The 116,678-nt window shown below is 50.7% G+C and overlaps 7 protein-coding genes and 1 non-coding gene across 10 annotated transcripts in view; 3 read left to right on the top strand and 5 right to left on the bottom strand.

Annotated features, from left to right (window-relative positions):
- Positions 1-882: 882 nt before the first annotated feature.
- Positions 883-13,404, bottom strand: Scarf1 (scavenger receptor class F member 1). Its single transcript, XM_051157964.1, is given in 12 exon segments — positions 883-1,764; positions 3,267-3,413; positions 3,493-3,614; positions 5,335-5,417; positions 5,419-5,453; positions 5,576-5,679; positions 7,788-7,916; positions 8,286-8,504; positions 11,059-11,581; positions 12,544-12,645; positions 12,892-12,950; positions 13,270-13,404. Coding segments are annotated over 12 exon segments (2,478 nt in total). The 5' UTR covers positions 13,380-13,404; the 3' UTR covers positions 883-919.
- A 20-nt stretch (positions 13,405-13,424) lies between these two features.
- Rilp (Rab interacting lysosomal protein) lies at positions 13,425-16,820 on the bottom strand. The gene is made up of 8 exons (XM_051157962.1): positions 16,395-16,820; positions 16,229-16,322; positions 16,027-16,133; positions 15,772-15,936; positions 15,438-15,583; positions 14,969-15,091; positions 14,522-14,605; positions 13,425-14,252 (listed from the first exon to the last, which is right to left on the bottom strand). The coding sequence occupies exons 1-8, from the start codon at positions 16,614-16,616 to the stop codon at positions 14,108-14,110; spliced, it is 1,086 nt and encodes a 361-aa protein (XP_051013919.1). The 5' UTR covers positions 16,617-16,820; the 3' UTR covers positions 13,425-14,107.
- A 481-nt stretch (positions 16,821-17,301) lies between these two features.
- On the bottom strand, positions 17,302-43,219 carry Prpf8 (pre-mRNA processing factor 8). The gene is made up of 42 exons (XM_051157961.1): positions 42,867-43,219; positions 42,264-42,432; positions 40,833-40,997; positions 40,493-40,711; positions 40,168-40,380; positions 39,929-40,054; positions 39,731-39,836; positions 39,028-39,218; positions 38,796-38,915; positions 38,523-38,712; positions 38,291-38,410; positions 38,049-38,183; positions 37,462-37,591; positions 36,977-37,173; positions 36,509-36,715; positions 36,231-36,394; positions 35,964-36,090; positions 35,659-35,851; positions 34,869-35,056; positions 34,466-34,704; positions 34,125-34,271; positions 33,728-33,938; positions 33,014-33,130; positions 28,808-29,055; positions 28,533-28,712; positions 28,004-28,139; positions 27,277-27,446; positions 26,990-27,119; positions 26,753-26,899; positions 26,073-26,233; positions 24,857-25,048; positions 24,255-24,492; positions 23,993-24,121; positions 22,342-22,455; positions 22,095-22,268; positions 21,653-21,846; positions 20,690-20,929; positions 20,454-20,595; positions 18,348-18,488; positions 18,102-18,241; positions 17,809-18,011; positions 17,302-17,637 (listed from the first exon to the last, which is right to left on the bottom strand). Exons 1-42 carry the CDS (start codon positions 42,964-42,966, stop codon positions 17,483-17,485), a joined length of 7,008 nt encoding a protein of 2,335 aa, XP_051013918.1. The 5' UTR covers positions 42,967-43,219; the 3' UTR covers positions 17,302-17,482.
- A 4,440-nt stretch (positions 43,220-47,659) lies between these two features.
- On the bottom strand, positions 47,660-47,766 carry LOC127200927 (U6 spliceosomal RNA). Its single transcript, XR_007832143.1, has one exon. It is a non-coding gene; the product is annotated as a U6 spliceosomal RNA (small nuclear RNA).
- An 8,947-nt stretch (positions 47,767-56,713) lies between these two features.
- Tlcd2 (TLC domain containing 2) lies at positions 56,714-59,040 on the bottom strand. The gene is made up of 4 exons (XM_051157960.1): positions 58,332-59,040; positions 58,035-58,117; positions 57,762-57,844; positions 56,714-57,235 (listed from the first exon to the last, which is right to left on the bottom strand). Exons 1-4 carry the CDS (start codon positions 58,517-58,519, stop codon positions 56,792-56,794), a joined length of 798 nt encoding a protein of 265 aa, XP_051013917.1. The 5' UTR covers positions 58,520-59,040; the 3' UTR covers positions 56,714-56,791.
- Positions 59,041-75,401: 16,361 nt separating this feature from the next.
- On the top strand, positions 75,402-89,406 carry Wdr81 (WD repeat domain 81). Its single transcript, XM_051157959.1, has 10 exons — positions 75,402-79,329; positions 80,225-80,332; positions 80,574-80,764; positions 80,893-81,083; positions 81,993-82,158; positions 82,237-82,405; positions 83,989-84,678; positions 85,784-85,929; positions 86,176-86,355; positions 89,068-89,406. Exons 1-10 carry the CDS (start codon positions 75,678-75,680, stop codon positions 89,386-89,388), a joined length of 5,814 nt encoding a protein of 1,937 aa, XP_051013916.1. The 5' UTR covers positions 75,402-75,677; the 3' UTR covers positions 89,389-89,406.
- Positions 89,407-92,038: 2,632 nt separating this feature from the next.
- Positions 92,039-100,443, top strand: Serpinf2 (serpin family F member 2). 3 transcript variants are annotated; one of them, XM_051157956.1, is made up of 9 exons: positions 92,040-92,195; positions 93,695-93,761; positions 94,098-94,160; positions 94,452-94,653; positions 95,127-95,270; positions 95,423-95,626; positions 96,305-96,447; positions 98,649-98,853; positions 99,998-100,443. In XM_051157956.1, the coding sequence occupies exons 2-9, from the start codon at positions 93,699-93,701 to the stop codon at positions 100,405-100,407; spliced, it is 1,434 nt and encodes a 477-aa protein (XP_051013913.1). In that variant the 5' UTR covers positions 92,040-92,195; positions 93,695-93,698; the 3' UTR covers positions 100,408-100,443. The 3 variants fall into 3 exon arrangements, with proteins under 3 accessions (XP_051013914.1, XP_051013913.1, XP_051013915.1); XM_051157957.1 differs by lacking the exon at positions 94,098-94,160 and having other exon boundaries at positions 92,039-92,195; XM_051157958.1 differs by lacking the exon at positions 92,040-92,195 and having other exon boundaries at positions 93,712-93,761; positions 94,098-94,170.
- Positions 100,444-113,746: 13,303 nt separating this feature from the next.
- The window catches only part of Serpinf1 (serpin family F member 1), a 13,555-nt gene continuing 10,623 nt past the window's right edge, over positions 113,747-116,678 (top strand). Inside the window, exon 1 of the mRNA XM_051157955.1 lies at positions 113,747-113,853. The gene's annotated coding sequence lies outside the window, so the exon portion shown is untranslated. The remainder of the gene's footprint in view (positions 113,854-116,678) is intronic.

The raw sequence follows: 116,678 nt of genomic DNA, 5'->3' as shown, positions 1-116,678 counted from the left end.
CACCTCCACAGGCATGTTGTGGCACATACTTTCCCCTCAGATTGATTAATTTTATAGGAGAAATGTTTCCTTAATCAGTCTTTATCACCAAACATTTAGGTTGTTTTCCATTTCAGAAAAAAATTAATGTTTTATTTATTTATTTATTTATTTATTTAGGTTTTTCGAGACAGGGTTTCTCTGGGTAGCCTTGACTATCCTGGACTCACTTTGTAGACCAGGCTGGCCTCGAACTCACAGAGATTCACCTGCCTCTGCCTCCCAAGTGCTTTTTTTTTTTTTGGTTTTTCGAGACAGGGTCTCCCTGTGTTAGCCTTGGCTGTCCTGAACTCGTTTTGTAGACCAGGCTGGCCTCGAACTTACAGCGATCCACATGCCTCTGCCTCCCGAGTGCTCGGATTAAAGGTGCGCGCCACCACACCCGGCTTGTTTTGTTTTTTAAGATTTATTTTTATTATGTACTCTGCCTGCATGCCAGAAAAGGGCATCAGATCACACTATAGATGGTTGTGAGCCACCATGTTGTTGCTGGGAATTGAATGCAGGACCTTTGGAAGAACAGGCGGGCGATTTCAACCACTGAGCCATCTCTTCAGCACCCAAAATAAATGTTTTTAAAGTGATGGAAAGAACAGTCTCGGGACAGAGTCCAGAGCAGCAGAGGAAAAGTCCTGTTGCCATCCCCTCCTTCCTCTGACCCAGGTCTACAGGGTCTCTACCCAGGCCTTCTAGGCCTATCTGGGGACACTGCCAGGGCCGACCCACAGCCAGGTGGCCTCTAACCCTTGCCTTTCCAGGGCAGTTTCCGCAGGTTTGGCATCATTTTCCAGCATAAAGCCTGATCCGGTCCATGGAAATTTCAGCATATCCCTGTGCCCCCATTCCCATCCAGTCTTCCCACTCACCAAATTCAAGGTCCTCAGTGCTGTGGTGGCCCTGACATGGGCACGACATTCTCATATAGGGGCTCCCCTTGTTCTTTCTCCTCGGCCTGCTTCGGGGAACCCTGTTCCGGGGAACTGTTTGCAGCCACTGGCTCCTGGACCGTCCCTAAGCTCTCAGTGCCATCTCCCAGACCTTTGGATGCTTCCTCCGGCCTAATTGCCGTGGACTCCGTGGCCGCAGAAAGCGTGGCACCTGGAGCTGAGCCAGAGCTCTGGGGCAGCCCCGTGCTGCCCAGGTTCCGACCCAGAGATCGGCGTAAAGGCTTAGGGATGGCGCTCTTGACCTTGGGTGCTGCCTGATCTTTCTGGCAGTTTCCCAAACGACGAAAGACAGACCAGACGGGGCTGTCAGGTTTCTGGGGTGTCCCTGCTAGCATATAGATTGTAGCCACAGAGTCCGAGCTCTCCTGGACGCTGCCATCGGTGCTTTCCACACACTCGGCTACTGTCTGGCTACCAGGTGGGTGTTGGGGACTAGTGGCAGCATCTCCTCCGGGGCTTGCGGGGGTAGGAACATCCTCCTGTGCGTTTGCTTGCTCGGGGCTTGCGGACTCCTCAGCCTCCTGCCCTTCAGGACGCGAATGCGCACCTCTGGAGAGTCTCTTGGGTTTTCGTACAGGGCTGGAGAGATCCCCAGAGTTTCGGCCATTCTGTGGTGCAAACTTAGTGCCTTCAGCGAAGGAGACAGATGGCCTCTTGGCCCGAGCCAGGCTGGAGGTGCGTGGGATGGGGAACGGTGTGGAGGCATCTTCAGGGGGAGGGAAGGGGCCTCCAGGAAGGCTAGCTGCTGGCGGCTCTTCCCGGGTCACAGGGACCATCTCTGGCAGGGGAGAAGACAGAAAAGTTTGTGTAAGGCTGGGTGCGCACTCTAACCCCGGGGGTGCAGAGTCTTTCCCCGGGGCCTCAGGATTTGGCAAGGAAGAGTGAGACAAGGGAGGGGCTGGCACAACAGACACCTACCTCTTCTTCCCTCATCTCTCTCTACCCCTCCTTGCTTGAACCACTAAACACGGTTCCATTTATCCAAAACACCATCACTACTGCCTAATTTTCACTTGGCTAACTCCTACTCATTCTGCCAAACTCAACACAGCTATTTCTTTTTTATTTTATTTTATTTTATTTTATTTTAAGATTTATTCATTATTTATACAGTATTCTGCCTGCGTGTGAGCCAGCAGGCCAAAAGAGGGCACCAAATCTCACTATAGATGGTTGTGAGCCACCATGTGGTTGCTGGGGATTGAACTCAGGAACTTTGAAAGAACAGGCAGTGCTCTTAACCTCTGAGCCATCTCTCCAGCTCAACACAGCTATTTCTAACAGACACGTTCCTTAACCCCTAGTTACTCAGGACATGGGTAGTGCTGGAGTCCCTCCTTTTTTTTCACACACTCCACTAAAGCATGACTGTTGCTACTGTCCCTTGAATGAAGCAACTGCCACATTGGAATATTCACCTGTGTAGGAAAAAGACTACGGGCTCACTGACTGTATGTACACACACACACACACACACACACACACACACACACACACACACACACACACACACGGAGAGGTGGGGGGGCAGTCAAGAGACACTAATCTGAGCATCCAGCCCTCCCCACCACCTGTTGTATGCAGCTCTACCTTAGGGCAGGGTTAGAATACGTAAGCTGGGGAATACACAGGAGAGGAGGGCTCCATCCTGTGGCTGGGTAAAGACTTTCTAGATGCAGCCTATTGCAGGGAGGAACACTCATACCCCTGTAAATAACCCATTACCTGTGCTCTATAGGAAACCCCAATCAAGTCATTGGTTCCCAGAATGAGCATTCATGGCATCAGGCCTCCATTTGTTGTTGGGCCCTTAGTTTTAGCAGAGGGGGTAGATGCTGCTTATGTCTCCCCTGGGGAGGAATTTTAGCAACAATAACCCAGCCTGTCCTCTATGTCTGGTGACATTTTTTTAAAATCTATTTTTATTATTTGTTTATTTGTTTTGAGACAGGGCCTCTTTACATACTCCTGCCTATTCTGGAACTCATGCTGTAGACCAAGCTGGCCTCAAATTCGAACTCACAGAGATCCACCTGCCTCTACCTCCCAAATGCTGGGATTAAAGGCGTGCACCACCGTGCCTGGCATGATATAGCTTTTTACCGCCCACCAGATTGCAAGCTTGGCGAAGACAGGACACTCTTTCCTCTGAACTCTTTCTCAGAGCCAGAAACAGCAAGCGGCGGGAAAATAATCCCAGACACACGCATCCAGCAAAGGGACGCGCATGGCGACGCCGCAGCTTGGGTGGGGCAGGCCCGATGGGGGGCGAGGGGCTACCTTCTTGAGGTGGCATGAAGTACTCATGAGCGTCGCCCTCATCTCCAGAGTCTGGATCAGAAGAGAAGGAGTCATCAGAGGCCCAGCCGGCAGAGGGCGGCTCGATGAAGCTGTGGTTGAAGGGGACTTCCGGGTCGTGGTGAGAAAACTGCAGGGGTATCAGGTCAGGTGCGGGGCCTCACGGAAAGCCCTAGACTCCTGACCCGGACCCCCAGTGCCCACTTACCTGTCACCCAGGGTAGCTTGTAGTTACTGAGCGAGCCACAGGGCAGCGCTGAGCCTAGGCTGGTGAGGGCCCCCCACACCTGCTGTTTCATTCTGAACAAGGCAGTTCCATTTCTCTCTGGCCTGAGAGGGTGGCAGAGGGACGGTGATCAGTGTACAAAGCACAAAGGGGCCCGTGCTATACGAGCAGGATGTGACAGGTCACTACATTTCCAATGGCCCCACCCTGATGACAGAATAAAAAAACCCAAGCTACGGCATCCAAAATCTAACTCACAGAAGACAGCATGGCTTGAAAGCAGTGGTTCTCAACCTGTAGGTGGCGACCCTTTGGTAAACTTCTAGTTCCAAAAAAAAGTTTACATTATGATTCATAACAGTAGCTAAATTGCAGTTATGAAGTGACAACAAAAATAATTTTATGGTTGGAGGGTCACCACAACATGAGGAACTGTATTAAAGGGCCGCAGCATCAGGAAGGTTGCGAGCCATTGCTCTAGAGCCAGGCAGGCCTTAGTAGCCATGTAGGCTTTGATTTCACTTTTCTTGGCCTCGGTTGTAAATCTAAGAGAGCTTTTGGCAGGGCCTAGCACCGGGTACCAGTTCTAGGAACCTGCAATGGTGTCTCAAAAATGTAGCTTTTACGACTGCATCCTAGCTGAATCCCGGGAACCTGCCTTTGTCCATACTCTACTCCACCCCAAACTGGAGTGACAGCTTGTCAGAGTTCTCTAAACATCCTTTGGACGAGTCTCCATCTTCTTTTGGGGGCAGCAGGATTGGCAGTTCTCCTGCCCCCCAGGCTGCACAGTCATCTCTGTGTGCCCCACAGCACAGAGGACAAAGGCAAGGATTAGGGTCTAGTAGAACCGGCACATTCCCGGATTCCTAGCACTCAAGCAGCCGAGGCGCGAACACAGCCGGTTCATGACAGCCCGAGCTACACAGCGAGCTGCGTCTTCTCAGAAACCAAGCAGGCAAACAAGGCTGAGGCTGAGGATGTAGCTCGGCAGCAGAGCCCTCGCTTAGCGCGTGCAAGCCCTGGCTCCAAGTCCCCGCATGCTGGAGGAGGGACAACAGAGAGCAAAGTGTCTAGACAGCCAGGCAGGGCCTCTGTGTGAGCCAGGAGCAGCTGAGACACCGGGAGCCTCAGCATCTTTGTAATCGAGGAAAATGGCCCTCTTGTCACCACACTCCCTGTCCCAAACTTCCTCGGCGCGTTGAGTGCCCAAGGGGCCAAGAGATACGAAGAAGAACGCAATAGTGAACACATTCTCCTGGTCCTGGCTGATTCTCCTCCATGCTCCATCCCTCAGGCCGTGCTCTCTGCAAAACCACGCCTCAGACTTTCCTGTCCTCCTCTTCCCTAACGTTTGGAGATCTGGCCTCTTCCCTTCTCTGCTGAGATGTGTGCATTCTGCTCTGTCCCGGCTCTTGCAGCAGTGTCACCAGTTCAACCTTCTGCTGCAGGTTTGACTTTGAGTCCCCTGCCACCCAGCACACCCTGCTCCTGTTCATGTGACTCAGACACTTCTTGTCAAAGGCTGTTTTTTTGTTTTTTTTTTGTTTTTTTTTTGTTTTTTTTTTGTCTTACAATACAGGGTCTCTCTGTGTAGCCTTGGCTATCCTGGACTTGCTTTGTAGACCAGGCTGGCCTCGAACTCACAGTGATCCACCTGCCTCTGAGTGCCGGGATTAAAGGCATGTGCCAGCACCACCCGGCTTGTCAAAGGCTCTTAAGGAAGACTAGTGGCTTCAGTCTGTGCCAAGCATCTCTACCTGAAGAGTGACGTGTTCAGCCTGTCCCCAGCCCCAAAGGAACACACATAATGGCCGTGTTTACCTGTCCTTGGGGTCCAGTCGGGTAGCTGAGCAGCAGTAGGCACAGCAGATGATGCCCATGAGAAGCAGCAGCAGAGGTACCAGGGATGCCCACGATGAGCGCGTTTTTACCACCATGGCCTACAAACACAGGAGGCAGCCACATATCCATGGCCTTTGAGGATCCCATCTCTGAAGTGTTCCCATCCATCCCTGTGGCCCACAGGAATGACCAAGTGTCTCCTCGTCCTCTCTCTACTTACCCAGCAGGCAGGCCCCAGACACAGGGTGGCAGAGCCCCTCTGGGCATTGGCAGGGGGTAGAGCAGTTGTTTCCATGGAAGCCAGATGGGCAGGAACTATTGCAGCTAGGGATACGTAACAGACAGGCCGACTGAAGGCGCCACAGAGGGGAAGGTAAAGCAGATTTCTGGATACTGTCCCCACACCCTGTCAGAAGACCCCTCTAACTTCTAAAAAAGATTTACTTATATATTTATTTATTTATTTATTTTTAGTTTTTTGAGACAGGGTTTCTCCGTGTAATCTTGGCTGTCCTGGACTCACTTTGTAGACCAGGCTGGCCTTGAACTCACAGAGATCCATCCACCTGCCTCTGCCTCCCCAGTGCTGGGATTAAAGGCGTGTGCTACCACGCCCGGCTATGTGTTTATTTATTATGCAGTGTTCTGCCTGCATATACACCTGCAGGCCAGAAGAGGACACTAGATCCTATTCTAGATGGTTGTGAGCCTCCGTGTGGTCGCTGGGATTTGAACTCAGGACCTCTGGCCAAAGAACTTGAGAAACAACAGTGGGGTCTGGGTCCCACTCCTAAGTAAAGTCCTCATATGAATGAGCCACCACCACCCTCCTCTTTTTCTCCTGATATTTTTTGCCCTTTAAAAAATCTTTTTATTTTTTATTTCCTTAAAAAACAAAAAACAGAGCCGGGCGTGGTGGCGCACACTTGTAATTCCAGCACTCAGGAGGCAGAAGCAGGCGGATCGCTGTGAGTTCGAGGCCAGCCTGGTCTACAAAGTGAGTCTAGGACAGCCAAGGCTAACACAGAAAGACCCTGTCTCAAAAAACAAACAAACAAAAACAAAAACAACCCCCCCAAAACAGTTCTCTCTCCTTCTTCTTTTTCTTCCTCTTCCTGTCTCTGTGTCCGTCTGTCTCTGTGTCTGTCTGTCTCTGTGTCCGTCTGTCTCTGTGTCCGTCTGTCTCTGTGTCTGTCTGTCTCTGTGTCCGTCTGTCTCTGTCTCTGTCTGTCTCTGTGTCTGGCTTGTCTCTGTGTCCGGCTGTTCTCTGTGTCCGTCTGTCTGTGTCTGTCTGTCTCTGTGTCCGTCTGTCTCTGTCTCTGTCTGTCTCTGTGTCTGTCTGTCTCTGTGTCCGTCTGTCTCTGTCTCTGTCTGTCTCTGTGTCTGGCTGTCTCTGTGTCCGGCTGTCTCTGTGTCCGTCTGTCTCTGTGTCTGTCTGTCTCTGTGTCCGTCTGTCTCTGTCTCTGTCTGTCTCTGTGTCTGTCTGTCTCTGTGTCCGTCTGTCTCTGTCTCTGTCTGTCTCTGTGTCTGGCTGTCTCTGTGTCCGGCTGTCTCTGTCTCTGTCTGTCTCTGTGTCCGTCTGTCTCTGTGTCCGTCTGTCTCTGTCTCTGTCTGTCTCTGTGTCCGTCTGTCTCTGTGTCCGTCTGTCTCTGTCTCTGTCTGTCTCTGTGTCCAGCTGTCTCTGTGTCCGGCTGTCTCTGTGTCTGTCTGTCTCTGTGTCTGTCTGTCTCTGTGCCCGTCTGTCTCTGTCTCTGTCTGTCTCTGTGTCCGTCTGTCTCTGTGTCCGTCTGTCTCTGTGTCCGTCTGTCTCTGTCTCTGTCTGTCTCTGTGTCCAGCTGTCTCTATGTCCGGCTGTCTCTGTGTCCGTCTGTCTCTGTGTCCGTCTGTCTCTGTCTCTGTCTGTCTCTGTGTCCGGCTGTCTCTGTGTCCGGCTGTCTCTGTGTCCGGCTGTCTGTCTCTGTGGTACCCCTCCCCCTTTCCTTCTCCCTTATGCTCATTTAATAAACCTCATATAACATTAAAAAAAATTAAAAAACCCAGCTGGGCGTGGTAGCACACGCCTTTAATCTTAGCACTCAGGAGGCAGAGGCAGGCGGATGTCTGTGAGATCCAGACCAGCCTGGTCTACAAAGTGGGTCCAGGACAGCCAAGGCTACACAGAGAAACCTTGTCTCAAACAAAACAAAACAAAACAAAACACACACACACAAAGAAAGAAGAAAAAGAAAGAAAACAAAAAACTTCGTTTATTTTTTAGTCCTTTTAGATTAATCTCAGACTTTCCTCAGAAGATGCCACTAACTTCTTAGTTACAGGGTGGGAGAGCGGGTTTTTGGGAAGTAGAGAGGCTCAGTGAGGAAAATTTAGGAAACATTACACAGAGGTCTGACCTCATCTCTCATCACCCGCTGTTCCCACGGCCTAATTCTTACCTGATGCCCCAGTAGCCAGCACTGCACACACAGTCTCCTGTCACCGCATCACAGGTCCCCTGAACACAGGCGGGGCAGGCAGAGCTGCAGCCCTCCCCAAAAGTACCGAGGGGACAAGGGTTCTCACACCTGGGGCCACAGAGAGGAAGCAAAGCTCAGGACTGGGAGGACAGGAGGACCCTACAGCCTCTCCCACGTCCCCGGACATGGGGTCCTAAAAGGGCTAGTCTCCTGTAGCAGAGCTCCAGTACATGGCCTTTAAGCAGGAGCTGAACCAAAGTGGGTGACAAACTACAGGTCCCTGAAGGGAGAGGCAAAGGACCAGGGAGGAAGCGGCTAGATGTACACGCTTTCCAGAGCCCCCTCAGAACCTTCTCAGCCCCCTCAGCCTGGCCAGGAAGTGGTCCTTAAGCTTTGTAAAAGCCGAAGCTCTCCCTGAAAGTGCAGCTGAGAGGGGGTTAGGAGAATCCCCGAGTTCTGGGCAAGGCAGTGTCTTACCTCTGCCCTCGCCAACCGGGGTCACAGCGCTGGCAGTGTCCAGTTTCTGTGTGACAGGGCTCCCCTAGCCAGCAGCGGGGGCACTGCTCGCCGCACCTCTCACCGAAAGTTCCCGGAGGACACGGCTGCTTGCACTGAGTCCCATTCCAGCCCGCCTTGCAGGACTCGCAGTTGCCCGTGACTGGAGAGCACGTTGTATTCTGCGCACAGTGGCCACAGCTGACAAGAAAAGGGGTTCGTGGGAGCACTGGGGCTACACTAAGTGCCATACGTTCCAACCTGTGAACTGCCCACACTGTCCACTCAGACCTCGGGGCGCTAGAGAAATCCAGGTCCCCGACGGACCGACCACTCAGGCCGAAGCCTCAGTTTCTCTGCGTTGTACCTTGGAAAGTTTGGATAGGTGACCTCTGAGGAGTCAGGCATCCATCGTAAGCCTGACTCTCTTCTCTAAGACTCAGTCCTTCCCTGGCTTCCTAAAGGATGCCAGGAGCTACCAGTCCAACTAGAGAAGCCCAATCCGCTCTCATCCTAGCTTCCTCCCACCCAGCGTCTTCTTCCCTGCTCTCTGTTCTGTTTTCCAGCCCACAGTCTCTGAGGTTGGGAACAAGTGGCCATGGGCAGAGACACAAGTCACATTAGGGTCTGCTTAGGAGACTGTGAGACTAGCCTGGGCAACAGAGAGAGACCCTGATTTTTTTTTTTTTTTTTTAAGGTATATGAATTTAACTATAACGGGAAAGTCTACAGAGTCATTTTTCCTGAACATACACACACGGTACAGCCTTGGCAGCCAATAGAAACCTTGTCTTTTCTTTTTCTTTCTCCCTACCCCCCTCACTCTTTCTTTCTTTTTAAGGTATATGAATATATTTATTTAGGGGGCTAGAGAGATGGCTCAGAGATTAAGGTTCAAGGCCAGCATGGTCTACATAGTTAGTTCTAGGACAACCAGGGCTACACAGAGAAACCCTGTCTCAAAAAACAAACAAAACAAAAAGAAAGTCAGAAATACATAGGTGTTCGAGAAATGACTCAATAGTTAACAACATTTGTCTTTGTAGAGCAGTGACCCTCAGCCTGTGGTCACCACCCTTCTGCGGGGATCAAAGGGCCCTTTCACAAGGGTCACAGATCAGACATCCTGCATATCAGATATTTAGTTATGATTCATAACAGTAGAAAAATTATGTTTATGAAGTAGCAATGAAAATAATTTTATGGTTGGGGAGTTGGGGAGTGAAGGGGGAGGGTGGGAACTACAAGCTGGGAGTGGCAGCTTGGACCTGAAATCTTTTTTTTTTTTTTTTAATATTTTATTTAATTTTAGTTTATGTGAGTTGGTGTGGGGGTGTCAGATCTTGGAGTTACAGACAGTTGTGAGCTGCCATGTGGGTGCTGGGACTTGAACCCGGGTCCTTTGGAAGAGCAGGTAGTGCTCTTAACCACTGAGCCATCTCTCCAGCCCCGGACCTGAAATCTTAGTGCTTGGATGCAGAGATAGGAAGATGGCCTGAGTTATATAGTGAGTTCCAGACCTGCTGGGGCTACAGAGTGAGACCCCGTCTCTAAAATATCAAAGAAAAGGGAAGAAGAGGGGCAGGCTGTGGTGGTACATGCCCGTAGTCCCAGCACTTGGGAGGTGGAGGCAGGAGGATCAGGAGTTTGAGGTCAGCCTAATCCACATGAGATTGGAACGCACACTGAAACCAAACCAAAGGAAGGAAGGAAGGAAGCAGAAAACAAAAATGACAGTACATTCTTTTCTTTCTTTCTTTCTTTCTTTCTTTCTTTCTTTCTTTCTTTCCCAAGACAGGGTTTCTCTGTGTAGCCCTGGCTGTCCTGGACTCACTTTGTAGACCAGGCTGGCCTCGAACTCACAGAGATCCACCTGCCTCTGCCTCCCGAGTGCTGGGATTACAGGCGCGTGCCACCACACCAGGCTACACACATGTATTTTGAGACAGGGTTCACTACGTAGTTCTGAACATCCTGGAACTATGTAAAGCAGGCTGGCCTCAAACTCAGAGACCCATCTGCCTCTTCTCACCAGAGCTGGGATTAACAGCATGTGCTACTATGCTCAGAAAAATATATTTATGCATACATACATATATGTATCTTTATATGTACATCTATGTGGGGATATGAGTGCATTTACCAGCTAGCAGAGGGCAACAGATGTGGGTACTTTTTTTGTTGTTGTTTCTTTTTTTTTTTTTTTTTTTTGGTTTTTCGAGACAGGGTTTCTCTGTGTAGCCTTGGCCATCCTGGACTCACTTTGTAGACCAGGCTGGCCTCGAACTCACAGCGATCCGCCTGCCTCTGCCTCCCGAGTGCTGGGATTAAAGGCGTGCGCCACCATGCCCGACTTTGTTGTTGTTTCTTGATACAGGATTTCTCTGTGTAGCCTTGGCTGTCCTGGACTCATTTTGTAGACCAGGCTGGCCTTGAACTCACAGCGATCTGCCTGCCTCTGCCTCCTGAGTGCTGGGATTAAGGGCTTGTGCCAGCAGGGCCAGCTCAGATACAGGTACTAAGAACGCCACTCAGGTCCTCTGAAAGAGCAATACAGTGAAGTCTTAACTACTGAGCTGTCTCTCCAGCTCACTGGTTTGTACTTTTTAATATTAACGGGCTGAGAGAAGTAGGTATGAACACACCTAGATGTATAAAGTGGTCCCCCCCCCACTCCTGCCTTGTATATATTTTGGAGATTGCCTGAGATACCTCCCCGCTTCCTGCAGCTCCCCTTACCCGACTGCTGGCTTACCTTTCTCTGCACTGCGCTCCATAACGGCCAGGGTTGCAGGACAGCTCGCAGAAGGCTCCACGGAAGCCGGGAGGGCAGGAGCAGTGGCCAGAAGTGACGCTGCATTGGCCTCGCACACACTGGCACCTACGACTACACTCTGGACCCCACCAGCCTTCCAGGCAGATACAGCGGCCAGAGTCCTGCATGCAGGGCGAGGTGTGGCACGTGCAACTGAAGCTGCAGCGGCGGCCCCACCAGCCCGTCGGGCATACACAGGCTCCGGTGGCCTGGTCACAGCGCGCTGCTGGGTTGCACTGGCATGGGCGACGACACGTAGATGACCACCAGCCAGGGTCACAGTGACACAAGCCCGTCTTTGAGTCACACCGTCCGTGGGGGCCGCAGTTGCAGGTGGACTCACAGAGCTTACCCCAGTAGCTGGATTGGCACTGGCACACACCCGTGGCCGGGTCACACTGGCCTCGTGGGTGACACTTGCAGGCCTCACGGCAGTCGGGGCCCCAGTACTGGCCTGGACAGCCTGTGAGGTTAGGAAATGGGAGATGAGTGAGTTCAGGACTGGGCACGGGTCCATGCCCTGTCCCTTCCTAAAGGAAGAAGATACGGTCTGTTCTTCAAGAGCCAAGGACAGACCCTGAGAACAGCTGGCAGCCTCTCCTCCGGGGACTCGGCTCATTTCCGGCCCCAGATTCGGATGACAAAACCCTTCGCCTTGGCTTGGCCTCCACTTCACATTCCAAAGCACAGATCTTGAGTTCGACAGTGACACACTCAGTCTTTCAGGTGGATGGGACTTCATTCATGTCCCTTCCCTCTCCCTGCTAAGGTGTCACCCTGCCCTTGGCCATTACTGGCACCTGGGTTTTAGGTAGAAGATGCTTACAGGGGCAGGGAACAGGAAGCTACATAGGTCTCCTCCCGACCCAGGGACTCTTAGTGCCTGCCACCCACCCCTTTCTGGAGAGCCTGGTTCCAGGCTCCTCCTACCCATCATCCAAGTATGAGGAATGAGGAGAGCTCACAGGCTCTTTATTTGTCCTTACTGAGAAGTTAAAAGTAAAGGTGCCAGATAAGCAGGGCTTTTTTTTTTAAAGATTTATTTATTTAGAATACAGTATTCTGCCTACATGTAACACCTGCAGGCCAGAAGAAAGCACCAGATTTCATCTTAGATGGTTGTGAGCCATCATGTGGTTGCTGGGAATTGAAGTCAGGACCTTTCGGAAGAGCAGGCAGTGCTCTTAACCTCTGAGCCATCTCTCCAGCCCCTGATAAGCAGGGCTTTGTGGGTTAAAGCTAACCACCACCCAGGGCATTTTCCAGTATCATTTCTCATTTCTGAGCCTTTTTTTTTTTTTTTCTCAGCAAAGCTTAGGGGATTTCTGACCGGACCGTTCTAGGTTGACACGTCTCCTTGCTCTGTTTACTTCCTGTTCCTTACCCAGGTCTACCCGGCAACTTCACCCAGCCACTGAAACTCACGGGAGCTGCACTGGGCTCCGAAGAATCCTGGTTTACATCGACACAGGCCTGGCTTCACGCACACCTCATCTTTCCTGCAGGCATCGGGTCCCTCACAGATGGCTGGAAAACATCCCCGCCCCAGCTAGAAAAGACTGGGTCCCAAACAAGTAAGGGGTACCCCTGGCCCTCTCACCCACTCCTGGGACTCTGTTCCCTTAAAGCCATCCTCTTAGTGCCCAAGACGGGTAAGGTATCATAGGGTAGACACTGGTCCCAGGGCTCAGGAGGGAACATGGAGTGGGTAGGGTCGTCATTGGGTCATAGCCTTCCTTTTCCTTGGCTAGGGGGACTGTCCTGGCTACTCACGGATGGTGCAATCTTGGTCTTTCTGCCTCCAGCCTGGACAGCACTGGATCTCAGAGGGACTGTGGGTCAGAAAGGGGACAGCAGGTCCCATAGCATGGGCTGCTAATGCTGGCTGCGATGTGGGAGTCTCCCCCACTCCACTTTGGAAATCTAGCCTTGGTGTCACGGCCCACCAGTCACAGTGTCCACGTTCCCAACTCCTCTCTGCTCCTTCCCTGACCTTCCCATCATCCGTCCCGGCCAGCTATCATCTGCACTGCTGCCTCTCACAGCCCCCTTCCTTCAGACCCATGACCTCCCAGCCACCTCTTTCTTCTCCAAAATCACTCCACGTGAGGCGGAAGCCATCTCTATCAGTTAGATTCCCACAAGACCCACCTGCTGCCTATACAGACGTGCTGGCCAGTTGGATCCAATGGGGATCCCTGGGTCCCCCGAGTCCAGAGCAGCAGCAGCAGCAGCAGCAAGAACAGCAGCCCTAGTCCCATGGCGGCCAGCGTAGTAAGGAGGGCCTGGTTCAATCTGGTTCCCACAGCTCCCAACCCCCTCCCTGCTTCCTCCCAAGGCTTTTCCTGAGGAAGCCAGAACAGAGGGCGGGCAGCAGTGAGGCACATCCCTGAGAGGGCAGGCAGCTTAGCACCAGAAATGAAAGAGAACATAAGGCTGATGGTGGAAACTGAGTGGGCTTAGCCTGGAAGGAACCAAAAAGGACTGAAGCCACAGGGTCTCTAAGTACTGGAGACAGCCAAAGGGGTGGGGGGGCCATACTCCCAAAATAGACTCTCCTCATTTCCAGTGAGGAGCCAAGGAGACCTTGTAATGAACCGTCACCAGGCCTCAGTTCCTAGCAGGGCTGGGAGGTAGCACAGACCACTGACAGACAGACCGTGAGCAGTTTTAGGGGTATTATGGATATTTATTGCACTGGTCACCTGCAGGAGCCTTAGGGAGGCAGGCAGGCAGCCCTCCGTGGCACAACGGGGAAAGCGGAGCTCAGAGACATCTTTACCTCTAGCTCTGAAGTGTGGTACAGAGATGTCAAGAAAGGGAGGCATGCTGAAAACTCCCATCATGCCTAGAGCAGGCTAGGCACAGAGGGGAGCCTCATCCTTGTTTGATGTCACACCTCTATCCACAGCCAGAACACAAAATTAGGGCCTCTTGTGTAGCTGAAGCCCTCAGACCACGCCGGTCACTGAAAGCTGAGGATGACCTATCAGGAGTTGGGGGCTGGAAGGCTGACCACAGGTGCCAGGGAGGAGTGCTGTGGAGTCTCTTCTCCTTCCTGTGGCCTGCTGGGAGCTGTGTTGCTGGTCTCTGCTTCAGGACCCCCAGTTTCGCCGCGATACCATAAGCCAAAGCTGGAAGGAGAGCCAAGAGAGGCGCATTGAGCCAGGAAGACGGAGATGTCAAGGATGTGGGCTGAGGGGAGAGAGAGAGAGAGAGGTGAAAAGGAGGCTTTGGGGAAAGGACAGCACAAGTCACAGGGACCTGAAGGCACACGCAGGAGCACAGAAGCGGGAGGTAGCAGTGTGAAAGGCAGTGGAGCAGAAGGGAAGAGTGGAGAAGAGCTAAACCGGCCCCGCCTTCACCCTCCTCCCCTCCCCTCCCCTCCCTTCCTCCAACATACAAATTCCGGATTCTGGATTCAGGAACTAGGGAAACATCTTCCTTGTCATTGGAGAGCAGGAGCCAGGAGCCATCGTCATCATCACTAAAATAAAGAAATGTAAGGGCCGTATAACAGGGCCTAAGGGGATACTATGGCCTCAGGACTGGGGAGGGGACACTGAGGGGATACAGGACATCTGGAGGCAGACAACAGCCCCTCACAAGGCTGCACAGCTTCCTTCGGTAAAGAGACGCAGCCAAGGAAGGACATATGAATGGGCAGACGCAGCATCAGTAATTTCTTCAGCAGGATGCCCAGCAGCCAAGGCAACTAGGAGCAGTGGGTTCCAGGCGGCAGGATGACAGCTGCACAGCAGGCTCAGTGAGCTCAGGGCATGGCTAAGCTGGGTCACTGGGTGCCACAGGCCAAAGGGATTGGTCCATGGGTATGGAGGCAGGATCTCACCTGCTCTCTGCTTCCTCTGGCGTTCCCAACATCTTGGCCTTGATCTTCCTCCGCTGTTTTTTGACTGCCACCTTCATGGCTTCAAGGAGAAGCCCAGGGACCCGGTGGTCTGTGAGCAGCTCTCTAAAGAGGAGGGTGGGAGGGGGGCACAAAGTGTGAATGCCAACAGAAGTTGAGCTCTGCTCACTGTTTCCCCTGGCAACACCCGAAGGCTCTATATTGCCTACAGCTCTGAACTGAGCTTAGACGGCCCCTCCTGAGGAAACCTCCGCCGACCTCCTGCCTTGATGACCTTTGGTGCTGCCCTGTTTGAAGGAGGGTCCAGAAGGGCAGGGGTTATGGGATTTACTTTTTCCCCAGTCTGGAGCAGGACACTGGCAAATGTCACTGCTGATCTATAAATGATCCAAAGAACAAGGTGGGGTGACCTGTGGCCCAGAAACAGGCGTCCTGGCTTCTGGCTCCTCACCGCTGGAAGTAGGCCAACTCCTCCTTGAGCAAGAAAACGTTGGCTTTGAGCTCGTTCCTCTCCTGAAGAAGCTGGTCAACCTCCTCCCGGCTGAAGCCACACTGAACAGCCTCTGGAGGGTACGCTGGCTGTTCCTGAGCATCCGCCTGCGCAAGGTCAGGTATGGTCAGAGAGCAGTCTCTCTTAGCTCTCCCCTAAGTCCCAGAGCTCACAATAATGTTAGGGGAATTGTCTGCTAGGACCTTTTATCCTACATGGCACACCAAGGCCGCGCCCACCAAGTGCTGGGTTCTGTGAGCTCTAGGATGTATCCTGACTCCACTCCGGCTCTCACCGGGTCATCCAGCCTCTGTTCTTCAGCCAGCTGGCGGGAACCATTCCGATTTAGTTGGCGCTCCCTCTCCCGGTCCTGTGCCGCTCTCAGTTGGGTCTGCACTGCCGCCAGCTTGTGCCGCAGCTCAGAGTTGACCAGCAGGAGGCGCTGCAGCTGCTCCTGAAGCTGGGGGTGGGGCGAGAGAACTAGTGGGCGGGGCTCCAGGCCCGCCGCGGCCCCGCCCCACCCCGCGCTTCCGTCCGGCCCCGCCCTCACCGCCTCAGTCTCTTGGCTCCGGCGCAGCAGTTCTCGGCTGTGCGCCCGCAGCTCGTCCCGCTGTCTGTCAGTCACCTCCTTGAGCTGTCGCAGCAGCGCGCGCTCCTCTGAGGAAAGGGTGTTCTTAGCACCACCGGTCTCTAGGGTGCGCAGACCCCGGGGTGCCCCCAGATCGCTGTGCTGCGGCGGGACCCGCACTCACCCTGCGGCCCGGAGCCTAGCTCCTGGCGGAGGCGCCGGTTCTCCTCGCTCAGCCGCCGCAGCTCCAGCTCGGCCTGCTGTGCAGACACCTGCAGCTGGGGGAGCCAGGGGTCTCAGGGTTAGGGCCTGCCAGCTGCCTTGGGCGAAAGGAGGAGCCGGCGACTCACCGAGTCCGGAGCCGGCCCCACGGCGGCCTTTTCCAAGAGCTCCAGCGCTCGCACTACTAGTGGCACGAGCCCAGCCGCCGCGTCGGGTCCGAAACGGCGTGCCAGCTCCTGTAGCTCAGTACCCAGAGCCCCAGCTAGATGGTACACGAGCTCTGCAGCTGACCCCGCGCCCACGGCAGAGCCCTGGCTGGGTGGTCCCGGCGCTGCCCTCCTGGGCTCCATTTTTCTTAAGGCCAAAGGCCACCCCTACCCTCAACTGGGGCAGGAAAAAGCCAAACAGTTCTGGCCCAGGAAGTTTAGGGCCCTAAGGGGCGGGGTAGAAGCGACAAGGGAGGAGCAAACAGGGAAAAGGGCCCTGGGTGGGAGAGTGCCCTGGGGTCCTTGAGCCCTGTTCTGGTACACCTACAAGGTCACTGGACACAGGACAGCCAAGTTCCAGGCAGGTAGCCAAGAGCTGAGGACCAGGGCTGTAAGTGGTCACTTTAGGCAAGCCCTCCCCATAGCGCCTGACCCAGGCTCCACCCCTTTGGACTTGGCTGCCAGGCACTCCAGAGGTGAAAGACAACAAGGTCAGCAAACAGCCTCTACTGGACTGCGGGACAGGCACTTAAGTATTTGTTACCCCACCAGAAACGACACAAAGTTTACACAGGAGCTAGGCTGGGCACCGCAGCTCCAGAAGGACCAGAGTCCTCGAAGTGATGCTGGAAACAGGTGGTTTCTAAGTACTTTAGAGAAACCAGCAAATACGGTCAAGGTAGTGGAGTGTGAAAGCAGCAACTCAGCTGAGTATATGGAGCCTCGAAGCGCTGCAGGGAGGGCCCAGTACCTTGCTATGAACTGCCCACATTAGTTTTCAGCCCCCAAACTTATGTACACCCAGAATTTGAATTCATAATAGCAAGAAAACAGAAGTACTCCTTCCTATTTATATAAAATTTATTACATTTTGTTCAGGATCACAATCTATCAACAACACAAGCACAAAGCACAAGGGGCCAGGCTGCTGAATGTCAGCAGCTTGTCTGTGGGGAGGGCATGTTGAGGCTCCAGCCTTCGGGAATCTGAAGCAGAGGGAGAAGGAGTAACTAGGCATAGAGGTCCTCTCTGTCTGCGGAGTAGACTTCTCCCTCCTGCAGCAGGGCAAAGTTGAGGAAGTGGGAAGGCCTGTGGACCTCATGGTAGAATTCCTTGGGGTTTGCCAGCTGCAGCTCGTACTTCATGTTGGGGTCATGCCGGACACCTTTTGGGAAAGGGAAATATCAGGGTTAACAAGGGGCTGCCTGTCTCACCCAGCCTGAGCCCCTGGGCCATTTCCAAGGTAGCCAGGCCCCAAGAGGCAAGCATGCTGGCTTGACCTGTCTCAGCCCACCCTGCCCACACTTCTATGCTGCTGCCGTGCACAACCACATACCCATAAAGTTGTAGTTCCAGGAGGACTGGGCAGGGACCATAAAGAAGCCAAGGAATCTGTCTGATAGGAGCATCTGGACCCTCTCGTAGTGTGAGGGCAGGTAGCCTTTGGGGTTGTTGCCTTTGTCTGTGTTCTGTCGGCCCCACTCATAGCCACTAGGGGTCAGCTTGTAGGCTGTCAGAGTGCAGGAGCCCGGTGTGAAGCTGGGGGAAGGGAAAAAGACAGGATGAGGGATTAGACAACCAATCCAGGTCCTGGCCTACAATATTCCTACTCAAGGAGGCCACACCCACCTGCAGGTGATGATAATTGTCTTCTCGCCATCCCAAGATGGGTTGTCAGCCATGATCTTGGCATGAGTTGTAACATCTTGGGGTGAGAGCTGGGGAGACTCATTGGGCTGAGTGTGGATCCAACCTAAGGGTTCCATCTCCTGTAGGCAAAGAGCAACAGAGAGATGTGCAACCTATCTGCAGACAAACGCCGCCCAGTGAGTAACATGACAGTGAGTTCAAGGCCCAGGGCTCAGCACCACGAACCTTGAGGTACTCGTGCTGCGGCAGCTGGCTGGGCAGGTGCACGGTCTGGTGAGTGCCCCACTGTGGCACCATCACAATACAACGGATCTCCTTCACCTGAGGGTTATCTGGAGGGCTCACCCCATACAGGTACCCTGCAATCTAGAGATGAGGGATCAGAGACCATTCTTAGTACCAACCCAGAGCGCCAGAATTTCTTCCCATTCCCAAGAACTAGGTAGGCGGTTTTTCAAACACAGTCAAAACCCCTGGGGCAGAATCATTTGGTTACTTGCTCAAAATGTTATTTGTGGACCTCATCTCAAACTGTCCCCAGGATCTGGGGGAATCAAATTTGGGCCATTGGGTTTGGTGGCAAGTGCCTCTACTCACTGAACTCAAAAGTTTTAAAAAACTCATTGTCAAAGCTAGAGAGATGGCTCAGTGGTTAAGAGTACTGGCTGCTCTTCCAGAGGAGCTGGGATGGATTCCTACCACATGGTGGCTTATGACTGTAACTCCAGTTCTAGGGTACCTGACACCCTCCTCTGCACTCTACAGGTACTGCATGCATATAGTGCACAGACATACAGACAAAACACCTACATAAAAAAAATTTTTTTAAAGATTTATTTTATTTATTGTATATGAGTGCTTTATCTGCTGAAGAAGGCATCAGATGATCACATTATCTGATGTTGTGAGCCACCATGTGGGTGCTGGGAATTGAACTCAGGACCTCTGGAAGACCAGGCAGTGCTCTTAACCTCTGAGCCATCTCTCCAGCCCCCCCGGGGGGGGGTTATTGCATTGTTATTCTGTATGAGTATATGAGAGGACTTGTGTGTGGCACTGAGTGTGTGTGAAGGTCAGAGGAAAATTCTATGGAACGGGTTTTCTCCTTCTACCTTTACAGGGGCTCTAGGGAACTGAACTCAGGTTGTGTGAAAGTGCTTTACCTACTGGCTGTCCTGGAACTCACTATGTAGACCAAGGTGGCCTTGACTCACATGGTCCTCTCTTACAAAAGGGGATTTTCTTTCTCTTTCTTTCCTTTACTGTTATTATTACTATTATTATTATATGTGCACCCGTAGATGAATGCATGGCACGGTGTGCATGTGGGGGTCAGAGGACAACGGTGAAGAGCTGGTTCCCTCCTTCATAGTGGGATTTGGGGACTTAACTCGGGTTGTCAGTGTTGTGCAGCACATCTGCTGCCCAATGACAATTTCTGGGTGTTTTGTTTTAATATCTTTATAAACATGTACTTAGTGTGTGTGTGTGCATGTGTGTCACACCAGGCATGTGGAAGTCACAGGACAGTTTGCAGGGGTCAATTCTCTCCTTCTACCATGTAGATTCTGGAGCTTGAGCTGTGGCTGGCAGACTTGACAACAAGCACCTTCCAGAGGATTCACCAGCCCACCATTCCCATATAAGTATATAATGAGTTTGTGTGTATTTCTTTGAGAAAGTCTCATTTGGTACTGGCTGGACTAGAACTCAACACTCAGAAGCTGGCTTTGAACTCCTGATCGTCCACCTCTACTTCTCAAACCTGGGTCACAGGCCTGGCCACCAGATATAGCTAAGCCACAGCTGACTTGTTTTGTAGTTAAAGCTTGCCTTTAAACACACAGCAATCCTTTTGCCTCAGTCATCCAAGTGCTGAGATTAAGGTATGTACCACTATGCCCAGCTGTTTAATGTGTTTAAAGATTTTCCCAACACTAAGGTCATCAGTATTTTCTTTAAATACTCTAGTATAGTATTTTACATTCTTTTTTAAAAACTCTATTTAGACTTTACTTTGTGAGTGGTACGCAGTCATGTAGGATTTGATATAGCACATCACCTATACACACATTTGAACCTATTTGTTATTCTCTGCCAATACCTTCTACCCAATAATATTAGCAATACTAAATGCCATAGCTTTATGAAATGTTTTTTTTCTTTCTTTATGAAATGTTTTTATATATTCTTGTTTGTGTAGTGTTTTTTAAGTTACTCATTCATCCATGAATTTTGAAACCAGCACCTCAAAGTTCCTGGAATTATCAAGTGAAATTTAGGACCCGACTAAGTGGGCTCACGCTATGGTCCAGGTGTGTGCTTACTCACTTGGGCACGGAGATCAGATATGCAGATGAACTTCTTAAGCACATTCTTGGGAAGAATGTAGGTATAACCAGTCTCCTTGATGTCATCAGATGAAACATAGATGTGATTGGTCCGTAGATGCAGGTTGGCAGCAGATATGGCCCTACAGAACAGACAGGGAGTGTCAGCATCCGAGGCCAAGCACACTCAGCAACACTGACAGGCCTGTCCACCCACCTTGGTGCCCTCCACAGTACCTGACTCTCCACTCAGTCTTTGATGAGAAGGTCTGGGTCTCATAGTTGCTGGTAGTGGAGGTGATAATCTCGTCACCATGCTTGTTGACAGTTCTGGTCTGTGTGGCGGTGAGCTGGGACTGCTCCTTGGTCTGCTTCTCAATCTCAGCGATCTGCTGCCGCTGCTGTGATGGTGCTGAGATCTCCATTCCGAGGATGATGTCTCGAATTTCTGATTGTGTCAGTGATGCCACATTCACACTGTGGGGACACACTGTAAGTTAAACAGAATCCCTTCCCCCAGTCACTTGTGCCTTGACGGCAAAAAAGAACTGGGTAGGCAGGGCATTCTGTGCCAAGACAATTCTCAAGTAACATCTCTTCTTTCTTTGTAATTTTTAAATTTACTCTGGAGGAGACACAGCACACGTACTTATTACTTTTCTTCCACAAAAATTACCCTGACACAGGACAACTTTCAAAAATAAAAACCCCAAATTGGGTGTATTATAACATACCAATAATCCAGCAGTTGGAAGGTTAAGGTAAGAGGATTTTGGGAGTTCAAGGCCAGTCTGGATACATGATGAAACTTTGTCTCAAACACAAGAGAAATGGAGAGAGCGGGAGTGAAAGAGAGCGTCATCTATTCAAAATGGCACCACCAGTACCTTCACTGAGAATTAGGGCAATAGTGAGACTAGATGCTGACTACATTTCTTCCTAGAAACCTCTGAGCATTACTTTTCTTTTGAGACAGGACATCACATGGCCGAGATTAACCTCTAACTTGTAGAGTTGAGAATAACTGTGAACTCCGGATCCTTTTGCCTCTACCTACCAAGTGCAGGGATTACAGGCATGCGTTACCAAACACAGCTAGAAAATCTGAGAAACTTCCGAGCCTCAATGTTTCCAAACCTCAGACCCCAGGCCTGAGCTGCCGCCGCCCCTCTCCGCAGCGCGGCCCCTAGCTCTGCTCACTTGTTTTTCTTGCCGTAGTCGGCCAGGATCAGATCCTTGAGCTGCACCTCCACCTTGATCCACTCCTCGTCAGTCAGCGTGGGCCAGATGTGGTGGGGTTCCGTAATGGTGGTTTTGTCTGGCTTCAGGATCACCTTTGCCCTGTCATTGTTCACATGCAAAGCACGCAGAATCAGGATGAGACGGGAGAAAGCCTGCGGAGAGGTGGGGAAGGGCAGGGGCCGTCAGCTCTGTGAGGGTTTCCCTCCTTCAGCCGAGTCTCAAGGGAGGCAAGCACTGTCTCCAAAGTGCTACGGTGCCAACCCTCACAGGCTCAGAGTTCCTGCTCTTTGTATTTTACAATGACCTCATCAAGTGGCTTGTGGAGACTCCCGAGGCACAGAATCTTCTTCTGGCTCCAAATCCATCCCAGAAAGACCCTCTTCCTAAGGCATCAAATTACCGTGTAGGATGAGATAGTCTTGAGCCAGTCATCATAGAGGTTGAAGAGGACCATCTGGGGCTCTGTGGCTTTAAGGATGAGATCCCCAAACTTCTCCACCTTGAGACACGCCTGGAAGGGCAGCTGGAGCTCTGACCCTTTGATCACAATGTTGGGGAAGTCCAGTAAGTGTACCTAGAGCAAAGCCGAGGTCAGAGGCAAGGCCGGGGGCAAGGGCCTACTTTGTTCTACTGTGTCCACCTCTTACCTCCAATGGGTCCAGCATGCCCTTCCTGGTGACAATGATCTGTTTAGGCTGTTCTTCCACAGGCAGAGATCGGATGAGGGCAGCCACTTCCTCAGCAGTCTTCCACTTGGCCAACTAACAACCAAGAAAAAAATCACAACAAAATTGAGTCTATGTTCTTCAATTAGCTAGAAAAAAATTCTAATCTTGAAATTAACTGTTTCTATAATGAACACGGATGCTGAACTTAGTAATTAGAAAAAGACACCTACAGGCTTAATGATGAACTATAGCTCAGAAACAGGAAAATAAGACAAGGTCGGAGCGATGGCTCACAGGTTAAGAGCATGTTCTGCTCTTACAGAGGACCTGAGCTTGGTTCCCAGCACCCACACCAGGGAGCCCACAGAGGTGTCCCTCCCCACGTTCATGCAACCACACACCCACACAATTATAATAAGATAACATTTGCAGCCCTGGCTGGCCTAGAACTCAATAGACCAGGATGGCGTCACACTCACAATATCTACCTCTGCCTTCCAACTGCCCAGCCTAGTAAAATAATTAAAAAAAAAAAAAAAAAAATCTAAATAAGGCAAGCAGTGGTGACACTCCCTTTTAATCTTAGCACTTAGGAGGCAGAAGCAGGTGGATCTCTGAGTTTGAGGCCAGCCTGATCTACAGAGAGAGTTCCAGGACAGCCTATACAGAAAAACCCGATCTTGGGGAAAAATAATCTAAATGAAAGGCAAAACTACTAAAAGCTGCATAAAGAAATGAGTCTTGGGTCGGGCATGGTGGCTGTTAGTCTGAGGCCAGCCTGGTCTACAAATCGAGTCTAGGACAGCCAAAGCTACACAGAGAAACCTTGTCTCAAAAAAAAAAAAAAAAAAAAGAAAGAAAGAAAGAAAGAAAGAAAGAAATGAATATTGGGCTGGAGAGATGGCACAGTGGTTAAGAGCACTATCTGTTCTTCCAAAGGACCCAGGTTCAATTCTCAGCAGCTCACAACTGTCTGTAATTCCAGTTCCAAGAGATCTGATGCCCTCCACCAATGTACAAAAAATAGAGATTAAATAAATTATTAAAAAAAAAAAAAAAAGAAACTAGTCTTTTTAAAAAAAGATTTGTCTATTATATATACAATCTTCTGCCTGCATGTGTGCCTCCCCACCAGAAGAGGGCACCAGATCTCATTACAGATGAGCCACCATGTTATTCAGCTGCTATTTCTTTTCTTTTTCTTTCTTTTGGTTTTTTAAGACAGGGTCTCTCTGTGTAGCCTTGGCTGTCCTGGACTTGCTTTGTAGACCAGGCTGGCCTCGAACTCACAGCGATCCACCTGCCTCTGCTTCCCAAGTGCTGGGATTAAATGTGTGCGCCACCACGCCCGGCTCTAGGCCACTTGTAATTCTAACACTCAATAAGCTAAGTAAGCTGAGGAGCTCTACATTCAGCTCAAGTATTTCAGGGGTATTTGACACAAGACTGTGTGCGGCCTGGGCTGGCCTCAGACCTATGGCAGCCCTCTTCAGTCTGCCTTCCTGAGCACTGACAGGTATGCCACCCCACCCAGCATGAAAACAGGTATCCTTTATCCCGTCTCCTTGCCCCCAACCAAGAATGAGAGACATCAAGATTCTATGACCTCACTGTCATCTAAGCCGCTTACCTGACCCAAACGCTTCTGTCCAGCCCACACAGATGTGTGGATTATCTTGAGAAACAGCTGCCCTGTGCGTGGATTGAAGATGAAGATGGCCCCATTGATGGGTTTGGTTGTCAAGTTCCCCTCAAAGGTCTAAAGAACAATTATATTAGTTAGCATGGCCTAGACACAGTCACCGTGACTTCATTCAGTGTGTGCACGTCCTTGTGCCTTATTCTCTCACCGGCATTTGAAGCCTGCACGCTCACACTGCATCAACTCTCACCTTGTGGATAGTCACTCTGTACACATTGGTGTCATCTACAAACCAGATGATCTGGTTAGAGAAAAGTTCACCATAGTTCTGAGAAGACAGGTAAGGCTCAGTGGGCTCAGATGAATACAGCTGCAGTCCTTTGCGGATCCGTTCCCGTAACACATACAAGGCAGGATTTGCCTTCATGATCTTGGCCATGGCCTGCTGGATGAGAGGCTTGCTGCCCGGGAACCAGTTTCCATAGGCACTGTGAGGAGGAAGGGGTCAAAAGAACTTAGGCGTAGCCAGAAAGCCCCAAGGAAAGGGTGCGATTATGTAATAATCTAACATACATACATACGTCCACACATACTAAGAGAAGAGCCAGTCAGTGACCCAGAAGGCAAAACCATCTTAGCCAGACAAACTAAAACTGCTGTAAAGAGCTAATGTGTAGGGCGTGGTGGCTGAGGCAGGCAGATCTCTATGAGCTTGGGGCCAAACTGGTCTACATAGTGAGTTCCAGGCCAGCTAACACTATACAGTGAGACCCTGCTTCAAACAAGTGAAACCAAACAAACATGGCAAGTGCAGTGCTAAGGGAAAGCGCACGCTTCCGAGCACGCTCTCACCTGTGTAGGTTGTAGGCCAGGTCAATGGCAATGAGCACACCAGTGGGCGAAGGGTAGATACTCATGTTGTCCGTGGTGTAATCCAGGAACTTGGCCCGGGCATAGCGCTCAATATCATGGGAATCATAGTCCCCCCAGCGTAGCTGGATGTCAATCCAGTATTTCTGTGTGGTGGTGCTGTCCATCACATCCCTAAGGGCGGAAAAAGCTCAGGTTTCCAGGAAACTGTAGCATAAACAATGTCTCAGAATCATGAGAACTCCCACACACTGCACCTACATCTCAAAACGACCGCCTCCTCACTCTAGAGCAGCAGACCCTGAGCCTGTGGTGGAGGCATTCAGGCGGCAGAGGCAGGCGGAGCTCTGAGTTCAAGGCCAGCCTGGTCTATAGGGTGAGTTCCAGGACAGCCAGGGCTGCACAGAAAAACCTTGTCTCAAAAAACAAAACAAAAACAAACAACAGATCGGCTGATGGGTTACAGTGATAACACTGGCTCCAAGTTTAAAAGAATGTCAGCAAAAAGCTGAGAATGGCACCCACTCTTAAACAGGGGGCAGGCTGAGGAGCTGAGAATGGCACCCACTCTTAAACAGGGGGCAGGCTGAAGAGCTGGGAATGGCACCCACTCTTATACAGGGGGCAGGCTGAAGAGCTAGGAATGGCACCCACTCTTATACAGGGGGCAGGCTGAAGAGCTGGGAATGGCACCCACTCTTATACAGGGGGCAGGCTGAAGAGCTGGGAATGGCACCCACTCTTATACAGGGGGCAGGCTGAAGAGCTGGGAATGGTACCCACTCTTATACAGAGGGTGGGCTGAGGAGCTGGGAATGGTACCCACTCTTATACAGGAGGCAGGCTTAGGAGCTGGGAATGGCACCCACTCTTATACAGGGGGCAGGCTGAAGAGCTGGGAATGGCACCCACTCTTATACAGGGGGCAGGCTGAAGAGCTGGGAATGGCACCCACTCTTATACAGGGGGCAGGCTGAAGAGCTGGGAATGGCACCCACTCTTATACAGGGGGCAGGCTGAAGAGCTGGGAATGGCACCCACTCTTATACAGGGGGTGGGCTGGGGCAATATCAGTATAAGGCCAAAGCAAGAATAACAAAAACGAAAAGGCAGGGCTAATCCCGTAAGTAACATGGCTATCAGAGTAAACACCAAGGGTCCTTTCCTGGGACCTAAAGCTGGGCCACAGAACACTTACTTGGAGTCTGCCAGCAGCGAGGGCCGGGAGACATTCCACTTATAGGAAGCAAAGAGTAGTATATCTGCACAGGAAGAATTCATCTTGTAGGACTTTCGAGGATGGATTGTTTCCTTTTGTACTGTCTCAATTTCCAGCGCATCCAGTTCCTGGTCAAAGACCTGGAGATAAAGATGAAAAGGGTGTACCTTATTACTGAAATCCACTTACACTGAGAGCTGAGAGAAATTCAGATGAAGCAATAGAAGTCTAATCCTTGGTGTGTCCAGAATAAATTTCTGGCTGGACACGGTGGTGCATGCTTTTAATCCCAGCTCTTGGAAGGCAGAGGTAGGCAGATCTCTGGCTTACATAAGGAGCTCTAGGCCAGGGCCACATACAAGGACTTTATCTCAGTCTGGAGAGCTGGCTCAGAGGTTGAGAACACTGCCTACTCTTCCAAAGGTCCTGAGTTCAATTCCCAGCAACCACATGGAGGCCCACACCATCTATAATGAGAGCCAGTGCCCTTTTATGGCATGCAGGCATACATATAGCTAAAACACTGTATGTATAATAAATCAATCTTTAAAAAAAAAAGAAAAAAGAAAAAAAAGGACTTCATCTCAAAATATTAAAAATAAATGAATAAGTAACAAGCTGATGTGACTGTGACCTCTCACCCCTCAACTACAGCCCACCTGACACAAGTCCATCACGATGCTCTCATGGATCTTCTGCCACAAGTGAGCTCGGAATATCTGGATGAGAGAGATCTTCAGCGTGGGGATCTTGCCATGCATGAAGATTCCCGTCAAGTCCAGTTGTACCTGGAAGCCTACGTACACCTGCCGGGGAAGAGAGGTTGCGTTAGAGAGCAGAGACAAAGGGAAGGCAACGGGAACATCTTATCTCCCCTGCTGAAGAGTCACACTCACATTGGCTCGATTGATTGTTGGAGACCACCAAAGGGTGAATCTACGATTAGGAATCTGGTTTAATCCTGATCGCTGAGCATTGGTCAGCTTCTTCCACTTCATGGATTCCTCAAAGCCACTGGCTTTCTCCCTGCAGAGCAGAGGAACCCCAAATAAGATGATGCCTGACCACCTCCCAGTGATGCCTAAGCCTCACAGGGTAACTGAGACACAGCAGGCCACTACAGCCCTGAAGTGATGAGCTCAGGCAGTTGTGACACCTCCTGTAAAGGGGACAGAGTCCTTACCAGAACAGGCCTTCCCAGGTGGGGAAGTAAGTGCCCTTGAAGAGCGTGTGCTCCAGAATGCCCTCCACGCCACCCAGGGCCTGAATCATGTCTGTGCGGTAGTTGTTGAGGTTCCAGAGCTTGCCATCATGCCGCTGGTGTGTCCACCAGAAGGGGTTCTGCTTCAACACCTACAGCCAGACAGGCACAGGGCAGCATCAACACCCGCACAGCCAGACAGGCACAGGGGAGCATCAACACCCGCACAGCCAGACAGGCACAGGGGAGCATCAACCCCCGCACAGCCAGACAGGCACAGGGCAGCATCAACCCCCGCACAGCCAGACAGGCACAGGGGAGCATCAACCCCCGCACAGCAAGACAGGCACAGGGCAGCATCAACCCCCGCACAGCCAGACAGGCACAGGACAGCATCAACACCTGCACAGCCAGACAGGCACAGGGCAGCATCAACCCCCGCACAGCCAGACAGGCACAGGGCAGCATCAACCCCCGCACAGCAAGACAGGCACAGGGCAGCATCAACACCTGCACAGCCAGACAGGCACAGGGCAGCATCAACCCCCGCACAGCCAGACAGGCACAGGGCAGCATCAACCCCCGCACAGCGAGACAAGCACAGGGCAGCATCAACACCCGCACAGCCAGACAGGCACAGGTGCCTACCACCCTAAGTGACAATGCATCCTGATTTGGAGAAACTCGCTCTACTTTCCGCTCCACATACCTGGTACTGCTTAAAGTCAGTTCGGACACGCCAGCCCTTATCATAAGCCAATGTGTGCCGGTCTTTCTGGAAGAGGGTATTGATCCGGGGAATGCCTCGATCCCACGAATCTTCTAAATCTTCTAAAGTCAACCGTCTGCCAGAAAGATAAAGCCAACATCCTTTCTCACGCAAAGAGAAACAGTCAACATTCTTTAGCCAAGGATAAGCAGAATCAGTTTTGACTCCCATAAAACATACTCTGGGGCTGGAGAGATGGCTCAGAGGTTAAGAGCACTGCTCTGCCAGAGGTCCTGAGTTCAATTCCCAGCAACCACATGGTGGCTCACAACCATCTATAATGTGATCTGACGCCCTCTTCTGGTGGGCAGGGGTACAAGCAGGCAGAGCAATGTATACATAATAAACAAACAAACAAACAAATAAATCTTTAAAAAAAAAAAAACATATTCTGACCGCGACCTCCACATAAGACTCTGTTGTGGCCCAACCCCAGCCCTCAGCCGGGCACACCCTCCTGCATGCCCACCTGTTCTGGGCAATAGCCTCCTGTCTCTTGAGTGCATACTCAGCCCAGACCCGTTGAGAGTCAATGAACTCGCTCTCCCATGGCTGTATGTAGCGGTACAAGTTGGGAATCAGTTGGTCTTCTTCATGACTCATTCCTGAACGGAAGTGTGTGATACCTACATCTGTTTGCTTAGACCACCTGTTTGAGGAAATTGAGACAACAGATAACGTAAAAATCAAAGTAAGCAAACACCCACTTCCCTCAGTCTACACAATGAGTCCATCAAGCCATACCTGAGGTCAGACTGGGGGATGAGCACGTGGCCCATTGAGAGCATGCCAAGGCCACCCAGCTCTTTTGGGGTGTAGAACACAACAGGGGGAAACCGGCTTGGCATCTTGGAGTTCAATCCAATCTTGATGCGCGTCTGGATCTTGTTTTCACACTTTACCAATAAATCTAGGAGTTCCTGTGTATTTACCACAGCCTCTCGAAAATACGTCATAAGGCCGATGAGTGCTGTGTTCCACTTATTCACAATCTAAAGTTAGTGGGAAAGAGTAAATTCCACATGAGCAAGGCAAGTCTTCCAGTTCCTAGCTAGTTATTAACAATGAAAGCAAAGGAATGAAATTCCACAAAATTTTTCATCTGTAAAAGATATTAATACACTAAAGAATAAAATACTATGAATTTCCGTCATGTTTAGAATAAGCAGCCAAACTATGTTTAGTAATTTTAAATACAATATTCCTTTGAGAACAACAGAAACTTGGGGATGATCAGGTCAAAGAAGGAAAACAGCATTGCTGATTTCAGAAAGACAAAGAACTAACCAGGAAGGCAGCCTTAGGGCCCTTACACAGCAAAGAAAGGCCGTCAGTCAGACTACCTAACTAGATGCATTGCTCTATTTGCCCAGCCCTCATCAAGGTCTTGTGTAAATGGCCCAGCCTGTATTTCAATTAGGACCACGAGTGAAAGAAGGGTCACGTTCGTGCTTGAGGTAAATGTGCTGCACATACCTAAAGTGGGGTGGTGACTCAAGGTAGTAACAGAAGCATGCTGGAGGGAAAGGAGAACTGAGGACAGTCAAGGCCACAGCAGTGAAGGACACCTGTATTCTCAGCTTTCTGGGAGGCTGAGGTCAGTGGATCACTTTAGCCCAGGACTCAAGACCAGTCTGGGTAACATAGGAAAACCTTAATCTCAAAAATGGGTCAGTAAACCAGGTGTGGATCACTGTGAGTTCATGAGTTCAAGGCCACCCTGGCCTACAAAGTGAGTCCAGGACAGCCCAGGCTACAAAGAGAAACACTGTCTCAAAAAAACACAAACAAAACAAAAACAAACAAAAAGGTCAGTGGTAAAACACTTGCCTAACACAGGCAGTTCCCTGAGTTCAATTCCCAGCACAGCAAAATCAAACAACTGAAAAGACAAATTGGCTCAATGAAGTCAAGGGTCTTTGCTGCCAAACCAGAAGGACCTCAATTTGATTACCCAGGACCCCACAAGGCAGGGAAAAATAACTCCTCCAAGTTGTCCTCTGACTTCTAGACATTGGTTGTGGCATGTGTATGCTTGTAAACACACAAGGCACAACCTAAAAAGGAGAAAGAAAAGGAGTTTTAAGATCCATCCATCAGCTGGGCAGTGGTGGCACATGCCTTTAACCATAGCATTCAGGAGGCAGAGGCAGGTGGATCCCTGAGTTCGAGGCCAGCCTGGTCTATAAAGCGAGTCCAGGACAGCCAGGGCAGTTACACAGAGAAATCTTGTCTCGAAAAACAAATAAAAATAAATAAATAAATAAAAGATCCAGGCTGGAGAAATGGATCAGAGGTTAAGAGCACTGACTGCTCTTCCAGAGGTCCTGAGTTCAATTCCCAGCAACCACATGGTGGCTCACAACCATCTATAGTGTGATCTGATGCCCTCTTCTGGCATGCAGATGCACATTGCACTGTATACATAATAATAAATAAAATAAAATAAAAATAATTTATACCTATAAATAAATAAATAAATAAATAATCCATCCATCCATCCATCAAGCCGGGAAGTGGTGGCATACGCCTTTAATCCCAGCACTCAGGAGGAGGCAGAGGCAGGTGGATCACTGTGAGTTCATGACAAGTCTGGTCTACAAAAGCAAGTCCAGGACAGCTTCTGTCTCGAAAAACCAAAAAATTCATCCACCAGCAGGGCATGGTGGCACCACCTTTAATCCCAGCACTCAGGAGGCAGAGGCAGGCAGACTGATGTGAGTTCAAGGACAGTCAAGGCTACATAGGGAAACCCTGTCTCGAAAAAACCAAAACCAAAACCAAAAAAAAAGAAAAAAGAAAAAAAAAAAAAAAAAAAAAAAAAAAAAAAAAACCAAAACCAAAACGAAACAAAAAAAGATCCATCCACTTCCAGCCTCCCTGGAAACTTTCTTTCTATTAACTTCAGGGGGGAAATTAGGGGTGTTCTGATGTGGCTGTACATGATGCATACCCCCGTGTATGTGTGGGAACATGTCTATGTGGAGGCCTGAAACCAGTGTCAGGTGGCTTATGCCTATAATCCCAGTACTTAGGAGGCTGAGTCAGAAAGATCAAGAGTTCAATGCCAGCCTGGATTATAGATAAAGTTTTTCTCAAGCAAGCAAACAAATGAACAGAACAAACAAAAAAAGCAAAGGATAAAAACATTATGTTTTTATCTCTGATCTAATTAATAAAAGCACTTTGTAAAATAATATGGTTTATTGGCTTCCAATAAGCATTATTTCATTAATTTTTTTTCATTTTCTTTTTCTTTTCTCACACACACACACACACACACACACACACACACACACACACACACACACACACACACCCTTCTTATAGGAGGGGGCAGAGGGGAATGCAGGAGGGAAATAAGAGGTTAATATGGTTATGGTTATAATGCCATTGTACACAAGTAAATTATACCAAAAAAAAAAAAAAAAAAGTGAATAAAAGTAAAAAGCCAAAACCAAAGCAAACAAAAAGCACTGTCTTGACATGCAGCTCCCTCCAGAAGGCTTCTAACATATCTACTCCAGCTCCAGCAAACTGGAATCCTTACGGTCTCCACTCACCTCCTATAAAGTTGCATCCACACCATCTGGCTTCCATCCCAACTATTCCTGAAATCGCTTTAAGGTCACCAATGACATCCTAACTGCCAGTTCCACTGGTTCCTGTTCACTCTTTATCTAGCCAAACTTCCTAGGCAACTGATGCCGTTAAACACCTGCTCAATCCTGGACATTAGTTCCTGACAGCCTTGACTACCCCTACAGTCCCGCCCTGTCTCGGCTCTGGTCAGTACACCTCAGTGCTTCCCGTCACCCTCATCTGTCTCTTCTCATTCTCCACTCTTCCCAGCAGTCTCCCTCAACCTTGGGCTTTCATGCTTTACACCAGGAATTTATCAAACTGCCTGGCAGTGGTTGGTCATGCCAATAACCCCAGCACTCAGGAGGCAGAGGCAGGCATATGCCTGTGAATTTGAGGCCAGGCTGATCTACAAATCAAGTTCTAAGACAGCCAAGGATACACAAAGAAAAACTTTGTCTTGGGAAAAACAAAAAACAAAACAAAACTATAAAATTAAAGAATGTTTTATCCTTTTAAATTTGCTGAAAATTCTTTTTCCAAGGGTCTAGAAAATACCCAACTCCACAAGCCTTAAACTTCTTATAGCCACGCAAGCACCGTGCTAATGTCATCTGCACACCTCTGCTAAAACTGAATGCCTGCTGCTTCTTGTAGAAGCCTTTCTTCTTTCACACTCAGAACCAGAACTCATGAACTCTAGGAACCTCAGCTGCCCACACAATGCAATGGCTCCCATAAGCCTCACACACTAGTGGTTCTTTGATCAAACACCTGTCTCTCAGAGAGAAGGGGATCCTGCAGCTACCCGTGTAGTATATGCAAAGTGCCTACAGCACATAGTTACCAAAGATGAGGAGATCAGCCTAGAAGGACAAGCTTATTCCTCAGAGCTACATTTAAAAAATTGCATCATGGGAGATTTGACTTATGTATACACAACTAAGAAATCTTCAGATTTCCTCAATCCCAGCTATCTTAACTGGGCCCCAGAAACAATTTTAAAAAAATCAACACAAACAACCCGCCCCCCTGCATTTTAATAATATTCTATGCCACTCACTAAAATTTAAGCTGTTTGACGCAGATAACAAGCCTAAGAAAAAATGCAGAATAGATGCTTTCGTTGAAATTATAGCCGCTACTTTTGCTTTGGTTTAAAATCACCCCCCACCCTCAGATGCAGCCTGTTAAATTCTTGTAGAAAATTCTCAGAAATAAAGCCCAACTGATTCAACATCGTAAGCCGCCATCCCAGAAAACACGGAGATTAGTGTGCTGGGCAATCCTGGGAAAGAGGGAGCTCACACCTGGGGAGGAGTTGAACGGACACAGATGGACAGAACTGGGGCTTAGAGCCCTACATACCTTGGTAAAGGTAGTGGAGCCAGAGGCCATTAGAATCTGCCGCACACGATTATGGAAGCGTTGCATTGACTCATCGTCCACACGCAGGAAACACTGGGCTGTCCGCTCCTTGGTAACCTAAACCGCAAGGTCCATGTTAACGTGTCTCAGAAACTCCCAGAGGGGCTGGTCAGACAGCTCAAACAGGCAAAGGTGCTTGCTACGAAGCTTTATTTCCTGACTTCAACCCCCAGAACCCACATAGTGGAACTAACTACAAGTTGTCCTCTGACCTCCACACATGTGCCATGGCATAAATAAATATGAAAAGCCAGATGTGGTAGTACACACATTTAATCTCAGTACTCAGGAACTGGAGGTGGGGGTCACAGTAAATTTAAGGCTAAATTCACCAGCCAGAGCTAGAGAGAGAGCGAGAGAGCGAGAGAGCGCGAGAGCGAGAGAGAGCGCGCGAACGAGCAGGGCATGATGGTAGCTCATAACACTTGGGAGGGAGAGACAGAGGCAGGCTGATCTCTAAGGCAATCTAGGTCAGTTTGATCTACAAAGTCAATTCGAGGCTAGCCAGGGTTACACAGAGACCCTGCTTACAGGACTGACTGACTAAGTTCAACACACCCAAGGCTCACTGAGGGACACTGAAAGGTCTGACTGGTTCTTCACCCACTGATGCCAGGGCTACAGGGGTGCCCTGATGTCCTTCCTAGACTGTACCTCATTCTGCAGGTTCCAGACCCCATCCTTGTGGGTAAACTCTTCATAGCTGGTGCGGCACTTAGGCAGGATGCGGCACTCAAAGCCACACATGTTGAACAGCAGGTTGGGATTGTCTTTACTGTACACAGACACAAAGCTATTCTCCCACTGTACTGTCGTCACTGATCGTGGCAGCCGGTTTTTGATGTCCCAGAACACTGCCCGACCCCTGTCCACAGAGAACACAAAGGCATTTCAGTCCGTGGGAAATACCTGCATTCACAGACCAGGCACACGGACACCCCAACAGGCCTCCATTCCTCCTACCCAAGACACAACCGCCTCAATACTGATTGCTTTCTGGGTCCCTGGGACTGACGTCCTTCTAACTCCCACAAACCCGACTGAGACTCACAGGTTGACGTCATGCTTCATGAGGCGCATGCGCGCATCTCGGGGCCAGCATTTCTTGTTATTGTAGCCAACAATGTTCTCATTGTTGGGGTCCGGATGCTCTGTCAGGTAACGCTGGATCAGATCCCGAGCCTCATCTGCTGTGAACCTACATTAAGGCAAGGTACACTGCTGAGTCCAGATACTAGGACCCTTGAGGACCGCAGCTTCGTAGGTGGGGGCTCTATGCCACTCTGGGCTTCATTTCACTTTACAGACCAGCTCAGCAATTAGGCAACTAAGCTACAAGACAGGACACACCTCCCAGCTCTGTTAGTTAAAGGATCTGTCCAGGTTCATTACCTGAAGAAAATATGGATGCGATCAATGTATCTACAGAAGAGTCGGATTGGGTGTGCGGCCTCGGTGGCTATGTCCTGGAAACTGAGAAAGTCGTTTGGCATCTGAGGAGGCCCAGCCATCTCACTGGCCCGGTGCAATCCCAATACGAGCAAATCCATCACCAAGCCATAATACTGGACAATGAATGAGGCAAACTGCAGGCCTCTGATGATCCCATAGGAATTTGTATGGTTCATGTCCTAGAAAAAAATTTTAAAAAGAACCACAACTCTTAGCTATGGCTACAGCTGGCCGTGTCCCAGGTGCTTCAGGTCCACTCTCTTTCATTTTTCCTCAGCAAGTCCTAACTTTACGAGTCAGACAACCCCTAACACGTGGTTTTGCTACTTGCTCCACAACAGACCTTATAGTTGATGACCACGTTGTTCTTGGCCGTCATGTAGTCGGCTATGTTGTGGTCCACAATGAGGCGCAGCAGCCTATTAAGCAGGGTCAAGTCAATCTTCTCATACATCTTCTCAAAGCGCGACTCCAACATGACATTGCACTCGCCCTCACTAGTCTCCCACACATCCTGCAGGTTATTGATGCCTAAAAAAGCAAAAAGACAACTATAGCAGATTAACATTTTCTTCTCAGGACACACTCCCAAACCCTCTACCATCCATCCATCTGTCCACCCACCCACCCTGGTTGCTACAAGTGTCAGCTTTGCTCAACATTAGCACTATTCACTCTTTTTCTTTTTCCTTCCTTCCTTCCTTCCTTTCTTCTTCTTCTTCTTCTTCTTTTTTTTTTTTTTTGAGACAGAGTTTTTCTGTGTAGCCCTAGCTGTCCTTGAACTCAGACATCCGCCTGCCTCTGCCTCCCGAGCGCTGAGATTAAAGGTGTGTGCCGCCACCACCTGGCAGTATTATTCACTCTTTTCATGCAAAAAGCATAAAATGGATCATGCAGTCTAGATATGATTTTTTTTAAGACAAAGTTTCTCTGTGTAGCCTTTGCTGTCTTGGACTCATTTTGTAGATCAGGCTGGCCTCAAACTCAGAGCTCTGCCTGCCTCTGCCTCCCTGAGTGCTGGGACTACACTCATGGGACTACAGTCATGCGCCATCGTGCCCAGCTAGGTATGAGTTTTTATACAGCGCTCGATCATATCTTTTCTCTGCAGAGGGTAATTCCAGCAGTTTTACCTTGGCACCACTTGTAAACAAGCAGTGGAGGTGGCTCTGTGTCAGCAGGCTTGATCCAGGGAGGGAAAAGACGGCGCTTATCTGCTTCATACCACAGGTACTGGTCCAGGTAGGCATCAGTTATCTTCTCCAGTGGTTCCACGTCATACACTGGCACCAGGTGGCTATAGAGATCCATAAACTCAATGCCCACCTGTGGGAGAAGGAACCTGGTCACATCAACTCACCAAAACCAGCCTGGCGCCCTCCAGATGCCAAGAACAAATAGCATGGACCAAAGGAAGCTTAAGGAGCATCTCACTCACTTCTTTAAAGGCTCTCTGTGTGAGGAGGTGACGCTTGATGCGGGACAAAGCCTCATGGGGGTTGTCGTAGGCTTGCTCGATCAGACCCAGCTCCTCCCTCTGGGACTGGTTTAACCTAGACTTCACACTAACAAAGCAAAGGAAAGGTGAATGAGAAACCCAGGAAGATGCTAAAGCAGAAGGACTTTACCTTTCTCTGGACGCTGACCCTGGCGCCATTCCCTCTCTGTTATGCTCCCAGGGGAGACCCTTCCAGCCGCTCCTCACCTATAGGCTTCCTTCAGGCGCTCCAGAGCCAAGATGAGCAACTTGGTGTCGTGCTTGTAGGAGAGTGGGGGGAACGGGATAGGAGAGAATCTGCGGCTCTCCAGCCAATGCACGGTGGTAGTGTACACCGCCACTGCCTCCTCGGCTGTGATGTAAGGCCCATCCTGCAAGGTGAAGTGCAGTCAGCCACCCACTATCATCCAATCCAGGACAGTTTTTTGATCCCCATTTTGCAGCTCCCCTTATCCCCCAGTCCTCACTCAGTCTCGCTGGCCCACCTTCAGGTAATTGTGCTGCCTCTCCTGTTCTGCCTTCAGGTACAGGCGGGTGAGGCGGCCCAGGTTCTTTTTGCAAACAGTCTTGTCTACAGTAGCCCCACGGCGGATCCGCTCTCGGTTATAGTGGGCAGTATTGGTCCACCAATCAGCCTTGGCCTTAACATACCGAAGAATCATATTCTCTATAGGTGTTGGCAGTCCTGGGACCTGAAAGTACAAACACGATGAAAAAGCAGTAAGAAGCAAGCACAGTGTTTCACACCTGCACTGCAGCATAAAGGCAGAGGCAGATAGATCTCTCTAGAGACCACCGAGCCTGCACAGTTACGGGTTAGCCAGGATGACACACTGAAATGTTTCAAGAACTGAGGGGGAGGGGGCAACAGAAGGTGGACAGGTTTCTGAGGGTGTGGTGGTAATCCTAAGCTCAGGAAGATGAATGTTTGTGTCACCTTGGAGATGCCATACCTTCCAAGGAATGTTGGCCTTCCAGCAGCGCCAGGCTTCACTGAGGTGCTGTAAAATTGTTCGGGCCTTGTTCTGTTTGATGCCTTCAGGCATCATGTCCAGAATATCATGCATCACAGCTGCCCTAAGTTCAAGGTCAAAATGAGACTCCACCCGTTGCTTTGTTACTGTCTTCGCCACCCCCTTTGAGTGGCGGCCTAGGAGTAAAGGGATGGACAAGAGAATAAATCAATAAATAGTAGCAAGCGTCCATATACTCCACCCATGCAAAAAGACAAGCCACCTCAGATAGTCACAACTATACAAATGCATGCTAGCGCAAAATCCCAGAGAGCAGCCCAAGAACCAGAGTACTAGGCCAGACTCATTTGAAATGGACTCAGAAGCAAAGATAACTAACAAATGCAAACAAAAGCACGGGAAAACAGGCACCCACAATCTACCCTGGAAGCAAGGAGACAAGGTGGGTAAAGAGAATCACTTACCTTCAAACTGTCGGGCCAGGAGGTTGCCCAGCCATCGCTCTAGCAAAGGAGTAATTCCACGCATGAAAAACAGCCAGACCCGCCATCCAGCAGCCCAGAAACCACAGCCAGGGCCTTTCCCTACAGGGCCCTACAGTCAAGCAGAAATCAGGAACAAAAAATGAACTATTCCTTTAGGAAACAATACAAAGAAAACAAAGTAGAGAAGGAAAAGTATCTATCACGTTGCCAAGGTGACATGGTAAATGCTCTTGAAGGCAGGAAGCGAGGCTCCTGCATGGACTCAGTGGTAGGTTTGGGGTGAGGTGTTGAGATTCACTGAGTACAGTAATGACATTGTCAAGAGATTTGCACTCGGGAGGCAGATCGCTGTGAGTTCGAGGACAGCTGGGTCTACAAAGCGAGTCCAGGACAACCAAGGCTACACAGAGAAACCAGGTTTCGAAAAATCAAAAGCCAAAACAAAACCAACAACAACAAGAAAGGGGGCGAGGGGGAGTCTCTCCACGGAAATCCTGGAAAGAGCTCTAAAGGCAAGGAGAAAGCACTGGAGCATGTAAGAAGGCTGGAGTGAGGGCCCGTCTCACCGTGTTGAAGCGGTAATAGATGAGATGCTTTAAGTCCTTGCACATGCGGATCTGCCGCATCAGCTTGTATTTGTATCGATACATGCCAGTCAACTGCCCCACATGGGCAAATATATACTGCAATCCATCTGCCAGCTGCAATAAAACCACCCATCAGACTTACAGCCCAAGCCAGCTCCGCAGCCAGCACAGGCTTCCCCTGCCTCCCCATCTGGGCAGGGGGCCAGCCACCATGGCCTCACCTGGAAGGCATCCACATTGCCCAAGCGATATTGCACATGACTATCCACAACCAGTTTAGTTAAACGCAGTACTTCCCGACACAGATGGAAAGCATTCCCAAAGCGAGATTTCTTTCTTTCCTGAAAAGGCCAAGAACAGAAAGCACATTAGTAACAGTGGCCACAGAAGGAGGCATGGCACAGTGCCGTCCACCCCTAAGCCCAGCAGAGCAGCGAGGCCCGAGGCAGGCACCTTGGTGGTGAGTGTCTTGACAGGCTTCAGGTTGAAGTTATAGTCCAAGTGTAGGTAGTTGAGGTTCTTCCGGTGAATGAGCAGGTTGAGCATGTTGTAGCCCTGGCGGCAAACCTGCAGCCCCACCTCCACCCAGTCCAGCTTTGTGGACTGAAAGAATTTGGTGGCTTTGAATGAGCGGAACAGATACCTGGTGAGAGTAGAGAAGAGAGCTCAAGCGGCATACTGACACTTTAGGACCGCAAGTGGCAGCAGGGGCCTCCAGCACCTCACCTCTTCTTCTGGGCTTTGGGGGGTCGATGCTTGAGAGCATTGAGCACGTAGTACTTAAGCAGCTTCTGATAGGAGACTCGGACTTTCACAGGCTGTCCAGCAGGACAATGCTCCCGGTACCTGGTTAAGTAAGCCCATTAGAGCTTTGCTCACCTCTCCTTGCAGACACTCTTGGCAAGGCTGCACACCCATCCAGACAGTCCTTTCTCTGCTCCTTAGGTAGAAGCCTTACCAGTTCTTGACAAGGGGGATGTCCAGGGCCCGGCGGGTACGACCGGAGCGTAGGTTGAAGGGCCGTGGTGCCCAGAGCAGGGCGATGCCATTGGCTGTATTGTCGGTATAGAGGGGTGTGTCCTTCAGGAAGGGCTCCACAAACTCTGGGAGTTCAAATTCCTCATCATCATCAGGCAGTGGTTCCTGGCTCTGAAAAAGAAATCCTCAAGGGCTCATTTTCCACTCACTGAGTACAAAACTGAGAAGAGCAGAAAACGCTGGGGTCTAGCATAGTGGCCACACATGCCACGAAAACTGGGGTACCTGACAAGAGAAGCCCTGAAGAGCCAGGCAAAGGAGCCAAGGGAGCAGAGAGCAGACAGAGCTACGCAGGAGATCCTCCCACCCGATGACTACTAAAAGCCTCCCATAGCATAGGAGGTGCCCACTGCCATCAGTTCCCAACCACAGCCCAGTGAGCTCAGGGAAGGAGGCCTCGGGTAAGACAGAAGGACTGAGAATACAAGACCAGCCTGGACCTAGACAGTAAATTTGTGCCAACCTACACTGTATGCCCCAAAATAAAAAAAGTAGGGCATAGGTTGATGAGGGGCAGAAAACTTGCCTAGCACGTACAAGCAAGACCCCAGGTTCAATCTTCAAGACTCTCACTCACCCACCCCCACTCCTGTCAACACCCAAAGCATGTGAGTCCATCTTACCTTCACCGAGTGTCTATGGGAGATTGGGTTGATCAGAGGATCAAAGTAGAAAGCCGGCAAATCAGGGTCCTCAGTCTTGATGAACACAACGTTAGGCGTGTGGTACCTGTAACAACAGAAGAGTCGGCCAATGTTCTTCTGCTCTGGCCCACACTGTAGACTGGCCTCCTTTCTCAGCGCCTTGTTCCGGCATCTTACCAGGTCAGGTGGACATGGTGTGGAAGGTTGTTATACAGGTAAGGAAAGGCAATCTTGTACTCAGTACGAATGGGCTGACGGATGATGATCTTATTAATATCGTTAAATTCATTCCAGTCTTCATCCCTAGAATAGCAAATCAAGTGAGCAGTCTGGTTCCACTGTTAGGCAATGGTCTTAAGCATATAGATTAATTTTATTACACACAAGGTGTCTAACAGCGACACTCCCCAACTTACTGTAGGTTGATGTCTCGAACAAGAGGTTCAAACTTGGGTCCCCCAGGAATGGCCATGTTGAGCGCCTTAGAGGTAAAGAAGGCCTTTAGATCAAACAGATAGAAATAGTTGTCATCCACCAAGTCGGTCAGAAGCTGATTGGCCAATCGGTAGAGAGTGGACATCATTGGCAATGTGAACTGCCAGCGCTGGTAAGTGGAACCATTAACATACCTACAGAAAAGATGGAGGGCCTGCGTCAAGTAGGCACTGAGCCAAGCCACTTCCCTCCTGCCTTCCCACAGCGCCTGGCTCCACAGCTCCCCCTGGAGCTAGTTCCACTCACTTCCTACTGTCTCTCAGGGGCTGGTGGTCATAGAACCAGTCCAACACAGGGGCATCCTCCTCAGGGTCCAGCTCCAGCTGAATGGCTTCCAGCGGCTCGACATCCAAGATGTTGTCAGCATAGTCCAGGGGCGGTTCCTCATCGTCAAAAGGGGGGAAGCGCATCCTCTTGAAATGCCTCCTGTCTCTTTTTTCTCGACGCATCATGATCCACATTGACCTAGAAGGCAAGAACGTCATGCAACAGTTTCTACCCACTGGGCCTCGCTGCCACTGCCCACACTCCACCGCCACAGCACCACATCAGCCACCGCCGCAACCGCCACTCAAGCCCTCCTCACCCCCACTGGGAGATGTAAACTGGCTCAATGACCCAGGGAATCTCGTTGACAAAGGAAATGGCTCCAGTGATGTGGTACAGGACAGGCACGTCGCGAATCTGCTCCCAAGGCATGGGCATGTTCTCCAGGAGCTTGAGAACTGCATGGGGCATGTACTTGAGGGCCCTGCAACACCAGGAAGAGACAATTAGAAATGACTAATTGTGTTCTGTTACGTTCCACAGAAAAGGCTGCCTTATGGCCCAAAGCCCCAGATTTGGACTCAGGACCTGTACGACTACAGTCCTACCCCTCCCATCTCCAGCTTCACCTAATCCCACTCTCCCTTCCAAACGTCGTAATTCCACAACACTGGGACTCTCTCCCAGGTGAAGGGACTAAAGGCCAGGCCACCACATCTAGCTTTTGTTGTTTTCATCTCATGGAGCAGTCTTAGTCTAAGCTGGCCTGTGATCCCTCTGCCTCTGCAGTCCATGTGCACAAACACTACCACGTCTGGTTCAGAAATATTTGTTTTGTTTTTTGAGACAGGGTTTCTCTGTGTAGCCCTGGCTGTCCTAGACTCACTCTGTAGACTCACTCTGTCTCTGCCTCCTCCCAAGTGCTGGGATTAATGGCGTGCCACTATCTCCCAGGAAGAAATCATTTTTGAAATAAAACTTTCAAGGCTTCCCTATACCAATTCATTAACTGGCCAGTTTTTCATATCTAAATGGAGTGATAAGTATCTCTGCAGCAGCTGGGCGTGGTGGCGCACGTCTTTAATCCCAGCACTTGGGAGGCAGAGGCAGGTGGATTGCTGTGAGTTCGAGGCCAGCCTGGTCTACAAAGCAAGTCCGGGACAGCCAAGGCTACACAGAGAGACACTGTCTCGAAAAACCAAAAAAAAAAAAAAAAAAAAAAAAAAAAAAAAAAGAATCTCTGCAGCTTAGGGCTGAGCAGTTAACAGTAGTATAGAGACCTCCCCCCAGGAATTAAACACCCAAGGCCCCAAATTCTGGTGACTGACAAGTTAAAGGCATCCAGAGTGCCTAGTGTCTCAATGTGAGCTTCAAACAGTTCAACAATGACAGACATTTTACAATGACATTTGCAGGGCAAAGCAAAACAATAATCTGGTAATTTTCATGGTGTCTCAGTGGTCCTTGCCTCATGCTTACAGCCATCTTCTGTGCGCTCAAGAGCCGTGTTCCATGCTGGACACGGCAGCACCTACCTTTAATCCCAGCACTCAGGAGGCAGAAGCACGGGGATGTCTGTGGGTTCGATGCCAGCCTAGACTACAGAACTACTACCAGGCCAGCTAGAACACACACATATCTGCAAAGTCCTGTTCCAAATCACAGTTCCTCTACCCAACACTACCAGTGAACGGGCAGAGAAAGGGAAACGGCCACACTCCACAGCAAATTGTTCCGGGATGTTGCTTACCCCAAGTAGACCCTCTTGTCATGACGGAACTTCCTGTTGGTCATGTCTCCATGGTCTCGAATGATTTTCCTGACATGTTCTGGAGGCATGTCTTCCTTCTGAGCATCCACAAACCCAAACTTCCGCTTCTCTGCATAGCGCTTGGCCTGCAACTGCTGCCATTTTCGAGCTATAAAGACCCCTCAGTTTTAAAGGGCTGCACACCTTTACCCGAATTATCCCCCAATTCTTGCCCCTGAAGTAACACCAACCCCCAAGTGCTGTGGGGAGGAGGAATACTCCCTGCCGAGTACCCCGCCACTTTACTCCCCCAAACTATAGGTTTGCTATCGATGTGGGGGTAAAGGACCCTGATGTCTAATTTCTTCATAGAAACGCAAACCCTATAAAATAGGTTTTGTCTCCACCCCTATATTTAACACACCCACACTCAGGCACACACGCAAACAATAGACGCTTCCAATCTTTCAACGACTAACTAAATTTACAAAAAAATAAATATCGCTAACAAGAAGGCGCCACTCCCCACCCCCCGCCCCGATGTGAAAGAAGCCGCCGGCACGTTCGGGCCCGCGCGCGCGCAGTACCCACTTGCCCCCTCACCTTTCTCCTGCAGCTTCTCCTCTGACATGTAGTCCGGCAGCGGGGCTAGCGGACCGGGCACCGGGTTACCCGGCCCTCGGTAAGGAAACACTCCGGCCATGCCGGGAGAATCCGAGAAGGAGACGGAAGCCAAAGCTAAGCAGCTAGCCTCGGGCCCACAAGGGGGACGATGCAACGCGTCCGCAGCCTCCTGGCCTGCCCGCTAGCCGGGCTGGGCGCTCGCAGCCGGGGCCTGGCGCAGCTCCTCAGGCCGCTCGGCCCACCGGATCGCCTGCAGTCCAGCCTGGGACACCCGCCACCCACCTGTCGCCCCTCACCCAGGTAGCGGCTCGGCCGACAGAGCAATGGCGGAAAGACGACGTCCGCTCCGCGTTCCCAACGCCAGGAAGTGCGCAACCGGGTTCAGAAGCTCACCCAATAGGCGCTGAGGTTTTCTGATTGATTAGCAGGCACGCCAATTGACGGTGCAGAGCGCGTCGGAGGCGGGACCAAAAGCGGATTTCAGCGCGAGTAGTGTTGTCGGGATAGGCTTCCGCCAATCAGATCGGCCCAGGAGGTCTCTAATAGAATTGATGTTTAACTCGCTATTGACGTTGCTTCCCCAAAAGCCAAAGCCATTAACAATTTTAATAAGTTTGCCTCCGTTATATATTTTTCCTGTATGTATTCTCATGAATTCAGAACTGATATGTAGTACTAACTCCAACTCACTGAGTCCTTTGTTCATCTGTTTATTCATTATTTTAGCCTTTGAGCGCCCACTGTGTACCAAGGACTCAGTCAAACAACTCTTAGAACGGCCAAGACAGTAGAAAGGCTCACAGGAATGCAAAGCCCGGAATGGGATGAACCTCAGAGTGCTTGGCCATGTACAGGAGGCGCTTGGTTCACTCCATCTCTAACACTGCCATGGGCCGTGTGTGTGTGGGATCCCAGTACTCCAGGGGTGGAGACCGGAACATCAGAAATGCCAGGTCTCCGCCTGGAATGAGCGATCCAGAGCATTGGCTGTTCTTCCAGCCGGCCTGGTTCAATTCCCAGCGCTTACACGGTGACTTACAACATCTATAAACCTAGTTCTAGGGAATCTGATACCCTCTTCTGGCCTCTGTGGATACTGCACATACGTGGTGCACAATGCAACCCAAACATCAAAAACAAAACAAAACTCATGGTCATCCTCGGCCATGCAGAGTTTAAGACCAGACTTTGCAACATTAGACCACACCTCAAAAACAAAACAAAACTCATGGTCATCCTCGGCCATGTAGAGTTTAAGACCAGACTTTGCAACATTAGACCACACTTCAAAAACAAAACAAAACAAAACGTACCAAGGATTCTTTTTAAATTTTAATTAATATTTAAATATGTATTCGTGTTTTGCCTTCATGTATGTCTGCACCACATACATGCCTGGTGCTCATGAGAATAAATTCAGGAAAAATGTGTAATGTATGCAATGTTATTGAAATTGTTATGGCTTTGGCCTTTGGGGGAGCAATGTCAATAGCCAATTAAACATAAATTCTATTAGAGACCTCCTAGGCTGATCCGACTGGCGGAAGACACAAGATACCCTGTAATGGAGATTGTTGTAGTCCCCAGCAAAAGCAACAAATGTTTTTAACCCCTAGGCCATCTCTCCCACCCTCAAAAGATTCTTTAAAAAAAAAAAAAAAAAAAGATTTATTTATGTATTAGGAATACAGTACTCTGCTTGCATGTACTCCTGCAAGCCAGAAGAGGGCGCTATAGCACATTACAGATGGTTATGAGCCACCATGTGGTTGCTGGGAATTGAACTTAGGACCTTTGGAAGAGCAGGTGGTGCTCTTAACCACTGAGCCATCTCTCTAGCCCCTCCCCCGCAAAAGACTCTTGTGAAGCTTGTAATGCAGTGTGATGTGCACTGGCAAGCAAGGCATGCTAACTTGCCTTCAGGGCAAGGGATTTTTAGTTTAATGCTTGCTTATTATAAGTGAGACACTAGATTTAATGCCTGGCACAGCAAACAATAAAATTAAAATTAAATAAAAATTCTGCCAGACAATGGTGATAATCCTAGCACTTGGGAGGCAGTGTCAAGTAATCTCTGTGAGTTCAAGGCCAGTCTGTTCTACATAGCAAGTTCCAGGACAGCCAAGGCTACATAAGGAGGCCAAATAAAAACTAAAAAAAAAAAAATCCTGCCTTGGAGAGGGGAGGAGATAGCCTATAAAAATTAAAAATGTCTTGAGGGATTTCATTGGTAGTGTCTTTCATTTCTCTTTCTTCTGCCTGCCAATGATCACTCTAACTCATGCTAGAGACAAGAATTAATTCCGTGTGAATTGTGGACCTATAAAGCCTTAGAAGATACCTTAGAAGAAAATATAGGAGCAGGCCTGGGGTGTGGCTCGTGGTGCAGCATTTCCTAGTATTGCAAGGAGGGCACCGGTATTATAGACCGATGAAGATAGGGGAACGGGATTTGACCTAAGCAAAGGAACAGAAACAAAGTAATTCCAAGTGTCAAAAACTGCTACAAAAGAACTTTTTAATTTACTTTTTCTCTCTGCAATGTGTCAGAATTGAAGCCAGGACCTGACACAAACTAGGGGAGGCCCTCTACTGCTAAGCTATGTCCCCAGACTCCTAGCATGAACATGTAGAGAGAGTTCTTTCCAACACTGGGGAGGCTGAGGCAGGAAGGGAGCGAGTTGAAAGGCCAATTTAGGCTACACGCAGCAAGGCCGTGTTAAAGAAGGAAAGGGGAGGAGGGGACGGAAGGAGAGAAGACAGCATAGTATGGAAGGGGTGAGGAGGAAAACGGGAAGGAGAGGTAGAAGGAAAGGATGAAACAAACTCAGGAAGAGAAATTAACACTGCTCCATAGACACAGGCAGCAGAGGAGCCTGGCAACAGCAGAAAGTCCAGCTTCAACATTATGGTCACCATAGTGAAGTCCTGGCAGCGACTGTCACTGTGTGTCACACAGTGCTCCATGTTCTGGTAAAGTTCCAGTAGAGTCTGTAGTTTATTAATAGTATTGTAGAAACATCAAGTTTCTAGTTTGACTGTCATACTATGGTTTTCAGAAGCTGAAGAGATGGCAGGGTGGTTTTTTATTTTATTTATTTATTTATTTATTTATTTATTTATTTATTTATTTATGTATTTATTGAGATAGGGTCTCTCTGAGTAGCCTTGGCTGTCCTGGACTCGATTTGTAGACGAGGCTGGCCTTGAACTCACAGAGATCCCCGCCTACCTCTGCCTCCCGAGTGCTGGGATTAAAGGCGTGCGCCACCACGCCCGGCAATGGTTAATAGCACTTGTTGGTCTTATATGAGACCTGCCTTTGGTTCCAAGGACCTACACAGCATTTCATTATTACCTGTAACTCTAGCTCCAAGCAATCCAACACACCCTTCTGGCCTCTCTGCCTGCCTGCATGCGACACACATATACACATTGATACACACACACACACACACACACACACACACACACAATTTGTTGTTGTTGTTTCTTTCCTAGACTGGCCTCAAACTCACATCATGCACCTGCCCCTGCCTCCCGAGTGCTCAGATTAAAGGTATGTGCCAACATGCCCGGCTCAAATAAATCTTTTTTAAAGTGTTAAACTTTTTTATGTTATGTTTTGTTTTGTTTGAGACAAGACTCCTCTATGTAGCCCAGGCTGTCCTAGAACTTGCTATGTGATCAAACTGGCCTCCAATCTGCCTGTCTTTGCCTTCAGAGAGCTGGTATCAAAAGTGTGTGCCACCACCACTGAGCAAAAGAAAAATTTTAAACCAAATGAAGAAGCCGGGCGTGGTAGCACACGCCTTTAATCCCAGCACTTGGGAGGCAGAGGCAGGTGGATCGCTGTGAGTTTGAGGCCAGCCTGGTCTACAGAGAGAGTCCAGGACAGCCAAGGCTACACAGAGAAATCTTGTCTCAAAAAAACAAAACAAAAAGCAACAAATGAAGAATATATAGAAACTCATCATAGAGCTGGCCGTGGTGGTGCATGCCTTTAATCCCAGCACTTGGGAGGCAGAGGCAGGCAGATCTCTGTGGGTTCGAGGCCAGCCTGGTCTACAAAGTGAGTCCAGGACAGCCAAGGCTACACAGAGAAATCTGTCTTGAAAAACAAACAAGCAAACAAAAAAACCAAAACCAACCAACCAAACAAATCCAAAACAAACAAAAAAACCCCAGAAACTCACCATATTCTTTTCCATTTTGTTATTGGTTTTAAGTCAATATTTTTTTTTATTAATTTATTCTTGTTACATCTCAATGTTTATCCCATCCCTTGTATCCTCCCATTCCTCCCCCCCCCCATTTTCCCATTATTCCCCTCCCCTATGACTGTTCCTGAGGGGGATTACCTCCCCCTGTATATTCTCATAGGGTATCAAGTCTCTTCTTGGCTACTTGCTGTCCTTCCTCTGAGTGCCACCAGGTCTCCCCCTCCAGGGGACATGGTCAAATGTGAGGCACCAGAGTACGTGAGAAAGTCATATCACATTCTCCACTCAACTGTGGAGAATGTTCTGACCATTGGCTAGATCTGGGAAGGGGTTTAAAGTTTACCTCCTGTATTGTCCTTGGCTGGTGCCTTAGTTTGAGCGGGACCCCTGGGCCCAAATCTGCCTATCATATTGTTCTACTTGTAGATTTCTAGGACCCTCTGCATCCTTTTATTTTGCTATTCTCCCATGCGTCTCTCATTTAGAGTCCCAATAGGATGCCCTCCCCTCTGTCCCAGTTTCCTGGTAAGTGAAGGCTTTCGTGGGACAAAAAATATGGAACGCTTCACGAATTTGCGTGTCATCCTTGCGCAGGGGCCATGCTAATCTTCTCTGTATCGTTCCAATTTTAGTATATGTGCTGCCGAAGCGAGCACTTAAGTCAATATTTTAAAACTGTATTTTTATTGCTATGCCAAGAAATTGTTTAACACAGAGGCATATATGTACATACACACACAATGTCTGCACAGTCTTCTAAATCACATTACTGAGATAATTTTCATTCCATTCGTTTAAAGTGTACTATTCAATGAGTTTTAGCATGCCTGTTGGGGTCATTACAATTATTTAGTTCTAGAACATTTTCGTCATTCCAGAAAGAAATGTAACCATTAGAACTCCTCTCATTTTTTTTCCCTCAGCTTCAGGTTTCTGTCTTGGAGTTCACATATTCAATATTTCATACAGATATTATTTGAGCAGTGAGGGCTTTTGTGGATGGCTTCTTTTAGTCAGCATACCTTATTTAAGGTTCTCTTTTGTTTTAACATGTATGTCTTCTTTGAAGGATGTCTATTCAGAGACAGGGCAAAATATAATATAATATAATATATCTGTACTATCAGCATTGGGGGACAGAGGCAGCTGAACTGCCAAGAGCTTTTTTTTTTGTTGGTTTGTTTGTTTACTTGTATATTTGTTTTTTTTTTTCAAGATAGGGTTTACCTGTGTAGCCTTGGCTGTCCTGGACTCACTTTGGAGACCAGGCTGGCCTCGAACTCACAGAGATCCACCTGCCTTTTCCTCCCTCAGTGCTGGGATTACAGGTGTGCGCCACCATGCCTGCTTCTTGCCAAGAGTTTTCAAAAAGGGATGTGAAAAGATGGCTCTTCCAGATGATCTAGATTCGATTCTCAGCACCCACATGGCTGCTCACAACCATCTGTAACAATAGTTCCAGGGATCTGCACACTGTCCTGGGTTTAATCCTTAGGTGGTGGGGGGGGGGAGTGGGGGGGAAGGAATAAAAAAAGGAAGAAAATAGAGCCAGATGCAGTGGCATGTTGTAATGTGGCTATCTCTTTTTGGTGAGATTTTACCATTCTGCTCATGAAGGAGACCAGCTGTGATGACTCACATAAAATCCTAATGATAAATCACAAGGTTCACCCCCTCCCCAAGGTTATGTAGGAGGTAAACATTTGCTGCTTGAAGTGGGAGAACTCTTTGGTGATGTATTTTTTTTCCTGAGCCATCTATGCCGGGGATGGAGTTCCTAGAAAACTCAGCTGCCCAAGGTTACCCTTGCCCTTATACGCAGTTCTGATAACATGAGGTCACCAAGTTAGCTTTGGACAGTATCCTTTCCTTGGTTTGTCGATGTCCTCTCTATCTGGAGCGGATAAACATAACAAAGAAAAAAGAGAAAGTTCTGCTGGCAGGATGATTCCATGGATGGTGGAGCTTTCCACCAAGGATGACTGACCCTGAGTTCTGCCCCTGTGACCCTGTGTAGGAGAGAAAAAACCAATTCCCTCAAGTTATCATCTGAACTCTACACACATGGGCGATGGTGCTCACACACGTGTGCTGTGGTGCTCACACACGTGTGCTGTTACTGTCCTCACACAAGAGCTGTAGTCCTCACACGTGGGCTGTGGTGCTCACACACATGTGCCGTTACTGTCCTCACACGTGGGCTGTGGTATTCACATACATGGTGCTCACACCCATGGGCTATGATGATCAGGCTCCCCCCCCCCCCAACAAATAAATAGAATGATTTTTTTTTTTTTTCAAGACAGGGTCTCTCTGTGTAGCTTTGGCTGTCCTGGACTCGCTTTGTAGACCAGGCTGGCCTCGAACTCACAGTGATCTGCCTGCCTCTGCCTCCTGAGTGCTGGGATTAAAGGCGTGCGCCACCACGCCCGGCTAGAGTGATTTTTTTTAAAACATAAAGAGAAAGCAATAAGGGGCTGGAGAGATGGCTCAGTGGTTAAGAGCACTGCCTGCTCTTCCAAAGGACCCGGGTTCAATTCCCAGCACCCACATGGCAACTCACAACTGTCTGTAACTCCAAGATCTGACACCCTCACACCAATGTACATAGATTAAAGTTAAATAAAATATATTTTTTAAAAAAGAGAGAAAGCAATAAAATCTGATAAGGCTTATGGCAAAGATTTGCTAGCTTCTGCCCTGTCTCCTTAGAAAGAGGCTGATTTCAGCCTCTGTCACGGTGCATGTCTATAATTCAGCCATGGAGGGTTGGTTCAAGTGTCCTGGGCTACACAGTGAGAGTGTGTTTAAAGGTAGTTCCCTGACTTAAATGATTATTCTAGTGTGTATCTCCACATCACGTTTACAGTATTTACAACTAATAAGCACGGCTATTTTTTTATGCCTTCACTTTATTCACCGTCCACTAGAGAAGAGGGAAAGTTTCTGTCTCGAGAAAACAATCAAGGATGAGCTAGCACTTATAATTATGCAAAAACAGATTTACTTTGTTTGATTCAAGGTGTCACTACATAGCCCTGGCTGCGCTGGCTTTAGGGAGCATCTGCCCTTGACCTCACAGACATCTGCCTGCCTCTGCCTCCTGAGTGCTTGGAGTAAAGATATATGCTACCTTGTTTGGCTTAAGTTTTGATTTTGATTTTATTGGTATGTGGTCTCTTTTAACCCAAACTGGCTTCAGATTCAAGAGTTAAGGATGACTTGGTCTTCTTCTTCTTCTTCTTCTTCTTCTTCTTCTTCTTCTTCTTCTTCTTCTTTTGGTTTTTCGAGACAGGGTCTCTCTGTGTAGCCTTGGCTGTCCTGGACTCACTTTGTAGACCAGGCTGGCTTCGAACTCACAGCGATCCGCCTGCCTCTGCCTCCCAGGTGCTGGGATTAAAGGCGTGCGCCACCACCCCTAGTCTATGCAGTCATGCAGTGCTAGAGATAGGGAAGGCGCTTAGTGGGTGGTCTACAGGCCCAGCCCACTTATTAATACCATCAAATTTTGAATCCTATTGGGAGAAGTTGGGATGGGTGGGTGTGCATGGGAGCTGGAGAGGAGCTGCCCCCCACCTCTGCTCAGGAGCCTGGGGTAAGAGCGTTGGTTCAAGTTTGAGATGAGCATGGATACAAAGTGAACCTCTGTTACAAAAACAGGCAGGGAAGAAAGACAGATAGAAAGGAAGAAAGAGAGAAACCTGAGATGGCAAACCCGAGAGCTATACAAAGAGTGAAGCGCACAGCACCAAACGTGAAGGAAGACAGAGGGAGGCTCTTGGAACCTACAGGCCACTTGGCCAGTTTTGCTTTTCTTAAGGAGGACGCTAGACAGGATGCATTTTGTACATAAATGAAATGGTCAAACAACAAATTCAATAAACATTAAGTGGGGGGAAAAAAGGAGGAAGATAGGGGTACATCTCAGTGGTGGAATACGCATTACCAGACTCCGAGTTTCCTGTTCGTGACACACAGGCCACTGGATGTCTCAAGCAGGAAAGACATGATAGATTGACTTTTTTTTTTTCTTTTTTAAATACTTTATTTAATTTTGAATTTATGTGCTTTGGTGTAGGAGTGTCAGATCTCAAAGTTACAGACAGTTGTGAGCTGCCATGTGGGTGCTAGGAACTGAATCTGGGTCCTTTGGAAGAGCAGGCAGTGCTCTTAACCACTGAGCCATCTCTCCAGCTCCCGCCCTTTTTTTCTTTTTTGTTTTTTTGAGACAGACAGGGTTTCTCTGTGTTAGCCTTGACTGTCCTAGACTCGCTTTGTAGACCAGGCTGGCCTTGAACTCACAGCGATCCGCCTGCCTCTGCCTCCTGAGTGCTGGAATTAAAGGCGTGCGCCACCACACCTAGGGATAGATAGACTGACTTTTTAGCAATCACAAACTGTGTGGAGAGTATCTATAAGGCTGTCGTTGTCACCCAGGCTAGATCTGATGGTTATTCAAATGAGGATGGCTCAGCAAAGGTGGAAAAACAGCTAGGGATGTGAGAGCCGGTCTGAACGAGGGGGGCGGGGGGATGATTTACTGCGCATGTGCGGAGGGTCTTCACGGGTGGGATAGGTAGAGAAGTAAACCTATGTTCCTAATTTATGTAATGAGCGTATGGCAGTTACTATGCACAGCCTGGAAAGGCTGCAGGCTTGGTGGAAAGGTACTGAGTGAGATTCTGACAGCCCCTGGGACTTTGGGATGCAACAAGCCTGCCTCTGGTATGTGGTGCGTTCCTTCCCAGGATACGGGTCCTTTGGATCACCTATCTCTGCATCCATCATTCTTGCTCCATCCTCTGAAAAGCTCCCACTTTCCCAGTTTAACCAAACGCTGACCACAGGCTCTTGAGGTCAGGGCTCTGACTAGTCTACCCGTTGTTATTATACCGCACTCTGTTTCCTTCGGACATCGTGGGTCCTTTATAAATATTTGTTAAAAGTGGAATGAAGAAGAGAAAATGAACTAAGTTACTTGGAACGACAAAATAAAATGACACTGCTTTCTTAGGTCACAGTACTTGTAGTTTCCCTTGACAGTTTGTAAATATGTCAAAAATCAATTTTAAATGGATCAGACCTTAATTTACAGCCTTTGAAACACTGGCAGGTCTAGAAGAAAACATAGCGGGATACCCTTCAAGATATTGGGGCATGCAAGAACTTTGGGGGGGCTTTCTTTCTTTATTTTTTCTTCTTTCTTTCTTTTTGGTTTCAAGACAGGGTTTCTCTGTGCAGCCCTGGATGTCCTGGACTCGCTTTGTAGACCAGGCCTTGAACTAACAGAGATCCACCTGCCTCTGCCTCCTGAGTGCTGGGATTACAGGCGTGTGCTACCGCGCTGGCTGGCAAGAACTTTTTAAACAAAACACCAACAGCACAGAAAGTAGCCATCATCAACAGATGGGACTCTGTGAAAAGAAGCAGCACCAAAGGAAACAAACCATCAGCAGAATTAACAAACAGCACACAGCAGCTACACTTCAGACAAGGGGATAATAGCCAGAAACTACAGAGTTCCAGAAATTAAATATCAAGGAAATAAAACTGCCAACCAAGATGTGGGCAAATGCACTGAACAGGCAGTTTAAAAACAAACAAGCAAACAAATAAGCACTAATAGCCAATAGCTATTTTTGAAAGTCTTCACTATAGCCAGCCATCAGGGAAAAGCAAATTCAAACTTCTCTGAGATACCATCTCACCCAAGTCAGAATGTTAACAAACGTTGGGGAGGATGTGGAGAGGGAGGGACCAGTCACTGTTAATGGGGGTGCAAATTAGTGCCGCTGTGGCAGAAATCAGCTTGGAGATTTCTCCACCTTATGACCCCACTATTTCACTCCCTGCTACAGACCCAGGAAACAACAAACACAATCTAGCATAGAGTTAGCTGCACCCCTATCCCCCACCCCCACCCCCACCCGTGCTTATTGCTTGCTTTATTCACTGGACTGAAGAGTTGGAGTCAACTGAGGTGTTCCTTAACAGAAGAAAGGACAATGAAACTTTGTAGTTATGAAATTTGTGGAAAAACGGAAGGACTTATAATGTATAATATTAAGCAAGGCCATAGAATCTTAGAAAAAAAAAATGCATGTCTCTCAACTGCAGAATCTGGACAGTAACACATGTATTTATGCGAACAACTGCATATATGGATTCAGTGTAACATGTAGACAAGAACAAGAAAGGCTAAATATAAGGGACAATATACGACTAATTGCAGGGAATGGACATGAGTTATGAAAGAGGGTTAAAGTTAACTGTGCAATGCCTGTAATCCCAGCACTCAGGGAGGCAGAGGCAGGCGGATCTCTGTGGGTTCTAGGCCAGCCTGGTCTACAAGGTGAGTCCGGGACAGCCAAGGCTACACAGAGAAACCCTGTCTTGGGGTGGGGGGAGATTCACTGTGGAGCAAAGAAATAGCGCTGCAACTGCCTTAAGCTGTGCCCGTTGTTCTCCCCGGCATCTCTCGAGGGCTCCAGGGACTGGTGGATTGCTATGGGGGAGGAGGACATTTGGAGTGGCCAAAGACTTAGGTTTAGGGACAGGAAGGGCAGGAGGCTAAGGCAAAGCATGCCCAGCCAAGTGGCTAAAGGGAACCGGTGAGTTCATGGCACACCAGCTGGTCTGTCTCCTCTCGCACCACCCAGACTTGAGATGTGCAAGGCTCTCAGCCACAGGACTGGCACAACTGGCTAGTGACGGGCAAGGAGAAGAAGAAGTTCTCTCGAGGACATGAGCAAGGTGAGCAGGCAGACATTAACTGAGAAATCTGAGGCTGGAGACGTGGCTCAACAGTTGAGAGCACGGCTCTGAGGTTCGTTCCCAGCACCCACACTGGACTGCTTATGTTTGTGATGTCATTTCCAGGGGATCCAACCAACACCCTCTTCCGGCCTCTGCAGCACCGGGCATGCATAGGGTGCACATATATACATGAAGCCTAACATTCAAATGTAAAATAAAGCTAAATAAATCATGGTGGTTCATGCTTCTAATCCTAGCTCTTAGGAGGTAGAGAAAAATGGATGATTTGAAGCCATCCTGGTCTGCATTGTGCATTCCGTGTCAGGGCTCCATCATAAAATCACACATTCATTCCCTGGGGTGTCAGATGTCATCCTAAGTTTGTGGTTTCGGTGGTGGGTAGGCGGGGAGCTCTTCCCAGGGATCCTTGCGTTGTGCTCTAAGCACACATGGCTTGTACCTTATCTCTGTAGAAAGAGCTCCCCTGAGGTTGGGAGTCCGGCCTGTGTCTGGATCCTGCAGAAGGTGTGTGCTGACCTACCAGACAGGGACAGTCCTGTCTGCAGAGGAAAGCTGAAGGGACACCGCCCTGGACAGAGACTGCAGTCTTGAAAAGTACAGAAATCAATAGTCACTGAGTCGGTCTGGCTGACTTTCAAACGGAAACATCCTGATGTGGAAGTGCCATTTCGGGGGCAGTTACTCTTTGTCATCAGTCTCTTGCTCATCCACTCTAGATTTTCCTCCACCCTCGGCTCCTCTCCTATCCACTTCAGGAAATTTGAGGGGTTTTGTTTTGTTTTTCTTGAGTTTCACTTTTCCAGAGTCATCTTCACTAACCATTTTCTTTCTCCCTGCTTCCCTCCCTCCCTCCCTCTCCTCTCCTCTGTTTTTCTGGTTTTGAATGCACCACACACCTGAGGCTAGCCTCAGCTTCCCAAGGGCCATGATTACAGATGTGTGTCCTCAGGCCTGGTTGGCTTTGTTCTTTTTTGTTTGATTGTTTTTGGAGCAAGGTTTCTCTGTGGAGCCCTGGCTGCTATGGAACTCACTCTGTAGACCTAGCTGGCCTCAAACTCAGAGAGTCTGCCTGCCTCTGCCTCCTGAGTGTAGAACCTGCCACCCCCCACCCCAAATCTTAGCTAGGCTGTGGTGGCACGTGCCTTTAATCCCAGCACTTGGGAGGCAGAGGCAGGTGGATCTCTGTGAGTTCCAGGCCAGTCAGAGCTACAAACACACACACACACACACACACACACACACACACACACACACACACCAAAAACTTAGGCTATCAAGCCTGATAGCAACTATTTTTACCTATTGAGATATTTCCCTGGCCCCTGAATTTGTTTTCTGATTATAGAGGATCTAACAACACTTTAGGTATTTGTAGGTCCCAGAGAATGTGCAAGCCTGGCCTGGTGTGGTGGCACACTTCTGTACTCACAGTGTCTAGGAGGTAAAGGCAGGAGGATCCAGAGAAATTCAATGCCAACCTTCACTACATCTAAGCCAACTTTCAACACACAACCAACCAACCAACAGAAAACTCCACAAAATAAACAAACAAAAACCAAAAACAGGGGGGCTAGAGAGATGGCTCAGCAGTTAAGACTACTGACTGCTCTTCTAGAGGACCTGGGTTCAATCCCTAGCACCCACACAGCAGCTCACAACTGTCTGGAACTCCAGAGGATCTGACACTCTCATACAGATATACATATAGGCAAAACGCCAATGCACATAAAATAAAAATAAATAAATCATTAAAAACTGTTTAATAGGGCTGGAGAGATGGCTCAGAGGTTAAGAGAGCACTGCTTGCTCTTCTAAAGGTCCTGAGTTCAATTCCCAGCAACCACATGGTGGCTCACGACCATCTGTAATAAGATCTGGTACCCATACATGCAGACAAAGTACTGTGTACATAATAAATAAATAAATCTAAAAAACTGTTTAATAATAATAACAACAACAACAACAGAGAGAGGGGGAGGAAAGGAGAGGAGGGGAGAGAGACAGAGAAATGGTTAAAGAAAACCCTCCCAACTCAAAGCCTCCACAACCCCACATCATATCGCAGGCCAGGATAGCACTGGAGCCAAGAAAAATGGCTCAAAGCAATCACAGGCACAATAGACTGATGAATTCATTTGCATAGCAATTTATTCATATACAAAAGGGATAGTGTTCTGAGACCTTGAGTCTCACTGTTCTCTCCCCACTGAAGCTCCTCCCCTTTGCTAGAAGAGTCTATAAGCAAGTTGCTGGGCAAGATAGTTAGTCAGCCTCGAGCACTACCTCACCTGGCAATGGTATTACCCAGGTGACCTTATCAAAGGAAGCACCTGCCGACCTGGGCATTGAACTCAGGACTTCACGAATGCTCCGGCTGCCCTGTCCAGTTTTCTTTCTTTTTCTTCTTTGGCTTGTTTGTTTGTTGATGGAGGGTTTCATGTAGCTTAGGCTGACCTTGAATTCCTGATCCTTCTGCTTGTCATGCCCAAGTGCTGGCATCAGCAGCACGTGCCTGCCACCTTGCCAGTCTCCAGTCTCCTGTTTTGGTTTTGGTTTTCGAGACAGGGTTTCTCTGTGTAGCCCTGGCTGTCCTGGACTCGCATTGTAGACCAGGCTGGCCTCGAACTCACAACGATCTGCCTGCCTCTGCCTCCCTGAGTGCTGGGATTACAAGGGCGCGCCATCATACCTGGCTTGCCAGTCTCCAGTCTTTGCTTGTTATCCCCCCCTCCCCTTTGCTCCTGTTTTTCCAACTGTAATGGAGATCTCATACTTCTCCCTCTCTCTCTCTCTCTCTCCTTCTCATTCTTTGTTTCTTTCTTCTTTCTTTCTTTTTCTCTCTCCTGCCTGGGTTCATCCTCCTGCCCACCTCCAGGGCTGACAGAAGAGGGACCCTCCCCTCCTCTAGGCTTTCAGCCTGCCAGCGGAATTGTTATTGGGGACAGACTCCCGTGTCTTGGTCTGCTGAGTCCCCTTGCGCACGTGGATCGATGTGTGAGGTGGACGCTGCAAGACGTCCCTGCTCAGAATGTGGACACCCAGAGAGATGCTCATGCTACCCACGGTGACCAGCCCAGTGCCACAAAGGATGACGATCCCGGGAGACACCTGGAAACACTGCCGAAACAACCACAGACTCATCCATCCCAGAGGTAGAAGGCGGAAGAGGGCCAGGGTGATCAGGGTGGCCCAGCTGGCTACTCTGAAGGCTAAGGACGAAGCCTTCCGGGAAAGCAGCAGTAGCTTCCGCAGATGCAAACAGATGGAGTTTAGCTCCAGGAGTAGAGATACCATGGCGATGCCCACTAAGTGGCCAGATAGAAGCACGGTGCTGAAGCAGCTCACGACCTGGGAGCAAGGTTCACAGTCAGAGGCTTTGCATGACCTGCACCCATCAATGCCCGGCATCCTAACCCTTATACTGGGGACACCCAAGTGTTTTGTAGGACTCCCTCCAAACCAGACCTTTCTGCTGACCCTTATTCTAGGGGGGCATGGGCAGCCTTAGACCAGAGGCTTTCTCCCACCCCAAAGCCACCGCCCCATTTGCATAGCACACCGCCAACTTTTGTTCCTGCTTTTTCTGCCTCATTTCCACACCCTAAACCGTGATTCATCCTTCTCAGCAAAACTATGGAATCAATGTTTTCATGACCAGCTAGAGGATTTGTGTGTGTGTGTGGGGGGGGGGGGGAAATCCAAACCCCAAACTGTGGCTAGAAGTCAGAATCTCCTTCCAGTTCAGTCCACAACTGGGAAGATCGGTTTTCAGGGGGCTTTGAGGGAAGGTCAGAGGACAGAACACTAAAGAGAGGTTGGGACCTCAAGTTGGGCATGCTCCCTTTCTGGATGGCCTCTCCCTTTGCAGTCTTACCACCAAATGGTGACAGAGAAGGTCCCAGGCCTGGGCCAACGTCTGATTCAACAGCATGTCAATTCCATCTGCCAGGAAATAACCTGCGAGCACGGGAGAGGATTACTAGGCGACTCACTCAGAGCTGATGTACACACAGCCTAGAGAGATGTCTCAAGTCCCACTTTTACAGAAAATTTCCAGCAACACCTGCTCCATTCCAAAGCGGGGGAGGGGGCTAGAATTCCTGTCCCAAGAATGCCTTTCCTGATCTAGCCTTTTCAGTACACTTACCCACTGACACTGCTACTAGGACCAGTGCCCACGATGGGTGGCCATGAATCGGGTCGGTGACCATCCGAGGATACAGCCACAGTCTGGAGAAGATGGAACGCTAAGGTCAATTTCTCCAAGACTTAGATCCATTCTCCCCCTGGCTACTCCCAGCCATCCACCACCCAACCCAGTTGCAGACTTTGAAGACCTCACGTCCATTCCAAAATGTACCTACCCACCCAGTGTTCCAACCTCAACCTTCCACCACGCCCTCATCTCCACTCCCGCCCTTCAGTCAGTCCCCAAGCTCCGCACCCGACCACCGCCCCTACTCCAGAGAGTAGGCTGTGAATCAGCGAAACAAAAATATTCCGCCACATCCAGCGGTCCCGAGCAGATGCCGGGGTCGGCAGAAGCTGCAGCCCCCAGTGCAGCCCCCGAAACGCCGCGAAGGAGGTGCCAGATGCAAGGAGACCCCAGGATGCCATGGCTTGGCCGGTCATCTAGGTTTCAGTCTGCGTCTTTGATCTCTGTGCCGGGCGCTCCGCGAAGTCTGGATTTGGCTTTTCCAAGCGGCTCTGCCCGGGGGCTTCCCGGCCTGCGTTGTCTTTCCAGCACCTTGTAACTTTCTCCGGCTTGTCCACGCCCCTATCCCTCGGCTGGGCAGTGATTGGCTCAGCCGTGGGGCCACCGCCAGTGGAACCATGGAATTGATGGCCTCCCGCCCCTGCCTGAGAATAGCCGTTTGGGGGCTCCCGGGCATCAAGTTGGGCAACCGAGTTCAGAGGTCTTCCAGCACGACACTTAAAGGTCTTCTCCAATGCTGCTAGTCTCCAAACCCCTCGGGAAGGGGATCCAGAAAGCCATTTAGTCTAACCCTACCTGACAGGTCGGTCTGAAGCTCCGCCCCACTAACTTTCACCTTCAGTCTCGTTTCCCTCATCTCTCACCTACTGTAGTCATCCTTGTCCACAGTCCTGAGAAGCAGGTCAAAAAAGCCAGCACCAGAGAGCCCAAACCTAGCACCACCTCACCTTTACCTAGGAGCTGCTTACTGCCCACTGTAATTCCTTTACATAGTATGCCCCAAACGGAACGCCGCCCCCTCCCTCCAATTTGGGGAGTCTCTTCTCGAGTTTTCCCCTCCCTATTGGTTATCTTTATTAGGTAGAGGAGGCAAACGGAAGTCACTACTACAGTGTGCCTGAAACATATTCCCCTCCCTTTCCCAGGCCTCAAGAAAAAGGCCGACACAGATAGAAATACACACCCGTGACAACAGTAAGACTGTTCAGATTCTAGACCCCTTAAGCCTTAAGAGCAACACCCTCTCCGACTGCCAATCCCTGAAGAGTGACAGGTTTTGAGCGGTTCCCTTCATTCTTACTCTAGGCCACGCCTCCTTAGCTGGCTGACAGGCAAAGTCAGAAGAATGCTTCTTCTTGTTAAGCAGAGACTGAGTGGATTCAGACAGCTCAGGCCTGGAGTTGACAGAGTTGACTTCATTGGGGCGGAGCACCTACCGAGCTAGTCGGCACGGGGTCACGACATGATTCCCAGCACCGCACTTGCGCACACCCAGTCAAGCAGCAATAGGTGCGCCAAGCAAACGTTTTCACGAAGGCGCTTGGCGCAGGCCATCCTAACTCTACATCCAATCCTCTAAAGTTTAAAAATTACGAGGACTGGAGGGAGAAACGAGCCTAGTTTCTAGGAGCATTTGCTGTTCTTCTACAGGACCTGAGTATCCGTATCAGGAGGCTCAAACAGCAACTAACTCCAGCTCCAGGGAATTTGATGTCCTTTCCTGATCTCCGCAGGCACCCCCACACTCAGGAGCCCATAGAGAGACACATGAAATGAAAATAATTAAAAAAAAAATTATATAGAGGGATGAAGAGACGGCTTAGGAATTAGTGCTGGAGTGCCGGGCGTGGTGGTGCACGCCTTTAATCCCAGCACTCGGGAGGCAGAGGCAGGCGGATCGCTGTGAGTTCGAAGCCAGCCTGGTCTACAAAACGAGTCCAGGACAGTGAAGGCTACACAGAGAAAGCCTGTCTCAAAAAAAAAAAAAAAAAAAAAAAAAAAAAAAAAAAAAAAAAAAGAAAGAAAGAAAGAAAGAAAGAAAAAAAATTAATGCTGGGAAGCTGGGTGTGGTGGCACACGCCTTTAATCCCAGCACTCGCTGGCTGTGAATTCTAGGCCAGCCTGGTCTACAAATTGAGTCCAGGACAGCCAAGGCTACAGAGAAACCCTGTCTCAAAAAAACAAAAACAAGAAATTAGCACTGGCTGCTCTTGCAGAGGACCTATGTTTGAGTCCCACCACAGTGGGACTCACGACACAGTGTTGGCTCACGACAGTCTGTAATTCCGGTTCCAAGGAGTCCCATGCCTCTTCAGGCCTCCACAGGCACTGGGCACACACATAGTGCACACATGCATGTAAAACACTCATACACATAAAAAAAACATAACATTGTAAAAACTACATTTATCTTTTGCATTTTATTTAACACATGAAAGCAATATACAACTAGTAAAGAAAACTAAGAAAGACAGAAAAAACAAGGGGGAAATTTACAATTGCAATATGCCACTGTCCAAAAACAACTACTCTTAACATTTTGAGTCTACTTTTAGTATTAAAAAATCAAAACCAAAAATGTATGCACTCATATTTAAAATAAATTGTTTGCCAGGCATGGTAATGCATGCCTTTAATCCCAGCATGCGGGAGGCAGAGGCAGGCAGATCACTGTGAGTTCAAGGCTAGCCTGGTCTGCAAAGTGAGTCCAGGACAGCCAAGGCTACACAGAGAAATCCTGTCTCGGGGTGGTGGGGTGGTGGTTGGGGATGGGGGGGGGTGATAAAATAAATTGTTTAAAAACAAAATTAAAGTCACAAATTCACATTTTTTATAATCTTTTTAATATTCAAAGAGTATTTTTCTTTCCAGTCAATTTTTCTTCTACATGACTTTGAATGGTTGTGCAGTATTCCACCATCAGGATGAATATAATTTATTTAAGCAATCCCCTACCACAAAGTTTCATGACAGCAGAACGGGGACAGGTTCCCAAACAAACAGCTGCTTTCTATTTTTCCTCTATTATAACCCTGAGACAGACATTTTATAACCAAATTCTTATTTTTAGGTACATTTCTTTAAAGATGTATTTATTTATTATATATGAGTGCTTTATCTGCAGAAGAGGGCATCAGATCCCAGTATAGAAGGTTGGGAGCCACCATATGGTTGCTGGGAATTGAACTCAGGACCTCTGAAAGAGCAGACAGTGCTCTTAACCACTGAGCCCCATTAAGATACATTTCTAAAACAGGAAATTACTAAGTCAAAAGACATCTCTTACAATGTTCGATACTTCCACACACTAAGTACAGGAGTGTTCTTTTGGCTTTCGTTGATTTGTCAGATCATGACCATAGAAAAATGCTTTCAGCGATATCTGCCTTTTTTTTTTTTTTTGAGACAGTCAGGACTCATTGTGTAGCAGAGGATGACTCTGGATGTAGGCTCCTCACCACCACCTCCAGAAAGCTAAGATTCTGTAGCACCTGTAACCACCATGCCCATGTTTATGCACCACAGAAAACAGAGCTGGGGCTTTGTACATGCTGAGCAAGCATTCTACCAACTGAGCTATAGCCCCAGCCAGAAATATATTTTTCCATAGCGTTACACATTTAAATTTCCCTTTGAATTTGCCGTGTATTTCCTTTCAGAAGTGGCTCGTGCCCCTCGAGGCTGCTTATATAGAAACTATAGGGTGGAGAAGAGATGGGACCAGACTTCACTGCGGCCCTCCATCTCCAAGGGAGGTAGGTGTGGAGAGGAGACGGCTTGGAGGCTTGTCATTCACTGAGGCTGGCAGTTCTCCCTCCTGGCGTTCTCCAGGCTCCCATTGGTCCCTCTGACCAACGTCCGGATAGGCCCCTGTGGCTCCAGGCCAGGTCCTTCACTGGTCTTTTGCCTGCCTCTGTGTTTCCAGGCTGCCCTTCCTCACCTCTGAGGCTCCGTGTTGGATGAAGCCGGCAGAGCCATGTACCCAGTGCTGGAGGGACACACTGTGGCCAGTGAAGTGAGGAGGGGAAGAAAGGCAATGGCGGGGGACAGAGCCATCTTTGTTGCGGTGTAGACTCAGCCTCCCCGCCCCCTCCCGCTGCTACAGTCTCATACACATCCTACCCCTCATCTGAGGCTCCAGGAGGGCTGGATTCTATGATCTATTCTCCCCTATGACTTTCAGTTTCTCATAAACGCAGAACAAGGTAGAACTCTTCCTCCTCCTGTCAAACAGCACAAACAGCTTCCTGTAGCCCCTGAACCCATCTTCTGTTAGGGACAGATGGTGCCAAAGGCCAAGGCCAAACGTGAGACAGAATCAGGAGCTAGAGGTGGCTGAAGGGGCTCATATCATACAACCCAACTCCCCTGAGGGCCTGAGGAGACAATCTCTTGCCTGCACAGTACTGAGCTGAGTCTCACTACGCTGGAATCAAAGGCAGAAGGTAAATGGCAGTGGTCGCTAGAACCCGTCCAGGAGCTGCGGCCTTGCTTCGGGTGGAGGGGAAGCCTCGGGCCACCCTGGCATGATGAGAAGTTGGCATAGGACTGGTGTCCTGCCAGCCTGCACTGATCTTAAGCCTAGCCTTTCCTTCCACCCCGACTCCCCAGAGCTAGGGGCGTAGTCAGGGGGGGTGGGGGAGGGACAGCAATTCACGTGAAGAGCTGTTCGGTTTCCATCCACAGGCAGAGAAGAGCCCAGACTCTGAGTCAGAACAGGTAGACTTCTGATACCCTGCTGCCTAAACATCTATGGGGTGCCCCATTTTACAGGTGGAGAAACAGACAGGTGTAAGGGCCCCCACAGAAGTACCCCTAAATCCAAAACCTGGACCAACCTAAAAATAAATACAGAGAAAGGTAAACACACAGATGACTACTTGGATAAGAGTTTTGATGTCACCTCTCCCCTGAGTACATTTACTTTTGGACCTCGTGTGTGCGTGTGTGTGTGTGTGTGTGTGTGTGTGTGTGTGTGTGTGTGTGTGTGTGTAGGGAGAAGGTGAGAGATAAGAAAGGCAGGCCTATAAGGAAGTCTCCAGACTTTCCTTCTCTTTCTTCCCATTGCCACACAGAGATCAACCAACCTTGGGGAGGTGGGGCCACCTATTCCCCAGTTCAGTCAGTGCCTTTAACCTAAATCTTCTGCTGGCTCATGTGGGTAAGGGTTCCCCAGAGAACCAGGGTTTCCCCTCCCATAAAGCCATCACCCCCAGCTGTCCAGACCTTCCCAAGCCCAGTTCTGTCACCTTCCAGATGATAGGCCAGGAAGCCGCTCATCCTCTTCCTCCTCGAAGCCAGGGGCAGAGGGCAACAGTTCTTCAACTGGCAGCTTTAGCTGGGTCAGGACATAAAGCTTGCCACTGAAGAACTACTGCGGCTCAGCCAGGTGAGGGTGTGGGAGGCACCGGTTCCTAAAAGGAAGGGGGGGAGGGGAAGACAGGGAAGCTCTGACTAGGGCTGGGTGACCAGGACAGTGCCATGCAAACCTAGCACTAGAACTGACCTTCACTACCTTCTAATAAGAGGTTCTTGGCTCAGATCTGGGCCCTGCAGGGGTTCTGGAGTGAAAAGCAAGAAGCTTCTAAATGCATCTGTCTTTTTGTCCCTTCACAGGCAAGGAGGCACTGGCAACCTTTGGCAACCACTAAGGCCTCCAGCATCCTCAGCTTTTCAAGGGCAGGCCCTAGAACCCAGTCTAGCAATCCCTGGCAACCCGCTGAGGACTCCAGCATCTTCAGTATTCAAAGGGCAGGGTCTAGAGCCCAAGTCCCAAGTGAGAAATGGTACTTCAGAAATATGAGTTCTGTTATCAGCTCAATTGACTTGTTCTTAAGGAATTCAGCTGGAAGGAGGGCTTGTGGAGGATTAGAATGGGGACAGAGGCGGGGTTTGGAAGGTCAGCAGGGGCTCTGAGGAGTATGAAGAGGGACAGCTGACCAAAGGCAGAAGGGGAGGGAGGTATGGGCACGGTGGCTGGGCAGCTTCCTCAGGACTCTCAGATGCCAGGCATTCCGCTTGCACATTCCGGGTACATCTGGTATGAATTCCAGGCTGTCTGCCGGCCCCTCCACGTCTGAACTTTGTTCCAAGTTCCAAGCCCCACCTCCACAGTTCCAACGCATGAATCAGCAGGAAAAGCAGGGGGGGGGCGGGGGCTGCAGCATGGCCCAGGGAGGGGGGCTGGGGGCGTGGCAGGCTAGAGGGCTGGGAGCTGGAAAGGGTGGTTCTGCATAGTCAGTCCAAGGGCATGGCCACTGCCAGATAGAAGGGCCAAGGAGATTTTGCCTTGGGATTGCTATATACAGAGGGTGGAAAGATTACGGTAGGGTGGGCGATTTTCAAATTCCAACAGCCTCTTGGGAAGCATAAACTTTGTGCTCTCTTCTTTCTCCTAAGTATTCAGTCTCTGTCCACTTGCCTCTGCCTGAGATGGCTCTGTTCAGCCCACAGGGTTCATTGGCTGTCGAGAGTTTATGCCAAGCAGGTGCCCTTGGCTGCCGGGTGGGGTGGGCCCAGGGCACTGACCCTCTGACCAGCTGCTCCATCAACCCTCTGGCACCATGACAGCTTCTAGCCTACTCTGACAGCCAGGATGACAAGCCAAATGAGTTGGAGGCTGAAACTAGGGCCAGAGGGAGGTAGGGACGTTAGCCTAGCCGGAGGCTGTGGGGAGGGGCCAAGAGTTGGCCAGGAGGTGGGGAGAGAGGGAGCCCAGCGATGACTAACCCGGGGCGCCCCACCCAGCCAGCCGGCTTCCCAGGCGGTCAGGGCCAAGCCGGGGCTAGGGGCCTCACCACCGGACATACTGGGGGGAGGTGCAAAGGTGACCTTCTCTCTGTCCAAGACGCGGCCAGTTAGGCTGGGGGGGGGTAAGGGTAGAGTTTCCAGGCACTCCTCCTGTCTGCCCCCCCCCAACCTCCGCCCAACCGCGGTGAAACCCTAACCTTTGGGTTGCATAAGACCTCCGCACCGCCGCCCCCTACTCCTTTCCCCTCCCCCTTTACATAACATCCCCGGGAGGGAACGAGAGGAGGGGCCGGCCCGCCCAGCGACCCCTTCCCTGCCAGGGACTTGAACTGGCCCTGACTCAGTCAGCGCCAGTAGAGGCAATGTACTTCCAAACTACTCGCTCGCTCAGATTCTCCCCAGGATAAATGGTCAGAGCTCGCATCCTCAAACCAGAGGGCGTCGGGGTTAGACGCCCCCGGCCCTCTGGCCTCTCATCTTTATCCCCAGTTACCTCTCCAGACCTTCCGCCCCGATTCCTGTCAGGGACCCTCTCTTTAAACGTCCAGACACACTACTCGAGCTAGTCCAGGCCCCTCTCCCGGGAGCGCCCCGGTCCCCGCCGCCCCCTCTCCCCTCCCCCAGAAGGGCAGGGTGTGGCCGCCAGGACCCTACTTTCCCCCCCATCACCCTGTTACCGCAATTCCCCCCGGGATGACCGGGTTCCTAGATCACACCCACCTGATGCTGGGTGTGGGGGGGTTGCTGAGGACAGGGGAGCAAAGCCACTGCGTCCTCTCCGCACGGCCGACCGCTCTGTCTCTTCCCAGAGCCCAGCACACACCGGCTCCAGTCTCCGATCAGCTGGCAGCGTCGTGACGCACGAGCTGCGAATGCACCACCCAGAGCCAATCACCACCCACCGCTGGGCAACGTGACCACACCCACTCGGGGGCTCCAGTACCTCTGCTTACTCCCGCCCCTTCAGGCGTCTGGGCTCTGATTGGCAAGGAGGCCACCCCCTTGCCAGGAGGAGCTGCGCTAAGCCGCGCCCACCAACTAACCAGCTGGCCAATAGCTGAAAAGGTGTGGCTAGCCCTCGGCCTAGGCAACTTGCTTAGAGCAGTTCTACGTCAAACCACAGTTTAAAGGGCAGAAGGAAGTGAAGGCGTGTTTTTGCAGTGCATCCTGGTCAGTGAAGTTTTTACGGTGACACTCGGCTTCCCAGAATGCAGCGCGCTCTGTGAGTTGGCATTTTTAAACTGATCTCTGAATCAGTCGCGGGGAAGTCCTTAAAGGGCTACATGCCCCTCCTTCTTGAAACTTCTTTTAGACGACCTCAGAACTGATTCACCAGCCTCCACAGGAGGCCTAAGCTAAAGCAAGGTGGAGCACGCGAAGCAACAGGAGAGGCCAGAACTGAAGATGGAAATCAGTCACCACCGGTGCAGTAGAAATCCTCAGGGTTTTGGGGTATAGGGTCGACTGTCGCCTGCATAGCCCCAGTCTTCACTGGAGAGCCAGTCTACCCCTGTGAGTTTAGTGAACTCTCTTTTAGTACATGCCTCGTCCTAGTTGCCGAAGAGCCCACCGCCTCTCAAGGGTGATCTTCCCAACAAAGGATTCATATCACAGCCCTTACTTTTACAGAGAAGGCTTCTGTTTAGAAATTAGGGAACGAGCTGTGCCCAAAGTAATAGCAGCCAGAAACCCCATGCTCGGATTAACACCCATGCAGTCCCTCCCTCCGAAGCGCTTCATAGACTCAGGCCTACTTAGGGAAGTGATTTCAAAGGTGGAGACCAATGAAAAGGCTGCTCCTTCCCCAGGGGCCAATCAAAGTCTGAAGGGCGGGGGATGGGCAAAAAAACTGAAATGAACCCAATGACTTGGCAAAAGCTGCCCAATTGCTTATTTAAAGGGCTAAGCCTGGGACCCCCGCGTCACTTCCCTCCACACCGTTAAGGAGAAACTTGTGGCCTGGGACTCATCTTTTGCATCATCTCTAAATTGAGGGTGAGGACAACTGAGCCGGAAAATGTGAGGGGAGCCCCAGAGAGTGCCTTCCGTGTTAAGTGTGGGCTACACTACGTGACTGCTAAGGCTCCTTCAAACTCCCGAGTTTCTGCCTTCACAACGTTGTGCCTTTAAGGAGACTCACTGCCTTCCGCCCCAGTAACAGCTGATTGTTCGACCCCGGGAGACGAATCCGCCTTAACCACATCCTTCTTCTCCATCTCCTTTTTTCCGCCCCACCCCCACCCCACCCCCACGGGTGGTAATGGAAAGAGATGGAACCCCAAGCATTGGGGGGGGGGGGCGGGGCGGGCATTTATGCTTTTTCATGATCTTTTCTCTATCGCTCCAAGATTGCCACACACCCCCTCCCCCCCACTCCAGCATTTGCTCCTAATTTTTCAGAGTTCTGAGGAGATTGAAACAGGAGAGATTTCCTGTCACCCGAGTCAGTTTTTTAGTGGGGAGCCTGTGATGGTGGCCAGCTGTGTGTGGGTGCTCCAGGGCGTCCTGGGGACTGTACAGGGAAACTGAACCCAAACATGGGGAAAACAGCAAACCAGACCGGGTCAGAACCCGGTGTCCTAGACCAGCTGCCCCCTCCTCACTGCCCCAGTTGCCCTCCAATCAGGTGACTGATGGGACCGCTCCTGCTTTTGCCCACACAGTCACCTTCTGCCTCATTCCATTTATCCTGCACTTTTTTAATTCCACCTCTCTCCAGCAGCAAGTGCGCCAACGTTCTGTTAGCTCGGGTGCTGCAGGTAGAACACACTGGTCGTCTGCTGGGAATTCCAGGTAAATATGTTGCCCCAGCTCTGAGCTGGAAGTCGGGGTCACTCCAGGACAAACTTAGTGTGAAGTCCCAGGACTGACTTGGCAGGGTTGGGGGAAATTGAGCAGGGCTCTGGCCAAGCTTGGAAGAAAGAGGAGTCTCAACAAGTTGCCCGATTCTCCGTTATCCTAGCACGGGAGACCCGTTCCCTCCTCGCTCAAGGCCCGTGTGGTCATCCACTCAACCCCTTCCCACCCACCTCCGCGCCAAACGCACAGGGTTTCAGCCTGAGATTTCTCAACCTTCGCACTATTGATGTTTTGAGGCAGATAATCTCTTAGGTACATGGCTGCCCTGTACATTGTAGGAAGGTCAGTACCACCCCTGGCCTCTACCCTAGATGCCAGAAGGTCCCCAAGTCTCTTTTGGGGAGCCCAAATCTACCCTAGTTGAGAGCCACTGAATTAGGCATACCCATTCAAATTCTAGTGCTGACTGGCAGCGTGCTTAGGAATAGCATTTTCTTTATCTACAAAACAGTATAAATAATCAATTCATGGCTTCTTGTAGGGGTTTAAGAAGAAATTGTTTGAAACCAGTTAGCTCGGTACAAATCCACCAGACCCACAGTTGGCACGCCCAGTGCCAGCTTCTTTCTTGCTGACCTCACTTGGCACGGGCTGGTGGCCCACAGGCAGCTGCCGTTTCCCTCAGTAACTAGCCAAATGGGTACTTCTGGAAACACAATAATGAGATAGGCAAGGGGGGGTGGGGGTGACTAACTCTCCATCCCAGACTCCCCAAAGCCCAAGGGGTGCTTGAGCAGGGACTCAGGAGGTAACAGGGTGAGGGAGAGGGAAGCTGGGAGACCAATCTCAGAGCATTGTTTTCATTATTATCAGTAGTAGTAATAGCGGCATTTCATTTGCCACTAAGTGTCCTGAAACCTTACTTTTCAAGATGTGTCTCCAATAGCTGTGCATTAGAACTACCCAGGTGCTCGGCAAACACTCAGACTCCAGGGTCTCGTTCCATATTAAGTCACAAGTACACCTTAAAGTTTGAAAGTCCCTTCTTGGAGGTTGGAGCTGGGGAGTTAGTTCAGTGGTAGAGCGCTCAGCTAGCACACGCAAAGCCCTGTGCTCAACCCCCAAGATAACAAAACCAAGATGTTTCTAAAATTCAGGTGATGGAAGGTGCAGTGCCCTAGAAATCTCCCAGCCTTGGAAGGACATTTCCATTATAAGACAAGAGAACAAGAGGTAAATTGAAATACACTCAAATACACTGTAGTACACAGTTAGCACCACTAGAGGGCCGGGCACACAGAGGGGGGAAAAAAGTAGTTTTTACTCAGTTTATAATCTAAACTTTGGATAAACTGAGACCAAATTGAAGACCAGGTGCATCCAGTTCTGTTGGTACCATGGCACAACTTTCACATCATCAGACTGGGTCCTCATGAATGATCTTGAATATAGGACTCTCCTTGGATACATATTAAGATTCTGATTTAGGGGCTGGAGAGATGGCTCAGAGGTTAAGAGCATTGGCTGCTCTTCCAAAGGTCCTGAGTTCAATTCCCAGCAACCACATGGTGGCTCAGAACTATCTATAATGAGATCTGGTGGCGTACATGCAGACAGAACACTGTATAATAAATAAATAAATAAATAATGCATCTTTAAAAAAATATTCTCACCTGAGCATGGTGGTGCATGCCTTTAATCTCAGTACTCTGGAGGCAGAGGCAGGTGAATTCAAAGCCAACATGGTCTACAAAGCAAGGCCAGCCAGGGCTGTTACACAGAGAAATGCTGTCTTGAAAAAAAAACAAAAAATAATAAAAATAAAAATATTCTTTTTTTTTTAAAATAAAAATATTCTAAACGGGGCTGGAGAGATGGGTCAGTGTTTAAGAACACTAACTGCTTTTCCAGAGGACCTTGATTCACTTCCTAGCACTCACAACTGTCTGGAACTCCAAGATCTGACAACCTTACACAGACATACATGAAGGCAAAACACCAACAAACATTAAAAAAAAAAAAATTCTGATTAAGAAAAAAGTTCTCTCCTGGGTTCTATCCCGGGTTCTACCCCTAATTTCAAGGTGTGTGTGTGTGTGTGTGTGTGTGTGTGTGTGTGTGTGTGTGTGTGTGTAAGAAAAGACAAAGAAGAAGAAGAAGAAGAAGAAGAAGAAGAAGAAGAAGAAGAAGAAGAAGAAGAAGAAGGAGAAGAAAAAGAATCTCCCTGTCCTTTGGTGCAGTGCCCATGGAGGCCAGAAGGGGGCATGACAGTTGTTAGCCACTGCGTGTTGCTGGGAATTGAACCATGGTCTTCTGAAGAGCATTTAGTGTTATTTTGTTTGTTTTTTTGTTTCTTGAGACAGGGTTTCTCTGTTTAGTCTTGGCTGTTCTGGACTCACTTTGTAGATCAGGCTGGCCTCCAACTCACAGAATGCCACCTGCCTCTGCCTCCCAGACTGCTGGAATTACAGGTGTGTGCGCTGGACAAGCCCAGCTGTTTTCAGTGCTCTTAATCACAGAGCCATCTGTGCAGCCCCTTAACTTCATTTTTTTAATAAAAGATTTATATATTATGTATACAGTATTCTGCCTGTATGTGAGCCAGCAGGCCAGAAGAGGGCACCAGATCTCATTATAGATGGTTATGAGCCACCATGTGGCTGCTGGGAATTGAACTCAGAACCTTCGGAAGAACAGCCAGTGCTCTTAACCTCTAAGCCATCTCTCCAGCCGCCTTACGTTCATTTTATAGCTGCATGAAATTATGCTTGGAAGTGACTTCAGCAGACTCAAACTGGGAGTCAACCAGAGGTCCAGGGCTTTTCCCCTGCTGCAGTGACTGAGGGCTGGTCTCCTGTGGCTAGTGTGGCTGTCCCTGAGCGTCTGAGCCCTTGAGAGTGGGGCCAGGTGCAGGCAGGTACAACTGAAACAGTTCTGCCTTAGTGGGCATAATGTTTGAAATCCTCACAGGAGGGCATACCCTCCTTCTTCAGCCGTCTATACAACAAGCACTAATGTATCTCTTGACAGTTCAACTCAGGGCACTTTTAGACTAAGTCACTATCATTTGTGCATAGCCCGAGACCCTCAGGATCCAGCCTGAGGTCATAGGGATGGCTGGCCAAGCAACCCTAACCCTAACCCTAACCAACCGCAGGATCCAGTCTGAAGGCTTAGGGATGGCTGGCCAAGCAAGCCTAACCCTAACCCTAACCAACTGCAGGATCCAGTCTGAAGTCATAGGGATGGCTGGCCAAGCAACCCTAACCCTAACTCTAACCAACCGCAGGATCCAGTCTGAAGTCATAGGGATGGCTGGCCAAGCAACCCTAACCAACTGCAGGATCCAGTCTGAAGGCTTAGGGATGGCTGGCCAAGCAAGCCGAGTATTCTTTCTTCTCATCTCATCATTGAGGACATTCTATCTGTATTAGTTACTTTTCAGTTTTGTGATAAAAGGCAACTTAAGAAAGAGTGTTTAAGGGTTGGGGGTTTAGCTCAGTGGTAGAGCGCTTGCCTTGCAAGCTCAAGGCCCTGGGTTCAGTCCTCAGCTCGCGGGGGGGGGGGGGGGGGGGGGGGGGGGGGGGGGGGCGGAACAACAAAACAAAACAAAAAGAGTGTTTAAACTGGGTGTGGTGGTGCAGGTCTATAATCCCAGCACTCTGGGAGGCAGAGGCAAGTGAATCGCTGTCCAGCATGGTCTACAAAGTGAGTCCAGGACAGCCAAGATAACACAGAGAAACCCTGTCTCAAAAAACCAAAACAATGCCGGGCGTGGTGGCGCTTGCCTTTAATCCCAGCACTCGGGAGGCAGAGGCAGGCGGATCGCTGTGAGTTCGAGGCCAGCCTGTCTACAAAGCGAGTCCAGGACAGCCAAAGCTACACAGAGAAACCTTGTCTCGGAAAAAACAAAACAAAACAAAACAAAAAAAACGGAGAGGAGTTTAGTCAGGTATCTTGTCTCACGCCTTTGATCCCAGCACTTGGGAGACAGAGGCAGACAGTTTGAGAGCAGCCTGATCTACATAGTGAGTTCCAGGACAGCCAGGGCTGTACAGAGAGACCCTATCCCCCCTCCCCCCCCCAAAAAAACTTATTTTGTTTCTAGAGACCTAAGAGTTCATCCTGCTAGGGAGACAACATAGCAGCAAGCAGGAGGCATGACGGTGAAGCAGGAAGCCAAGAAATCAGATCTTTAACCACAAGGACGAAGCAGAGAGAACAAACTGGTCTGGCAGCGAGGTGAAGCTTCAAACCATCAAAGTCCGCTCCCAGTGATGCATCTCCATCAGCAAGGCCACAGCTCCCCATCACCTCTCCAAAGAATACTACCAAACTGGGGACCACATGTTCAAAAGTCCGAGTTTATGGGGAACAGCTCTCATTCAGGCAACCACATCATCCCTGGATGTAGCAGCACTCCCAGACCTTGTGGGTACATCTGGGCTTCACAGCTGGGTGTACATCTGGGCTTCACAGCTGGGTGTACATCTGGGCTTCACAGCTGGGTGTACATCTGGGCTTCACAGCTGGGTGTACATCTGGGCTTCACAGCTGGGTGTACATCTGGGCTTCACAGCTGGGTGTACATCTGGGCTTCACAGCTGGGTGTACATCTGGGCTTCACAGCTGGGTGTACATCTGGGCTTCACAGCTGGGTAAGCGGAGTTGAGAGGAGATTGAGGAGAAGTGCCAGGCAATGTCTGAAATTACTGTAGGCGGTCACATTTTTGTTGAAGTCATTGATGAAGTCACATGCCGAGGTATGCCCCACCTGTGAATAACCGTAATCCTCCCTATGCTTGGGGGGGGGGGCAGAAGTATCTGAAGTTCAGGGTCATCTGCATGTACACAGTAGCTGAAGGCTGACCTGGAACAGAGGACACAGTGAACGTCCATCATGGAGGGAAGTCCCGGCACCAAGCAACCAATCACACTGTGTCTGGTGTCCGCAATCAGGAAGTCAAATTCTTGTTTTGTTTTTGTTTTTTGAGACAGGGTTTCTCTGTGTAGCCTTGGCTGTCCTGGACTCGCTTTGTAGACCAGGCTGGCCTTGAACCCACAGAGATCCGCCTGCCTCTGCCTCCTGAATGCTGGGGTTAAAGGTGTGTGCCACCACACCCGGCTGCCAAATTCTTTGTTTTGTTTTTTGTTTTTCATGACAAGGTTTCTCTGTGTAGCTCTGGCTGTCCTAGACTCACTTTATAGACCACACTGGCCTTGAACTCACAGCCTTCCAAGTGCTGGGATTAAATGCAAGCACCACCACCGCCCGGCTCAAATTCTTTCTTTTTGAGGTAGGGTATCATATAGCCCAGGTTGGTCCTCACGATTACTATATAGTGAAGGATGACTTTCACCTTCTGAACCTCCAGCCTCCACCTCCCACCTGGGGTTACAGGTGTGCATCAGTCCACTGGCTCAGAGCACTGGCGTTTAAATGAAATTGGTCTGGATTGGAGTCCTGAGTCCTGGCTCAAGTGTTTCTTTTCTTTTTTTCTGTTTTTGTTTTTGTTTTCCAGGACAGGGTTTCTATGTGTAGTCTTGGCTGTCTTGGAATTTGCTCTGTAGACCAAGCTGGACTCAAACTCAGAGACACCCCCCCGGCCGCCGTTCCCCCCCCCCCCCCGCTTTTGTCTTCTGAATACTGGGAGTAAAGGCACGCACCACACTGCCCAGCTTCTTATGTAATTTTTAACAAGTTTTATCAAAAGGGGTTGGTCAGCTTCCTCATCCTAAAATAGGTATGAAAATAGCTCCTTACTTTGTTTTGCTTTGGTCTTTTGTTTGTTTGTTTCCTAGACAGGGTTTCTCTGTGTAGCCTTGGCTGTCCTAGACTTGCTTTGTAGACCAGGCTGGCCTTGAACTCACAGTGATCCGCCTGGCTCTGCCTCCCAAGTGCTGGGATTAAAGGTGTGCGCCACCACACCTGGCTTGCTTTGGTCTTTTGAAATGTGGCATGACGATGTAGTCCTGGCTGTCTTAGAACTCAATTTGTAAATCAGGCTGGCCTTGAACTTGCTTCTGCCTCCTGCTTACTGGGGTTACAGATTTGAGCCACAGTGATAGGCTTAGCATTAGCTTTATAAAGCCACAGTGCCCAGCTGGATGTGATGGCACGTGCTTGCAATATTAACCGCCAAAGTTTCCCCAACCTCAAGCTGGTGAAATGGCCCATCAGTTTAAAAAGCCTGCCGCACAAGCCTCATGACCTGAGGTTGATTCCCTCATCTTTGGGGTAAGGAACGCACCAAGTTTCCAAAGTTGTCCTCTGAGTGCGCGCGCGCGCACACACACACACACACACACACACACACACACACACGGTGAAAACAGAAAGGAACCAAACAAACCAGAAAGAGAAAGAAAATTAAATGAAACAAGGTATATAAAGCTCTTGGCAGGTGGCTGGCTCCTGGTAAACACTCCATACACGGGGAAATCAGTACATATGCCGTCATGTGATCAGGCACATCTGGGGCTCCAGCAGCCCATGCAGAAGAAACAGATGGAATCTGTCACAGCTAAAGCATTGACATCTTTTCTCTGGGCAGTCTTTCCTCTTTCCTTCTTCTTTCCCGCTTCCTTTTTCAAGCTCAGTTTTGTTGTGCAGCCCTGAGTGGCCTGGGAGTCTCTTCTTAACTACACTGGCTTTGAACTTGCAATGATCTTCTGCCTGATCTGTTTTATTCATTTATTTTGAGACAGGGTCTCACTATGTAGCCTTTGCTGGTCTGGAACTCACAGAGATCTGCCTATGTCTGGCTCTCAAATGCTGGGATTAAAGGTGTGTACCATTACACCTAGATTTAAATTTTTTTTTCTTTTTTTGGTTTTTCGAGACAGGGTCTCTCTGTGTTAGCCTTCAGTCACTTTGTAGACCAGGCTGGCCTTGAACTCTCAGCGATCTGCCTGCCTCTGCCTCCCCCGAGTGCTGGGATTAAAGGCGTGCCCCACCACTGCCCGCCTTCAGCACCAAACTTTCAGGTAGGAGACTTAACACACAAACACGCATGTACAAGCACACAAGACCGTGCCGGAGCACACAAAGTGGTTTTATTGCTGGCCTGGCCTGTACACGAACCAAAACCCAAATCTTTTATCCAGAGACTGGAAGTTTGAGCACAGACTTTCTGGTTTCTCTTCCCTGTCCTGTGCTTCGTCCTGCCTAGAGCCATTGTAGCATCTGCAAGGATGTCACCACGCCAGCTAGCTTGTTCTGTGCCATCTACATTTCCAACAGGAGGTCTCAGGAGTACATTTCCTTTTAAAAAACTCCAGGCCTCTGTGCCTGGGCCACTTCTCTACTTCCCAAAACGTTGTGAGAGCCAAACGACAAGTTACGAACCAAGTGCTTTTGAAGATTAAGCTCCTTGGTTTGCAAAGTACTGGAGTACCGGAGTACCGTGGGAGCACTGAGAGGGTGGGTGCATGTCTAAAGGCCTGGTTCTGATCTTGGCAGAGCTGATACTTGGCTAAAGGGCTAGCATTTTCGAGATGTGCCTCCCTAGATCGGCGACTCAGAGCCTGTAGGAGAAATCAGAGAGGGGAGAAAGATCCAGTGTCCAGGATGGTCTTCCTCTGCACCTAAGGGCGGCTGGGTTGCCCAGGGGTCCAGGAACCAAGCCACGCTGGGACGGAGCAAGCCCTAAAAGCCGCAGGAGAGAGGGCGCTGTGGCTCTAGCAAGAGCAGGAGGCGGGGTCTCACAGGGGCCTTTAGAGACACGTGCGGTTGTTTCCGTGTCTGGGCGATCACATGACCGGCATCAGCTGACCCGTCACGGTGGAGCACAGCGCTGGCGCTCCGGGCTCCCCGCCCCGCTGCACCCCAGAGCACAGGACCCTGCGGAGGGGTAAGAGCACCCTCAGGTCTCCTCTCCTTTGTTGCTGGTTCGCCCAGTCACCTGCACTCCATCCCCCGCTCCTCGCCCATCCCAATCTTTCCGGCCTGGCACCCCGGAAGCCGCTGCGAGGAGGGCTGTGGCCAGGCTCAGCCTCGCGCTGCCCTCAGGCGGCCAGGACTAGATGGCCCAGGGGAGCAGAAGCCAGAAAGTGGTTCTTACAGCAGGCACCGAGGGCTGGTCCCCATCTTCAGGACCTGACATGGAGGAGCTGCTCCGGGCCGTGGAGAGAGATCTGAACATCGATGCCCGGCAGCTGGCCCCGGCGCCGGGGGGCACCCACGTGGTGGCCCTAGTGCCTGCGCGTTGGCTGGCTAGTCTCCGCGAGCGCCGGCTGGGACCCTGTCCCCGCGCCGACGGCCTGGGGGAAGCGGAAGTGAGGACTCTACTGCAACGCTCGGTACAGAGGCTGCCCCCGGGCTGGACGAGAGTGGAGGTGCACGGGCTGCGCAAACGGAGACTGTCTTACCCTCTGGGTGGAGTCTTGCCCTTTGAGGAGGGGTCCTGTAGCCCCGAGACTCTCACTCGTTTCATGCAGGAGGTGGCTGCCCAGAATTACCGGAACCTGTGGCGCCATGCATACCACACTTACGGGCAACCCTATAGCCATAGCAGCGCCCCTTCAGCTGTACCTGCCCTAGACTCTATAAAACAGGCTCTACAGAGGGTCTATGGATGCGCCTTCCTTCCAGTGGGTGAATCCATTGTCAGAGATGGGCCCTGCTCCTCTCGGGGCAGCCCTGCCTGCCCCAGCCTTTTGCGAGCTGAGGCCTTGCTCGAGTCGCGGGAAATGTTATATGTGGTCCACCCGTATGTGCAGTTCTCCCTGCACGATGTAGTTACCTTCAGCCCCGCCAAGCTGACCAACAGCCAAGCCAAGGTGCTCTTCGTTCTCTTCCGTGTCCTGAGGGCCATGGATGCCTGTCATCGCCAGGGGCTGGCCTGCGGGGCCCTGTCTTTGCACCACATTGCTGTGGACGAGAAGCTTTGCAGTGAGCTCCGGCTGGACCTGAGTGCTTATGAGATGCCTTCTGAGGATGAGACCTTTCAGGACGTCTCCTCCGTAGAAGAAAACGGGACAGACGTGAAGGCTGGAAAAGAGGAAGCAGGAAGACCCAAGTGCCCCACCTGCCACAAGGAACTTAGGGGCCTCGTGCTAGACTGGGTCCACGGCCGAATCAGCAACTTCCACTACCTCATGCAGCTGAATCGCTTGGCAGGTCGGCGGCAGGGGGATCCCAACTATCACCCAGTGTTGCCTTGGGTGGTGGACTTCACTACGCCCTATGGGCGCTTTCGAGACCTTCGCAAATCCAAGTTCCGACTCAACAAAGGAGACAAGCAGTTGGACTTCACCTACGAGATGACACGGCAGGCGTTTGTAGCGGGTGGTGCGGGAGGAAGTGGCGAGCCGCCTCACGTTCCGCACCACATCTCTGACGTGCTCTCCGACATCACGTACTATGTATACAAGGCTCGACGCACACCCCGCTCGGTGCTCTGTGGGCATGTCCGAGCACAGTGGGAGCCCCACGAGTACCCTGCCACCATGGAGCGCATGCAGACCTGGACACCTGACGAGTGTATCCCCGAGTTCTACACAGACCCCTCCATCTTTTGCTCTATCCACCCTGACATGCCTGACCTGGATGTGCCAGCCTGGTGCAGTTCTAACCAGGAGTTTGTGACCGCCCACAGGGCGCTGCTGGAGAGCTGGGAGGTGTCCCAAGACCTGCATCACTGGATTGACCTTACTTTCGGCTACAAACTCCAAGGCAAAGAGGCTGTGAAAGAAAAGAATGTGTGCCTGCACCTGGTGGATGCCCACACCCACCTGACCAGCTACGGTGTGGTGCAGCTCTTTGATCAGCCACACCCTCAGCGTCTGGCCGGGCCTCCTGCCCTGGCCCCAGAGCCTCCTCTCATCCCCAGGCTATTGGTGCAGCCTATTCAGGAGGCCACAGGCCAGGAGGACGTTTCAGGGCCGCTTCCGAATGGCGCGGGCAGGCTTGTTTTAGAGGCCACTCCGTGCGAGACTGGCTGGACCAGAGACAGGCCCGTGACAGGGGAAGATGACTTAGAACAGGCTACGGAAGCTCTGGACTCCATCTCCCTTCCTGGGAAAGCAGGTGACCAGCTGGGCTCTTCCTCCAGCCAAGCCTCGCCCAGCCTGCTATCCTTTTCAGCAACTCCAGGCTCTCGGCCAGGCCGCAGGAGCAAAGCGGCTGGGTCGGACCCTGGGGAGGGCGACGAGGGGAAGATTGTTCTCCCTGAGGGCTTTAGTCCCATCCAAGCCTTGGAGGAGCTGGAGAAGATGGGTAACTTCCTGGCCAAAGGCCTAGGGAGCCAGTTGGAGGTACCTGAACAGCTTCAGGTCCAGCCACCTGTGCACCTGCAGAGTCTCTTCCATCGTGACATGCAGGTGCTGGGTGTCCTGTTGGCTGAGATGGTGTTTGCCACCAAGGTCCGGACACTGCAGCCCGATGCACCTTTGTGGGCACGCTTTGAGGCCGTTCGGGGTCTCTGCATACGCCACCCCAAGGACATCCCTGTGTCTTTGCAGCCTGTGCTGGACACGCTTCTGCAGCTGAGTGCACCCAACAGTCCCGTGGCGAAAAAGGGCAAGCTAGACCCGCTGTTTGAGTACAGGCCTGTTTCCCAGGGATTGCCCCCACCCAGCCCAGCCCAGCTCCTCAGCCCCTTCAGCGCCGTGGTCCCCTTCCCCCCCTACTTCCCAGCTCTGCACAAGTTCATTCGCGTGTACCAGGCCAGGCGTGTGGAGGATGAGGCCCAGGGGCGGGAGCTGGTGTTTGCTCTGTGGCAGCAGCTGGGTGCAGTGCTAAATGACATCACTCCTGAGGGATTGGAGATCCTGCTACCCTTCGTGCTGTCACTCATGTCTGAGGAGCACACAGCTGTGTACACAGCCTGGTACCTGTTTGAACCTGTTGCCAAGGCCCTGGGCCCCAAAAATGCCAATAAGTACCTCCTGAAGCCTCTCATTGGTGCCTATGAGAGCCCCTGGCGGCTGCATGGCCGCTTCTACTTGTACACCGACTGTTTTGTGGCCCAGCTGGTGGTGCGGCTGGGCTTGCAGGCTTTCCTCATCCACCTGCTGCCCCACGTCCTGCAGGTGCTGGCTGGGGTGGAGGCCGCCCAGGAGGAGAGCAGAGGCCTGGTTGGGACCACTGAGGATGAGGAAAGCGAGCTCCCAAGGTCCGGCCCTGGCTCCTGTGCCTTTGGGGAGGACATTCAGATCGATGGGGAGCCTGCTGCATCTTCAGGACTGGGGCTCCCAGACTACAGGTCAGGGGTCAGCTTCCATGACCAGGCCGACCTGCCGGACACAGAGGACTTCCAAGCCGGACTCTATGTGGCTGAATCTCCACAGCCCCAGGAGGCTGAGGCCGTGAGCCTGGGCCAGCTGAGTGACAAGAGCAGCACTAGTGAGACCTCACAGGGCGAGGAGCGGTGTGGGGATGATGGGGGTGCCCCTGTGGACAAGAACAGCCTGAAGTCAGGTGACAGCAGCCAGGACTTGAAGCAAAGCGAGGGCTCTGAGGACGAGGAAGAGGAGGAGGAGGAAGGCTGTGTGGTGTTGGAGGAGGAGGAGGAGGAGGAACAGGAGGAAGTCACAGGAGCATCTGAGCTCGCTCTGTCTGACACAATGCTGTCCATGGAGACGGTTGTGGGCCCTGGTGATGGGAGAGACAGAGGAGAGGAAGAGGAGCCCCTGACAGAGCAGACGGAAGGCAAAGAACAGAAGATTCTCCTTGGTGAGTCCTTGAGCCTAGGAGACATTGGTCTGCCATTTTTCCTTCAGCGTTTCCTGTCCTGAGCATAAGGCACAGAGCTCACATCCCTGCATGGTGGTCTGAAAGTGCCGTGTATTAGTGCTGTGTGTGAGTAGAAAGCGGACTTAGATTTAGCTCTCAGGAGTCAGAGAAGGCACCTTTAAAGGGGACATCTCGGGGCCGGGCATGGTAGTGCATGCCTTTAATCCCACCACTGGGGAGGCAGAGACAGGTGGATAGATCTCTGTGAGTTCGAGGCCAGTCTACAAAGTGAGTCCAGGACAACCAGGACTGTTAATACAGAGAAACCTTGTCTCAAAAAGATTTAAAAAAAAAAAAAAAAAAACCCAAAAAAATTAAAAAAGGGACGTCATGGGCTGAGGGTGGAGGTGAGTGGTAGAGCACTTGCTAGTATGTGTGAGGAGGCCCTGCATGTCTTATCTCTAGCACCAGAAAAAAAGTCAGAAATAAAAGTAAGTGATGGTTGAGGTGTAAATGGAGCAGCCAAACAGGCGTGACGTGGGAAGAATGTTCCAGACAGAAGGGACAGCTTGTGTGTAAGTCTCAGGCTCTCATGGTTCCATGCAAGAGGCAGTGAAAGACTAAAATGGTTTACTTAAGAGAAGTCACAGGGGTGGTAGCCAGGGGCAAGCCTGTATTCGGGAACTTGGGAACACGGTTGAAAGGATGGCCTTCCTGCAGGACCCACCCACTGTGGATCATTGACTAGGAGCCTCTACCATGGCTAAGTGCATGGGCCCAGGGTGGCCAGGCTCCCCACAGCCAGAGTTGGCTGGGCAGGGTGGGGCGCGGTGTATCAGGTCAGGTAGAAGGGGTGAGTTATCTGATGAGCTCACGGCCTGCTCCTGCCCTACAGATACAGCCTGCAAGATGGTCCGCTGGCTGTCTGCCAAGCTGGGCCCCACAGTGGCCTCTCGCTATGTGGCCCGGAACCTGCTGCGCCTGCTGACATCTTGTTATATTGGTAAGGCCTCTGTTTAGTGCTGGAGACGGAGTTCCCCCCCGCCCCACCCCCCAGGCTTCTGCTCCTTAGTCTTCTCTAGAGGCAGGTTCTGGGTCTTAGCCTGTTGGCTCCATTTCTTGGCTTGGGAAGTGGGGGAGGGGCCCAGTTTAGAATTGCCTAGAAGCTGCCCCACGGTCTTGGAAAGCCGACTTCCCTCCTGCCCTCCACTAGCATCTCAAGGCTGCTGGCCCTTCCTTGGCAGGGCCCACTCGGCAGCAGTTCACGGTCAGCAGTGATGACAGCCCCCCACTGAGTGCCGGCAACATCTACCAGAAGAGGCCAGTACTAGGTGACATAGTGTCGGGCCCTGTGCTCAGCTGTCTCCTCCACATCGCCCACCTATACGGAGAGCCTGTTCTCACCTACCAGTACCTGCCCTATATCAGCTACCTGGTCAGTCACTGGCTTAGCAGGGCCCAGGGTGGGGAGGTTGTGAAGGATCCAAGGACTGGCCCCAAACCTCTAGGGGGTTCCAGGACATCTGTGGGGTGGCTTGGCCCTCATCTGTTCTATGGCTCCAGGTGGCCCCAGGGAGCAACTCAGGCCCCAGCCGACTGAACAGCCGCAAGGAGGCCGGGCTGCTGGCGGCAGTGACGCTGACTCAGAAGATCATTGTGTACCTCTCAGACACCACCCTCATGGACATCCTGCCCCGCATCAGCCACGAGGTTTTGTTGCCTGTGCTCAGCTTCCTCACCTCCCTTGTCACAGGGTAGGCCCCTGCTCCATGCCAGAACCACCTGGCTGAGGGTCCCCCAGGAGGGGGTGGGAAGCCTGGGAAAGGACATAATAGTGGCCTGGGTGTCCGGAGTCACGTGGGTCCAATGCTGGGTGTGGTGGCACAGGCCTTTAATTCCAGCACCCAGCGGAGGGGGATTTTCTGTGAGTTTTAGGCTAGCCTGGTCTACATAGAGAGCTTCGGGCTAGCTAAGGCTACATAGTGAGGCTCTTGTCTTAAAAGAAGGAAAGTCCTGATTCTGGCTTGTGGTGTAGCTTGGTGATAGGCCTCTTTCCCATCATGCAGGTGGTGCTACGTTTAAGCTCTAGCACCTCAGAAAAACAAAAATACAGGTTGGAAAGAATGGCTTGGGGCTTAGGAGCACTGGCTGCTCTTCTGGAGGATCCGGGTTAGATTCCCAGCATCCACATGGTAGCTCACAACCATCTGTCACTCCAGCTCTAGGGAACCTGCCACCCTCTTCTGGTCTGTGTGGTCACTGCATGCATGTGCACAGACATATGTGCAGGCAAAGCACTCATACACATAAATTTTTTTTAAAAGGTCATGTTCTGTCTTACCTGCAACCCTGACTAAGCCTCGCTGTTTTCTGTTTGTTTATTTGTTTTTCGAGACAGGGTTTTTCTGTGTAGCTTTGACTATCCTGGACTTGCTTTGTAGACCAGGCTGGCCTCGAACTCACATCAATCCGCCTGCCTCTACCTCCCAAGTGCTGGGACTAAAGGCGTGCGCCACCACTGCCCAGCCCACGCTGTTTTCTGTGTCTCCATTTCCTCAGCTGGTTTGGACTGACCAGCCTGACAACTCGTTTTATTTGAAGTTCCTGGTAGACTTGGTCAAGTCCCTCAGGGAAGAGCTTGGAACTCATCGCTCTGTTCCTAGGTTCCCGAGTGGGGCCCAGGCCCGGACTGTCCTGTGTGTGAAGACCATTAGTCTCATCGCCCTCATCTGCTTACGCATTGGGCAGGAGATGGTCCAGCAGCACTTGAGTGAGCCGGTGGCCACCTTTTTTCAAGTCTTCTCCCATCTGCACGAGCTTCGGCAGCGGGTAGGTCATGTGTCTGGGCTGGGCAGGCCGGCTGGCCATGGCTGAGGGCCTGCTGACTGCCTGGGCTCCTGCCTGCAGGATCTGCAGCTGGATGATCCCAAGGGCTGTACAGAGGGCCAACTGCCGGAGGCGACCTTCTCTGATGGACAGCGACGGCCAGTGGACCCCACCCTGCTGGAAGAGCTGCAGAAGGTGTTCACCATGGAAATGGCGTACACCATCTACGTGCCCTTCTCCTGCCTCTTGGGTATTGCCCATCACGTTCCTTTGCACAGAGTTGCTGACTATGTCTCTCCCCTGCGTGGGCCCCAATGCTTTCCCCTCTAGAGACAGCAGTGCATTTATTAATTTTATTTTTTATTTATTTTCATTTTTTAATGTTTTATTTAATTTTAATTTATGTGTGTTGGTGTGAGGGTGTCAGATCTTGGAGTTACAGACAGTTGTGAGCTGCCATGTGGGTGCTGGGAATTGAACCCGGGTCCTTTGGAAGAGCAGGCAGTACTCTTAACCACTGAGCCATCTCTCCAGCTCCTTATTTTTTATTTTTGAGACAGGTTTCTCTGTGTAGCCTTGGCTGTCCTGGACTCACTTTGTAGACCAGGCTGGCCTTGAACTCACAGAGATCCACCTGTCTCTTGCCTCCCTGGATGCTGGGATTACAGGCATGCGCCACCACGCCCAGCTGGTCGTGGATTTTTGTTTGTTTTTGCTTTTCGAGACAGGGTTTCTCTGTGTAGCCTTAACTCTCCTGGACTTGCTTTGTAGACCAGACTGGCCTCGAATTCACAGCAGTCCACCTGCCTCTGCCTCCTGAATGCTGGGATTAAAGGTGTGAGCCACCAGGCCCGGCTTCTAACCGTGGATTTTAATTAAGCACAGTAGTTTTAGGATCAGAGCAAACAGACTTGGCCCCAGGCCCCCAGTTTCCATGGTGATTATCTTAGGATTTCTATTGGACATCATGATAGAACATTATGACCAAATGCAACTTGGGGAGGAAGGGGCTTACTTCTTCTTAGGACTCTCAGGTCACGTGCAGTCACTGAGGGAAGTCAGGACAGGAACTCTAGTGGACGGCACGGAGGAACACTGGCTTGTTCCTTGAGGTTTGCTCAGTCTGGTTTCTTAAACAACTCCACACCACCTGCCCCAGGGGTGGTACCACCCTACTGTGAGTTGGGCCCTCCTGCCTCAGTTGTTAATCAAGAAAATACCCCCACAGGCCAGTCTGGTGGGGGCATTTTCCCAAATGACTGTAGCTGCTGCCAGACTGACAAAACAAACAAACAAGCAAACAAACAAACAAACCTAACCAGGACAGTGATGTAGAAAGAGATCTGAACGTTTTCCAGTCTCAGGAGTTGGCCATACAGGTCTGAGGAATGGAACGTAGGAGAATATGGTGGTCTCCTCCCAAAGCTATGTACAGAGGAATGGTAGCTTCCCTCGAGGGATGGGTGATGGACTGGGCTTCTCTCTGACAGGATAAGGAGCCCTGTGGTTGGGTGTGTCATGCTCTGGCAGAATTCCAAGCTCCAAGAGGCGGGACACGTCTGTCTTAGCCATCATTCTGTGTCCGTTGCCAGCATGGTGCCTGGCATATGTGTGTGGCTCTATAGAGGCAACACTCATGTCTCCGTATTGATAAAGGAAACTTTTTCAGGGAGGAAATTGAGTCTTAAAGACAGGACTACATTACCCAGAGTTGCCCAAGGCCTCTTACCTTGCCTTGGCCTCTGTGGTTCCTGAGCCCTGGATAGATAGGTGGTGGTAGCAGCTACCTGCCATCTTTCCTGATCATAGGACCTTTCCTACCTCCCTGTGCAGGTGACATCATCCGGAAAATCATCCCCAACCACGAGTTGGTGGGGGAGCTGGCAGGGCTGTACCTGGAAAGCATGGGTCCAAGCACTCGCAAACCAGCCAGCGTGGAGCCCAGCACGCCCAGTGCCGCCGGCCCTGAGTGGGACCCTCAGAGCGGAAGCTGTCTCAAGGACGATGGGCACTCGGGGACCTTTGGGAGTGTCCTAGTTGGAAATCGCATCCAGATCCCTGACTCTCAGCCCGAGAGTCCTGGGCCACTGGGCTCCATCTCTGGTGTGGGTGGTGGGGGCCTCAGCAGCAGGAGCGAAGACAATGCCCTGAGGCGAGAGCTGCCCCGGAGTGCCCATGGGCTGAGTGGGAACTGGCTGGCATACTGGCAATACGAGATTGGTGTGAGCCAGCAGGATGCCCACTTCCACTTCCACCAGATCCGCCTGCAGAGTTTTCCAGGCCACACGGGGGCTGTCAAATGTGTGGCCGCCCTGAGCAGTGAGGATTTCTTTCTGAGTGGCAGCAAGGACCGTACCGTGCGCCTCTGGCCACTGTACAATTACGGGGACGGGACCAGTGAGACAGCCCCCCGCCTCATCTATACCCAGCACCGCAAGAGTGTCTTCTACGTGGGTCAGCTCGAGGCCCCGCAGTATGTGGTGAGCTGTGATGGGGCGGTGCACGTCTGGGACCCCTTCACAGGTGAGCGGGCCCAGGTGAGCCCTGTTCTGTGTCTGCTTTACTGTGCCCTAGCCAGGCCAGTGGGAGCGGGAAGCGTGCAATGACATGTTTTGAAAGGGAAGATGCAGTGAGGCGGGACAGAAAAGCAGTTAGGGCTTAGAATCTGTGGGGCCTGAGTTTGAATCCCCTCCCCCAGCTTTCCGGCAAGCCGCTCTGTTGCTGGAAGCATGTGCTTTCTAGTCTGTAAGTGAAAATCAACACTGGTTTAGAAGGTTCTGCGTGCAGGGCTTTGGCTTCCTGTGCAGCGTCACTTGTCATCATTGTGAAGAAAGAGATGAATGGATAGGGGAAAGGAATAGAGTAGGGTCAGGGCAGGTGGGGTGGGGGTAGGAGGGGGGTGGGGGTGGGTGAGGGGTAGGAGGGGGGGGGGTGGGGTGGGGGGTAGGAGGGGGTTGGGGGGGGTGAGGGGGTAGGGTGGGGGTGGGTGAGGGGTAGGAGGGGGGGGGGGGTGGGTGAGGGGTAGGAGGGGGGTGGGGGTGGGTGAGGGGTAGGAGGGGGGTGGGGGTGGGTGAGGGGTAGGAGGGGGGTGGGGGTGGGGTGGGGTAGGAGGGGGGTGGGGGGGGGGTGGGGGTAGGAGGGGGTGGGGGTGGGTGAGGGGTAGGGTGGGGGTAGGAGGGGGGTGGGGGTGGGTGAGGGGTAGGAGGGGGGTGGGGGTGGGTGAGGGGTAGGAGGGGGTTGGGGGTGGGTGGGGGTAGGAGGGGGGTGGGGGTGGGGTAGGGGTAGGAGGGGGTAGGGGTGGGGTGGGGGGGTAGGAGGGGGTTGGGGGTGGGTGAGGGGTAGGGTGGGGGTAGGAGGGGGGGGGGTGGGGGGTGGGTGAGGGGTAGGGTGGGGGTGGGTGAGGGGTAGGAGGGGGGGTAGGGCAGCAGCTACCTAGAGCATGCTCTATGAAGAGAGCGGGTTGTTTTGGAGGTGGGTCCTTGCCTTGGCTGTGGAAACAGGAAGATGAGGAAGCCTCGGAGTTGCATTTTCTGAGGGTCACTAGGGTATAGGATGCAGGCAGAGGCTTGAAGTAGCCAGGGTTCTTTGATAGCCACTAGGTCCCCAAATGCACTGTGTCCTTTTTCAGGGAAGACCCTTCGCACAGTAGATCCCTCAGACAGCCGGGTGCCCCTGACCGCTGTGGCTGTCATGCCTGCTCCCCATACCAGCATTACCATGGCCAGCTCTGACTCCACCCTGCGCTTTGTGGACTGCAGGAAGCCTGGCTTGCAGGTCAGGAGGTGTGCAGTTCCCTGTGCTGCTGTGGGTTGGTCACTAGGCACCTGTCAAGGAAGAAACTCAGAGTAGCAGCCCTGTGGGTGGAGCTCTGGGATGGACTAGAGGCCTGGGGGTTTTCCCTTCCGTGGGTGGGGTGGGAGGGTCAGGCTTTCTGGCCTTGTGGGCTTGAATAGGATGGACTGCAGGGGGGTGGGGGTTGGTGAAGGCTGGCCCTTGAGCACAGTCTCCCTCTGCCTACAGCATGAGTTCCGGCTGGGTGGAGGGCTGAACCCTGGGCTTGTTCGCTCCTTGGCAGTCAGCCCCAGCGGCCGTAGTGTCGTGGCTGGCTTCTCCTCTGGCTTCATGGTGCTCCTGGACACCCGCACAGGCCTGGTTCTACGAGGCTGGCCAGCCCATGAAGGCGACATTCTACAGATCAAGGTGACTGCCCTAGAGCCCATCCCTTCACTTCTGCTTAGGGTCTGGCCTGAGCGAGGACAGGTCCATGCTCCTCGGGGAAGGTGACCCTCTTAGGCCCGCTCAGGAACCAGCTGCATAGAAGGCTGGCTAGGGGCGGGAACCAGGCCTAGAACTGACCCTGCTGCTCCATAGAGATGTTCTAATGAGTAACCCTTGTCCATATTTGTCTTGCTTGGAGGATCAGGGGTCGCGGCCTGTCCGTGACCCAGTTCAGGTTAAATAAAGCTCAACCTGGAGGCTGTTTACTGCCTGGAGACCCCTGAGCAGAGTCCATGCCCGCTGCTGGGCTGTCCTGATGGGGGCAGGAACAGGCCCAGGCGTGGGTGTCATGTTCCTGCCTTCTGTGTTCAATCACAGGCCTCAGGGACCGCCCAGCAAGTTCTAGGAAGGGAGTAATAGGGCTGCTTGTGGGAGGGTTTCTTCCAGCCGCTGGACTCCCCTCCCCAGCCCAGATGGAGGCTACAGACAAGGACGTGCTCTGCTGTTCCTAGGGAAAGCCGGCAGCCCCCAGCTTTGCCCAGGGCCCCCAGAGGCCCTAAGTTGCAAGTGTCCCTTCTAAGTTCCAACATCTAAGGAAGTATCAGGATGGCTCTGGGGTTATCCTGGGTGTCTGTCCCTGTTCTCTTGGGGGCATCTCTGAGCCTGTTTTTCCCATGGAAGATGAGGATGGTGCCAGGCGCTCTTTCAGGTGCCTGAATTCGGGTCTTAGTATCTGCACTGGGTGGGCAGCTCAGAACTGTCTGTAACTCCAGCTCCAGAGGATTCAACACCCTTTATGTCCTCTGTGGCACCTGCCCTCATGTGGGGTGTGCGCTCACACACAAACACACACACACACTCCTGTGGGCACCTGCCCTCATGTGGGGTGTGTACTCACACACATACACACACACACATACACACACACACTCCTGTGGGCACCTGCTCTCATGTGGGGTGTGCGCTCACACACATACACACACACACACACCCCTCTGTGGGCACCTACCCTCATGTGGGGTGTGCGCTCACACATGCACACACACGCACACGCACACACCCCTGTGGGCACCTGCCCTCATGTGGGGTGTGCGCTCAAATACACACACACACACACAAACCTCTGTGGGCACCTACCTTCATGTGGGGTGTGTGCTCACACGCACGCACGTGCGCGCACACACGCACGCACAAACATGAATAAAAATAAATGTTAAAAGAGGACAGTGGCACCACGTACCTCACATGCTGTTAGGAAGCTTAAATGTGGCAATGCCTGCACAGATTCTGTTGGATTTTCTTTTAGGCTTATTTTTATTATTTTATGTGTATGAGCATCTTGCCTTCTTGTGTTTCGAGGAGGTGGTGAGCCTCCATGTGAGTGCTAGGAGTTAAACTCAAGTCCTTTGCAACAACAGCAGGTGCTCTTGACCACTGAGCCAACTTCAGCCTTGTTTTTTTTTTTTTTTTTTGTTAAATCCTTAAAAGATTGGGTCAGAAGCCGGGCGTGGTGGCTCACGCCTTTAATCCCAGCACTCGGGAGGCAGAGGCAGGCGGATCGCTGTGAGTTCAAGGCCAGCCTGGTCTACAAAGCGAGTCCAGGACAGCCAAGGCTACACAGAGAAACCCTGTCTCGAAAAACCAAAAAAAAAAAAAAAAAAAAAAAAAAAAAAAGATTGGGTCAGGCATGGTTGTGCACACCTCTAGTCACAGCACACTCTAATCCCAGAGGCAGGTGATCTCTGTGAGTTCAAGGCCAGCCTGGTCTACAGAGTGAGTTCCAAGACAGCCAGGGCTGTTAACACAGAGGGACCCTGTCTCAAAAAACAACAAAACAAAACAAAATGTTTAAAAGATTTACTATTTTTTTATATATATATGTATTTTTGAGGTAGGATCTCTCTATATAGCCCTGGCTGCCCTGGAACTAATTATGTAGATAGACTAAGCTGGCCTCAAATTCAGAGATCCTCCTGCCTCTGTCTCCTAAGTACTGGGATTAAACTTGTACACCACCACGGCCAGCTATTTTATTTATAAATATGAGTGTTTTGCCTGCCTGTGTGTATGTGTGCTAGCTCCCTGCAGTGCTAGCAGAGGTAAAAGTAAATGCAGATTCCCTGGAACTGGAGTTATGGATGGTTGGGAGCCGCCATGTGGGTGCTGGGAATCGAACCTGCTCGTTTACAAGAGTTACAAATACTCCTGTTTGTTTTTTCGAGACAGGGTTTCTCTGTGTATCCCCAGCTGTCCTGGAACTTGCTCTGTAGACCAGGCTATCCTCAAACTCAGAGATCCACCTGCCTTTGCCTCCTGGGTGCTATGATTAAAGGTATGCGCCACCACTGCCTGGCTAGAGTCTGATCTTAGGTGGCAGTAATGGTTGCAGGTTTTTTGTTTGGTTTTCTTTTGTGTTTTGGTTTGGTTTGGTTGGTTGGTTGGTTTTATTTGTGTTTTGAGACAAGGTCTTACTCTGAACCTCTAGGTGGCCTGGAGCTTGTTATGTAGATCAGGCTGGCTTCAAATTTGTTTTCTGAGTGCTGGATTTATGGGTTTAGGCCATCTTGCCCAGTCAGTAATGGTTATATTAATAATAGTATATTTAATTTTTCTTTGGCTGGCTTGGAAATCTCTGTGTAGACGGGGTACCCAAGCCCCACCTAAGCTGTCTCCCACCCTCCCCGCTCTTTGCAGGCCGCGGAGGGCAGCGTGCTAGTCAGTTCCTCTTCTGACCATTCCTTGACTGTGTGGAAGGAGCTAGAACAGAAGCCCACACACCACTACAAGTCAGCGTCTGATCCGATCCACACCTTCGATGTGTATGGCAGCGAGGTGGTCACTGGCACCGTGGCCAACAAGATCGGCGTCTGTTCTCTGCTTGAGCCACCCTCTCAGGCTACCACAAAGCTCAGTTCCGAGAACTTCCGTGGCACGCTCACTAGTCTGGCCTTGCTGCCCACAAAACGTCACCTCCTGCTAGGCTCGGACAACGGCATCATCCGCCTCCTGGCGTAGGCCCAGGCAGGAGTGAGACGACACCTGTCAGGCCCAGCTCCTCATCTTTGATCTCTCAGCAGCTTCCTCTAGGCAAGCCCCAGGCTCTGGATACCCACATGGCCTCCGTCTGGGATCACCCAGCTCCCGAATCCCCAAAGCCATGAAGCGGCTTCGTTTATGAAACCCAGGAGATACTGGTCCTAACCAGCAAGCTGGGGAACAGGAAAAGCACTTTGGTCCTCATTGCCCCCAGCCCTGCCTTCTGGATTCACACGGGCACAGGGAAGCTCCAGGAAATGGGCCTTTGCTCAGCCAGTGTCTTCTAGCCCAGCTGTCCCTAGCTCTGTCTCCCAAGGATAGGAAAACTGCACCTACCCAGGGTATTGACGGTACCTGGACTCCCGCTTCATAGGACCCAGGCATTTAAGGGCTTGGTCTGGGATTTCAGTATCCGCTAAGCCAGGCCTTCTTCCCAGTTTGGGACCAGAAAACGGACGAAAGGGGAAGTAGGGCCAGGGGAAGAAGATAGATGGGCCCAGCTGGTCCAGGAATGAATCCATGCCTTGCCTTGGTACCCCTAACCACAGTGTTTGTGCCTTGAGCCGGGGAGGCAGCCCTCGGGACCAGTAGCCCTAGGGAGAAGGGGCAGCAGGCATCATTGCTGCATCTCAGGTTCCTCCCAGGGGATGAGAAGACCCTGGCATCTCTCAAGTCCCCATTTGGAGCAGAGAAGAGGTCTGAGATGTGGCCCCTGTTGCCTCCTCACTATTTACGATCCATGTTAATATGATCAATAAATTCTTTGGAAGAGCCATGGAGCTGAGTGAGGCCGTGTTGTGTTTCGTTTTGCCTAGGCTGGGCTCAGGCAGTTCTGCCTCATCCTTCCAAGGAGCTCGGGTACTGGGATGTGTCACCATGTCTGGCTTATGTCTTGTCTTTGTTTTTGTGAGATGGATTCACATAGCTTAGGCTGGTCTTGATCTTTGGTGACCCTCCTGCCCAAAGCAGAGTTCTGGCCTTCTAGGCATAAGCCACTAGGCCCAACATTTATTTATTTGTTTATTTTTTGGTTTTTCCAGACAGGGTTTCTCTATTTAGCCTTGGCTGTCCTAGACTCACTTTGTAGACCAGGCTGGCCTCGAACTGACAGAGATCCACCTACCTCTGTATCCCGAGTGCTGGGATTAAAGGTGTGCGCCACCACCCCCCGGCCCAAATTTTATTTATTTATCTTTTTATTTATTTACTTTTGGGTTTTTTTTTTTTTTTCGAGACAGGGTTTCTCTGTGTAGCCTTGGCCATCCTGGACTCACTTTGTAGACCAGGCTGACCTCGAACTCACAGAGATCTGCCTGCCTCTGCCTCCCGAGTGCTGGGATTAAAGGCGTGTGCCACCACGCCCGGCCCTATTTATTTATTTATTTATTTATTTATTTATTTTTCATTATTTTGGTTTTTCAAGACAGGGTCTCTCTGTGTATCCTTGACTGTCCTGGACTTGCTTTGTATACCAGGATGGCCTCGAACTCACAGTGATCCACCTGCCTCTGCCTCCTGAGTGCTGGGATTAAAGGCATGAGCCACCACCGCACGGCCCAACTTTTATTTTTTAAACACATTTATTTTTGTATGTGTATGGGTGTTTTGCCCACTTGTATATATGTGTACCATATGTATGTCTGGTCCTTGTGGAAACCAGAAGAGGACATCAGATTCCCTGGAGCTGGGCTTAATGGATGGTTGCCAGCCACAATGTGGATGCTGGCAATTGAACCTAGGTTCTTTGCAAGAGCAGCCATGTTATTGACCCATTGAGCTGTCTCTACAGTCCATGCCCAGCTTTTTTGTTTGTTTGTGTTTTTGTTTTTTTCAAGACAGGATTTCTCTGTGTAGCCTTGGCTGTCCTGGACTTGCTTTTGTAGACCAGGCTGGCCTCAAACTCACAGATATCCGCCTGCCCCTGCCTCCCTCAGTGCTGGGATTACAGGCCTGCTCCTCAACACCCAGCCCATGCTCAGCTTTTGTTAATAAAGATCAAACCACTGGCTTTGAACTTGATATGTAGCTGAGGTTGACCTAGTATGCCCCACCCTCTCACCTCTACCCTCCACACGCTGATATAACACATAAGCTTGCGTCGCCACGCCCACCACCACTTTGTCTTGATGGTGGTAGACAGGGTCAGGAAAGCCAAGAGCTGGTAGTTTCCAGAGCTGTGAAGAGCAAAGCAAGAGGGTAAAGAGGCAACCATTGTCCTTTCGTTGCCTTGGAATGAAGAGCTTCTAGTCTGGGTGGCCTTGGGCCAGTTTTCAGACAGCTCATCCTTGGAGAAAGCGAACACTGCTGGAGAGGTGAGACCCTGGGAGGGCCTGCCTCCATCTGAGTCTCATTTCTTTACCCTGTGCCTTGAGGCCCAGGCTGAAGGTGGCCAACCAGGATCCCAGACTTGCTACAGTTGGGTGAACAGGCTCTTTAGCAGGCTTGCCGGGTGTCTGAGCATCTTGGATCTACTCTCTTGCCTGGCCAGACCCAGCCTCCTCAACTGTCTGCTCCTGTAGCTCCCTTCTCCAGGCTCAGGCCGGGTTCTGGGGGTGTCTTAGCATTAGTTACCTCGGTGGGAAAGGGGCTTCTGGCCCCCATATCAATGTTTAACCGGATGTGCAGGTCAATATTTACCAGCAGAGAACCTGAGCTGAACGGGGGTTGGCTAAGAGCAAAGGTCCTGTGGGAGGAGAGAGCTCGGCCGGGCTGGCTGCACCAGGCAGAGCGTGGGGAGCAAGTGGGTCCAGGAGAACAGCGTGTGCTGCTGCAAGAAACTCGAAAAGGTAGGATGGACGGGTGGTGCAGCCTGCTCCTCGATGGGGGGGGGGGGCCACGTGCAGAGGAGCTGGGAAGCTGCTCCCCCCAGCCCCCACTTGGCAAGGGGTCTGGCTGAATTTATCCAGGGGGTCTGCAGCTTCACAATGTTGTGGGGTGGTGAGGAGCAGAGGTGAGGGCAGCCCCAGGAGATCTCTAGAACTTCAAAACCTGGAGGCCTGTTCTTTTTTTTTTTTTTTTTTGGTTTTTCAAGACAGGGTTTCTCTGTGTAGCCTTGACTGTCCTGGACTCACTTTGTAGACCAGGCTGGCCTCGAACTCACAGCGATCCTCCTGCCTCTGCCTCCCGAGTGCTGGGATTAAAGGCTTGCACCACCACACCCGGCTGGAGGCTTGTTCTTGCTTGGAGGAATCACACACACAGTTTGGAGATGAGGCCATGGCGGAAGAAGGCTCTTAGACACTATGGTGGGGGGTGACAGAAGGACCCTCCGGGCCTGAGATAAGGCCGAGGCTTATGTCAGGGGTTGAGGATAAGAAGCCTTTAGGGGAGGCCCTAGACTGAGATCTCCCCTCCCCCACCCACCAGTTGGGCTTCCCCGAAGCACCCTGGAGCTGAATTTCGGGGCAGAGTTAGGATGAGGCGTGTGGTTCCCGTAAGTCCAAAGGTGTCGGGGCCAGTCATTCATTGGGCCCCGCTACTAGGTCAACAAAGCAGCTTTCTGGCTGCCCTGCCACCCCAGCTCAGCTCTGAGAGCCTGTGGTAGCACCTGGGCAGCTTGGGAAAGGCTAGATGAAGCAACAACAGCAGGTTGGGTGGGTTCTCTAGGCTGGAAAGCCCTCCCGGATACATGTCGCTGAGGGAGGGCCACGCATCATGTTCAGTATTTACAAACATTCATATTTTGGTCTTCAAAACCTGCATGGGGGCAGGAAGGACCTCTGCCTTGAGCTTTCAAGACAAAGCAAAGCCCAGGGGCATGAAGGGAAGTGTGCAGGGTCCCTCTGGCAAGAAGCAGACATTAGATTGGAACCCAGGGCCAGATACCCAAAATGAGTCTTAAGTGATGAAGACTAAATGAGAAACTACAAGGGTGAAAAAAAAAATTATGGGAACTCCACCTCTTGGGACGAGGCCCACGGCTAATATGTTGTAGGTGTGGGTCCAGGTTCTTCAGCCTGACTGGGTGGTGGCGGCGGCAGCGCACCCCTTTAATCCCAGCACTCGAAAGGCAGAGATAGGTGGATCTCTACGAGTTTGAGGCCAGCCTGGTCTACAAAGCAAGTCCAGGACAGCCAAGGCTACACAGAGAAACCCTGTCTTGAAAAACCAAAATCAAAACCAGAAACCAAAAAAACAAAAAACAAAGAAACAAACAACAACAAAAAACCAAAAACCCAGGTTCCGCAGCCTGGTGGGGTCAGGGAGCCCAGGGAGCCCACAGGTAGCAGTCTGCTGCCTGGTGTTTGAGCATGAGGGGAACTGACCCTAGCTGTTCTGAATACAGGAACATGACGCTGCTCCGGGGGCTCCTGGTACTCAGCTTGTCCTGTCTGCAAGTCCTGTGCTCCATGGTGAGGCTGAGCTGAGGTCTGGGTGGGGAGAGGTCAGGTGGAAGGAGATGCGGGGGTGGGGGGTGGGGGGAGGCAGTTGGGGGGGGGGGCGCAGAGGCAAGTTTAGAAGAGGCCAGAGTGGTTGGGAGGGAGGATTCTGCATCTAGGGAGCTGCTAGATCTGAGGGGCCTCCCTGCTTCTGCTTACCCCGCTGTGAGCAGCATGGCTCTCCCGAGCCAGCAGGTACTCAAAAGTAAGGGGTTTGGAGGGCAGAGCTCAGGGTTTTCATCTGTGTCTCGGGTGAGGTGAGGACGTATGGGAGGTGCTTTCTCCCCACGTATGCCCTCTTTTCTATAGCAAGTGAGTGAGGAGGCCCAGCAGAAGCTGCCCCCACTTTCCCTTCTCAAGTTGGGCAACCAGGTACAACCAGGTGGGGCTGGGCAAGAATAGGTGGGGCCAGAGGGAGGAGAAGGACCAATCAGCGGAAGTAAGGGAAGGGGGTGGGGGAGGGGAGGGAGGAGGGGCAGCGGGAGGGGGGGCGCTGTCTTGGGTTCAGAAGAGATGAGGTGGGAAGGACCCCAGCATGACTCTTCTCTCGTCAGATCTGGGACAAGGCCTTTGCTGCTCTGTATAGCACCGGGACTGTGAGGGAGACACAGGGAACCTGGGACTGACCCCTTGACCTCACTGACCTCTGATCTGTCCTTGTAGGATCTTGTTGACCATGCTACCCTGAAGAGGTCCCCAAGAGACTGCGAGAATACCCCAACTGCGGAGGAGACCCGAAGGCTGGCTCAGGCCATGATGGCTTTCACTACTGACCTGTTCTCCTTGGTGGCTCAGACATCCACCAGCTCCAATCTTGTTCTGTCACCCCTGAGTGTGGCCATAGCACTCTCTCACCTGGCGCTAGGTACTGAGGCAGCCCCTGTGCAGAAGAAGGTGGAGGCCACAAAGAGCTCAGTGCCACAGAGGCTGCCCGTGGGTGGTTCCTCCATCGGGGACACATGGACATTTGGTAGAAGGCAGATGCCTGAGCTGTCACCACCCTCTATGAGTCGAAATCCAGGGATGGCCTAAGAATGTGTGAATTACAAATCCCCTTAGTGATTTAGGCCAAGAGTTTGATGGCTACAACATCTTCTACTGGGCATGAGGGTCTCTCTGTGGGAAACTGCCGTTCAGGGAGGAAAGGTACCCTGAGTGAGGGTTGTTAGCAGCAGAAACGGAAGTAGAATTTGGGAGTCCTATGGCTCAGTGGGGGTGAGAGAGGAGGAAAACAGTGGTCTGTGGCCATGGCCGTCATGGAGATGTGAGAGGGTGGGAGTGGGTGTGGGGCAAGAAAGAGCCTGTGGCCTGGGCCTCAGCCCGCTTGGTCCCCTTCAGGTGCTCAGAACCAAACACTACAGAGCCTGCAACAAGCGCTGCACGTGAACGCAGAGTCCTGCCTTCCCCATCTAGTGAGCCATCTCTGTCAGAACCTAGGCCCTGGGGCAATCCGACTGGCTGCCAGGATATACCTGCAGAAAGGTAGGTGCAGATGACAGTCACTGCCCAGGAAGTGCCCTTGCCACTAGGGAACATGGGTAAGGAAGAGGGGCTTGGCCTCCGGTAGCCAGGTAGAACGCCGGTGGCTGTGGAGGCCCCAGCCCTGGGAAGAGCTTATGGCTCATCGTATGCAGGATTTCCCATCAAAGACGATTTCCTGGAGCAATCGGAAAGGCTCTTCGGTGCAAAGCCTGTGAAACTGACTGGAAGGCAGGAGGAAGACCTGGCGAACATCAACCAATGGGTGAAGGAGGCTACGGAGGGGAAGATTGAGGATTTCCTCTCTGAGCTGCCAGATAGCACCGTGCTGCTTCTCCTCAATGCCATCCACTTTCACGGTGCGCTGCTCTACCGCCTCCTCCTCCTCCTCCTCCTCCTCCTCCTCCTCCTCCTCCTCCTCTTCTTCTTCTTCTTCTTCAGATTTATTTGTTTTATGTTTATGAGTACACTGTCTTCATGCACACCAGAAGAGGACATTGGATCATATTACAGATGGTTGTGAGGCACCATGTGGTTGCTGAGAATTGAACTCAGGACCTCTGGAAGAGTTGCCAGTGCTCACACTGTCTTCATGCACACCAGAAGAGGACATTGGATCATATTACAGATGGTTGTGAGGCACCATGTGGTTGCTGAGAATTGAACTCAGGACCTCTGGAAGAGTTGCCAGTGCTCTTAACCACTGAGCCATCTCTCCAGCCCGGAGCGCTGTTCTTATCCTGCTCATGGCTGACAGCTAGCCCCACCTCTGTCAGCTGAGGTTGTTAGGCCATAAAGCAGAGGGATTGTCTGGGTGTGTGAAGAAGAAGTTCAGAGGCTATGGAGGACAGCCTGCCCTAAGCTGGGGCCACAGAGGGATGGAGAACTACAAGCCCAGATGCAGGGAGGACACCTAAGATCAACTGGGTGTCAACTGGCCAGCACCTCAGGGAGCCTGGTTTCCCCTTGTTGAGTGGGTTCTAGGTGGAATGGCCTGGGCTTATGTTACATCGCTTCTGCCCTCTGCCTGGCTGCAGGTTTCTGGAGGACCAAGTTTGACTCAAGCCTCACCCAGAAAGACTCCTTCTACCTGGACGAGCAGTTCACGGTGCCAGTGGACATGATGCACGCGCAGTCCTACCCTCTGCGCTGGTTCCTCCTGGAGCAACCTGAGATACAGGTCATACCCTGGGTTTTGGCTTTGGCTAGCAAACCAGGCCTGGTACTGGGAGGTAAAGTCTGGTCCCTGGGGTAGGTAGTTCTGCAAGGGTCTGTTACGTCTCCACCTGGAACATGACCTCTTTGAGGTTTATTTGCTCAAAGAAAATATATTAGGGTTTTTTTTTTCACGTGCCAGATACTGTTGCCTGCACTGGAGTTTTAGTGGTGTCCAGGAAGGCCAGGGCTCTGCCTCTAAGGGAAGATAAGAGTTCCCACACAGAGCTTCTAAAAACTAAAAAGGAAGTTGGGTTTCAAGGCTTACTGCTCGGAACATTCTGATTGGATGGAGGTCCAGTACCAAGCTGTTTTACCTAAGGCTTCTCTCTTTTTTTTTTTTTTTTGCTTCTCTTGCTTGTAGCCTAAACATGGCTCCTTGGCTAGGACATTGATCCTTGGGCCTATCATCTGTGGCTGACACAAGAGGATGGGCTAGTTGTTTTTTGGTTCTTTGTTTTGTTTTTGTTGTTGGTTTTTTTTTCCCTTCAAAACAGGTTTCTCTGTGCAGCCTTGCCTGTCTGGACTCACTTTGTACACCAGGCTGACCTCGAACTCACAGCGATCCGCCTGCCTCTGCCTCCCCAGTGCTGGGATTAAAGGTGTGCGCCACCACTGCCTGTCTTGGGCTAGTTTTGTTTGTTTGAAGGTCTGGCCATATTACCCAGGCTAGCTTTGAACTCATGATCTTCCTGCCCCAGCTGTCTGAGTGCTGGGATCCCAGGTATGTGGCACCATGCACCTTCTCACCCATTCTCTTGGTTAAGTTTTACTAGGCAAGCAGGGCGCAGCATTGTCGGTTCTGCAGGAAGGAGCCATGTGGACAGCCTGGCTTCTCTCTAGCTCATGGTGGGAGAATGGTAGCCTGCTTGGCTCCCCTTAGTGTCTCACCTTCCTGTTGCTCCTTCGCTCGAAGCCCTGTGCTACCCACTCTTCCCTCATCCCTTGGCTCCATCTCTCCATCCTCCTCTGGCCTTTTGTAGCCAGGCCCAGGAAGCCAGGCCCTGCGCCCACCCTCCTACTGGCAGAGGACCTGCCTGCAGGCACTATGCTGGAGCTCAGAGAGTCACAGCTTCAAGAGTTTGAGCTTAGTGATGGCCATGCTGCTTTAACTGCCGGAATCCTTCCAAAAAGGTCCTGTGAGCTGAGTGCAGTGGCCTCCGCCATAATCCCAGCACATGGAAGGTGGAACCAGGAAGACCAAGAGCTTGAAGACCATCAGGGCTACATAACCAGGAAAAAAAAAAAAAAAAACGGGGGTGGACAAAAAAAAAAAAAAAAAAAAAGAATCTCATTCCAAATCTTGGCATATATAGAAAGTCACTGGGTGAGGGTGAAAGAAAGGCGAGAGGCAGGGTTCCCACCCTTTGCATGGGTCCTTTTAAAAATCAGTAGCCCCACCTATCATATACAGGGAAAACTGAGAGGCAAAGACAGCAAGGCCCACAGCTTGTTTGTACAGCTAGCTGGCAGCAGACGGAGAACTCAGTTTGTAGTGAAGACACTGCTAGAAGATTCAAAAGTGGCTGGACATGTAGTTCAGTTGCCATGTACTTGCCTGGCATGCCCTTGGTTCAACCCCTGACATCACGTAAGCCAGGCACAATGAGGCACATCTGCCATCCCTAGTACTTTTGAGACAGAGGCAGAAGGCTTAAAAGTTCAAGGTGGACTTGGGTGCAGTGGCGCACGCCTGTAATCCCAGCACTGGGGAGGCAGAAAGAAGTTCCTGGTCCTCCTTAGCTAAATAGTCATTTCAAAGCCAGCTTGGGATTCATGAGACCCTGCCTCCAAAAAAGAGAGAGCTATGTGTAGGGGCATACACCTTTAATCCCAACACTGGGGAGGAAGAGGAGGGCTGATCTCTATAAGTCAAAGACAGCCTCGTCTGCAAAGGGAGTTCTAGGACAGCCAGAGCTACATCTAGGAAAAACAAAACAAAACAAAAAAACCAAAAAACCAACAACAACAAAAAGATGGCAAAAAAAAAAAAAGCAGAGAACAATTTAGAAAGACAATACTGCTCCACCTCACAGGTGACATGAAGGCAAACTAAACTTGAACCTCTGGCTCACGTCTCAAAAGTACAGAAGTAATTTTGGCCCGGACTCGAGACAGGTCCAGGGGCTGTCTGGTCCTCACGTTCTCTCCTTTTCCTATCTGTAGGTGGCTCATTTCCCCTTTAAGAACAACATGAGCTTTGTGGTCATGATGCCCACTCACTTTGAGTGGAACGTGTCTCAGGTACTAGCCAACCTGAGCTGGGACACTCTGTACCAGCCCTCGCTTCGGGAGAAGCCCACCAAGGTGCGACTGCCAAAACTCCATCTGAAACAGCAGCTGGACTTGGTGGCCACTCTCAGCCAGCTGGGTAAGGAGATTGGGCATAGGGTGGCCCCCAGGTGGTCTGAGCAGGGTATGTGAGCTGGCAGTGTGTCTGAGTCGGAGGTGGCCCTGCATCCCGGATGGGAGCATTTAATGTGTTCCCCTAGACCTTCTGTCCTGGGGTGGAGTGCCTGAGACTGAGCACTACAAAGAATTCTGGGTAGAGAGTTCAGGGTGATGTGCGAACCTCACTGGCTAGCTTGGAAAGGGGAAGAGGAGAAGCTGTGTCACCATGTTGAAGAGCTGCGGGTACTATGCATTAGGTACTGCAAACTCACTGTGCTCAGTCTGGGCTGGAGAGATGGCTCAGAGGTTAAGAGCACTGGCTGCTCTTCCAGAGGTCCTGAGTTCAATTCCCAGCAACCACATGGTGGCTCACAACCATCTCTAATGAGATCTGGTGCCCTCTTCTTGTGTGCAGGAGCACAATGCAGGCAAAAACACTGGTCTGTACATAATAAATAAATAAATCTTAGCCGGGCGTGGTGATGTACGCCTTTAGTCCCAGCACTCGGGTGGCAGGGGCAGGCTGATCACTGTGAGTTCGAGGCCAGCCTGGTCTACAAAGTGAGTCCAGGGCAGCCAAGATAACATAGTGAAACCCTGTCTGGAAAAACCAAAGCCAAAACCAAACCAAAACAAAACAAAAAAAAGGGCTTCTAGAGCTGGGCATGGTGGCACACACCTTTTTTCTGCAGGGTGTGTGTGTGTGGGGGGGGGGAGGTGGTACAAGACAGGGTTTTTCTGTATAATAGCCCTGGCTGTCCTGGAACTCTCTTTGTAGACCAGGCTGGCCTCAAACTCACAGAGATCTGCCTGCCTCTGCCTCCCACTGCTGGTGGTGCACACCTTTAATCCCAGCACTCAGGAGGCAGAGGCAGAGGTAGGCAGATCTCTGTGAGTTTGAGGCCAGCCTGGTCTACAAAGAGAGCTCCAGGACAGTCAGGGCGATTACACAGAGAAACCCTGTCTTGAAAAACCAAAAGAAAAGTTTCTAGAAGTGATGTCTAGGCTGAGACTTGAAGGCTTAACAGATAGCAATCAACACGTGGGGTCAAGTGTCCCCTTCGGCCAGACAGGACCAGATAGGCTGGGGGCAGCACTGACCGGTCATCTGCTGCTCTGGGCAGGCCTGCAGGAATTGTTCCAGGGCCCAGACCTTCGTGGGATCTCTGACCAGAGCCTGGTGGTGTCCAGCGTGCAGCATCAGTCTACGATGGAACTCAGTGAGGCTGGCGTGGAGGCGGCCGCAGCCACCAGCACAGCCATGACTCGCATGTCCATCTCCTCCTTCACTGTGAACCGACCCTTCCTCTTCTTCATCATGGAGGACGCCATAGGCATGCCCCTCTTTGTGGGCAGCGTGAGGAACCCCAACCCTAGTGCAAAGCCCATCCTCCAGGAACAGCAAGATTCCCCTGACAACAGGGTCTTCCGGAATGACAAAGCTGACTTCCATGGAGACAAGACCTTTGGTCCTGACTTGAAACTTGCACCCCCATTGGAGGAGGATTACCCCCAGTTTAGCACCCCCAAGTGAGGCGGGCGGGGTGGGGGGGCTGGGCGCAGCATCCTGAGTCCCTACCTGGGTCAGCTTCTCAACTCTCGTGACTCTTCCCAAGCAACTTTGCAGGATAGGGCTAGGGCGGGACCTGGGGTGATGGTCTCCGGGGACAGGAGGTGGGGTGGGACCTGGAGGAAGGCAGGCACAGGCAATCTTCATTTCTTCCAAAGGGGTGAAGGGGGGGGGGCGACCTTTTGTGGGCGGGGCACAGTTTTGGCTAGAGGTAGGTTAGGCGAGACCCTAAGGTAGTTGGGGTCCCTCCACATTTGTAAGCAGAGGCCGGAGAGGCTGTCTTTAGACATATCCCCAAACACCCTGGATGGGCAAAGGAGAGAAAGGTGTTGATCTCCTAAGCTTAGACCCTGACCTTGGTGTTGCACTCCATGGGTGCAGGCTGACCTACCCTGACTCTGATGTCCCTTGCTGAAGACATCTAGGCCTCCACCCATGTCACGACACCCAAGTCACCTCTCTGGTCTTTAGAGATGCCAGCACTGCCAAGAGCCCCCTTCCTTCCTCTGTCTTGTCCTCTTTTGCCAAGAAGCTTGGGGCTGAGGCAGGGAAGGGCACCTTTATCTCCCAAGACTCTTTTGTAAAGTTTTTGTAGTGATTTTTATTGCCACCTGAATAAAGAACGACCGGGCCGGGCTGGTTTGACGTCACAGTTCTGGGCAAGTGAATGTGGCTGGGAGGCAGCCACAGGGCAGATCGCATGGAGCCCTCTCTGTGCCACGTTTGGTCTCTGGCCACATGCCAGTCCTCTCTAGGCCTACCTCCATGCCAGCCTGGCTCAGCTCTCAGCCCCTCCCTCTATGTGTGCCTCAGGCAGCGAGGAACAAGGACAGCTCAGAACTGGCAATTAGGGAGCTAGCGGGTATCTAATTACACCTCTGCCGCTATGCCAGGAACCGGCGCCCGCCAGCCGGGGGGCAGGCTGACAGCTGGAGCCTGGCAGTGTCTGAGGATTTGGGGGATGTAATTGGGGATACCTTGGCACCGGGGCTGGCTACTTCCTGTGAGAGAGCAGGAGCTGTAAGCAGAACTGGTGGTATCCGTGTGGGTGGGGACAGGCACAGCTCCCTGATGAGATTTGTCTGAGTGCAGGGTGTCCGTGTGGCAATAGCCCTCTGGAGCCCTAATATTCCTGGGCAGGGGGCAGGGAGGGAGGAGACGGCGAGGGGCATAAGAGGTCCCTGGTGTGGGATCCTGATGCTGCTAAGTGTGTGGGTGTCGGGGGGTGGGAATGTGTGGCGTGTCTGTCAGAGGGAGAGGGTCCCTAATTGAGACAAGAACAGTGGATGGGGAGCCAGCTGGGTTGGGAGGGAAGGCCTATCCAGCAGGAGGACGCCTCAGAAGTTTCTGGAGGAATGCTGGAGAGCTGCAGGGAAGAGGAAAGGCAAGAGCGTTAGGTCAGGTCAGGGCTGAGAGCATGCGCAGTAGCTCAAGATGAGCTGAGCTTGGTGCTGGGGAGGACGGAGAGCAAGTCAGTCACTGGAATCCGAATATGAAGGGCACTAAGACCACGCAAAGAAACAGAAAAGATTTGCTATTTACTTTTATTTTGTGTGTATAAGTATCTTACCTGAATGTATGTTTGTGAGTCACATGTGTTCAATGGCTATGGAACAAAAAAAAAAAAAAAAAAAAAAAAAGGCATCGGATCATCTGAAACTGGGTTCTGAGACACCGTGTGGGTGCTGGGAACCAACCTGGGTCACTGAAAGAGCATCAAATGGTGGGTTTTTTTGTGTGTGTGTGTGTTTTTTAAAGATTTATTTATTATTATGTATACAATGCTCTGCCTGAACGTACCTGCAGGCCAGAAGAGGGCATCAGATCTCATTATAGATGGTTGTGAGCCACCATGTGGTTGCTGGGAATTGAACTCACGACCTCTGGAAAACAGCCAGTACTCTTAACCTCTCAGCCATCTCTCCAGCCCCAGCAAATGCTCTTAACTGCTGAGCCATCTTTCTCCTGATTCCCTCTCTCCCTCCCCTCCCTCCCTCCCTCCCTCCCTCCCTCTCTCTCTCTCTCCCACTCTCTCCCCTCCCTTTGTCTTCCTTCCTTCCTCCCTCCCTCCCTTCCTTTCCTTTTTGTTTTTCGAGACAGGGTTTCTCTCAGTGTAGCCTTGGCTGGCCTGGAACTCACTCTGTAGACCAGGCTGACCTTGAACTCAGAGATCTGCCTGCCTCTGCCTCCTGAGTGAAGAAGTTAAAGTCGAGAACCATCACCACCACCATCAACATCACGCATCCCCTGGCTTTAAAATTTTTTATTTTAAATTTATTTTAAATTATGCATAGGTGTCTGTGGGTTTGGACCCATGATAGTTTCCCTCAGGGGACAGACAAGGGTGTGGTTGCGAAGCACCTGACATGGGTGCTGAGAACAGAGCTCCGGTCCTCTGTAAGACAAGCTCAGCCAACTCTCCAGCTTTCTATTGTGTTTTCTGCTTTAAAATTTTTGTTTACATTTATTTATTCATTTATCATTTTTGTTTGGGTTTTGGGTTTTTTGTTTGTTTTGTTTTGTTTTTGCGACTAGGTCTCACTATATAGTCTTGGAACTCACTTTGTACACCAGGCTAGCCTCAAACTCACAGAGATCTGCCAGCCTCTGCCTCCCGAGTGCTAGGATTAAAGGCGAGAGCCACCACATCTGGCAATTTACATCTTGATCTCACTATTTTTTGAGTGTGTGTGTGTGTGTGTGTGTGTGTGTGTGTGTGTGTGTGTGTGTGTGTGTGTGTGTTCCATAGTGCATAAGTAGAGGTAAGGGAACAACTTGCAGGCATGGGTTCTCTCTTTCTTTCTTTCTTTTTCTTTTTTTAAAGATTTTTTAATTTTATCATTTATACATTGCTCTGCTGAATATGTGCCTGCATGTACAGCTGCAGGCCAGAAGAGGGCACCAGAACACATTATAGATGGTTGTGAGCCACCATATGGTTGCTGGGAATTGAACTCAAGACCTCTGGAAGAGCAGACAGTGCTCTTAACCTCTGAGCCATCTCTCCAGCCCCGGGTTCTCTCTTTCTACACATGGTTTTCAGGAATCAAACTGATACACTCCCCCCCCGCAGCCATGACAGCAACCTCCTTCACCTGCTTAGGCATCTTGCTGGCCCCTTATCCTGGCTTTGAATTTTATACAGATGAATCATAAAGTCTTCTCTGCCCCTACACCCCGCCCCTGCCTGGCAATGCTGGGACTGAGCCCGAGGTCTCGCAGATGAGGCAATGGCGGCTCAAGTGCTGATCTGCATTTCTAGCTTAGTTTGTAGTCTCTTGTGTCTGTCAGGTGTCTTGCACTCAGCCTCACAATTTGGGGACTTGCCTGTGTTGTGCACAACAATGTCCCTTCTTCACCCAGAAGCCCTAGCCTTGTGAGAGGCTGGGTCTGAGTTCGGCTCTGGAAGGCTCATGTGCCTTCTGGAGGGAGAGGGGTGAGGTGGGCATAAGAAGCCTGCTTGGCTGGCCCACCCAGGGTGCACATCAAAGTCATAAAACTTGTGGCTAGACCACAGGAGTAAGAGAAGGAAGTACTCAAGGATGATGGGATTTGTCCTTGCAGTTCCTAGGTTTTTGTTGTAAAGAAACGGCAGGGGTGGTGCCTTCGGCTAAGCCGGGTAGCACAATGATTATAGGGTGGATGGGAGATTTGCGCTTTAAACACGTTATAATGGAAACGTTATCCTAATACAGGCCAGCCACATGTGCCATTTTGCCTGGGAAAGTTAGAGCTATTTCTGACATTTGAGCTAATTAGTGGCATCCAGTCTTGGAACGCTGTTGGAAGTGTCCTGTAAATTCATTCCTGGGTTTTACCATGTGGGTCTGGAAAGCAGGGAGCTGCTCACCATGGTGCTGAGTCTGCCCGCTTTGAATGTTGAGGAGCTGACCGAATACTTTAGAGTGTGTCTTTGACAGCATAGAGATGCTTTAAGCCATGGAACTAGGGGCTGGGTGGGTGGGGCACCTGCTTCGAGTGTGCAAGGCTGTGGGGGTCTCATCCCCAGTAGGGGTGGGGAGACACTAAGCTGAAAGAAATCCTGTAAGGGGCATGATGTTTATAGAAAGGAAAAGAGTCTCAGGGTCAACCAGCAGAGACAGAGAAGATGGGGTGCTTGAGGTGGGAGAAAACGGAGACCAGAGAGAGAGGGCCTTGAGGAGGAGGGACACTGCTCTGCTGCTGGCTTCTGAGGGTGGAGGTTTCCATGTTGCTGTCACACAAGTCAGCCTTGAGGTGACAACAGCAGTTTCAGAGGAGTTGGGCACAGAGGCACAGAGGTGAGGAGGAAGTGGGAACAGAGACGTTGTCCTCTACACCGTGGCTGTAAGGGGGATGGGCAGTGACTCTCAGGGACTGTATCATCAAAAGGAGTGGGGTTTTTTTTTTTTTTTTTTTTTTTTTTCAGTGTTCAGATTGAACCCCGGTCTTGGACATGCTGGAGAAACGCTCTACACTAGACCTAAGAGATGTCTTTGATGGTCTTGCGTTTGCTTGTTTGTTCATTGTGCATGTACATGTGCGTGTGAGTGCAGGTGCCTTAGCACACATACAGAGGTCAGAGGACATCCTGCGGGAATAGGCTCTCTCCATGTTGTCTGGCTTGACAGCAAATACTAACAGTTGTGCCCTGGAAGTGCAGACCAGTTTGGAGGTCTCGAGTAACTTCTCAGAGCAGACACTGGAAGGAGAGTCTGAGAGTTCGTTGAGTGGACTTCCATTGTCGTATTTCCTGGAATCCCACAGAACCAAAGTGGAGACAATGAGGTTTCTCCACCATTCCAGCAGAGGGCGCACTCTTGCCAGAGCCTTTGACCTATGGTAGCTTCCAGAATGCTTTCCCATCATGCGTCTGTGACGGTTGGCTTAGTAGGAGCCATGGTGTAGAGAGAGCCCTCTTTAGCAATCCCCTTCTTCAGGTGCAGCCCCAGGAGAGGCTGGCATTAGAACAGCAGCAACTGTGAACCCGATTGATTGAGGGCTTTTCTAGAAGCTTCCTCCCCCCCCCCCCCTTAAGACTGGAAACAGTACAACTCTCATGTTCCTGCAAATAATTCCTTGTGTACACACGTTTGTTTTATTCTTTGGAGAAGTAGGGGGAAGAATCAAGGGTCTCATGCATGCCAGGCAAGCACCGGATCAGAGCTATGCCTCTGGTCTTGTGGGAGGTTAAGTGTTGCACTCACTTAGAATTCTGGGCTTCCGGTTCAGGCTTGTCCACTTTTTTGTTTTGTTTTGTTTTTTGTTTTTCGAGACAGGGTTTCTCTGTGTAGCCTTGGCCATCCTGGACTCACTTTGTAGACCAGGCTGGCCTCGAACTCACAGTGATCCGCCTGCCTCTGCCTCCCGAGTGCTGGGATTAAAGGTGTGCGCCACCACGCCCAGCCTGCTTGTCCACTTTAAATGGTCAGAGTTGCTGCATACATACGGCCACACACAATGCTGGCATTTAGTGTCACCTTCTTCCTCACAGGTGCCATCTGAACATACATACACAGTGGGTAGAGTTCCTCACGTTCTACACCCACGGCAACACTGGTGTCATATGATTAAATTTTATCACCCTGATGAGTGTGCGACAGGACTTCCTTTTTTTTTTTTTTTTTCCTTTGAGAAAGGATTTCTTTGTGTATCCTTGACTGTCCTGGATCTTGCTCTGTAGATCAGGCTGGCCTGGAACTCACAGTGATCCACCTGCCTCTGCCTCCCGAGTGCTGGGATTAAAGATGTGCTCCCACGCCCAGCCCCTTGAAATTTTTGGTTTTTTGTTTTTGTTTTTTGAGACAGGGTTTCTCTGTGTAGCCTTGGCTATCTTGGACTCAGTTTGTAGACCAGACTGGCCTCTAACTCACAGCGATCCACCTGCCTCTGCCTCCCAAATGCTGGGATTAAAGGTGTGCACCACCAGCCCGGCCTCTTGAATTTTTTTTTTTTTTCGAGACAGGGTTTCTCTGTATAGCCTTGGACATCCTGGACTCGCTTTGTAGACCAGGCTGGCCTCGAACTCACAGTGATCCGCCTGCCTCTGCCTCCCGAGTGCTGGGATTAAAGGCGTGCGCCACCACGCCGGGCTTGAATTTTTTAAATAAGTGTTTTGTATTAATTCTCTGAGAATGTCATATGGTGTTGACTGTATTCATCCTCCAATGTCTCTCAACTCCTCCCAGATCCACCTCCACATCTCTCCACTCCCCCATCCCTCCACCTCCCATCCCTCCATGCCCCCATCCCTCCATCCCTGCACCCCCATCCCTGCACCCCCCGACCCTCCACCTCTCAATCCCTCCACCTCCCCATCCTTCCACCCCCTATCCCTCCACCCCGCATCCCTCTCACCCCCATCCCTCCACCCCCACCCCTCTACCCCATCCCTCCACCCTGCATCCCTCCATCCCCATCCCTCTACTCGCATCCCTCGACCCCGCATCCCTCCATCCCCATCTCTCCACCTCCCCAACCCTCCACCCCATCCCTCCACCCCCCATCCCTCTACCTCCCCATCCCTCTACCTCCCCATCCCTCCACCCGCAGTTTTGACTATTTTTCATTTTTATTTGTGTGTATGTGTACATGCCTGTGACAGTTTTTTTTTTTTTGATACAGGGTTTCTCTGTGTAGCCTTGGCCATCCTGGACTCACTTTGTAGACCAGGCTGGCCTCGAACTCACAGCGATCTGCCTGCCTCTGCCTCCCGAGTGCTGGGATTAAAGGCATGTGCCATCACTGCTCGGCCTAAACATCACTTTCAAACACATGTATTTTCTTCTACAAACTAACTTTACCCTCACTATTTGGCATTAAAAGTGTGTTTGGGATTAAAGGTCCACACCTGGACCTAAGCTTCTTTTTTTTTTTTTTTTTAATTTTTTAAATATCTCAAACTTGCTCTATACCAGGCTGGCCTTGAACTCAGATCTGCTTGCCTCTGTCTCCTGGATTAAAGGCATGTTTGTAATCCAGCCAGATCACATGGACCTAGAAGGTCTTTGGATGTGATCTCTTGCCAGAGCAGCCATGTTTTGAATTAAAATCCCTCTATAACTTCCCCTTTCTATTTAAGCAAAAATTTGTTCCCAGTTCAACACTTACAATAGAAACAATTATCGACCACACGAACTTCCAAACGTCCTTCTGAAGACCCACTCAGCCAGTGATACGATGAACCTCCATAACTGCAGGCCTGGTCATCTGCCCTTTAGCAACAGTGCATTTCAGCATTAAGGGTTTGTAGTGGATGTACACATGTTTTTGTTTTGATCTCAAGTGTGGGACGGGCAACAGACTTGTGAGAGAACAGGTAATGTTTGTCCACTAGAATAAATAGGGGCTTTTTTTTTTTTTTTTTTTTTTTTGCCAGCTGAAACACATCTTAGTATAGACTCTGAGAGGGGATATATATATATATGCCCAAAACAGGCGGTGGGGCTTTGGATCTTGGGATTGTTTGGCTGTTCATCTCTCTACTTCGAGAAGCTTCTTGAGAGAACTGCTCCAGAGAACACCTCGGGGCTCTGGGTTCCAGGTACAACTTTGGTGCAATTGCTGGTCTGCGGAAATCCTGCCAACTACACCAGGGGAACTGCTCCCAGGAACTGAGTCCAAAAAGGTCTACTACTCCTGTTCCCATTAACCTTTTTTCTCTCCTATCCAGGGTAGGTGGGTTGGAAAGGAGGTATGTGCATTAAAGAACCCCAAATAAAGTAGGTTTGGGAAAGGTTGAAGCCTATACAGTTTTCCGGTCTGACAGTCTGATGAACTACCTGTCCCTCCTCCGCTGTTGGTTAAGCTGCCTCCATGCAGGAGATCTGCTTTCTGTGTCGTCTGCATTGCTGTCTGTCTGTGTCTCTTCCTTGTGTGTCTTGCCTTTCATTTGGAAGCCCCCCCCCTCTCTCTTTCTCTCTGAGGCAAGGTTTCTCTGTGTAGTCTTGGCTGTCCTAGACTCACTTTGTAGACCAGGCTGGCCTCGAACTCACAGCGATCCACCTGCCTCTGCCTCCTGAGTGCTGGGATTAAAGGCGGGGGCCACCACACCCAGCTATAAGCTTCTCTTATTCAGATCAGATCTTTATCAATTTTGGTGGAATCCAATTTTCCACCACCTATGGAAATATAGGCAAAACCTCTTCCACAACATAATGTGTTTCCTGAGTTCCATTCTGATGTTAAAACATCTTTAAAGTGTATAGGTTGATCTAATGCAGTTTTCCCACTATCCAGTGTCTTCCAGCTAATCCTATCCCCCTTTCTGTTTATCAAGGTACAATTAGATCTTTATGCATCTACACAGTAACTAGACACTCAAGCATGCTCATTCCATGGCCAGTTCCATGCCAGGGAGCTGGCCTCCACTCCAGGGATCCAGGCTTCTTACCCATTGTCAATGGGCTGTTTAGCTTGATCCTCAATTCATTAGGTACCATAGGTTCACAATTAAGCATTTTCTGTTCTCTTAGTTCCTCTGTCCCTTATCTCTCAAGCCTTTGTATTATCATAGCTAATTTTGCTTGTAGAGCTATTTTTCAACCTTTTTTGTGAGGAAAAATATAAAGATTATAATTGACAGTAGAGAGGGATTTAGTCCTGTGGTCATAATTGCAATGAGTACTGTAATGGCCTTTTCAAGTAACCTTTCTATCCCCTCAATTCCCACCCTTGTTCTCAAGGGATCTGAAATAGAGTTTCCCATTAAAAAGATTTATTTATTTATTATTATGTATACCGTGTTCTGCCTGCATATGCACCTGCACGTCAGAAGAGGACATCAGATCTCATTATAGGTGGTTGTGAGCCACCATGGGAATTGAACCCAGGACCTTTGGAAGCACAGACAGTGCTCTTAGCCTCTGAGCCATCTCTCCAGCCTGAGCTTCCCGTTTTTAATGCAGGAAAAGTCTGTCTACGTAATTGAAATGTTCTTTCAGGGTGGCTTACGGTGATTCACTGTCCCAGAGGCTCCTGTATCGTTCATTGCTCCGGGCCCAAAGCTCTCAAAGTTCCTGCAGCTCTGAGGTCTCCCGAGTCTTTCTGGGTATCCAGCCAAACTTGAAGAACTGAATCTTCCTCTGGAAATGATCCCAGGTGAATTTCTCCTCTGTGGCTTTCTTTCAGATGTCTCCTGTCCTCTGCGATGTTTCTGTCAAATGTCCTCGGTGGCTGCAATGTTTGTGGGCTTCCTTCTTCTTCAGTCAGGTTGGGTTTTCTTTTCTTTTTTTTCTTTTTTTTTTTTTTTCTTTTGGTTTTTCGAGACAGGGTTTCTCTGTGTAGCCTTGGCCATCCTGGACTCACTTTGTAGACCAGGCTGGCCTCGACCTCACAGCGATCACCTGCCTCTGCCTCCTGAGTGCTGGGATTAAAGGCGTGCGCCACCACGCCCGGCTCAGGTTGGGTTTTCTTACCAACCATATTGATCGCAATATGGGAAAGAAACTTTTATTCACCTGTTTCAACACTGGCAATTACAGTCAATTCCATAAACTTTCCGAGCATATTTTTAAAAAGATTTTATTTATTTATTTATTTATTTTATGTATGTATGAGCTCCAGTTGCATGTACACCTGCAGGCCAAAAGAGGGCATCAGATCACATTATAAATGGTTGTGAGTCACGACGTGGTTGCAGAGAATTGAACTCAGATCCCTTGAAGAGCAGCTCTTAACTGCTGAGCCATCTCCAGGCTGTTAGCATACTGCCCCAGCCTGCCTAGCAACCTATGATGTCATTGTTACCTACCTGCCACTAGGAGTGGCCTTACCCAGGATTATAAAAGGATAAATCCACCTTGTCTCTCTCGTTTCTCTCTTCCTGTCTTGCTCTCTTACTTGTCTCTATCTCTCTGTCTCTGTTGCTCTCTGGGGCGCCTCCCTTCTCCTCCCACCCCCGCCCCATTCTCATATAATAAACTGCTCTATATCATATCTGTTGTGTGGTCCATATTTCATATTTCATATCTTATTTTTCATATTTAAAACAGGCCACTCAGAGAATTTCTTACATTAAATGCTTAACAAGATGCCAATTTCAGGAAGGCAGTTTTACCAGGAAAGTTTTACAGAGAGACAGTTTGCAGAGAGAGAAGCCAGACTGAATAAGTCAGCTGAGTTGAACCAGCCAGCCCAGAGCTCAGTAAGAACAAGAAATGGTGAGCTTATTAAGCAGTAAGTCTCAGAGGCTGAAAACATTCTAAGCCTTGGTTACACTGTACAGAGGCTAGAAGCTTCTAGGACCAGGCCTAGGTCAGCAGAAGGAGGCAATTAGCCTCCCAGACAATTCCCTCAGGAGAAGGAAAGTTCCTTTTACGAGTGTCTTTACCCCTAACAAAGCTCTCTGCCTAGAGGCATTCCATAGTTTGTTTTTTAGTGAAAGGCCTGGACTCTGACTCTTGGCATGCCCCTTTCCACCGAGCTGAACCTTGCCCACTACAAAGTGTCACTGGCCTAAGCTCCTCTTTCTGGGGCCTTCCATGAAAATGCTTGCAGAAAGCCGGGCGTGGTGGCGCACGCCTTTAATTCCAGCACTCAGGAGGCAGAGGCAGGCGGATCGCTGTGAGTTCGAGGCCAGCCTGGTCTACAAAGTGAGTCCAGGATGGCCAAGGCTACACAGAGAAACCCTGTCTCGAAAAACCAAAAAAAAAAAAAAAAAAAGAAAGAAAGAAAATGCTTGCAGAGTCTCTTAGGTTTTCTCTCCTTTGAGTCTCCCTCTCTCCTTCCCTGAATGGTCACTGAGCTTTCTTAGCCAGCCTAGACAGGTTTGGAAAGCAACTTTTTTTTTTTTTTTTTTAATCAGAGCAGTTGCAATATGAAGCGTTCCAAAAATCTTTAGCTTTCTGGAGTGGATCCCATGCTACGTGGTCAACTCTTCATTGTACACAAAGTTTGTTCGATGAACAAGAGTAACAAAATATTGTTCTTTCAAAAAAAATCATTATATTTATTTATGTATTTTATGTGTGTATGAGTGAGTGTGCGAACAAGCCATGGCACACACATGAAGGTCAGTGGACCAAATGTTGAAGTTGGTTCTCTCCTTCTATGTGAGTATTGTGACTACAACTCAGGTTTTCTTTCTTTTCTCTTTTTTGGTTTTTCAAGACAGAGTTTCTCCCAGGTGTGGTGGTGCACGCCTTTAATCCCAGCACTCGGGAGGCAGAGGCAGGTGGATCTCTGTGAGTTCGAGGCCAGCCTGGACTACAAAGCAAGTCTAGGACAGCCAAGACTACACAGAGAAACAAAAAACAAAAACAAAAACAAAAACAAAAAGACAGAGTTTCTGCGTGTGGCCTTTGCTGTCCTGGAACTTGCTCTGTAGACCAGGCTGGCCTCAAACTCAAAGAGATCTGCCTGCCTTTGTCTCCCAAGTGCTGGGATTACAGGTGTAGGCCACCACGCCTAACTCAGAACTAAGGTTTTCCAAGGGCTGTGGTGGTACACACCTTTAGTCCCAGCACTTGGGAGGCCCAGGCAGGTAGGTGGATGTGAGTTTAAGGCCAGCCTGGTCTACAAAGCTAGTCCAGGACTACACAGAGAAACCCTGTCTTGAAAAACCAAAACAAACAAACAAACAAACAAACAAAACAAACAAACAAACAAAAAAAAAGAAAAAGAAAGAACTCAGGTTTTCAGGCTTAGTGGCTAGCACCTTCACCTGCTGAGCCACCTCAATGGCTACTTTTTCTTTTTCTTTCTTTTCTTTTCTCTCTCTCTCTCTCTCTCTCTCTTTTTTTTTTTTTTGGTTTTTCGAGACAGGGTTTCTTTGTGTAGTCTTGACTGGACTCACTTTGTAGATCAGGCTGGCCTTGAACTCACAGCGATCTGCCTGCCTCTGCCTCCCAAGTGCTGAGATTAAAGGTGTGTGCCACCATCCCTCAGCTGCTACTTTTTCTTTTCTTTCATTGTTTTAGGACACAGGGTTTCATGTAGTCTAGGTTAGCCTCAAGTTCACTGTGTAGCCAAGGCTGCCCTTGATCTCTGCCCCCACCTTCCAAGTGTTGGGATTGTGGGCAAGTGGCACCACATCAATTATGAAAATACTAGGATTAACTTCAGGCTCTGTGTGTTCAGAGTTACATAAAACAGGTGAATTTTGAGTTTAGAATTGAATTCCATCCCCAAGATCTCTCATGTAGATGCAAATATTCCAGGTCCCAAATCCAAAGGGTTTTTTGGTTTGTTGTTTCTGTCCTCCTGGTTTTTGATAAGGAGGATTCAACTTGGAGTCTACAGTCCTCACTTATGTTAGTGCTTTAGTTCTGAAACTGCGTTGTGAGTTCTAATCCCCCAGGGCAAGCTGAGAGCAAGTGTTCTCCTGTGCAGGTAACCCCTAGTGAGGCCTCCTCTGGGGATGCATACCCTGTGCACCCCGTTTCTTCCTCTGCTCAAATGTTCCCCCACTGTCCTTTCTTTTCTTCTTAAAGATGTTGGTTTTTTTGTTTTTTGTTTTTGTTTTTTTAATTTGGTTTTTCCAGACAGGGTTTCTCTATGTAGATCTGGCTGTCCTGGAACTCATTCTGTAGACCAGGCTGACCTCAAATTCACAGAGATCTGCCTGCCTCTGCCTCCCAAGTGCTGGGATAAAATGCTTGCACCACCACCGCCCAGCTAAGATTTTAGTGTGTGTGTGTGTGTGTGTGTGTGTGTGTGTGTGTGTCTGTGTGTCTGTGTGTAGCTATCTGTATGTGTGTGGTACCTGAGACAACCAGGGGATGGCATCAGATTCTCTGGAGCTGGAGGTACAGGTGGCAGTAAATCCTCGGTGTGAGTGGTGGGAACAGAACTCAGATCCTCTGCAAGGGCAGCCAGTGCTCTTAACCACTGAGCAGTCTCTCCCAGCCACCCACCCCAGTGTCCTTTGCGATCTTCAGAGAGCACAGAACTTCAGAGCAGACGGTCCCGGTGCCATTCCTTCTTGTTCCAGGAGAGGGAGAAGTACCTTGCTCCCCAGCTGCAGGTAGAGCCAGAACCATCCACCTGGAGGAAGCCAGCATCTCCACACCGGCTCAGTTTCTCTCCATGCAGCCTGCCTCTCAAGCAATCTGTTCAGATGTCCAAGTTCAGACTCTTGACCTACCCCAGGCTGGCCTAAGTACCCCTGAAGTTAGCCATCATGTGGAGGGTCCCAATGAAGAGAGATAAAGGCCCGGGGAAGATGTGGTAGAAGAGGAGGGAGAGGTGAGTGTGTTATCTTGGGGGCACGTGTGATGGAAGGGCAGCAGTGGGTTAAAGTTAACACCAGACAATGATGCAATCACAGATTCCAAATTGAGTCAGGTCGCTTTAAGAAAGAAGTAGCTGTAATCTGAACCCTGCTGGACAGCTGGGTTGGGAGGCAGCTACTCCCGTCCCTGCTTGCCGGAGCCCCTCAGAGTGCAGGCTGAGCAGGACCTGGCTTGTGAGAGGAGTTGCCGCAGACCACAGGTAAGGCAGCTCCTGGTCCAGCCTGGGGAAGACAGATGGGAGAGGTCCCCTGGGTAGAGGAACTGGGAGGGGCAGGAGCACCCCAGAGAGTAGAAAAGAGGGGTGCAAAGAGGTAGAGGTGGAGATATAGTAGCCTCGGCAATTTAGGAACCAAGGTGAACAGATGAGAGGAAAGAGGGAATTGGGGAACGGAGGGCCGGGACGCTGTGATCCACTCACTTATATACCACTATGACAAAAGAAGAGGCAGGGTGGGGGATTTGAATGGAGTTTGGAAACAATGTGCACTGGGAAGCAGGGTGCTGGGTTCTGGGTCTGGACTGAGCAGTCCCCCAAAGGGGCTTGCACAGGCAGGGGCTCTCCCTGGAGTTCTTACACCAGCCATGAGGAAGGAAGGTGGTCTTCTGTAGCCCAGCCTGGCTCCACTCACTCAGCTTGCTGCTTTTCAGGGTGAACGGGTGCTGATTCCCCACTGGGAGGGGCAGCAGGCTGCCTGAGTCCTGCTGGGATGGGCTGCCCGCTGGGTCCTCGGTCCAACCTCCACCTTTTACCAAGCGAGCTGGGAGATAAGTGAGGTTACAGCCTCTTGCAAACAATAAGCGCCTCTTAGCCTAGCTGGTGTGTGGGGGTCTGGCTGCCCTGCGGAGGCCTTTTCACCTCCTGGGGCCAGCCACAGCAGGGAGTGGTCAAAGAAAAGAGACAGGCCTCCAAGTGCCAGCTGCTGTCTGGACCTCAGCAGCCCATCAGTTCAGCCTGCAGGCTGAGGGGGATGGGTGGGGACCAGGGAATTCCTGTCCCAGAGCTGGTGTTACTGGGGTGTTGGGAGGTGTAACTATGGGGTGTCTCAGGCTGATTCAGGTTCCAAGATTTCAGGAAAAAACAACAAAAAAACCCGTCCCAGGAGTGCGTGGTATAGACATGAGCCAGCCAGACTGGACCCCTGGAAACAGTCCTTGTGCCAGTGGAGGGCTGTGTCCTCCCCTGCACTGTCCACATGTCCACTGCCATGTGGCTTGAAGGCTGCTTGGTTCTGGGAGGAGGAGGAGGAGGCGGCAGTGGAGGGGGAGCAACATGTTTGTCTCCGGCTGGGTTTAATCTGAAACACATGTGCTGGCTCCCAATTGTCTTCTCAGCTTGGATGTGAGACCACAACATCCCGGTGTCTGTGCCTCTTGATGTGAGGCAGATGGAAAGGCCGCCCTTGGCTCAGAGGGGAGAGTCCTGATCGCCCTCCCAGTGCCCTCCTCCACCTGCAGCCCAGGAATCTGGTCTAGACACTGCCATTTGGACAGGGTGGCATCATTGTCCCCATGCCCGTGGCTACCCAATGGCTGCCTACCCAACCCACAGTCACTGCACCCAGGGCATTGCATGTGTCCCGGGAGGCCCCTGCTGTGGACCCCCACTTTCTTCCCCTTAGGGTCTCTATTTCCTTTATTCTTGTGACTTCAGGTAGAGAATTCAGACATTCCACGAACACCTGTTCTTGCTTATAGCTCTTGGGCCAGCCTTGGACCCCTGTGGCTCCCTATGCCCACGCGGCCCCCCACCCCAGCCTCAGTCCTAAGCTTACCCACGTGGTAACAATGATCTGCGAGTTAGATCCTGGGAGAACTCCAGGAGGTCCCATCTGCAAGCCCATCTCTTTTGCTTCCTGGAATAGGATGCCAAGGGGGACTGCCTCCTCCCCTCTCTCAACTGCTACCCACCCAGAGGGACCAGAGGTGCCTTTCTGTAAACCTCTCTGGTAATTCAGCACTGGGAGGCTGTTGCCTGTGGTGGGTGGGGCCTAGATCTGTGTCACTTTCTGTTGTTCCAGTGGGTTTTCTCCCTGAGCAGCTGGGTGGCAGTGGCACTGGAGGAGAACACAGAGGTCCCTAGAACTCCCACGGGGAGATCGGCTATAGATGAGGGGTTAGAAAGAGGCAGGTTTGTTCCCTCTGGTAGTGCTGGAGGCAGAGAGCCTTTCTTTTCTTGCCCTTCTTGCACTACAGTTGTGTAGTCGCTTAGCTTTATTAAGTGGCTGACTCTTTATTAAGGATCTTAGCCGTCGACTGCAGACTGCGCTCCTAACTTTTCAGAGTAAACTTTGTTCTGGGAAGTCAGAAAAGATAGTGATGTGTGTGTCTGGTGGGAGATGGCAAGTGTAGATAAAAAGCTAATGATGGAGCAGAGGGGGGCACTTCAGGGTGTGTGTGCTATAGGATGATGGAGCAGGGGGGCACTTCAGGGTGTGTGTGCTGTAGGATGATGGAGCAGGGGGGCACTTCAGGGTGTGTGTGCTGTAGGATGATGGAGCAGAGGGGGCACTTCAGGGTGTGTGTGCTGTAGGATGATGGAGCAGAGGGGGCACTTCAGCGTGTGTGCTCTGTAGGATGATGGAGCAGGGGGGCACTTCAGGGTGTGTGTGCTGTAGGATGATGGAGCAGAGGGGGCACTTCAGGGTGTGTGTGCTGTAGGATGATGGAGCAGAGGGGGCACTTCAGGGTGTGTGCTCTGTAGGATGATGGAGCAGAGGGGGCACTTCAGGGTGTGTGTGCTGTAGGATGATGGAGCAGAGGGGCACTTCAGGGTGTGTGTGCTGCAGGATGATGGAGCAGGGGGGGCACTTCAGGGTGTGTGTGCTGTAGGATGATGGAGCAGAGGGGGCACTTCAGGGTGTGTGTGCTGTAGGATGATGGAGCAGAGGGGGCACTTCAGGGTGTGTGTGCTGCAGGATGATGGAGCAGGGGGGGCACTTCAGGGTGTGTGTGCTGTAGGATGATGGAGCAGGGGGGCACTTCAGGGTGTGTGTGCTGTAGGATGATGGAGCAGGGGGGGCACTT

Source organism: Acomys russatus, chromosome 16 (genome assembly GCF_903995435.1).
Source record: "Acomys russatus chromosome 16, mAcoRus1.1, whole genome shotgun sequence".
In the NCBI taxonomy this organism is placed as follows: domain Eukaryota; kingdom Metazoa; phylum Chordata; class Mammalia; order Rodentia; family Muridae; genus Acomys; species Acomys russatus.
This window is presented reverse-complemented; position numbering and strand designations above follow the sequence as displayed.

What these genes read in the sequence shown, in the direction of transcription:
- Prpf8 (XM_051157961.1), bottom strand. Translation starts at nt 42,966, where the DNA reads ATGGCCGGAGTGTTTCCTTACCGAGGGCCGGGTAACCCGGTGCCCGGT. An exon ending in ATCCCCCTTGTCAAGAACTG is followed by an intron (nt 38,916 to 39,027) that starts GTAAGGCTTCTA and finishes TTACTTAACCAG; the next exon opens with GTACCGGGAGCATTGTCCTG. An exon ending in CTGGAACTACAACTTTATGG is followed by an intron (nt 17,638 to 17,808) that starts GTATGTGGTTGT and finishes CTTTCCCAAAAG; the next exon opens with GTGTCCGGCATGACCCCAAC.
- Wdr81 (XM_051157959.1), top strand. Translation starts at nt 75,678, where the DNA reads ATGGCCCAGGGGAGCAGAAGCCAGAAAGTGGTTCTTACAGCAGGCACC. An exon ending in CTCACCTCCCTTGTCACAGG is followed by an intron (nt 81,084 to 81,992) that starts GTAGGCCCCTGC and finishes CTCTGTTCCTAG; the next exon opens with GTTCCCGAGTGGGGCCCAGG. An exon ending in GCAGGAAGCCTGGCTTGCAG is followed by an intron (nt 85,930 to 86,175) that starts GTCAGGAGGTGT and finishes CTCTGCCTACAG; the next exon opens with CATGAGTTCCGGCTGGGTGG.
- Rilp (XM_051157962.1), bottom strand. Translation starts at nt 16,616, where the DNA reads ATGGAGCCCAGGAGGGCAGCGCCGGGACCACCCAGCCAGGGCTCTGCC. An exon ending in GCTAGGCTCCGGGCCGCAGG is followed by an intron (nt 16,134 to 16,228) that starts GTGAGTGCGGGT and finishes CCCTTTCCTCAG; the next exon opens with AGGAGCGCGCGCTGCTGCGA. An exon ending in GGAGCCAAGAGACTGAGGCG is followed by an intron (nt 15,937 to 16,026) that starts GTGAGGGCGGGG and finishes CCCCACCCCCAG; the next exon opens with CTTCAGGAGCAGCTGCAGCG.
- Serpinf2 (XM_051157956.1), top strand. Translation starts at nt 93,699, where the DNA reads ATGACGCTGCTCCGGGGGCTCCTGGTACTCAGCTTGTCCTGTCTGCAA. An exon ending in CAGGATATACCTGCAGAAAG is followed by an intron (nt 95,271 to 95,422) that starts GTAGGTGCAGAT and finishes CATCGTATGCAG; the next exon opens with GATTTCCCATCAAAGACGAT. An exon ending in TGGAGCAACCTGAGATACAG is followed by an intron (nt 96,448 to 98,648) that starts GTCATACCCTGG and finishes TCCTATCTGTAG; the next exon opens with GTGGCTCATTTCCCCTTTAA.
- Tlcd2 (XM_051157960.1), bottom strand. Translation starts at nt 58,519, where the DNA reads ATGACCGGCCAAGCCATGGCATCCTGGGGTCTCCTTGCATCTGGCACC. An exon ending in GGAGTAGGGGCGGTGGTCGG is followed by an intron (nt 58,118 to 58,331) that starts GTGCGGAGCTTG and finishes CATCTTCTCCAG; the next exon opens with ACTGTGGCTGTATCCTCGGA. An exon ending in CCTAGTAGCAGTGTCAGTGG is followed by an intron (nt 57,845 to 58,034) that starts GTAAGTGTACTG and finishes CCGTGCTCGCAG; the next exon opens with GTTATTTCCTGGCAGATGGA.